The following is a 122,735-nucleotide window of genomic DNA, read 5'->3' on the forward strand; positions in this document are numbered from 1 at the left end:
ATGCTTCAGTTTTGCCCTGAAATTCTTCAAGGTTGTAAAGCCAAGCATCAGGCACCTTGAATCTAATTTTGAGTCTATCATTACGTGGTGTTGATACAACTGCAGCACTCTCAGTAAACCTTAACTATAGAGGCTTGTGTCCGCTTCCCCTGCAATTCCACTACAGAAGTCAGCTTCAAAATAAAAGTTCTATTTTAAAGCACCGTTGATAGTAATATCTTAGTTCTTATTGATTTGTGATGACAGAGTCTTCTCTGGTGAAGCATAAGAGAATATAAGAAGCCTGAAGTGAGAACAAAAAAATAAATATATATAATTTTCCACTATCAGCTTGTATTTCCTTACAGAAATCAAGAAGATAGCAAAAATATGGTGAGAAATGGAAAAAACAAAACTGTAAGTAACATGGACACTGACCAAACCTTCAGGGGTCTTCTGAAGGACCATGGAAACAGGATTCAGAATCAGAAAACAGCTGCACTGAAAGCAAATGCAGAGAGCCCAGCAACTGCAAATCTCTGTCACAGGAGGCAGATGCCTGTAAAATGCTTATTGTCACATTGTTAAAGTATGACAGAGAAATGAGGCTGAACTGTTCAATACAAAACTCAAATTCCAGCTGATGCACATTGTACTGAACAGCACATTGTGAACACTGCACTGTTTTTCCACAGTCTCAAACATAATGGGCCTGCTGCAGCATAACAGCATCTTTTGAGCAAAAATACTGCTTTGTGTTTTGGCTTCATCCTGCAGCAAATCTCCCACATAGGAGGGATTACGTCGGCCAATACCCCGCACACAGCGCGATGCCATAATCCCCTCAGCAGGGATTAGGACAGGCGCAGAGGGGCCATTCCACCCAAATAACTCACTCAGGGCAGCAAACAGCCCAATGTGCTTCCTCACAACATCCCACTTCACCCTACAGTGATTTTTAGAGATGTCTTCCTGCGAAGATCTAAACCAACATGCCATTCAGCTAATTGCTGGTGGTTGCAATGGGCCTTACATTTACCTCCTGCATGATACCGATATGAAAAAAGGTCGTAATATTTCTAAAAATTACCAAATAATTTGAGTAGATTTAAAACTTGTTACAGGAGTGCTGAGATGAAGAAAAGCTGGAGGAAAGGAAGGAAAGCAGCAGAGAGGGAGCGTGATGCTGTGCCTGCCAGCAGCACAGGAAAGTCTCCTCATTTCGAATCATAGAACAGTTTGGGTTGGAAGGGACCTTCAAAGCTCACCTCGTCCAACCCCTGCCCTGAGCAGGGACATATTCACCCAGATCAGGTTGCTCAGAGCCCTGTCCAGCCTGGCCTGGGGTGTCACCAGGGATGGGGCATCCACCACCTCTCTGGGCAACCTGGGCCAGGGTTTCATCACCCTCATTGTAAAAAATTTCTTCCTCATGTCTGGCCTGAATCTCCCCTCATTTATTTTAAAACCATCACCCCTTGTCCCACCGTAACAGGCCCTGCTAAAAACTCTGTCCCCATCTTTCTTATAGGCCCCTTTTAAGTACTGAAAGGCCACAACTAGGTCTCCCCGGAGCCTTCTGTTCTCCAGGCTGAACAACCCCAGCTCTCTCAGCCTTTATCTTGGGTTTTATATTCTAGTAGGAAGCCAAACTCAAATCCAGGCATTATAGTCAATCCAAACTGTACACATCTTTTCTTTCCATCACCCACGCAATTTTTTTCATGGCATTTGTGAGCTTAAGTGTGAAACCAAATGAAAAGAAATTCTGATGTACTAAATCTCTCTGGAAGCTGAAGTCTCTTTCCTGTAGGAAGCTGTATCGATACAGTACAATCACACACAGATCCATGGCCATGTCTCCAGTGTCTTCCTTGCCGGAGTTTAATGTAAAAAAAATCTTCTTCACGTCTACCCTGAATCTCCCCTCTTAGTTTAAAACCATCACCCCTTGTCCTGTTGTAACAGGCCCTGCTAGAAGTCTGTCCACATCTTTCTCATAGGCCCCTTTTAAGCACTGAAAGGCCACAACAAGGTCTCACTGTAGCCTTCTCTTCGCCAGGCTGAACAACCCCAACCCTCTCAGCCTAAGCGCTGCCTTCAGATCTTCTCTAAAGACCTCTTTCTCATCCCCTCTTCCCTGTGCTGGTGTAAAAGATGGGTACAAATGGCAGCAAGCATCTGCTTTTAAGGAGCATATAGGTTGCTGAGGGACTAACAGTGTCAGGGCACCTGATTAATTTGGGAAGGGCTTGGTGTTTGCCAGGGGAGATGGGTGATGCACAGGGGACCACCTTGGCGCTGTGCATCCAAATAATCCTGGTACCTTCTTAATTCTGAGCAATGCTAGGAGACAGCCGAGACAACATGAGGTTGTGAGCTCTTTAAAAAATTGTGTTTAAATTTGTATTTAAAATTTTTATTTTAAAAATACAAATAATATTTACTCCAAAAAAATAGAAAGCCTTCTCTACTATTTTTTTTGAGCAGGATTTGACCCTAGTTTGACTCAGTAATCCCTTGAATAAAAAATATTGCAAACACGTGACAGAACTGTCTCATCAGGAAGTGAAGCCAAGGAGTTGAAGCATGCAAAGAAAGTGGGGTTGTCAAAAGCCAGACATCGCGAAACATTATTTTGGCAGAGGAAAACTCCTACACATGTTCTGAGTAGCCTCTCAAAGGTAATGAGTACCTAAAACCAGAGATGAGCACTTTGCACAAGCATGCTTTTGTGTTTCCAAATGCTGACTTGAAGCTTCAGCCTTATGAGCCACTCACAGCAAAACTGGTGAGGTCTCTTCCTTCCAGTGCTCAGCCACTGTCCAAATCAAATCTCAGAAAAGCACAGTAATGCAGTGTAAAAAGCCATTATTCTGCCTGGTTTATGATCTCCGACATCTGATATTGTCTTTCTAGTATTTATTTCTCAATCCTGAACCTTACAGTGAGCCTTCCTCCCCCTCTCTGACATTGTGAATCTGGTCTCTCCTGGAGTATGGAAATAGTGCATGGAGAAAATGGAAATACACAGAAAAGCCTAAAATTATTCATTCTGAATGGGTCCAGTGGGATCAATGAAGTTTAGGTGCTGATATTATTGCATTCTTCTCTTTTTCCTTTTTTTGCAAAATGAACAGCAAATCTGAAGGTTCATTATACTTAATTGCTTTCCATTTGGCTGGACCAGCACTCAACATCAGAATGCAAAATTAATGTTATTAAACTTGTCCCAATCAGCTTAATGACTAGTATGGCATTATAATATGTTAATTCTTTTTTTCAAAAATGTAAAAGATAAGTTATTTTGCAAAATATTACACAATTATTAACAAAATTTTACAAAATGATAAACAATAATAAATTATTTTATAAAACAAAGATAAATTATTTTACAAAATAAAACCAGTGGTTTTTTTTTTTACATGTTGAAATGAATTTATTTGCAGCCTTCTGTGTCTGATGTTCATAAATACCTATACCTTTGGTCAGAAAATGATACATTACACCAACCCTGTAATATATTTTAATGACAGCATTATTATCTCTAGTATGACAGTATCAGAAAAAAAAAAAGCAGAGAACATGGCAGAGAACATGACAAAGACCAAAATCATGGTCCCTTCCCAATGAGCTTAGAATGTAATTGACCACTAATTTCTTCAAGCAGAGCAGGGTGGCTGGTTGCATGCTGACATTTTGGAGTTGGATTTGATGCTCCCCTGTGGTTGGCCCTGGTGGAAGGTCCTTCCTCAGGTTGCAAAGCCACTGGTTCAGCATGCCTGCAGTTGATCTTGTGAGATGCTGTCGATCCATCCATGAAACCACAAACAGCGATTTCTGTGCTGTATGGTGAGCGCCCGTCTGCCAGCACCATCCCAGCACATTTCACCTCATGTTCCTCCCACGTGAGCTCCTTCAGGATGCAGCTTTGCTGGGGACTCACCTGTCCCATGCACCCTCTGGCCAGGTCCATCATGCTGCAGAGCGATGCTGATGAGGACACCTCACCCCTGCAGTGGTCCCCAGCTGCGAAGGGAGCCCACTGGGATGGAAACAAGCCCTCCAAGCAGCTTCAACTCACTTTGGCATAGATGTCTAAAACAGATCAGAAGAAGAGAGTTTGAGAAATGTTGTTTCCTCTGCTGGGGGTGGGAAGGCTGACCGCTGGTAATATGATGGGTAAGGAGAGCCTTGGTACCCACACAGCACCCACAAGAGCTGCCAGAGAACCCACCTCAGGAAATCACAGCTCTGGAGATCTTTGAGAGGGTTGCTTTATCACCTAAAAATTTTCGTACTCTCCAGATCATATTTTGTTATACAAAATAAATTAATTTTGTGATTAGTCTTAGCATAACAGATCTGATGCCTTCTGGTTTACGAACAGGTTTTTCTACCCAATTGTAACTGTGAAACTAAATTAAGGAAGAGTAGTACAAAAAAAATATGGTTACAAAAGACACCTGCATCTGAGATGGTTGTTTTAGGCTCCTTTTATAGTCACTGAGTAGAAACAGGCTATGATTCATCTCATCCTAAAAATAACTGGCTAGAGAGGCACGGCCAAATTATGCTAAAGGATGATAAATACCCATTCTTCGTACATATTTTTTGTGCAGCATAGACAAAACACAGCATTCGTTGTATGTGCAATACAGTAATGCCTTTCAAGAGTTACAAGAAAGGGAGTCTCCCCCAGATTAACACAGCTATTTTCATTTTTTGTGGTTAGAGGAACGTAGACTGGACCTTTTCATAATGTCATTGTCTAAAACAAGAGAGAGAATTAAGAGTCTCATTTTTCTTTATAAACACTATTCTAATTCATATTGGTTTTGCTTTATCTGTCTGGATCTGGCTTCTGCTGTAGCAGGAAGAAGCAGGGGAGCAGAACTGGCTCTGCTGTCACATTCTGCTAATACACCTGAGTCCCGATTTCTTTCTCCCATCTGGACTTTCACACTCTAACTATAGAAAGGGGACACTAAATAAACAATGCACAAGAAGAACCCAGCTTTACCTTGGTCTTCACTGAAAGCTTTAATGTCCCAAACCCAAGAGAGTGTGAAAGCAGTGACATGAAAGAGGCACTACAACCGATGTTCAGTACATGATGCTTCAGCTAAACCAGCAAGATCAAAGAGGGGAAATCAATAAAGAAAGGGGAGAGGCCAAAATCTCTTCCCCTGCCTGTCCTCAGCTACATACAGACATTAATTACTACTTGCAAGATGCCAAGCTGTTATACCCTCCCTTCTGCACTTGCAAAAGCCTGCTGAACCTGAATCATAGAATCATAGAGCAGTTTGGGTTGGAAGGGACCTTCAAAGCTCATCCAGTCCAACCTACTGCCATGAGCAGGGACATCTTCACCCAGATCAGGTTGCTCAGAACCCCTTCCAGCCTGGCCTGGGATGTCTCCAGGGATGGGGCATCTACCACCTCTCCGGGCAACCTTGGCCAGGGTTTCACCACCCCTTGTTTAGTTTAAAACCATTACCCCTTGTCCTGTCGTAAATCCCTTACCCAATCCCATCCACTCCTCATACCCACGATATCATGGGCTTCATTATGAGTAGCAATTTTAGCACTCTGCTACCTGCAGCCTGGTGACTGTGCCTCCACAGGGTCCTACAGATACACTTGTAGGCACACAAGACACCTGCTGGACCACAGGAATGTACATCATTGTGCTGTATGAAACCCCAGGTCCCACACTCCGTACTAACAGTGGGCATGTTAGGGGACTGAGTTTGAGCTGTTTTCTGCTAAATCTAAAAGGCCTGAAATCTGAGATCGAGTTTTCCTGGCACGGTTACGGCAGGGAACGTGGTCTTGCAGCAGCTCTGGCAGCAGAGTGGATTTTACAGTCAGTTGTTTCCTCGCCTCCTGAAACCAAATTGACTCAAATCTGATAACATCCACAGCCTGTTGCCATGCTCATCTCTGCTGTTGGACTTTTAAGGACAACTGAACAAGCTGAGCTTAGAAATGAAAGCCTGCTGCTAATATGACATTTTCTGTCTTATTTTAGGTTTCAGGAAGTCTGGATGGCTTCTTGTTTGACACATGCAATCATTATGTTGTTAACACAGGTGAGAGGCAGCCCTAGATGAGTCCTTCATTCTTTTTATAACTCTTAACACAAATAACATAAAGGGCTTCAAATTACAACGTATGAGCTATGCCGTTAGAGAACTGATAAGCAAGTTAAGTGCAGTTATTGATGCCCAATTGGGTTAGACAGGGAGCAAATAATCAGATTGCTGTTCATTGATGACTTGTTTTCCTTAGATCATGCCCCAAGAGACTGAGATCAAAAGATCTGACAACTGTTTGGGGGCTTGGGGGGCCAAATCTTCATCTACCCTCCAATATTTTTGATGTAATTAAAGTGCCAAGCTCTTGAATGGAGACAACCATACATGCAGTTAACTGCATGAGTGTTCCACCCAAGTGCAGAAGGGAGGGTATAACAGCTTGGCATCTTGCACGTAGTAATTAATGTCTGTATGTAGCTGAGGACAGGCAGGGGAAGAGATTTTGGCCTCTCCCCTTTCTTTATTGATTTCCCCTCTTTGATCTTGCTGGTTTAGCTGAAGCATCATGTACTGAACATCGGTTGTAGTGCCTCTTTCATGTCACTGCTTTCACACTCTCTTGGGTTTGGGACATTAAAGCTTTCAGTGAAGACCAAGGTAAAGCTGGGTTCTTCTTGTGCATTGTTTATTTAGTGTCCCCTTTCTATAGTTAGAGTGTGAAAGTCCAGATGGGAGAAAGAAATCGGGACTCAGGTGTATTAGCAGAATGTGACAGCAGAGCCAGTTCTGCTCCCCTGCTTCTTCCTGCTACAGCAGAAACCAGATCCAGACAGATAAAGCAAAACCAAACAAACTAAACTAAACAAAGCAAATGAGCTATATTGTTTGCCTTTTAATAGGAACCATTCAGTGTTCAAGAGTATGCACACTCCAGCTGTCCTCATCGGTGTGAAACTGAGAAGAAAAGCAATTCTGCTGCTAATCCGCAAGCAAAATAAGGCGTTTTTCAAACACAGGCAATCAATATTTCTGTGTTTCTACCCATAAACATACACCCTCTTTAGAGTAAAACACTCATGCAGTTAACTGCATGTATGGTTGTCTCCATTCAAGAGCTTGGCACTTTAATTACATCAAAAATATTGGAGGGTAGATGAAGATTTGGCCCCCCAAGCCCCCAAACAGTTGTCAGATCTTTTGATCTCAGTCTCTTTGGGCATGTTCTAAGGAAAACAAGTCGTCAGTGAACAGCAATCTGATTATTTGCTCCCTGTCTAACCCAAGGAAGGGCAGTGGAACAAAGAATCCAGTGTTCAGGTGAGTCCTGGCCTTGGGTGAAAGCCACCTGGCAATGCCTTGGTGCAGCGAGAACTGAGATAACCTCCCTCATTCCTCAAAAGCGGCCAGAAGTAAAAGTGACAATTATATCCATGTACCTGACTGATGGGGCTCAGCTGCCACTTGTAATATAAGTACATAACAAAACAGAAGTATTATGATAGCCTGACCTGTTCCTGGAGAAAGAAGAGGATCTGGTGTACCCAGGCATTTTTCCAAACGTGCCTTTTTCTGTGTGGGCTTTGTCTCACTTACCTGTGCTTATCTTACATTAGGACTGGGTCACAGTAACAGGAGGTAATACATACCCAGGCCAGAAAGCTGCTCTCAAATAAGGCAAATGGTATGAAAACTGAGCCAGCTGATATCTAGGGTGGTCTCTAAACTTTTCCCAAGGTGAACCCATGGGTCTGAATTTCACTTCTGTAATTGAATTTCACCTGTGTCTTTGTCCCCTCTGTTCTAGGAGACACTGACCATTTCAAGTCATGGATAAAATCCAAGATGCCAATTTTAACTCAAAATGTCCAGAATGGTCTTTGAAACCTGGTATGGCCTAACAAAAAGTCTGTGATTCTTCTTGATCAATTCTGTCTTATTTAAAATTGGTAGCAGCTTTTGAGTTAGAAGCCCACTCCTATAAAATAATGACATTGCCAGCAGTGAGTTTCATTAGCAAGTACATGTACTGCTCTTCAGGGAACTTCTATCTCCAAAGATGGGCTGAGGATTAGGGGAAATTGTTCTTTTACTTTATAGGTTAAGTTTCTTCTGTTCATTTTAACCCACTATTTTGAGGTTTTACTCTTCATGGGGGAGCAAATCAATTTCCTACTAAACTTCAAAGATATTAGGGAGCACCGTCTTCAGAGATGAAGGAAATCACTTCATTTTACATGAAATATGTAGTATCCTGGCCAAGGATGGGTGGTGATGGCTGCCACCAGCACCAAGCTGCTCACTGTGTTGCTATTCGCTCCAAGAGGCAACAGTCCAATCCAGCACCTCCTCTACCCCATGGCCCTGGAGATCATACGTGCTTCGCTGTGTGAGACACAATCACATTCTCCATTGCCAGAGCATGTCCCCAGGGTGGCAAACAAAATGTAGCAGACGATGGGTAGAGCATCAGGTCATTGAAAATCTTGGTGTGTCCCCTGAAATGCAGAACATGATGAGACATGACCAGCTGATACCTCTCCTTTATACAGGGTGTATCTAAGTGATGAAGAACAGAAATTTGTCTTCTGCTCTGGGGCTATGGGCTTCTTTGCTTCACTAGTTTGAAGGAAAATTCCCTGAATTTTGCTAAGAATCTATGCTGAAATATATTACTCATGTTAAGAATCAGCTTGAGGTATTGAAGAAAAGCTGCCTTTTATGGGCAGGACAAAGCTTGTTTTACAGTCTAGAATCCCACCACCTTGTATGCATTATGTTAAGCACTTTGACTACATTTCTCGTCTGATTCAAAGTTTACCTAAAATACCTTGCCACATGTCCCTTGCAGGACATTCCACCAGAAAACAGCAGAGCAAGTGGTTTTACTGTTTTTTATTCTGCACTACCTGTTTCTTGATACAGCCAAGGTTCTTGTGTTGCACACCTTCCAAAATGCAATCCAGGAGGTCATGTTCACTGCAGACAAAGGCACACAACACAGTATTATTTCCTGCAGACCTTGTTCTGTTTGTGCTGTAGCTTGTGTGATTGCAAAGATCAAAGAGATGCAAAGCACAGGAGTATATAAACATATTACTAAATTAATACAGTGTAAACAGTGCACATGGAAAGAACAGTGTGACCTTATTTCACTTTCTGCTACTTTCAGAACAAACACCACACCAGTGCTGTCACTCTGGTTGGTATTGCAGCAGTCCTATTGTTGTGTCCTTCACAATAATTTCTGTGGCCACATAGGCAAATACAGCCATTATATGTAGGTGATACACCAAGGAAGTCTCTGCAGGGATTTCCCTTGTGCTTTGGGGAGACTTAGGTGGACAGGCACCTTTAACTGAACCAGGTCAGTCTTACAAGGAAGTGCTGGCACGAGGGAAACGTTCTCATCTCCATTGTACCACCAGGTTCCCCTCAAAGGCAAAATGCAGGGGATGGGGATGAGAATGGGGATGAGGATCAGGATGGGGATGGGGATGAGGATGAGCATGGTAGCATGCACTGTGCTGCTGAGGGAGAAGTAACAACTCCTGCCAGATCCTCAGCTTAACAAGGATGCATGTGACATCCTGGCAGAGGTCGCAGATCCAGGCTGCTTTCATACAGCACTCTTTTCTGTTTGACTACCATGCAAGTCCTGCAGGCCCTAGCATCAGCTCCTTCATACCATCGCTGTAGTTTTTTCTTTGTAGATCTCAAAGCAGTTTATGAACGGGGGAAAATATCTCACAATCCTCCTAGGAAAAAGGGTTAATATTAGGTCCCTTTACAGAGTGCTTCTTTGTGGCTTCTTGTGATAAAAGTGAGGGGAAAATAAGAACAAGGAAAGGTCTGGGCAGGTCCTGTCTTACTCCACTGTGGTATTCCTGGGGGAAGGAGCCAGCTTTCCCAAACCCACTATCACCCCATCACCATTAATTACTACCATTTCTGAGCCCAGATAAGAACTGATAATGAGATATATCTATCTATTTCTAGTACAGTTTGGTGTGAAGGACAGTCGTGAACATGCACATGGATCTGCAGCATAAGGCTCCCTCCCCACATGCTGGGTCACTGACTGAAGGAGGAGGTTAAGTGCAGGGAGGGTATCTATCCCAGAAACCAGCACTGCCATCTCCAGGAAAGTCAAACAAGAATGACTTCCAGTGAGTTAGAAATATGTAAGACTTCTGAAAAATATTAAATCTACTTGTGCATCCTGGACTATTCCTTACAAGAGACTCTCCTTGCAGTTAGCTTGCCTTCAGCGCTGCTGCTTCTATGCTTTTTGTGACTTGAACAAATATGCTGCCTTAACACTTTAAATAATGTTTTAAACTAATAGGCACTTGACTTGCATTCTACCTCAGTATGGCTTGGGATTTCTAGGTTACTAGCTAACGATGAGGCACTTTTCACACAAATCATGGTGAATCTGTATCCCACTTGACACCTGAACAAAAGCCCTAGTTCCAAGCACTTTCTCCAGCAGAGCAAAAGGACAAAAAAAGACTGCCTTATATAAATTGCAGAGACCAGTTGGAGAGCTGTTATCATAAGATAAGAGCAGAAAGAAAAAAAAGCTCGTAACTGGCAATGATAGAGGATCACACCTGGGTCCTGTGACTTCCCAAGGAGCTTGTCACACCCAGGGAGGCAGCAAACAGATCTGCCTTGTTGCACTGGGAAGGGCAGGCGACACAGATGAAACTCCTTCCACTCCATTGGGCATCTGGAATAACTCCAAGGATCAAATTAAGTAGTTTCAAGAAGATGGTGTCCCCTTCTGCACCAGCTGTGTGTAGATAGCATGTCCCTATACCTTCATAGCTCAAAGAAAATTCATTCCTGTTAATATCAACAAAGAGCACACAGCATAAGTTACCTTTTCAGGAGAAAATGAAATATATAGGGTGGATGTCAAGAGGATGGGACCAGACGCTTTTCAGTGGTGCCCGACAATAGGATGAGGGGCAACCGGCACAGACTGAAGCACAGGAGGTTCCATCTAAACATGAGGAGAAACTTCTTTACTTTGAGGGTTTCAGAGCCCTGGAACAGGCTGCCCAGAGAGGCTGTGGAGTCTCCTTCTCTGGAGACATTCAAACCCACCTGGACACATTCCTGTGTGATCTGCCCTGGCAAACCTGCTTTAGCAGGTGGGTGGCACAAGAGGTCCCATCCAACCCCAACCATTCTGTGATTCTGCATCTAGAATATGGTCCTAAGAGTCAGGAAAGACGCCATGGCTGGTCACAGGACTTTGAAACCACTCAGATACCTCTCTCATGTTTTACATCAGACTTTGTGGAGGATGAAGCAAAAAAAAATTCGGTGACATTTTCACCAATCTCATACATTCTTTTAGTTTAATGTTAATGCTGAGTTCTCATCACATAAAACAAGTAACCTGAGATGTAATTGAATTTATTTCCTTTTAGGGGAATGGAGAAATACCTGTAATATCAGATGATTGACAGCCCTGGAAATTAAATAGAGTAGACTGCCTTGCTGACGTTTCTTATCCTGCTCAGGTAAAACCAGACAGATGAGATGCCACTGAAACAAATGCATACTTTTCCTTTGGTCCAGCAGTAGCATTCCAGAGGATCAATACAAAAGGTTTTAATGTACTGTGAACACCATGAGAAAGAAGAGGGACCCAGGAGGCACAATGTGCTCAGAGCCTGCAGTGAAGACAAAGCCGGTGTTCCTTGCGGTGAGGTCTTGGGCCCAGTTCAGGCTCCAAATGTCCAACCAGATACTTTTTGTTCTGTTACGGACCTGTCAGTTACCCAGGTGTATTCCTTCAGCGTTTGGAAGCAGACAGGTATCTCTAGATTGCAAGTCCAAGGGAGGACTTCAGTCTTCCTAAGAACACCCTGGTGAATGGCGTATGGATGCACAGAGACATGACTCAAAGTAGGTCCTTCCAATCTAAATATAGATTCCTATAGACATCCAAAGCAAGTTTAATTTCAGTATAAAGTGAAATGTCCTAGTCCTTCTGGATCCAAGTCTTAATGGTATGACAGTCTGCTTTGCCTGTGGGATCTCAGATGCTGAAGCATCTTGCAGCAAACTCACACATTTGTAAAACACAGAAATTATATCTATGTTGCTCTTTCATGACAACCTTCAAACTAAAGCCTGAATTTAGGCTGTAGGGAATCAACATGTGCAGCCATATGACACATTAAAGCTGTCAATAAATAAGCACTAGTTAAGATCTCCGGCTTCACCTGAAGAGCAGCAAAAATGAGCTTGCAAGCACAAGAGTTCATAACCTCCACTTCACCAGAGATGAATCTGCCATCCAGCCTAAAAAGTGATGACCAGCCATGGGTAACCACAGGGTGGTGATGAAATTAATTGTCCACTTCTCACTTGTATTCTGTCAGGCAAGCCCTGCCTTAGCATATGGGCTTTCATTCAGTCTGTCTTGAAGATGAAAGGGTCAGATTTAAACTTCTAAGCAGCAGTGAAAGTAGAATGACCTGAACACCAGACATAATGTTCTCAGCCTCAAAGTTGCCTTTTATTTATGTAACTTTAGATAAACCATTTGAAGTTATCCTCTTCATGCTTAGGTTTTAACTTAAGGGTTATGAGGGAACAATTTAATCTGAACTGATGAAATCTGTTTTATTTCTTCGCTCATTTGTACATATTTTTGTGGCAGCCTTAAAGTGGCTAGACCATGCCAGATATGCAAAAGCAGCAGAGCATGGTACACCAGTGCAGCGATTGTGCCCTCCCACCACAGTCTAAAACACTGATTCCGATCTAGGGAAGAGAGATGGACACGACACATAGAAAAGTTTATCTGTCTTTAAAAGTGATGCTCAAATCTCCAGTTCCCTAGAATATAGTGTGGTCTAGACTGATAACAATCGGCCATCAGACTTACAAAACACTTACAAAATCCATGGGATCAGTGTATGTTGACAGAACAATACAAGCAACCTGTGGCTGATCAATATCCCAAGCAGACAGATTTTTTTTTGGCAGCCCGCACATATTCCAGCAGTTAACATCAGGAAAAAAAGCAAAATACTTTATCTTCAGACAATGTAATCCTTTGCATTCTTAAAGTAGCTTTTGTAAAATAAATGAGGTCATTCATGAGCAAGCAAACAGGAGATGGCCTAAATGACAGAGGGTGTATCTACAGATACCTGTGCTAATTTGTGGTTTTGGCTTGTGGGCTTGATGAAGTATGTGGGGCCAAGATATGATCTGCCATTGTACTTACCACGTTTCTGTGCAGAGGCAGTGTAGCCACAAGTAACACTGCCCAGGGATTTGGACAAGGGACAAGATGCAGGTGCACAGGGACGCCTGGGAGGAGCAGACATCTCACAGAGCTGAATGGTGCGGTCGGGTCTGTCTCTACATCCCCTGCGTAGATATAAGGACAGGATCTGAGCCGCCACTGTTCCCACACAGAGGTTGCTGCCCCCTCCAGGCCCTACATGTCTGCTAGAGGAAAGCAGGTGGTCTCAAGGGCAGGTTGGAACAGTCCAGATCCCCTGGCAGTTAAACAGGATAAAGCAGGTGAACAAGTCATGGGAAGAGGCGCAAGATGAGGGAGTGCACTGAGGCAGTCCAGGATCAAACCTAAATTTGCGGAGAAGCAGGGGTTCAGAAAACAAAAATGGAGATTTCTCCACTCCTGTTTCTGCTACTGTCACAGGGAACATTATAGTGCAAATACAGAGAGTTTCTTCAATTTGCCGCTTATGGACACTTGCCTTCTAGAAGCTCTTCTGTTCTTTGACTGTCATTAGCTTTGGTTAAGGCAAGGAGCTACATCATTCAGTTCTCCATCATGCTCTCCTTCTCTTCCCAGCCACTTGCTAACTCCTCAGCCTGGCTCTCCACAATCCCAAAAGGCCACCAAAATAGAAAATCACACACATACCCTGTTGTTTCATGACACTACTTTTCTGTTGAGTATCACAACCCTCCAGACCAGACTAACCTGCCCATGTGGCTGAGCTGGTGAGCAACCATCGAGAGGGAAATGAGAGCAAGATTGTCCACAGCACAAATATAACAGATAAGTGCACAGGGAAGCACATCAATCAGTAGAGCAACAGGAACAGGGAAAACATTTAAAATTGTAAAAAATCTGTCCAAGTACCTAAACAGTGTATCTAGCTGTCCCACAGCCAGCAGACACAGTTTAAAGAGTCCATAGCTCAGCCAGCCGGAGAGGCCAGACAGCTGTGGAGAGCTTGTGGATTTGTAAGACCCTCTGCTTTATAAAAAGGTTGGTTGGAATCACTTCAGCCCTTGAAGTGATGCTGAGAAGAGGATTTTCCCCACAAAGCATCACAAGTCAGTAATCAGTGTGAGGAAAGTGGCCTGTGCCTTTGTGCCTCAAGCATCTACAAAAGGGTTGAACAAGATTGATCTTTCTTCTGAAACACTGGAGATGAACCATAACTTGTTTTTCAGCACCCTGGTGGTCCTACTGATGGTAGCCAACCTAGAGGCTAAATGGATCACCCATCCTGCTTGTATGCTCAGGGTGAAATGACTCCCAGATGTGAGATCAAAAAGAAAACCCTCCAGGCCCTGCCCTGGTCAGGTCACCAGGGCCACTCATCAGCCTCCCAGGCCCCTGCAAGCTTTTCATCTAACAGATTTCCTTCACTGCTTTTGTGATGTCCTTGCTTTCTCCTGCTCTCATCTAGTTGCTGCACATGGGAAAAAGCTTATGGGACTTTTCCAGCTTGCTTCTGCAGGTTTTAGGCATGGGAACATTCTGAGGCTATGGAAAAGTCTGTATCTCTGACCAAAAGGGTCTCTTTGCTTGTTTTATTGTGAAGTTCCTTGCATTCCTCAAACGCTTTTGACAATGGAGTTCAAAGTACTTCAGCAACTTGAAAAAATATTCTCTGGTGACGTTTGTTTATCTTCTCCATCTCACACATGGAGTCACTCTAGCTGCAGTGCTGGTGCTCTTGGGGGCTTCTCCAGAATGACCTAAGTCAGTGGTCCAGAAGATGCCCCAAGCTTCAGCGTCTGCCCATGTACGGTGTGGTCAGAGACATGGACCAGAATCCTCCCAACACCGTCCCACTTGTCCTGGTACTGTCACCCAGCACAGAGCACGCGCAGGTACAGCTCCAAAGCCCCATATGACATTTCTGCAAGGGCTGGGCTGGACTTGTCAGTAAAGTGAATGGGGTAAGAAAACAGAGTTTTGGGGTGTGTGTTGGGCTCCAGACCGCTCCTGACAAACCAGTTGTTAATGGTATCCCACTATTGCTTCTCAGTGATTCGTGAACTACCATGAAGCAGAGCTGTAAGAAGAACACAGGTCTTCCTCGCTCCTTGGCTCTGAGCAGGAGGCCAGATTTCCTGTCCTCTCTATCTGCAGGCACAGAACAATGTTGTTTACTAAGCACTCACCAGCTCCTGTGGATTACTCCTCACTTTGGTAGAATCACAGAATGTCCTCAGTTGGAAGGGACCCACAGGATCTTCGAGTCCGACTCCTGTCCTTGCATATGACAGCCCCACAGTTCACACCATGAGCTTTCTAATCTCTAACTTTTCTAACTAGTAGAAACAGAAATTACTAAACTGTCATGACAAACTACAATACAACTTCAGGGAAAGAACCTGAAGGGAAAACTAAATACTAAACCCAAAGGAACAATATATCTATAAACCTAAAGTTATTTCTTTAACATGGCTTTCTGAAGACGTAAGTAATTGGTACCCAATATTCCAAGAGTGAAACGAAGCACCTCAGGAGGTCAAGGTGGGTGTGCTGGTTTCCATCAGTTGAGATCTTGACCTTGTATTTCTAGTTATGTGTCAAATCCGAAGCAGAAAGACACCTCCTACAAGAGAGGTTACTCACAAAGGCACTGCTCAAACCAACGGAGGCCCAGGAGGTGTCTTTCCCTCTAGGGATAGTAAGGGGAATAAAACAAAAGAAACAAAACAGGCGCTTTTTTGTTGCTGGTGGGTTGCGTTTGCTTTTGTTTTGTTCTGGAGGTTTTGGTTGGTTGGTTGGTTTCATTTGTTTGGTGGGGTTTTTTTCATATGAATTGAGGCTCTCCAAGTGAACATTCCAGTTGCTACCGCTGCCCCAGCTAACCTTTCCTTTTCTGGTTTTATTGATGTGAATTGATTCTTTTCTTTTGCTACTGATATGCAACCTGCATCTCACTGTGCTGAGCATGGCCACCTCTAGAGCAGGTTTGACAAGATATAATGGGTGTTTGACTGAATATTCAGTACCAATGTCAAGAATCAAGAAAACAGTCAAATCTTGTAGGATTGTTTTTCCATTAATATGCCTGAAGGTGCTTTATCAGAGCCTGAAAACAGCACAAATTCTGCTCTCATTAACTTAACTCATTTTTTCACAGCACTGACATAATGAATCTTTGTGTTCATTGTCCATGTCTGTGATTCTATGATTGTGAGATGATACAGCAGTGGCAATCTTCAGGGATACCTGATAAAATAATCTTCACCAATAAAAAGCTCACAGTATAAAGACTCGGCCTTAAAATCTTATGTTTCACTCCAGGCTGGAGTCCTGGATAAAATACTACCATAAAAACATGCTGCTTTATTTTGCCTTCAGCCTCTACTGCTTACTTGCATTTATCCCAGGACTACTGCAAAATCTGACCAAAATTCTCAGCAAACATCCATATATTAACTTGTCTCTTCTCAGGTCTGCTTTTCCAAAGTGAGAAGCCCATCTCTCCAAAGCAAGAAGCCACCAGAGCCACAGGCCTGTGCACATTTGACAAGCAAAGTGTGAGTGACAGTGAAGAGAAACCAGCATTAAACCAAGCAAAATGTAGGCTTGAGACTGGAGGATAAGAAAAACATTCAGAGCTCTGTCCTAATCTCAGGAGGCCACTCTTATTCAGAAACAGATGTAAGCATGAGCACAAGCATGGCTCTGAATCTGTGTTCCCTGTTTTAACTGGGGCTAGAGTCAACATTTCCAAGAAAATTCTCTTTGTTCACAGTTAAGTATTTAAAATGTATATCCAAGCTTTCCTGCAATTGCAAGCCATTCAATTTTTTTTTTTTTTAAATTTCTGTATCATTTTTTCCATTTTAAATCCAACTTTGAATTTAGGACATTTCTTTTCCTGCATCTCATGTAGCCCTGTTGTGCTTGCTCCAAATAAATCAATCATATTTAGCACAGTAGAAAATTATATGGCAGCATTGCAAACGCACTAAAATGTGTTCACAGTATGATAATCTACGCTTCGTGTTTGTAATCATCTTTCTGCCTTCTGCTCAGAAACAAGATGACCAGTTTCCAGTCATGGGCACTCTCGTGATGGGGATCTCGGAGCCGCAGGTGCCGCGGCTTGGGCATCGCTGCTGTTCTGTTTCTTCCTGCACTTCGCTGCCCCACATCCCAAAAACATAGAGAATCTTCTACTCCTGTGGGAAATTGGAGGATATAAATCCAGAATTGTCTTCCATAATGCACACAACCAACCTGTGGGCTGGCTGACTTCAAAAGATGGTTTAATAAATAGAGAGAAGTGCAAGTTTCAAATTCTGGACTATGTTTTGGTAACTATTCACAGAATATTATTAAAATATTGAGTGCTACTGAAATAAAGTCCAATTGTAATTCTGTTTGCAAAACCCGTGCAATTATGTAATTCCAAGGACCTGAAACTGTGTAAGAACGTCACTGGTTTAGAGAAATATTTACTCTTTAAATTTTCTAATTAAAAGAGGCTGGTAATTTCAGGCTGCTTCCTGAGCACAGTGAGCGCCTCACCGCAGCGGTGCCAAATCCCTGCAGCTCCCAAAGCGCTCCTGAAAACCAGGCTTTGTCTTACTCCTCTCAGACATTCTTTGGAGTGAGATCCTCAGGAACAGTAGCTCAAGATCATACAGAAAACATCTGCAGAACTTAGAGCAGACAGATACTGTGGCCTCAGTGTTGTTTTTAAGCTGACCACACAGAAGAAAATACAGAATTATACAGATCATAATTGTTAAACAGTTGGTTACAAGCGATACCTGAGTTATTCAAATAATGACTTTTTTTTTCTGATTAGAAATAGGCTTTTATGTTTGGATCTCGGTTTATCTTTAGTTAAATACCACTTCGATCCACTTTAAGTCATTGTGTTCTCATCAACAGAGTTTAGATTGAACAAGCTTTATGCTTCTACAAAGGACTGTTTACACTCTTAAATCAAATACCATTTTATACGATTGTTGGCTAGAAAGCTGTACAAGTGAGTTTAAAACTAATCAGGCATAAGTCACTTCTTAAGAGTCACCAAACAAGCTTGAACAAACTGTACTAAACATTTGGCAGAAAAATATTTCCACCGGTTTCCACAACCCAGACTTCAACTGTACCTGGAAAAAATAGCAAAACCACCTCCCGTCTGGGGCACAAGTAAACAAGCAGTAAAGTTAAGCTCTACTTTAAAAAGTCAAATGTGATGGTGATAACAACATCCACCACCTGAGCGGAGGGAAAATGAGGGCAGTAGCACTTTCCCCATCCATCACCTTTTGTAACAAAGTGTGGTGGATTCATTTTTTCAAGAATAATTGCAATTTATAATTGCTTAGTGATGTTTTCAGGTAGGAAATCTGAATCTCTCACATTGATGTTAGATGATCCACGCATAGCTTTTATTATTTCTTTCAAGAAACAAAGAGCACCATGATGTCAACGTTCACCCTCAGTCTCCCTGAGTCCTGGTAATCCTCTGCCTATTTATTTCAGTTAGTTAACTGGGATGAATGGAGTTAAGCATTTACAGGTTATTTTAATAACTCGTTTTGCACAACATAAACTAATGGAGAGATGTTTTGGAGCATTTTGCTGACAATTAAACCAAGAAAAAGTAGTTTCCCCTCTGCAATAAAGTCTTAGAAGTTATGGAGACTAATGAATGCAGCCCTACAAGATCAGAACAGATTAAGGCCAGGCTGGAAGTTTCAGAAATGGTGAAATTTCTCAGTTCTACGCACCAGGCAGTCCAGAAGATGAGCGAAGAGAGAGGTAAGTAATCATCTGTGCTGCAGTCTGTGGTAACAAACGCTGAGGGAAAGAGCTTTGGGCTCCTTGTCTTTTGTTGCTCAGTTGAAGACAACGATGAACAAGCATGAAAAAAGCTGCAGCTAAAAATGGAGCCATAGCACTACCTGCCCAATATCAAAATAAACACAGTCTCCCTTTCATTTTTAAATTTAAGGGAGGGAAAAATTCCAACCACATCCAAATTCTCTGTAGGTCAAGAGAAAGTTTGCGTTTTGGTTTTATTTGAAATGATGTATTTTCAGCAGACATCCAACTTCAATAAATGCTCTTTTTCATGAGGAAAATAACTCAGCACAGCCTCTCCTATGAAAATATTTTTCTCTTGGCACAAGCAGGTTTTGTTCCTAACCTCGGATGGTCTGACCACTTTCAGAACAATCAGCCACTTCTATTGATTAAACAAACAGGAACATAAATTAATTATCTTTAAAAAGCAGTTTTCTACAGCTTTCATAACACAGAAGATGAAATGAAAAATAGGGTCATTTTGTGCTACTTCCTTTAATTTTATTGTCAATCTAAATATTATAATTAATACAAATAAAGTTACTGCATTCTATGAAGATTAAGACGCTTTACAGTATAAAATTCCCTGAGGTACAATCTGTAACTTAAAGAATCACATCATTCTCTATTCCATTTATACCATAATCAAAAAATAATATTATTACTTCTCCTTATAAAAAACAGAAGGCAATGATCTTCCTTTCCTTCCACTCCAATTTTTTTAAGGCATGGAATAAAACACTTTTTCAAAATGTATTTAAAAATACTTTTCTACTTAAAATAAATTTGCTTAATTTTTACAAGTGGATTTTACACATCACCTGCAATCTGTTGTGGAGTCTGGTACCTGATCTACAATCTAATTTGCACAGACAAGCTTTTTATTCATCATTGAGCTTGCCGTCTGCAAATTGAATTACAAAAGACAGTTACAATTAGCTTATAATGGTGCACTGACTATTAGCCTGTGGAGTGGATGAGCCAAAAACCAAAGTAGATGTCGTGTTACTGACTTCAGCAGCTGTAGATCGGGCTGAATTTCCTCCCAAATCCAAAGGGAAAAGTGTGTAATGTTCACGTAAGAACTATGAAACTAGAAGAGGCTTCTTTTTTCTCCCAAAGCCAGCGCTCTGCAATAATTATTACAAGACTGCAGTTTTCATCATACAACTCTTGAAAATACTCAAAGCATAACTTGCAAATAAAGCACAACTGTATCATGAATGGGTGATTGATGTCTTATTCAAACATGATGCTATAATTAATGCATAGTTCTTTTCTGAGTTTTACAGAACTCTAGCTTATCAAAGATTTCAACCGTTTTTCTTAGAGATGCTGAGGGAAAAAAGTATCAGTTGTAACCTTTGGAAATTCCCATGCTCCCATAGTCTGATCTCCTGCCTGTGCCACCACTAATGATCACCCAGGATGGTGTGCCTGGAAACTTCCAGAAAATGCTAAAAAATGTAGAAGGACTGAAGAAAAAATGCATTCGTTTCAGCAGACTGATAAAAAGTAATGCAATCTTAAATATTAGTTTTTAAAGATTGCTCATTGCTTTTAGGAATAGGGGTTTATATAGATTTCTGTGAACTGTGATAAAAACTAAACAGAAAAATGGCAACTCAAAGGGAAACACAGTCTGCTTTTCTGACACTTTGCTATTAATACTATACTTAAATTCAATTTTTAAAATTATCAAAACCAATTTTATGGGAGCAGTAGCCACTGGCAGAGAAACAGATGAGCATGCAATGAGGAACATGCTTTTGCTTTAAACAATCACTTAAGACCTGCTCAAGTGAAAATGCAGAATTAGGGACCATCCCTACTATATTCTGTACAGCTTTGACTCTCCTTTTGCCATGAAAGTTTGACAGCAGCTCTGGCATTAGCAACAGAAATGAAGTACCTTTAGCTGTCTTTCATTGGGCAAAAGCAGAAGGGAATAAATGTAGCAGCCAGTACAATATGACCTGGTAAATTTGTGACCATCGTTAATGAGCTTCATAATTACAGATTTGCTTCAGTAATCTTAAGTTCCATGCTTACCTAATCATGATGATCATCTAACTTAAAATAAATTACTGCAGGCTGTCACTCATAGATCTAAAGAGCACCTGCCCAATGTCCCTTATTGCTCAAGTCAAATTCAATCCTATTCTAGCCCAAATACAGCTCCTACTGCCAGTAAACTCAACTGTTCTGATGCCCAGCTTTTATTTGCAACTGACTTTCTTCTTTCCCCACCTGTTCTGTGCCCATGTTCTTATTCCATGTGAATTCTCTGCATATTTCTATGGATTATTCAGCCCCTTAAACAGGAGCTGGATGAATCCCTTCATCATTTGTGCAGGACCTTTGTGGGTTATTGTTTCTTGCCATCAAATCTCAGAGTCGCAAAGGGCAGGGAGGGCTCAGCTTCATGAGGACAAGTAATTGCAATTGAAGTTTCTAGATTTCCTGGTGCAAGATTACGAGTAACCAAAAAGTAACCACACGCTGACTACTAGGAAGATCTTACTCCAGCCAAACAGCAGAATGAAAGGGAATAACTATCTTAAAAGTTCCCGGTAGGCACTGTGAGAATGAAGTTTTATCTTAGGAACCAATTTATTGATTAAAAAAACGAGCTTAAAAAAAAACCTCAAAACCAAAAGGAAAAATAAAAAATCCCTTTTCATATCCTTTCCTCACACAATCAGTATTTTACCAACAGTCTGGACCTTCTTCTCTGCAGTAATTTGCTTTTTGAAAGGCAGTGGTTTGGGACTTGAGTTTCTGGGGGGGGGTTTTTTGGTAGTTTTATTTTACAAACAGTAAAGCCCTGTTCTGAGTAGTCTGGCACCCAGCAGGATTGTTTTAAAAGTGTGCCATAAACCAAACCAATCGCTACACAACAGGACAGTCTAATGATACTAGAGAAATCAGTTAGCCTTTCTGTATACATATTCAATATAGTAATAAAAACCCTGTAGTTCTCTGAGCCTTTCCCTGCTTTTTCCTGTATGGTAGTAATTTTGCAGAGAAAAACGCAGAGACTCCTGTAAACATTTTCTAATTCCTGAATAAAGGAAGGGTGGAAATGCTATGACTTTTTTTCCCTGTAATCTGTCTTTTCCTGTACTTAAAGCTTTTCTCCACTTTTGTACAGGATAAAGGTGCCTATGGTTCTGGTAGGCAGTGGAATAAACACTCTGCATCATCTGAGCTGTTTGTTCCACTCGGATCCAGTCTCTTCCGTACACATTTCCTAAAGGGAATTACTATTGGGCTCCAAGAATTATTAGTTGGCTGCTGCAATTTCAAACATTGCTAAAAAGTGCCACTGCATCATTACATTCTTATGTTCAACACTTACAGCTCAGAATTTGTCTGCAAGTAGCTTTCACACACATAATAATCACTGTTAAAAATATAAGCTTCAGTCTTCAGCATACAGAAAACCAGCACAGATCATGTAAGCCCTGTAAGCAGAAGAAAGTTTCACGGTCCAGGAAGCTGTCATAGCCGACAAAATTGGTTTCAGCTGTTTGGCTGAAGAACTTGACACTGGATTTTATGTCGAGCTATGCACATCTGTAAATGTTTCAGAGCTGCACAACTTCTGGAAATTTAACTTCGCTGTTGAAGAATCACCTTGCCTGATGTTCCTTTGTACTTCCATAATTCTGCAGCTTAATAAAAATCTTACTTTCATAGGTTTTTCACAGTTTGTTTACCTGTACCTGTATACTTCTCTCGCTGACGACAGCCTTCCGCGTACCCCCTCACTAACGAGCTCTGCAAGACCCAGTCCCCCCTCTGCCTCGGCACCATCCGCTGCTGGACGGGCTGGCCAGGAAGCCTCACCCCCAGGAACATCAGCTTTCAAACCAGCTGGCCAGGTTTTGTACAGTCTTGATCTGATTCCCGGCTGCACGCACGGCCTCGCAAACCTTGCAGAAATGCTCGTCCCAGAACGAGGTGATGTGGACCTCATACTTCTTCCTCCAGGCAAAATACTTCTTGTAGTTGGCTTTGTTTTTATCAAGGAATTTCAGGTAGATGGCCAGCAGCCGGGGGCTGGGGAAGTCATCGACATGGATGAAGGAGTCGGGGGGGATGAAGCGCTCGTAGTTGGCCCTGTCAGGGCCGAGGACGATGGGCACAGCACTGGCAGCCAAGGCGTTTCTCCAGAGCTTCTCGGTGATGTAGTCGGTGTGCTGGGAGTTCTCGAAGGCCAGGTAGAACTTGTAGGCTGAGACGGTCTCCACCACATTGCCCTTGGGCAGCGCCAGCCCCCGTGCCCCGTACACGTCGATGGCAATGTGCTCCTTCAGCTGCCGGTAGTAGCGCACCCGGGCGTGCTCCTCGTTCCAGTTACTGATGACCCAGGCCACCAGCCGTGTCTTGCGGGGCAGGACGAAGGGCCGGGGCGCCGGCAGGGCGTAGAGGTACCCGTAGGGCACGAAGATGTCCGAGTCCCGCCGGTAGGACATGGTCCAGTTGAAGATGCTGGCGAGTGCCCACAGGTCGGGCGAGTGCGAGGGCGACTCGAAGTTCATCCACACCCAGAGCTGCCGCGGGGGCCGCGGCGGGGGCGGCTGGGGCAGCTCCTGGTCGTGCAGCACCAGGTCGCGGTGGTGGAAAAGCACCGCCTGCGCCTCGCCGTACAGGCTGCGGTTGGAGCTGAGGCGGCAGCCCGTGATGTTGTAGCGCCGCCGGCAGTCGGCCGTGCCCCGCGGGCGGCCGAAGGGCTCCCACCACAGCAGCACGTTCACCTCGCCGCTCCCCGCCGCGGCCCGCGGCTCCGCCGCCGGCTCGGGCAGCCCGGCGTAGAGGGCGAGGGCGGCGGCGGCGCCCAGCAGCCCGGCCGCCAGCGCCCAGCGCCGCCAGCGCAGCCGCCGGCAGCACCGCCGCGGGCAGCCGGGCCGCCCGGCGGGGCAGCGCCGCGGGGCCGGCTCCATCCAGGCCGCCCGCTGCCGCCGCTCTGCCCTTGGCGGCCGCCGCGGGGCAGCCGCGGGGCCGGGGCCGGCCAGCTCATGCTGCGGCTGGGGCTGCGGCCGCCGCCGCCTCTCAGCCCCCACGCCCTGCCCCGGCGGCGGGGAGGTGCCGGTGCCGCCGCCCCTCCCGGCCATGCCCGGTCCGTCCTCCCCGGGCGGCCGGCGGCGCCGCCGCCTCCTGGCCCCGCGGCCGCCCGCCCACCGCCGCGGCCCGGCCCTGGCTGCCGCCCGCCCCCCCGCGCTGGGCCGCGGGGACAGCGGCGCTCAGGCTCCCGGCGGGGCTCCGGGGCCTCGTCCCTTCCCCTCCGTGCGGCAGGTGCCGCGATGGCAGCCCCGCCGCTCGCCGAGGTGGCCGCGGCAGCTGCAGGCGGTGGCAGCTCTTGCTGCCAGGACCGCTCGGTTGCTCATCCCCGGCTCGGGGCCGCAAAGGGAATTTGTGTCTCGGCACTCGGGGAGGGCTCCCCTGCCCCAAGCCCAGACCCGGGCACAACCAGAAAGGGGTGCGGGGGCGGCTGGCAGGGAGCTTCGGGGTACCCGCACCCTGGGACGGCAGGTGGGAGCACGGGCCAGAGGACCCGTGTGTACCCCATGAAGGCAAACGCAGTCTCCCCTCTCCGTGCCATCTCGCCCAGGAGACAGCAGGACTGCTCCGCTGCTTCCCATGCGCCTTCTCGCTTGTGTCTCCCAGTCCGCACCTGATACAGCGAGAGATTTTAAACTCCTGCAAAAGTTTTTCACCACACCAGCTGAGCTACGGTTTACATGCAGTATCGGGAGCCCTTGCAGAGATACTGTGGAAGCGGCAAGGGATTTTCCTTTGAAACAGTTGCGATTTAGAGAGTGAAGTTGAGACAAGCTTTAAATAAACCACTTATTTAAGAAAAAAGAAGTTAGAGCAGCCACAGTAGCTTTGAATGCCTGTCAAATTCAACCAGTTTCAAGCACCTCTAAAAGGATGAACAATTTGAAAAACTAAAGGAAAAGAAATTAAAGAAGAGGATTTTTTTGTCCTTTTAAAACTTTCTTAGAAACATGGATGTTTATATTAAAATTGTTAAATCTCACGGCTGTTTAAAAACTACAAAACCTCATGGTTACCAGAAAATTACTTTTTCCAGAGCTGGTCTGTGAAAGTATATCAGGCTTGAAACTTTTTTCCCCAAGTCATTTGCTTCAGTGATCTAAGGGGTCATTGATTCCCACAGTTCAGAGACTGTTTGAACACATCTGGGGAATTTCCAGCTCTGACACTGCACATATTCATATCGAAGAGCTATAGATCCAAGGTCATCTCTTATACATCTACTGAAAGCAGTGGAGTTACACCAAGCATAAGTTCTCACTGATCATTTGGATTGCAGCACAGCTTTTACATAACACATAGGTCGAGGCCCTGTGACTTGTCTCTAAATTAGTAAAAAGAGTGATTCAAGCCTGTTTACACCCCAAAATAAAGAACAGTTGTGTGTGAGTTTGGTGCTAGGCTAGTAAGTGGGTCAAGTGCATCCGTAAACTTATTAAATGTACTTAAAGAATTAAAGATTGGACATGAACCACTTGCACTTGCAGCCCAGAAGGCCAATTGTATCCTGGGCTGCATCAGAAGGAGCGTGGCCAGAGGGTGGAGGGAGGTGATTCTGCCCCTCTGCTCCGCTCTGGTGAGACCCCACCCGCAGTCCTGTGTCCAGCTCTGGAGCCCTCAGTGCAGGAAAGACATGGACCTGTTGGAGAGGGGCCAGAGGAGCCACAGAAATGATCAGAGGCTGGAACAGCTCTGCTGGGAAGAGAGACAGAGAGAGTTGGGTTGTTCAGCCTGGAGAAGAGAAGGCTCTGGGGAGACGTTATTGCGGCCTTTCCAGTACTTGAAAGGGGCCGATAAGAAAGATGGGGACAGAATTTTTAGCAGGGCCTATCACAACAGGACAAGCAGTGATGGTTTTAAACTGAAAGAGGGGAAATTCAGGCCAGACATGAGGAAGAAATTTTTTACAATCAAAGTAGTAAAACGCTGGCCCAGGTTGCCCAGAGAGGTGGTGGATGCTCCATCCCCAGAGACATTCAAGGCCAGGCTGGATGGGGCTCTGAGCAACCTGATCTGGGTGATCTGTCCCTGCTCATGGCAGGGGGTTGGACTACATGAGATCTGAATGCCCCTTCCAACCCAAACTGTTCTATGATTCTGTGATTCTATGAAAAGCGCTTGCAGACTTCCGTTGTCCATGTTATAAGTACTAATAGAATATAAGAAACGCCAACGGCTGTGGTGATAGTTGGTACCTTACTGCCTCTGCTCCAATGTGCTGTTTTGGCTGGAAGGGATCTCTGGGGGTCACTAATCCACCCTCCCACTCAGAGGAGCACCATTGCCAGCCCTAGCCGTGCTGGACGTACTTCTGACATTGCCCAGCACATGGCTTGCTTTATTTTTGAGGAGAGCTCACATTCAGCTTGATGTTCATCTAGTCCCCAGGTCCTTTCCAGCACGCTTGTTAATCAGCCAGCCAGTTCCCTGTGTGTACCAGTGCATGGGAATTTTCTGTTCCACATGCAGAACTTGCTCTTTCTCCTTCCTGAACTTTCCAAGTTTTCTTCTGGCTCACTCCATGTTTCTCAAGGCCTCTCTGAAGTTGTACAAGCCAAGATGTCAACCCTGCTTTCTAATTCAGTATTGTCTGAAAAATAGTGTGCTAGCCAACAGTAGCAAAACCACATCTCTTAGTGCAATAAACATGGAACCGAGCTTGACAAGTAACACTGATTTTAGTCACAAAATGGGAGTCTGGGAAAATTATTTTACCCCATTAGAAAACTGCAAACAAATGTAGAAATACAAGGCTAAAGGAAAGCCAGATCCTCTGAGGACATGAGCTGTACCTAGAATCAATCCAGAACCCATCCACTATGATGAACACTACCCTAGTCTGCCTTAATTAAGGATTCAGAGTGGTCCAAAAGCTCTGTTGTTAGTAATTTTACCTATTTTTACAGATAATGTGAGAAATTTCAGACCCATGACTGTCAGTGGGAGACCTCAATTGACTTCTGTGGAATTCTGATTAATTCAATAAACTTGACAGTATCAGCTGCAATGGCAATTCTTATTTTGCTTCAGGAAAGTAAATTTCAGCATTGATATATGACCTTGGAGGAGTCTTTGTCTAGGTAAGTTTTCGTTTCCATTGCTTGCAGTTTGATGCTGAGCCATTCCAGTTCCAAAGCCTAGCTAATTACATTGACAATGCCAGGGCTTATCCTACAACAGTAGGATAGCACAGTAGAGCCAACAAAAATGTTGGCATTAATTCAGGGTTTATGTAATGTTTCAGGACAACTCAACATGGAAGCCAGGTAGTGACAAAATATATATATATATACATATATAAATATTTATAAATATTTATATGCTTTCCCTGTGGAAATTACTAGCAAGAGTTGGCTAGTTACTTTAGATTTTTTGCAGTCCCATAGTAAAACTTCAGCACGATGTTCAGCTGCACTGCAATGGCATCCACTTTGAGACTATTGTCATACGGGAACAAATCTGTTGAATTATTTAGCATGAGATCAAAATCAGGATTTCTATATTTGTCAGCTCACCTAGAGCTAAAGCTCTGCACTACATATTGAAGAAAGCTATTGCTGAAATCCACAGTAAGTTCCAATGGTATATACAGCATGGAAATCCAATATTATTTCCTATTTGTCTTATTATGGCAAATAAGAATTAGCTCAATTTAGATGAGAGGACAGTAGCCTAAAATGTTTATGTGAGTAATACTGTCACCATAAGTTCCTTTTCACGTTACATCTGCCTCTGTGGAGACTAAATACATAGATACATGTTGTGAGGCGTCCTCTAGTTCAGAAGTCTTTATAGAATTTGTATCTGCAGCATGATTAAAACAATTTTCAAGGCATATTTTTGAATTTTTACAAATGACAGATCCAATTGTTTTGCTATCGCTACGTGTTCTTCAAACTCCTCACAATGTGGGAGATGATAGCACAGAAATATATTTTAGTTTGATATTCATCTTAGTCACTAATGAAAGTAACAATAGGTGTGTCTTCAACTAATAGTCCAGCAGCCTCCTAGAAATTTTGGTGTAGTAAACTTACAAGCAAGTTGTGGTGTGTTGCTGTAGAATGAGAGACACAGGGAGCGGCCTCACTGTCAGGACCAGGGTTGGAAGTCAGGTGTCCTCAGACCTGTGTGTACACGAGGGATTTATCTCTCCTTTGTCATGTCTCATTTCTCTTCATGAGAAGAAACATCACCATGGCAGCACGTCAGTGGCATGATTGTGATCAGCTACTGGGCACTGGTAGGGTTTTGTCAAGCAGTTTTGTTCACTCTGATTTGGGAAACACTCCGCAGATGCCACTGGGAAGTACAACATGATGAAGGTTGAGTAGCGTTACCAGAGGAAACACACCTGATTTGCCTGCTTTGGGGGTAAACCATCCCAGCAGAAAGCTCCACGGACTGAGAACCACACCGACTTCTTGGCGCTGTATACACAACCCAGGGAACTGTGGGTTAGCTACTCTGTTGCTGATAGTCAGGAACTTAAACCAAAATGCTGGCCATTAGTAATGAAGCTGTTGCAAAATGGAAAATATTTTGCTTACTTGAGGGTTAAATGTTTGCCTTTTCTAACAGCAGTAAATATTTTTGCCTAGAGCTTCCCAGCTGGCTTCCTCTTCTACTCTGACTCACTCTGTTTTGTCACACTTGAGAAGAATTTAAGCCTAGAAAAGTCTTTGAAGTTATTTGTCTTGCAAATACAGTTTTCAAGGTGCTGCAAGATGTGGCTGTACTTTCAGCTATCAAGCCAGATATTCTGTCAACCAGGAAAGCCCTGTAGAGTTTTTTATCCTAAGAAAACATGATCAGCTTCAAAGAGCAGCAGGCTACTGTCTGCCACCAAGATGACACTAGAACGACTTTGAAATCTCTTTTTCATAAATAGTCTCCATGGTTTTAACTCAAGTTTTTGCTAAGTAAGAACCTAAATGCTGTATGAAAAAGAGTTATAAAAGTTCTGTTCTGTATAAATTGCATACTGTATTTTAGCAAAAAGTTTAAATGCCTGTAATTTGATTAGCTAGTGTTTCATATTCAGGATTAAGATGTTTCTGCTTGGAAGTTTAAAATTCTGAAATACAATGAGAGATAAAAGAACCAGTTGAAAGTTGATGCCTGCTGTGTTGGATGAACAGCTTCTCGACAGACAAGCCCACGTTATGGCACAAGCGGTAAATGCAATGTTAAAATACCCTGCCTGGCTACAGTTCTGCTTGTGACTGTGAGCTGGGCTGGATTAAAACTACGTAAAGTTGATGTTTCCAGGTCAAGGCACAGGCATGAGCAAAAGCGCTGCGACACTGTGGTTGGAGGATTCTGTCACAGAACACTCTTCAACCTTCCATTGCAGCTCATATGTTTGTTGTTCACCAGTGTAGACCAGAGCCAAAATCAGAGGCAAAAATTTTGCCACCAAAACCACACAATCCCTGGATACTTTGACATGTGCGTGTGTACCAGCAAGTCTGAATTTGGCTCTCCGTGGATATTTGTTGGCAGTTATTATGGATTTCAGTCTTCCTTGGTTTTTGGAGCACTGGACTGCATATGATGCCCCCTTTTTTTACCCCGTGAGCATCCCCCAGGCCAGAGGGCAAGGGTTTGTGGTAGAGTTTGTCTTCAAACATCTTTGAACTCCAAGCATTGAGGTGATGTTTCAGTCCAGGATATAAGATTAGCTCTAGTTTGAAGTAAATCTCCTAAACCACATGTAGTCTAGTGGTGGGGCTCTCAACACCAGTTGCCTTAATCACTTGACGCCCTCCTATTGTGCTTCATTGCTTGATAATGTAGATGTAGACTTTGAACACTATTATTAATACATGGAAGCAATGATAACATTTCTCTTTCAAAACAGCACTATTTAGTTTGGAAATGAAATAACATTAAAAAACTAAGAGAAAAGGGTAGCTGAACAGTTAGTAAAAGATTGCTATGTTAAAATTTGAGCACAATTAATTTAAATAACCTGAAACCCCATTTAATAAAATATTGTAAATATATTATAAACATAGTAATATTAATACCATTACTATAATACTATGCAATGTTATAATATTTAAACAAATTGCTTAGTTTTATTCAAATGAAAGATGAGACACATAAAAAGGTCATGAACATGAGTACTTCAAACTAGCTAAGGATTACCCAAGCCTCATAACTGAAATAAAATATTCAGTAGAAAAGATCTAAAAGACGTTTCTCTGTTGTACAAGGTTGCTCAACAAGAAAGAAGGGGCAAAGGCACAAATGAGATTCACAAATCTGCCTTTGTTGCAGCAAAACTGAGCTAGTGAAGGAATCCAGGACAGACCCAGAAAATATTTTCATTTGGAAATTTTTAAAACAAGATCATGAAAAAAAAAAACTACTACGGATGAGAAAACAGAGGAAGAGTAGAATAAAAATAAAGCAAGGAGCAGAAGCGAGATGCAACAAACTTAATCAAAGGCTCTATCTGAAAACCCAGTGTTTTTTCAAACATTATTGTGTGGTTCATGATCAAATTTGCATTTTAAAAGTGAGAATAATGTTTTCAAAAGCAGCTACTCCTCCAGTGCCTCAGGTGCAGTTTTCAGTGCCAATAATTATTTTTTCTTTTAGAAGTCAAATGGAAATGCTGAAAAGTGTTGGCTTGGAGCCAACTAAGGTGTTGTGGGTTTGGTTTTTTTTCCCTTCTCACTGATACAAAAATAAAACCAAACTGACGGTGTCAGAGAAGAGTTCCAGACAATCAAAAACTGAACATTTCATTCACAGATAATCATAAAAAAATCAAAGGTAAACAAAGTCTAGCTTTACAAAGTTGTCACTGAGACTGTTCCTTCTTTAACAATATTCAGTGTAGTTTAAATACTTCCTTAAGATCTGAGAGCCCCAGAGGCAAATCACATCTCCACCTCTTCAGATCACACCTCAGGAAAGATGTGAATTACCAGGCTGAGTTAGCACTGGGAATAAGGAACTCTTCAACTCTGATTTTAAATTATCCATCAGTGCTAGATAATTTTTTCACTATACAATTCCCTCATTTTAAAAAAAAGTGACATTTGTTCATCTCACAGATATGCTGGAGAGATGTTTGGGAAGAATTCTGGCAATGAAAACTGCAGGATAAGTGCTAAGTGTTATTAAGTTGGAAAAGAATGTGTTACAATTATTCTAGAAATATGGCAAAGATTGATCATTAAGTTAGATTGTTAAACACGATGACAGGAATGCCTGGTCCACTACTTCCTCACCTGATCATGGGTTGTCATCTCCCTCCCGTGACTCCTACTTACAGTTCTGCTCCCCGGGCCAGCCAGGCAAAGATCACTACTCTGTATTTCTTGCATTACTGCAGCACTCCTGAAACAATCATGGATACTTCTAGACATGGCACTAACACAGCTTTTGCCCCACTTTTTGAGGTGAATCTCATCTCTTCCCAGTAGTTCTTTGTCCTCCAAGAGGGGACACATCAGAGTCATAAAAGTCAGTTCCCCATTTTCTGTGCCAGCTGTGCAAATAAGAGTTGACCTACAGGTTTCATCCATTCCTCAAGCCCTACCTTCTCAGCAGTAGGACTGAGAAGAAACCACCTGGGAACCTAAGTCTTTGCCTCACCCTACAGCAACATAGTTATGCTTGATACACCCCATGTCTCCCCTGGAAGTACTGTTGGAGTCCACATGGAAGAGCAGCATGGAATAGAAGTCCAACGTCCAGACAAGACTCAGCACGATCTTTACATTGTCCCAGCTCTCAGCCCCACAACAAACCTCCCCAGATTGCACTTTGGGGCAGCAAAGAGGCACTTCCACCTCCCTGAGCTGGGACTTTCCAACTATTGCTCTTCACTTCCTCCCACAAGGCTCAGGCTCCGCCAGCTCAGACATTTTGCTAGAAAGAACTTCCAGCCTCTCCTCTGCTACCAGAGTGGACGCTGTTCTGTAATTGCAGATGTCACTAACTTCTCTGGTACCTCCTCCAGTCATCCAAGACCATCCAAAGCTGGGTTTATACAGTACCTAGAAGGATCCACATTTGTTTCCCAAGTGTTGTGGTGACACAAACCAAACTAATGATCATTTGGTATTACTTCCCTGTAATAACGGTTAAGAGTAGATAATAAAGTGACAGGTTATTTCAGGTTTCATGCTGTTTCTGTGGTTCTTTGACGCTGTGATAACTCTTATACAGACAGAGACATCACAGGCTTATTTAGGTTAAACTTTTACTACATCACGCTAGATACTGAATCACAAACTCTTGGCTTATGAACTGCTCAGTTTAATGAATGGACTAGGCCTAAGGTATTTTAAGGCACGTACATTACAATCTTTTGCTGAACTTAGAATGACGTTAGAACAGAGAAGCCTAAGACAATGTCAAGTTTCACAGTAGCACATCTTTGTCAGAAGAACATTTTGTAATCTTTGGATTGTGACATCTTCAGCACTGGCTGAGATATGGATCAGATTTGGTTACTACAACATCTGACAAAAAAGCAGTACAAGGATATGAATAGAATAACGACAAAGAGGAAATAGCTCCCTATCCAAGAACAACTTTCTTCAAAACCTTAGAAATACTAATCTACATTTCCAAAGGCAGACAGTCATTTTGATGTTTGATTTGAAGCAACAAAACAGGCTTGGGTCTTCACGGCACAAAAGTTCAGCAATCTAGAAAAAAACAAGACCCACGGTAAGGATGGATGCAACACCACACAGTGAGCCCCCAAAACCACCAGTCACTTTTAGGAAAAGGCAATGAATGGGAGGAACAATAATAAATGCATTAACTTCAGTAAATTAAGCAACACAGCTACATATTTTTTTCTTTTTGTCTCCTCTACTTATTTCTCCTACATATTTTTTCCTTCATTTCTTTCAGTTTGTACCCCTGTGTTGCTGAACTGTGTTCTCCTCTCTCCAGTTCCCTTGAGGAATTCCCAACCTTCTGTCCTACATCTCCTCTTTCATTCCCCTAGTCTGTGCTTCTTCCTTTTCTCTTTGGTGGTGCCTTTTCTTCTGGCACTAAACACAGGAGGCTCTTCCTTTTAGTCCATTTCCACAGCCTGTATCTACTCTATCTCCCAACTATTACTACTTCATTTCTTCGCCAGATCCTTACACAGAAGAAGGGGTGTGAATGGAAATGGGCTGGTGAGTACAGGAGCCAAAGCCAGATTGCTTCCAGTGTTTCTCTTGTCTTGTTTCTTTTCTGCCAGCCCTTCTCTCATGTCACCTGCCTATTCTGCTGCAAACCAGGCATTATAGCTAGTGAGGAGAGCACCACTTCTCTCTAACAGCAGCACTTAGGAATAAAGATACATCTAAGGTCCCAAAGAAAACCAACAGATACCATAAATTTCAGCACCTAAATCGATTTGAAGAAACTGCTTTGTTTTAAGGCTGTGCTTCTCTGACAGATCTTAACATACAATGGAGTAGATCAGGATCTTTGAAAACTCGGTGTGACTTCACTAGAAACCTCAGGTATCTGAGTTCAGGCAACATCTGCAAACCCTGAGGCATTCTTTGGTTGTATTTTCTATGGTGTGGCTAGAATTTTCTTGGTTTATAACCACAAATGACTTCAGTTAATACATAGCATAGATTAGGCCTGGTTGTATAATCAAAATATTCCTACAAGCACTACTTCTAGAGTAAAGGCAGCCATGGCAGAGGACTGCACAGCCGCAGAGGCCTAAATGCTTCTTACACTAGCAATAACTTAATTCATGCTGCTATTGTAACTAAGATCCCACTATCTCCAGAGCTCACAAGATCAAGAGAGGAAGGAAGGTGTTAGTCAAGCAGCTAGTTGTATTTTTAAACCACTAGCCCCTGAGAACATAAGAAGCAGCTTCATTTAATAGAAAAATATGGTGAGTTCACATACTCTGCAAGCTCATTGAACTAACAATATTCCTCTTACAAAGCTAATGGACTTGGTGTTTCCTTAGGGTTCAAAGCTCTCACCTTCCACTACAATGTTAATACATTTGACTGAAAACCAGAAAGTGGGCACACTGAGAAGACTACACTAAAATCTACCAGCTCATAAGGAACTGATCTGCTCCATAAAAGCCACACTCCGCTGACTGTAAAGAAAGAAATACATGCCCAGAGCACCAGCTGACCATTGCAGGCAAATGCTAAAATGCCTGAAATGTTACCTGGATCAAGTGGTTTTTAGGAGGTGTGTTGGACCAAGGGCTTTTCCAACCATTTGAATTGGTTAAAGTTGGATGTTAAGAAAGGCAAGTAAGGTTCACTATGCACAGAAAACCAACACTTGCCAGTCATCAGTAGGCAACAAGTGATTATTCCATGCTTAGTAGAGGTTTCAGCATATGAAATAAGGTCACTCAACATAGCAGTCCTAAACAAGTTCCTTATGGAACTATTTCAAGTCTGTTGGCTACTTAAAGGAAGAGGTGGGTTAGCTCTGCAAAAAGATGTGAAGAGGTGAGAAAGACTATATAGGTAATCTGATGAAAAATAACATTGAAAAAAGCAGATCTACAGTCCTATGAGTTATCTATGAATTATAAAATAATATTACCCTGCAATTTTAAGATGAGGTGTTACAGTGACAGTTTCTTATTATTGACTCTTACTTTTCATTCCTCCATGCCTTGAGTAGAACTGAGGCTGTAAAAGTAAACTGTTCTTGTTCCGTGACACTGGTTTCAGGCTTCCGAGGGAGAAATTCTTTTTCACACTCCAAATTCCATCCAGAGCCACTGTTAAGAATTTGTCAAAATAATACCGTTATAACTGATGACTTCAACTTGTTCTAGAATTAATGTAAGTTTAAAAAGACAGTCCTTTTGGTCTATACAGTAATTAGAAGTAGTTAAGCAGAGCTGAAAAGAGACTGACATTTCAGAGAGCAATTCACATTGCTAAAGGTATATAATGCTCTCTACTGTCTGTAGAACAGCTTAGGACTGCCAGGCTGCTAACTGAAGCAGGAGGCCCCTGATCTTTTATGTATAAGAAACTGCAGTAATACCATTGATGCATCCAGCATGATGTATTGGTCATACTGGAATGTCAAATGCCTTTATAAAAAGATAGCAGAGCAATACCCTCCCCCAAAAACCCCAAACCAACCCCACCAAAACAAAAAAGCTAATTTATTTTGTGGAAAAGTTACAATTTACTAACCATTCAATTTATGTAAAACAATAAACTTACTAATCATCTAAACTGTGTAAATCAGTAACCATCCAACCTGACAATTGTTTATCAGGACCCAGGCCACTTAAGGAGCATCTTTAATTCTCCAGATGTATAAAGATGAAAAAAGGAACTAGGTACTTGCTGAATAATCTGTATACCAACACGTTTGACCTTATTATACGTAGCATTGTTATGCTATGCATATAGCATATTATGCTATACATAAGATTTATACATTGAGCTTGTCATACATCCATATTACATATTCCTGTAATTAATTTTTTATAGTGTTTCTATATTACCTTTAGCACTTTAAGCCTTTGTAACATACATTTCATTGGAGGACCCCCCCATAAATCATGAGAACCTATATGGCAACATCCATTCATACAAGAAACTGAAATATTCTAGACAATTTTGATCTATTGGCAAATAAACACTGTGAAATACAGCTGGGTTCAGCTCTTAGTAACACTAAATGCATGAGCAGATTGTGCAGACTGATGTTAACATCTGCAATTCTGCTACTTGTCCAGAACCCCATTACAGTCAATGGGAAAAGAACAGGCACTTACAGAGCTGGTACCTAGGAGAAGACAGAAGAACTATGTTTTCAAAGTGCCTTTTCTTTCTCTCCACTTACTGTAAACAGAGCTAACATAAGTATAATAGTTAATTTGCAGGTGTGTGCTATAATTGCCTAAGGAGCCTAATCACAGTAATGGAGTTGCAGGTTCAAATGGTCTTTACAGGATATTGACTACATCACCTAGCTTAGGTACATTTTTGGCTGTGAATCCAACTGTTTTACATTAATTTTCAGTGACGTTAGTCCTGGGTCTCAATGCTACATAAGAGCAAACATAAGATTCAAAATTTTCAAAATTTGGAAACAAAGGCAAAAATGCCCTTATTACATTTGTGGAGGAGGTAATGACTAGGAGATGTAGTAGTGCACTTATTCCGACAAAATGCAGCTTCATATAACTAAGGAAGAGCTATACCCTATGGAAGGGAATGTGGGGTTACAGAAGAGGAACTGTGTATTGTGGAGCAAAAGCAAAATGAATTTAGGAGTAACAGACAAAAACCAGTTCAAGGTCCTAGTCCTAATGTTAACTCTAATTCATATTCTAATGTAGCTCTAGAATAAGTAAATTATTCCCTCTCCATAGGCCACCAGTGATACAAATACTGAAATATCATGATCAGATTTAGTATTCACATTTTAAAAGAGGAGGCAAAACAATGGTGAGAGTACCTAAAGAGGCAAACCCAAATATATATGTATAAACCTTCTCTGGGAGAAAATCCTGGATGCTAAAAAAGGCACTGTTACATATCCAAGAAAGGCTGAATCATGAAAATCCAAATTATTAATGAGGCTTTTGGTTTGTTTTTCAATACACCAACCACTAGAACAAACTAATGAGAGAAGCTGTGGAATAACCAGCATTACTCAGTGAACTATACAGAGAGGTACCTAACAAAATACAACAGCTTGGCTGATAAAGGTAGTAAGACCTTGTAGTCAACCAGATAAGATGACCTATCCTTAAACATTACAAACTTCTCAAAACTGATTTTCTACAATTAGATTAATAGATCTTATGGCTGCAAGCAACCACCAGCATGATGTAAGTTTTGTCTTACATGAATCACATGGCCTCAGGCTCCTTGCACAAAGACTAGCAAATGAGCCTCGGCCAAGGCTACCAGTTTAAGTACAAAATATTTAAAGTGTGCATTAAAAAGGGTATATCTAAGTGGTTTTTGTTAAATTGTCCCAACATTAAGTTCTTTTCTTCTTAAAAAACACTAATTATGTCTACTTTGATCTTACCTCATTTTTATCTCCAGTTCTCAGAACTTTCAATAGTTTAGCTAGACCGACCCCACCTTGTTCCCTCTTAGACACCCATTTGTAATGTCATTTGCCTACTGTAATCAAGTCTCTCCATAACCTTTACACTGCCTAAACAGACTGATCTTCTAATTGTTTTCACTGTTTTCCTGTCCTTTATTTATCCTTATCATTCTTACTTCAACTTGTTCTTGTCAACGCCAACTTCAGTTTTGAACAGCAGAAGGGGACAAAGTATTCTAATAACTGCAGCACTTCTTTTAAAGAAAAAGGTAATAAAACCTCCCTATTGCCTGGCATTCGTTTACATTTTATTAAACTGATCATATAGAATTATCCTCGTTGTCTATGCTCCTGTAATTTCAGACTAAAACCAAAGAAGTAATAGAGACAATAAGGAATTCTTCTGTTTCTAAATGTTCCCCATGGATGTTTCTAAATACTCCAGGATTTTTTTTGTAAATAGTAACTTTGCCACAGTTCCGCAGAACAATGTACATTTTATTCACCCTGAAAAATGCTTGCTATTTGCTGATGAGGATTACCTGCAGCTGGGTGTTTAACTTGGCATGCTTCTTTCCAAAACCAAAGCTCTTCTTCTAGTATTTCTTTGACCCTCCTAGATGGCTCAACATATGCAAGTTTCTTCCCTGTTAGTAAAACATATTACAAAAGAAACAGTTATTTTAACCCCCCGATTGCTAATATGCTTTGCCAATTGTAATGTCACTTTAGAATAGAATCATAGAGTCACTTCAGTTGGAAGAGACCCTCAAGATCACAGAGTCCAACCTTTAACCTAACTCTAACACTAAACCATGCACCCAAGAACCTTGTCTAAATGCCTTTTAAACACCTCCAGGGATGGTGACTCCACCACTGCCCTGGGCAGCCTGTTCCAATGCCTGATAACCCCTTCTGTGAATAATTTTTTCCTGATATCCAATCTAAACATCCCCCGGTGCAACTTGAGGCTGTTTCCTCTTGTCCTATCACTTGCTACTTGAGAGAAGAGACCAACACCCTCCATGCTACAACCTCCTTTCAGGTAGTTGTAGACAGTGATAAGGTCTCCCCCCAGCCTCCTTTTCTCCAGGCTAAACAGCCCCCGTTCCATCAGCTGCTCCTCATAAGACTGTTATGCTACTCTGCTTCTGTTTTTAATACTGTTGAAAGCAAATAATTTACAAATACGTGGCAGGGTTCAGCCAGGCCTTGCTGCCCAGCATGGTGCGATTCCCAAGGGCAGGAGCGAGGTGGGCAGGTCGCAGAGGGGAGTGCTGGTGGGCTGTGGTGTGGTGAGGAGGGAGCCAAGGCCACCCCGGGCACTGGAAAGACATGGCTGCTGTGTCTCTCCAGGGCGAACAATCTAAGGCAGGGCGAGATCTCCAAGGAGACGTGCTCACTGAAGATCTCCAAGGAGGTGAAGAGGGATTAGGGCGGCTCATGGGGCAGGGGAGTCCCCCTCTGACAGGGCACCGCTTTGGTGAGGTGCGGGGGGCTGCGGGAGGTGAGGGGCACCAGGCGCGGTGCCCGCGGGGACCAGCGGGGGAAAGGCCCGGCAGCCCCGAGGGGACACGGCGGCGGGGCCGGGCGGGGGCCGGGTAACGGCAGCCGCAGGGGGCGGTGAGGCGGCCCCGCCGCCGGGCCGGGGGATCGCGGCGCTCACAGGGCTGCCCGCCGGCCGCCGCCTCGCCGCGCACGCCGCTGCCCGACTCCTCGACCGCCACCGTCGACAGCTCCTCGCTCGCCGCCCTCATGGCCGCCGCCGCGCCCTGGCAGGTAGGAGCCGGACGGGCCGGTTGCCCCAGCAGCGGGGGCGGGCGCAGGCGGTCCGGCCCTGCCCCGCCGGCAGCAGGGAGGGCAGCGGCAGGGCCCGGAGCCCCCGCGGGACAGCCCTGCCCGCCCTCCGCCATGTTAGGGCTGCGTGTCGGCGGGGCGCGAGTGCCGCGGGACGGAGCCGGCTGTTGCCGTGTGCCCCCCGGACAGCCCGGGGTCGCCATCGCACGTCACAGTTGGGGCCTTTTCCCCCTTCCACAGCCCGGGGTTTAACAGAGGGAGCACCTCCGAGGCGGGGTGCGGGCAGGCCCCGTCCCCAGGGGACTGCAGGCCGTGCCCACCTCATGCCCACCTGGGGCACAGGGTGTGTGACAGCCTGAGTTACCGTTAACGGCTCTGCTCTCGGTATCAGCGGCTCCTCCTTTGTGTCCCTCAGTGTCACCACACTCAGCAGCAGGCGTGAATGTCTTGTACCCTGTGGGGTGTTTCCACTGTCCTCATCTGAGGCAATGACGACTGATGGAAATAAAGATGAGTCCATTTTCACTGGATGGATGATGTAAATCTACTAATGCTTAACAATACTATCTTGGTTTTAATAATGCTTTTAATAAAATGAGGCCTCTTGAGATGCTGTTTGTAGGAAACAAATTACCTTTCTAATATAATAGGCCCAGGCAGGTTCTCTCAGCAAAGCATATTTTATTAAAGGTTTTGCAAGACTGGGTGTGCTGCCTGATAGTAGGCACACAGAATAGGGCAAAAAGCCCCTGCCTCTATCCATCCCAAATCTGGGCCGCGAATTCCCTCCCCTGTTCCCCATTAGTGGAATATTAAAGGGTTTACAAACTACCCGACACCTGCCTTAGTTTGCCTATCTCATTCATCTAATTCTAACAATCTTATTGATTTATTTAAAACATGGATTCCTGGCTCTTTGGTTTCCCTTCCCCTTAGCTTAACTTTTTAAATACAGCAACCAGTTTGCATTCCGAGATTGGTTCAAAGAGACTTTGTTTTACATTAAAGATTCATAGTCTGATGTCTCTCAGTCTTTTCCCTCCCGCTGGGGTCAGGTGCCAGGTCCCCAGTTTTGTAAAAACAACATTCCTCCTTCAATGGCTCCTTGCACTGTTTATTGGACTGAAGTGGACTTGACTCTCCTTGTTTTGCCACTGTTGAAGTTTTGAGAAAGAAGAGCAGCTGGCAGTTGATTAGTCACTGGATAACACAGCTGGCGGGCACAGGGGAAGCTGTCCTGCTTGCCTGGCAAGAAGGTTTGCCCCACGGTAGCTTCCTTGAAATCTAGACTTTGCAAACAGTAGTGAAAACTTACAAGGCACAAACCAAGTCTAGTTACACAAATGCATGATATAATCAATTTCTTTAGTTTTCCTATTTTTCAAGGCATATTCGTCTTCCAGAAATGTCCTCTTGACAGTCAATAGGCATTAAAAATCATCTTGTACCATTCATAGTTATGTTTTCTAACAGATGTGCCGAACAGAGCTTCTACAAAGGCGGGTGGGAGAGACACTCTAGAGGTGCTTGATCAGAGCACCAAATGTGGGCCAACATACCCCAGCGCTGCTGCTGTTAGATATGTGCTTCAGCTCTGTTAGTGGTGTCTGGAAGGAGTCTGAGATCACTCAGGAAGGCATCTGCACAGGACAACAAAGAGTTTTGTTACAACTCTCATGCTGATTGACAATACTTCAGGTTTTATCTTCAATTTTCACTTCAGTTTTGTTAACATAGAGAAGCAAGTTCCTCCACTCTAAAGTCGATGGGAAAGCTGAAACTCAAAATCATGCAGCATGCCATTACCATGGGAAAATCCTTAGTGTACTGATTCCCATGCAATATAGATCGTGTGCTGGGCTGACAGCATTGCTGAAGTTCTACCAGTATTAAACCACTTGATCAAAAAGATCTACCTGCTCAGAGTAGTTGTTTTGAGATTACTGGTACTTAAAAGCACTCACTCATTAAATACTTGCATTTAGTATTGATTTTTATCTGAAACTTACACTTGAACCAAGGTGGGGAAAAGAAAAAAAAAAAGATGGTAGCTAAATGATCCAGAGAGGTTGATACTCCAGAAGAAGTTTAAAGACTGAGACATACAGATTGAGACAGCTGATGTGAACAGTAACACAGGTAAATTAAACTCTCAAACTAATTCTAAAAATCATACAATTTTTCACTTGCTGGCAGAAAAGCTGACTGGCAAATGGAAGCAAGAATTTAAGATATCTCTTGAGAAAATTTATAGCATTAGTTAACATTTTTCTTTTAAGTAGACCAAGTAGTACTCAGTGCTAGGACTTGCTAAGAATGCTTCAGATGAAGGGTTCCTGTCTTATCTGCAAACCAGTGAGGTTCTGGCTGGCAGGACTGCAGAGAGAAGCTGCGCTCAGGTGCACACCAAAGGCCTCAAAATCTAAAGGAACCAACCAACCCACTCACCCACCCCCACCAACGCCCTGAGTTTGGTTAAATGGTGGCAGCCAAATTTGTCAGAACTTTTGGAAACCCAACTCAGATGCGAATGCCCAGGATCAGCAACACAAGGTATCCCAAATTTAAAAAAGGTATAAAATAAGACAATAAACGGTCTGGAAATTAAGGAATTTTGAGGAAAAAATACCAGTGAAGTTCTCAAACTATGCTGATGTCCTAATATTTGAGTTGGAATGAGAAATTCTCATTGGGGATTCAAAGGTGGAAGAGAAACACTGTTGAGTGTGTCCTGAACTAAATTAGCTGTAACTAAATCTGACACAACAGTATGGTGGCTGTTTATCCTCATACAGTTGAAGTTTACTTGTTCTAACTAATGCTGTATCCACGACATTAAAACTTGACTCCTCAGCTTAGTTTGTAAGGCAAAAGTAAACAGGATCATTACAGAAAGTAATTTCTTTGAAAAGTACCATAAAAAAAAAAAAATAGTTTCAGTTTATCATCCTATGAATAACGCTTTTAATTGATGAACAGGCAACTGCACTGATAATTGAGCTTTCAATTAAAAATGACAACAAAGTACTTAGGGTTGAATATTTTATTTTATAATAAGCCTTACACCAGGATCACTAAACATGTTGTGTATCACCCAAATAAGTTACATTCATTCTGAGCTTTCATGCAGTTTTGAAAAAGTTACATTTCTTAGAAAATAATTTTCAAGTGAGCTGTAATAAACTGCAAAACCAAGGCAGAATTTTCTCACGTCAAGTCAATATTTGTTTTCCCTCCCACTGTGACCGTACAGACGAATTACAAAAGCCCCTCCAAATTCGCACTAATTAAACAGAGACTGGCTGAGATTACTGAGACTTTGTGTATACCATCAATAACAGTAGTAACACTTCAAAGTCTGAGCAAGACCACTGAGCTGAGTTGCAAGAAGTGATGTTTTGCCTGAGAATACCAAAATATCTTACACGAAAACTTCATCGCAAAGAGACAGACCACCATGGATGAGTGTGCAGAACACAAAGAAGAGGCAGCAAACCTCACATTCACAAGTGTAACCACAGCTTTTAGGGGGACACAGCATTTATGCAGTCCTCTACTATTTCAAAAAGGTAGTGATATATATCAGTCCTGCGAGCAATGTCGAGGGCAGTTTCATCCAGGTTGTTTTTCAGGTCTGCCTTCACGTAGCGGTTCATCAGCAAGAGTTCAAGGGTTTCTCTGCTGTTTTTGTTCCCCGCAGCGATATGCAACGGTGTCAGCAAACCATTCGTCTGGGCGTTGATGTCTGCGCCCTGCTGAAGCAGGAACGCGGCCACTTTGGTGTTGTTCCACTTGCAGGCGCTGTGCAGAGGCGTCCAGCCGTCCACCGTCTGCGCATGAACGTCGGCCCCTTGGGCGACCAGCTCGTGTGCCACCTCCAGGTGCCCGCTGTAGGCAGCTCGGTGCAGAGGAGTGTACTGGTCTTCATCGCGAGCGTTCACTGGAGCCAGCTTTTCAGAAAGGAGCCTTCTCACTGTACTCAGCTAGTTAAAGAAAACAGGTGATTTAATCTGAAACTCTGCAAACAAGGCATGTGGCTTTTACTGTTCTGGAGTTTTATGGAACAGCAATTACCATCAGTCTCAAAAAGGCTTAAGTGCAACAAGAAATTTTAAAATTAAAGCAGTTATTGTTACTGGGGTGTTTTTTTGTTTGTTGTTTTTTGTTTGTTTGTTTTAATAGGTTTGTGTTTGATTTGGGTGGGTTGTTTTGTTTTCTTTTTAAAGAGATAGAACATGAAACCTACTTGCAATGCCTTAGGAATACCTTTCCCTTACACCTAATCCCCATTCACTGTGAAGACAAATACCTCCACAGAACGGTAGATGGAGCTGGTGTGTGTAAGAAAGACAACTAATTAAAATAAATGTACACAAGGGTGTAATAAGCTGCGGAAAAGGAATCTTGCTTGTTTGTCCCTCACTTCCAAGAACAAAAAGGGTTGGTTTTTTTCCATAAAAATATAGGAAAACTGTCACCCATTATCTGCATATGGAGCTTTTGAGAAAATAACATTTCAACTACACCCCGTCCACCCAGTGCAAAGGTTTACTTGCCAGGAATAAAAAAAAAAAAAGCCTGGCATGCTTTCAGTATACAGAAGTTTAAGAAGAGTGCTGTTTCTCGAATTTTGAACTACAGTCACAGAAAGCTAATGAATCCAGAGATATTTTAGTGTGGGGGCTACAAAGGGAGACGTTTTACATACAGTTGCTTTGCAAAACTGGATCAAAATAGTTCAGAGAGGGAAGAGAAAGTGTAGTGTTGATGAAACTGTAGATGTCTGCACAAAATACCATTCACGCCAGTGATACATATGAACAGAATAAATACCTTACCCGATTGTTTTCAGCTGCCCAGAGCAGCAGTTTCTCTGGATTTTTTTCCATTTTCTTTTCTTGCATTTCATACCATTCCTCACTTCTTTCTTGTTCATCATCATCATCATCAGACTGTCCTGACCAGCAGCTCTGAGTTCCTACAGGAATCAAATGCCTGTGCGTCTCCAGCAGTTCCAGTTGGTTAAAATTCTCCAGGAAGTCTTCAAACTGGTCACTGTCATCATCTTCGTCATCAATTTTTTTGTCCTTATTCATTTTCACTTAGCACCTGTAAGTGGCAGATACAGAATGATATTTATGAGAGCTTTTACTGTCTTCTGTGCACTAATTGTCGAGAAAACTGATGGATGATGCAGATATCAGCAACACCACAAACAGCGAAACTCAAGAACAAACTCCATGTTCCTCCACTAAGCCGGGCTCTGCCAGGTTCCCCAGTTAAAACCCGTGCAACACAACCACTGTGATATCGCGACATGCACACGGCATCGCCGCCCGGCGCTCCTCACTATGCTCCCTCTCCCTTCAGGCCCCGAGCGAGGGCCGGGAAGCGACCGTCCGCGGGGTCCGCAGCGCCCGGGAGGGCCTCAGCGCCGCCGGCGGCAGCCCGCCCCCTGCAGGCTGCCGGCCCCAGCACCGGCCGCCGCTCCGGTGTCCCGGCCCGGCCCCGCTGCGCTGCCGGGAACGCACCTGCCGCGCGCGACCGCCGCGCTCCAGGGGCGGGGCCACCCGCGGGGCGGGGCCACGCACTGCCGGGTGCAGGGCCCCGCCCCGCAGAGCCGTCCTTCCGGTCCGCGCCCGCCAGCGGACGTGACGGCAGCGGGAGGCGGGCTCGGCTGAGCCAACCGTGGCGGCCCCGCGGGAGAGGCGCGGGGCGAGCGCGCGCGCTTTGAGCGGGACGGCTCTCGCGAGAGCGGCGCGCGGGCCCCCGCGCCGGGCCCCGCCCTTCTCGGCGCCATGGAGACGGCGCGCGGCGGCAGGTGGCCGCGCTGAGGGCGCGGGCCCGGGCTCTGGGGGATCGCGGCCTCCCCGCACCCTCCGTGCCGCCCCGCGCTCCCCGGGTGCAGCGGGCCGCTTGCCACCGCCCTTGTTGAACCCGGTGTCGGCCGTGTTCGTCCCGCTGCCTCCTGCCCGGCCGCGTATTGCGGTCGTTCGTGGGAAGTCGGCTGTTCCCTGTGTTCTTCCCGGTAGCTTTGCCGGGAGGGAGGCGCCGGGGGCGGCGCTGGGTTGCTGGGCGGCCGGTGTGGGAGGGCCGGCGGCGCCGGGCGGGCAGCCGTGTGTCCTGTGAATGGTTAAACCAAGCACGGGTCTCTCCTTAGCCTGAGGTTTTTTTGCAAGCGAGGATTACCACAAAAAGGCTGGGTGACATAACTGATCGCCCGGCTCCCTGTGCCCTTCTTTCTAATTCGTTTGTATTTTTGTCTGCTGGACTTCACACAGCGTCTGTGAAGATAGAAACTGACTTCCTGACTTTCCAGGCTGTGTCCAGAGCCTTTTTGTGAGGGGTCCCGGCGCGAAGATGAGCACCGTCAGCTCACAGTAAGCTCCTCTTGGCTGCAGCTCTGTGCACTTCTGTCTTTTGTATCTTTGCAATAAGTTAAGAACTCAGAACAGCATTTATGTTTTTCCTCAGGTCCTTATGATCATTGTACTTTCATATATGTGTAGACTGGCGCTGGAAAGAGAGAAACTGAATGGTTGTTCACCGAGTCTTTTTAAAGGCATAAAACATACAAAGGGTTCTTTTAGTTTCTCTTTCAATATTTCTGAGAGATGGTTGCAGCCTTTGTAGGATGGTTGGGGTAACCAAATCTTCAAACTGGTTTGGTGAAGTGCTATTTGCAATAGAAGTCATGAAAAATTTTGAGAATATTACAGGAATGATATTTTGATAGAGTTTAATAACCTCTTTTGTCTTTAACGACTTTGGACAGAACAGCTTACCTCGCTAAAATCTGTGTTGAAGGTCTAAAGTATATTGCTCTCTAACACAAATTTTCCTGTCTTGTTCAGGGATGATGAAGATACCTTTAAAATACTTATTGCTACTGATATTCATCTTGGCTATTTGGAGAAGGATCCTGTTCGTGGAAATGATACATTTGTAACTCTAAATGAAATTCTGGACCATGCTCAAAAAAAGGAGGTAAGTACCACTTTTTGGAAAGTGAAGGAGTGAGACTGTGGAAAATACATTCCAACCTGCCAGAAGCTATAAAGCTTGGGCCTGCTGCAATCCTTATTAACATCAAATTAAATGACTAAACTATTTATTGCAAACAGTTATGTTTCTGTTTTAGCAAAAGGAAGGCCTATTCCTTTGTGAGAGCATTCTTATTAAATTATGCCCCTGGTTTCATTAACGGTGTTTTCAGATTGCCTGCACCAGTTCCAGTGGTATTTAGAGACTGTTTGTCACTGCAAGAAGGGGAAAAAATTGGGAAGACTGAGGGTAATAATACAAAGTCTTCAGACAATTCAGAAAGTAGAAAAAATGCTACAAACTTTTAAAGTGTTGATTCTGGTATTAAGGATTGAATGTTTCTTAGTCAAATTATTTGTAATTTTGATGAAGATGTTTTTTTTTTCTAATGCTTTCAGAAACTGAAACTAGTACCCCCTTAAAGTAAATGTGGTGATAGATATTGATTTATTCTCTGCATGTGCTACAGCAATGAAAAGATCACGTACCTCTTCAGGCCTGTCAAAGAAAATGTTCAGGAGCCACTCTGGAAACCTTTATTAAAACACTTTTTTTTGCAGCACTATCAGTTGTTTTCTCCTGTAGATGTTGATAAATGGATCTTTTGGGGTTTGTTTTTTTTTAAGATGAATAACTTAATTAATGTTTATTTCATGAAGAAATTAAAAACTGTTTGCAACTACCAACTCATTTTACCTAGAAGTCCAGATATGAGGAGATATGTGCAAGTCCTTAGAAAAAATAATTTAAACTATTTGTTTAGAAGTCTTTCAAGGTAATACAAAATGTTGTATTAAAATAATAGAGCTTTTTGTTACATACAGGTGGACTTTGTTTTATTAGGTGGGGACCTTTTTCATGAAAACAAACCTTCCAGAAAAACAATACACTCTTGTTTGGAGTCCCTAAGAAAATACTGCATGGGTGATCGTCCTATTCAGTTTGAAATTTTGAGTGATCAGGCAGTTAATTTTCAGTACAGCAAGTAAGTATGTTTCTATAAATCATGGTGTAAGGGTGAATATATTGTGATTTTTATGATTTATATCCTCTGTGACTGGAACCTTGAAGTTTTAGGCCTGTTTGTGTGGGACAGTTTACAGGATGACTTCATGTGTCATCTTTTATAATCGAAGCCTGTCAAGGCACGCACACAATTTTTCGAGAAATTTCTGAATGTGTTGTGACATGTAATACACTTACGTAATGTATAGTTTCTATCCTGCAAGTACAATGCAAGTAAACCAATTTACATGAGTTGCTGCGGTAAAATCAGCAGAGTTCTGAGTGTGTAAACAAAGTTTGCATGGCCCAGGCTGCTGCTTTTGCATGTACCACACAACATGTTGTACAATTCTTTTCACAGGCTTGCTCTGAAAAAATAGGATCTCTTTGCTACCCTCTTCCCAGTGGGAAGAGCCATTCCAGTCCACGATTAAGAGTCTCCTTATGCTGTGCAGCTTAAGCTTGTTCACAGCCACTTAGTTCTCGCTTGTGCTGCTGCCATGATTTGTTTGTGATTATGTCGATTTGAAGAGAATATTGGGAATTGTCCACAAATTTGCAGATATAGCTTGACCTTTTTTTCCTCTTCTTGTTCAGGTTTCCATGGGTGAATTATCAAGATCGAAATCTCAACATTTCTATTCCAATTTTTAGTATTCATGGCAATCATGATGATCCCACAGGGGTAATTATTATCGTAATTGTACTATACTGTTATGTTAGAAAAATAATACTATGCAAATAGAGACTTGTATAGAAATACAGTTCTTGGAGAACAGGCTATTTTTAGTTATTCCACTCTTCATGTAGATATTTTGTGTATCTTTAGGAATTCTGCTAATTAGTGACACTAAAAAAGAGAAAGTAAAGAAGGGATCCATCTGAACTATGTTTAAATTCTTAATTTACATAGATTTCTTTCATTGAGAACAGAATAACTTTTCATGCCAAGTAATGGCAGCATCTCAGAAAGTTTCTAAACCAAATTCTATCTGTATAGACTGAAAGCTTTTTTTTTCTTAAAGAAGGGAAATTTTGATATTTGTGTATGTATAATTGACATGCATCTTCTATTTTCACGGAAGATAGTCTAATAATGATGAAATACTGGTTTAAAAATCAACAACTAAAAGTAAGGAGGAAAAGGACATTCAGAAAGCAGTGAAATGTGTGTGTTGAATTAATAATTTTGCATTTCATATCAAATAACAGTGTATGGTGGAAATGAGTGTTTTAACAGTGGTAGTTTAACTTTGGACCTACTGTGAAGCAGTTTGCTTAACCAGATAATTTTCTGTAGTAGTTTTGCATACTTGGGTTTGGTTTTGTTTTTCTGAATGATTTAATGTTTGATTTCTTGTTTGAAGCAGGACTTGTAAGGAAAAGGGATTTGCTTCTGTACCCATAATTACTTAAAAAAAAAAAAAAAGCTAATATATGTGGTGGGTTTTTTCAACTGCAGAAGTTACTTAAGGAAAGATATTCTCTCTCCCTTTTTAGACTGTTTCACTCAGACTTAAAAGACTAAATGTTCTGTTCAGGGTTTTTATATTTGTTTCTTAATATTTTCTATAGGCAGATGCACTGTGTGCATTGGATATTTTAAGCTGTGCAGGATTGTTGAATCACTTTGGACGTTCAACTTCTGTGGAGAAAATAGATATTAGTCCCATTTTATTGCGTAAGGGTAGAACAAAAATTGCTCTGTATGGTTTGGGTGAGTATTAGTCTACCAGACTGACTGGACTGTTCGTGTATTACTGAACCTCAGTAGGTCTGCATTAAGTTGGAACAAGCATATAGTGCTGCAGCAAACATGAAGGTCTAAATAATGCTAAATCAAAGTGCATCAATTCTGTAAGTGTCAGGTTTCTCCTCCTACTTTGTTGTCACTAGCTGACGGGTTTTTTCTTTGCTGTTGGTTTTTTTTTTTAATGTTATTTTAAAATAAATCTTTCAATAACTTTCTTCTTATACTTTTATTAAGTGAACACTGCTTAAGTGAGCCATAGATAGTGCCTGTGTATCGAGTCAGGGCAATCACATTCTTAAATTCTCACTGTTTTGTATTAAGCTTACTTCCTCCTTAAACACTCTCTGTTCACCTGCCATTTTCGTTATGTTTAAAACCATAAACTGAGCAGAAACCTAATGTCTGACTTGTCTGCCTGAAGTAGTTTAGAAGTAACATCTGTCACAGGTAACCTTAGTTTCTTTAAAGAGCCTTATGAAGAGTTTCATATTTTAAAGGCAGTCTCTGGTGGGTTTTCCGCTCCAGTTTGTCCCTTTCTTTTTTCTCTTCCACCTTCCTCCTATTTAAAATGGTCATGTTTGACTGCATTCTACCTAGAGAAGTTAACTATTAAGATCTTCATTTTTTACCTCTGGTTTTATATCCAGTCAGGAGTGCTTAAACACTTGCTTTCGAGTAACTTTTATAGCTATAACTTAAGTCCTAGTTGTCCATGATTTCATGTGTTTAATGAGATACTTAAAAAGCTTGCTTGATGTTCTAAGGGTTAGTGGTGAGGGTTCTAACGCTACAATATAAAAGTCTTCAAAAAGCATTTGAATTTTTAATACCCAAAATCATTACTAGGAAATGCAACAACTGTCTAAAGTACAGGTGTTTCTGCACGAAAATGTATATGAGATGTTTCTTTGAGCTTCTGCCAGGATTATATACCCTCTTGACTTTCTCTGATTCAGACATCACTTGTTCTTTTATAAAATATGTAAACTCCATATGGAATTTATTGAAATGCATCATGAACCCTGGGTATGGATGGTTTGTTAGTGTTTGTTTCCTTGATTGTTTTCCCTTGTTAAAAACATCAAGGAAATAATCAGTGACAAACACTTCAGAAGTACTGCAGGCTTTTTCCTGCCGTGTTGGAAAGCACAGACTTTGCAGAATTCGTGGTTTATTTTTTGTTCTGTAGAGAATTTCAAAGTATGTTCAAGAACTCCATCTCTACTCAGTTGTATCTGTTTGTAGACTCCACTGTACAGCAAAATATACTCCTTATTCTGTCAACAAGAAACAAAACACCTTTTCTGATATTTTAAATTCTGCCCATAGGCAGTTGTTTGGCACAGAAAAGTGGCACGAGGTCTCAAACTAGTTGTAGTTAACGAAGCTGCTTTTAGCAGTTATTTAAAGGTAGATTTCACATTAAAATGGCTTGTTTTCAGATGTCTGTCTAGTAAAATAGCGGATTTATACTTTGATCGGTTCAAATTTGTAATCACGCCTTGGACTTCTTGGGTCACGAAGATGATCATCTGATCTTGTCACAAAATTGTGTTCTTCTTCCTCTTTTTAATAGAGTTGCTAATAAAAGTGCTATAAAAAAGAGTTGGTTTACCACACAGAAATGATTTAATGCTTTGTTTTGTCTCCTCCAGGAGCTATTCCAGATGAGAGGCTGTATCGTATGTTTGTCAATAAACAAGTAACCATGCTGAGGCCAAGGGAAGATGAAGATAGTTGGTTTAACTTGTTTGTGATTCATCAAAATAGGTAACAGTATTGAATGAATTACAGTAACTTGTAAACTTATTGTGTTGTTTAATTGAACTGCCTTGAAAAGGGTAGGTGAGAAAACCAGCCGTATTAGTTGGCGCTTCTTGCGAGTATCTGGTTTCTTAAGATTTTCCCAAATGAAAACATTGTTCCACAGCTCTTCTTACAGAAGCATCATAAAGGAAGAGTTCAAATCAGTGAGTTGGGAATGTTGCGAAATAGCTTCCTAAACTCATATAGTTAAGGACAGGGAAGGGCTTGTAGTGTAAGATGCATATAGTTAAGTCTTGTCTGCTTGTTAGAGCTGAAAAAGCATTAAACTTCATATTGTGTTTTCTATCCTTGTTTAAACCATTATTTGACAAGTACTGTATCTTCACTTACGCTGCTCTGCTTTACGGTTTCTCTTGAACAGAGGAGAGGTAGCGTGTGTTCCATCTGCCTGCACACTTCTTCCAGCAGCGGTAGCAGAAACAGGCAGAGTTCTTTTCCAAATCCTTTGGTATAATTTTTCCTGAGTAAGAGCACAATCCTCATGTGCAAGTAAGGGTCAGGCAGAAGTAAACAAATATATAACAGCTCAGATAACCCTGTGTACTGGTCTCTGTACTGTAAGCTGAAGGAGCTCTTCCTCCTCCATCTCCTCTGTCTTCTGGAAAGAAATGGGGGGTGGTATGTGCCATGTCTGTTTAATTCAGTGGTTTTTGTCCCACCATTTAAAAAAATAAAATAAAAGGCCATGAGGTGCTATAAAAGCATTCAAATGGAAAAAAAACCCTGAAGTCTTGCAAGCCAAGTAAGAATAAAAGGGAGATCCAAATAAAAGGAGGGGAGCATTAAAGAATGAGCTGTGTAAGTTGCATTTTTGTTTAACCAAACACTTTAAACAATTGCATAAAGAACACATGTGATGAGTACTTGGTGTGAAATTTACGTCAGGTATTTTTCCTGGAGTTTCTGTATCACTTCAAATCACACTGATGTTTTTCTTCTCCTTCACTCCCCCCCTGCCCACCTGTGACTGTTAACATTCTAACTATTTTTTCTGTTTTCTTTAACAGGAGCAAACATGGAGCTACCAACTACATTCCAGAGCAGTTTTTAGATGACTTTATTAATCTTGTTGTGTGGGGTCATGAACATGAGTGCAAAATAGCTCCCTGCCAAAATGAACAGCAAGGTTTCTATGTTTCTCAGCCAGGAAGTTCAGTGGTGACATCTCTGTCCCCTGGAGAAGCTGTAAAGAAGTATGTGATTTTTTTTTTTTTTTTCTTTTTGCTCTTGTTTATCCCTTGCCTTATGTCTGTAATGTGTTGTGTTGAGAAAGGAAAAATTCTTCTACTAAGTATGAAAAGTTTGTTTTATAGTGTGGATTAGTTTCAGAGTATGACATAACTGGGGGTCCTGGTGGACAACAGGATGCCCATGAGCCAGCACTGTGCCCTTGTGGCCAGGAAGGCCAATGGCATCCTGGGGTGTATTAGAAGGGGGGTGGTTAGTAGATTGAGAGAGGTCCCCCTTCCCCTCTACTCTGCCCTGGTGAGACCCCATCTGGAATATTGTGTCCAGTTCTGGGCCCCTCAGTTCAGGAAGGACAGGGAACTGCTGGAGAGGGTCCAGCACAGGGCAACGAAGATGATTAAGGGAGTGGAGCACCTCCCTTATGAAGAAAGGCTGAGGGAGCTGGGGCTCTTTAGTTTGGAGAAGAGGAGACTGAGGGGTGACCTTATTAATGTTTATAAATATATAAAGGGTGAGTGCCACGAGGATGGAGCCAGGCTCTTCTCGGTGGCAAACAATGATAGGACAAGGGGTAATGGGATCAAGCTGGAACACAAGAGGTTCCACTTAAATTTGAGAAGAAAATTCTTCTCAGTGAGGGTGACAGACACTGGAACAGGCTGCCCAGGGAGGTTGTGGAGTCTCCTTCTCTGGAGACATTGAAAGCCTGCCTGGACATGTTCCTGTGCGACCTCACCTAGGCGTTCCTGCTCCAGCAGGGGGATTGGACTAGATGATCTTTTGAGGTCCCTTCCAATCCCAAACATACTGTGATATTGTGATACTGTGATAACAAACGGAGTAGATGCAATCAGTGCTTGTAATAACTTTTACCTTATTTAGGGTTAAACGTAACATTTGAAGCAAATGTAACTTTTCTAGGAGGAGTTGCACCTGATAAAGAGGATTATAAAGAACTGTGTGCATGTGCTGGTGTATGGAACAAGCACAACCAAAATATAACAGAACTGAAGTTTGGAAGGGCCAGCCCTGAAGTACAGATCCAAGAACTTCCTATAGCTTTTAAACTTTTGTCCCTGAAAAGTAAACATGAATTTAAAACATTTTTATACCATTATTTTCTTTAGTTTGTCTTTTAGTAAGTTAATTGTTGTTCTTCCAGACACATTGGTTTGCTGCATGTTAAAGGGAAAAAAATGAAAATGGAGAAGATTATGCTAGAGACAGTGCGAACTTTCTACATGGAGGATATTGTTCTAGCTGATCATCCAGATCTTTTTAATCCTGACAATCCTAAAGTAACTCAGTCGATACAAGCATTCTGCATGGAAAAGGTAACCTGTAATGCTAACAGCGTATGGACAGGGACTGTGACTGGTTTTGAGTCTGGAAGTTGAGAAATCTTATGTTTTGCCCTGTGTTAGTGTGACAGGCAATGTTTCCATAGGAGGCTTCATTCCATGACATTCACTGCAGCCTTGGCTTCCAGATACCTTGACTGGGATGACCTGTTGAAGTAGGCTGCAACTGCTTTATGGGGGTGTCCATATTATCTTTGTACAAAAGCTGTTGCCTGAGAGTGGGGCAGCGTTGGATGTGCACTTTGGAACCAGCATAGGTACATGTACCTAAACCCGGAGAGCTGGGAAGTGGCACAAAGTGTACCTAAACCCGGAGAGTGGGAAGTGGCACAAATAACTTAACAGGTTTATTAATTGCTCTCGGTTCTCAGCTCTGTATAAGTCTCTTCTTGCTTTTCCCTGTAACTAGAAATTTGGCAAAAGATAATAGCTATACAGTAAAACAGTGTGAATCATCAGTGATGTAGATATTGCTGGACTGTGCTGTATCTGAAAGATGAGCCTTTCGTTATGAATTTTTTCTCATTCATTCTTATGACTTTTGACTGGATACTGGTACATATGTGTGTTCAGGAATGAGATCACATCCTCTATTTATTTAATTTCATAGCTGCCCCCTGCAGATGATGTGTTTTAAGTTACACTTAAAGGGTTCAGGCATCTGTAAGAGAATGAAGTGGAACTGAATTTCTAATTCTGCTTCATAGGTTGAATTTATGCTGGACAATGCAGAAAGGGAACGCGTAGGAAATCCACGCCGACCAGAGAAGCCTCTCATAAGATTACGAGTAAGAAATTTTTCAGTTTGGATTGCTTTGCTTTGGAAGGTTACTGTGAAAATTTTCAAAGCAAACTCGTGCGTTTTGTATAAAGACAATATATACAATTTCTTACTGTATACAGGTGAATATAAATTGCCTTCATGCAATGATTCTATTTGCCTGTGGTACAGCTAGTCACTGCTGGTCTGAATAAGGGGATCAAAAGTGGCTCTTTACAGAGAAGTTTTGCTTAAGCCATGTTATCCTATGTTTGTTCCTAACCTTATTTATGGAAGCTTTCCTGAAGACTAGTAAATGAAACAAATTAGGAACAAGTTGTTAATCTGGGCTGTTATTAGCTATTCTGCTATTATTACATATTAGCTATTCTTATTAATTAACTATTCTGCATAGTTTGGCAAAGCATTAATTTTAGGTTGACTTGGTTTTTACTTTAATTTTTCCTTTGAAGAATAATAAAAGTGATTTGTGTGGCTTCTCTATTTCTGCTCGTTTCATATTAAAATTTTTCCTTTCCTCTCTTAGGTTGATTATACAGGTGGCTTTGAACCATTCAGTGTCCATCGTTTTAGCCAGAAGTACATGGATAGGGTAGCTAACCCAAAAGACATCATACACTTTTTCAGGCATCGTGAACAAAAAGAGAAAAATGGTAAGGAATGCAAGGAATCATTGGCTTGCCTTGCTTTTCATTTTTCTTCCTTTTATTTTATTACCCAGAGCTTGCAAAGCTTGGTATCTACCATTGCATGTGTTATAGGAGAAGTAAAGATGCATGGTCTCATTTAAGTGTAAATATTGCACAAGTATTTCTGGCTTCATCTAAAATTCTAATATTCAGCACAGCATCTTCTGACAGTTATTCATAAACTCAAACCTTATTGAGTTACTTATAGTAATGTATAGAGCCCTGTACCACACTGAGTTACTCCATGATTCTATGATAATTACCATGAAAGGCATTAAATGTCTCACTCCTGAGACTTCTCAGAAAGAGATGGTTGGTTTGGGGCACTTTGCAGGAAAAGAGGCGGGTGTTGTGTTTTTTCCCTTTTTTTAAATCTTGTTGCTGTAGTATTTAATTTGTTTATACCTAAAATACTAATGGAGGGGATGGGCTTGAGAGATGTTTGTATATTAAAAAAAGAAAAAAGGTCTCAATGTACAACAGCATCTTTTTTGCTCTAATTAATCATGTGGATGGGGTGCTCTTGGCATTTGAGTCTGTTCCAGGTATGTCTCTATTTAAGCATTTGTGCAAAACAAATAATAGCTATTACTATTGCAGCATTTCTCACTGTGCGTAGAGTTTTTAACAAATTAATAGATGTTGCCTAAATACTGGATTTGAAATAGTCGCTAATGAAGATACAGCTTGCACAAGAACATACTGTACTAAGTATCTGTTAATATTTCACATTAGTATGTTTTAAGTACTCCAATTTTTACTCCAGTTTTTGCTTACACTGTTATTTTTCTAAAGTTCAAAGCATCATGTTTCATGAATAAAAACTGCTTTTAGTGAGTTTTTTTAATTATGCCCTATTGATTGTGGTTTATTTTGCCTTATTTTTTAATAGTTGCAGAATCTCATTAACATTTTCAGAATACAAGACAGCTACCACATCTGTCGCCATGTTTCATAAATACATTTTAATTTTCCTACTTAACGTGCATCTCAGCTTCAGGAAGGGAACGTGAAAAGAATACAGTGATTCTTTGTGTTACGTTATTAGTTATCCTTTAATACAAGGGAGGTAGCTAATAAAGCAGTCCAAATTTTCAGTGTATGTGCACATGATGCTGTGGTTCAATACAGGTGATGTTCATGAGTTCACAAGTTGTTATTGTTTCTTTTGTCATAGCTGCTTATAGAAGGCTGACAGAGCAATGTTGTGTGCTTGCATGTGGCAAATGTCTAGAAGTAGTCGGTAGTCATCATATAGTGCTTTGCATCATATATGGTAACCTCAGCTGATTATCTATGTCATTCTGTTGTTGGTACCTTGCTGCCCAAGAATGGGGGGCAGCCTCAGTGAGCTGTGAACATTTTCTACTAAGAGTCAGTGTGCTTTGCAGGAAAATTTCTTTTCTAGAAACAAAGTACTTATAAAAAAAAGTTACTTGTAAAAGTAGTTACTTATAATAAAATCAAATATTTTATTTTCTTCCATTTGTTGTCTTCCAGAGTTCTATTATAATAACCTTCAGGATGTAGTGTTCAATTTTTTAATTCTGGACATTGGTAGTTAGAAGAACACTTTGCTAGAGGTGGCGTTGTCTTGTGCAATTATTGTGGCTGTTATATTTGCCAATGTTTTCAGATAATAGAGTCTACAGTTAGAACAAAAAACATTCACGTATAAAAGGGACCACAATTTTTAAGAGGCTTATGTTAATCTTTTTTCCTTTTGGTCTCAGTGGGGTGATAATAAAAACTGCAAATGTGGGTGACGTTGCCACTGTGCTTTTCTATTCTAGACAGTGATCTTAATTTTGGAAAACTGGTTGGCAGACCAGTTTCTGAGGGAATGACGCTGAGGGTGGAAGACCTTGTAAAGCAGTATTTTCAGACAGCGGAGAAGGTACCTTTCTACCTTTTATGTTTTTTGTTTTTTTAATGATATATCATCTTTTAATCTTTTTTTTTGTTTGGTTATTTTTTTGTACATATTGTTTTCTTAATGGAACTAGTGTGCCCTGAAAAGACTCTGACATTCACTAAGAAGTCAGTTTATTTCCTCTATAGCTGTACGTGAATTTCTGTGAGAAGTATATGTCTTAGGTTCACAGATAACGGTTGTATGTAGGTTGTATAAGGTATGTGAACACATGCTGGCTTGAGAACATTATGGTAGCTCTTCATGTGAACTTGCAGTGTCTGCCCAGTGCTAAATGATGTGTCATGTTCTTAGAGGAGAGAGGTGTGAGGCAGCACCCTCCGAGTGTAATTTAGTATCTGTAATAATTCAGGGCCTGTTTTTAATAGCATTTTTATGTCTGCAAGTTGATCTTGACTTTACTTTGAAAAAGGGAGAGGAACTAGGCAAGAATACAGTTCACCTTCTCTCAGAAATACATTTCAGAAAAATTATTTAAGATATAACTAAGTAGTTTCTTTACTGTTTATGAAACTTTTTTCTTTGAGTCTGAAAAATATTTTGTTACTAGGTGTAACATGCTAGTAACAAAAGCGTTGTAAGTGTATTGTGACAAGTAACATTTGCTTATTGCTGTGCTTTTCTCTGAGTGAAATCTTCAGTGCTTTTTACTGGTTTTGGAACCAATTTAATATAATATCTATCTGAAACAACTTTCTTTGGTGGCAAATGCTTCTTAACAAAATGTTTTCCCCAATTATAAAGAAAGTACAGCTTTCTCTTCTAACTGAAAGAGGAATGGGACAAGCAGTGCAGGAGTTTGTGGACAAAGAGGAAAAAGATGCCATAGAAGAGCTGGTGAAATTTCAACTAGAAAAAACCCAGAGGTTTCTTAAGGAGCGTCGCACTGATGCAGAGGAAGAAAAAATAGATGAGGAGGTAATATTCTGTTAATGTTATTAATTTCTTACGAGAGGTCAAGACAGATAGTAGAAAAAAGAGCTCTCAAACCTGGTTTAATAGAATTGCGTGTGCGCAGAGCATGTGCAACACTCTCCTCTAGTCGTTTTCTGGAATTAGTAAATATGGTGATGATGTTTCAGATACATTGTTTAAAAGCTTGTATTGAAAATGGGGTTTAGGTGTGCTTATACTGATCCTTGCTTTATTTTCACATGCATGCATAGCAAAAATCTGTCACTCTAATATATGTAGAACTATATATATCTGCTGCGAGAAAGATGGTAGATATAATATCTTCTTAGCTTTTTCATATTGGCTTAGGGAAGGGTACAACAACATGGCAGGCTCAAAGGAAACTTATCCATCAGGTGCTTAACTGACTTCTAACTGCTTGCAGCTCAGGTTCTCCCAGACAAAACAGGTTTATGTGTATCTAGTAATCCTTAATAGACTTCTCTGTCAACGTGTTGAGCTTCCACTTGAGTCCCTGCATTCAATTGTAGTATTCAAGCATTTTAAGACAAGTTGTACTGCAGTTTAACTGTTAAAAGAATAATTTGGTGGAGGGAGGAAGGTTGCATCTGCCTGCTTTCTTGATGGTTGCTTTAATTCATGAGGGTTTGAAAGAAACCATAAACAATCAGTGCCTGTAGGTTTTCTGTGCCACTGTCTTTTGGACCCTTTCTTGCTCTCTCACCCATCATGTCTTTTTCCATACCTGACAAGTTGAGCTGTCTTAGTTGTACATGTATTGCAATGTTTGTCTCCTCAACATCATTTTCTTCTGTCTTCATCTCTACCTCTTCTTCATCTCTTTCTGCTTCTTCATCTCTACCCTACCTTTTTCCAGTTACTAATATTCTGCTGTCCCTTATTGTCAAATTATGTATGCTCTCCTTCTCCTGAACATAGTGTCTCCTACTTTTCATCATGTCCCAAGCTTTTTTCTCCCCAATGATGTAGATCTAGTTATTCATAGAATGTGAGATTCTTAAGCTGTAGGACAGCATGAAAAGGCTCTAAACAAATTGTTCAGTTATTCTTGCACACTTCTCCTCTTACATGAGCTTGATTTCAGAATTCAGTGATCAAGACTTCTCATTTACTGTGTTTTGATTATTGTATGAAGTAAACTGTTATTTTGATGGGAACTCTTTTATTCAGGTGCGCAAATTTAGGGAGAGTAGAAAAAAGAATACTGAAGAAGAGGATGAGGAAGTTCTGCAGGTAACTTTTTTGAATTTTGAACACAGGCTGAAGAATGGAATGGTGACTTCTGCATGTGTATGAAGTCACTTAGCAATACTTCAGCATTGTCCTTGCCAAAAAGTCCCTGTCTGCCTAGGGAAGATGAGTAAGTCTTTTTGAAATCTTCCTTGGTATAATATGTACCTAAGCTACTGCTCAATTTGGCTTTTGAGATCTCTTTTCTTGTGCAAATTTGGGAACCTGGGTGCTCAGTTGTTCTCGCTGAAGTCTAGACAGACCAGACACGTTCCCCTCAGAGGTCTGTCATCTGAAACTATTTGTGATCCCACCACCAGTGGGTGTGTGGATGGCTGTATTGAGTGATGTAACTGAAACAAGTTGGTGTTATAGGTGAACCTTTAGGTACTATTGTCCTCATCAGCAATCTCAGACCTTAGAGTCTCAGATCTCCCCGAGATTCATATCTAGATTACGTATGTCTTTCCAAAGAGAATTGCCAACCACTGACAGCATTGGTGCTCCTTTGTCTTTGCAGTCTATGTGAGGCTAGAATGACATTTTGAGGAAAAAGGACACCTAGGGTGAGGTTCAGTTCTCCTAATCTGAGGTGTCTTCCTGTGGACTAGTTGTCCTAAGCACCCACTGTCATCAATGAAGATCAAGTCAACGGATCCCAGAAGGTCCTTCCCTGAGCAGCTGCACACAGCTGACATAGGCTGACCTGAACTGAACTGTTCATCCAACTCTGCTGTCAATGTATTATATTAAATAGCTCCATTTTGTTACCAGAGCTTAGCTAACGACTTTATGTATACACATCTAAATTAAACAGACTAAATACTGTCCCTGCTTACTGTTCCATTTCAGGCAATGACCAGGGCTAGAGCACACAGATCTGAGGATGCAATTCTTGTCGCAGCCTCCAGTGATGAAGAACTCATGGATACAGGGATGAAAAGCACTGGTGATTCAGATGATGGCTTTCCTGCAACACTGAGACGAGGAAGGGGTCGGGCAAGAGGTAGGGCAAGAGGTGCAAGAGGACAAAATTCGACAGTAAGAGGTTCATCTCAAAGGGGAAGAGGTAAGAAAAGCTTCACATTCTTTGTATTGCACTTTCTGACCTTTTTCTTTAAAAAACTATTCTCTTCTGATGCTTCCATCAGGTGGAAATATGCTTAAGGACTCCTACTGGAAAAATTCTTCACAAATATTTTTGGTATATTACATGCAGTTGACCGTCTTACAATGCTTAAGTTGTGACTTTTTCACAGGGTGATCAAAAGAAAAATACCTTGCTTCCCAGCTATGGAAACATAATAGACTCTTAAAAGATGCATTATTGGGAAGGTCTGTGCAATGAAGTGCATGGGTAAACCTTTATTACTGCTACAGATAATGGATCTGGTCAGGACAGAGAGGAGGTGCGGATTGTCTCTGTCCTAATGCCATTTATAAGAGACTTCATTGCCTCTAGTGACTGAGAAAACGGGGAGTGTTTCCTAAGCAAAATGAATTAAATAACTCCTTGGCTATGTGTGATTGTGCACTTTACAGTTATAGCCATATTTCCATTAACTATAAATATATATAAGTAAAAAAAAAAAATTAAAGATGGGATCTTGCAGTAATGTGCTCCTTTGAATTGTCTCAGTAATATGCCTGAAGGTCTAAGAGCACGATGAATTGAACCACAGGCAGTCATCCTAGAACTGGTTTGGTTAGTGCATTTAAACTAGTTCTCTGAGCCTGTTCTCCCATGCTGCTGTGATTCCGTCAGAACAGGGGTGGGTGATGAGAGGCTGGGGTGGCGGGGCTGTGGACACTTGGCCCAGAGCAGTTCTTCTGCATGTAAGGAGGGCTCTGATTCAAGGGAGAACGTGAAGGAGTAAAGAGGAGTGTATGTTTTTAAGTGACTTCCCACTCAGTAATGATAGACTAAAGGGGAAAAAAACCACAAAAAAACTCACTGAACAGACTTGCATGTTGTTTATTATCCCTACAGGAAGCGCTATCCAGGAGTCAGCTACTAGAAGCCGAACCTACAAGCCTGTATCTGTGCCTGCCAAGAATATGTCTATCATGGATGGTAAGCTGTTAGAGAACAGACTGCCTTAGCTTTTGTTGAACTATTTGATTTACTGCTTTTTGTAGAACCTGTTTAGAAACTCCTTATATAGAATTCACTTAGCATAAATAAGTTTACTTAGCATAACTTTTGCAAGCTCTGAATCACAGAATAGTTGGGGTTGGAGGGGACCTCTGGAGATCATCTAGTCCAACCCACCTGCTAAAGCAGGTTCACCAGAGCAGATCACACAGGGATGTGTCCAGGTGGGTTTGAATGTCTCCAGAGAAGGAGACTCCACAGCCTCTCTGGGCAGCCTGTTCCAGGCCTCTGGCATCCTCAAAGTAAAGAAGTTTTTCCTCATATTCAGATGGAACCTCCTGTGCTTCAGTCTGTGCCCATTGCGCCCATCCTATTATTGGGCATCACTGAAAAGAGTCTGGTCCATCCTCTTGACATCAACATTTGAAACTTTCTCCTTTGTAAAGTGAAAAAGACCTCAGAGTCTTCAAACTATAGAATATAAGGACAACTGTGTCTCTGGAGAGAAGTGAAGGAACAGAGCGGCGTCTAACAGAAGAGGAGAAACAGAAGAATGTTTTGACTATTGCCAAGAATTTATTTTCTCCAGCTGTAGGTGAAAAATAGCAACCGAAGGGCAGAGCCTTAATTGACAGCCTGCCTGACAAAAATGAAGAGATCCAATGAAGAATGGGGAGCCCCCATGCTCTGATTTTGCAGTTGGCCCTGAGTGATGGGCAGGGGCTGGGGACTTGAATTGTCCAAGTTTTTCTCTGCTGGGGTTCCGTCTTCAGGAGACACCAGCTCAAGCTGCTCTACACTGTACCTTGTGAATATATTATTTATTTTAGAAGAATTTCTAGAATCCATGCCTGAGTCTGTGCTACAGGAAACCTAGGGAAAAGGAACTTCTCTAACACAGGCCTTTAATCTGTCCATTATTCTGATCTGCTGTCTCAAATTGTCATGAAGGTGTTTGCTTAATTATGAAGTGCCTTCATTGCCTTTATTTCTGTTACTCCAATTCAGCTGCGAGAGAATCTTTTGATTCTGATGAAACAGAATAACTGACACTGACAAGATAGAGAATGGAGGAGGGGTAAAAAGAATAGTGATATCCTGGTATCATGGGGTAAAATAAAATGTGTCAGGAACTTCTGACTGGAACTGGAAATAGAGAATAAGTGACTGTATGCAGTTCCTTAAGGAATAAGCATAGGAGGAATGTGACTTAATAGCATCTATTTTATGCAGTGTATTCCTTAGTGAATAAAAAGTTTAAACTTGACTGATGTTTACCAGTTAATAAGCTTTAGTGCAAATCCATTTAGTCTTACTTTGTACTAGAGTTTTAGAGATCCCAGCTTTACCAGGAAAGAGAAATCTGTGATTTAAGCCACATATATGAGAGTAACTATTCCTTGCTACAGAGATGGCCTCTGAGGAACGGGTATTAGAGAAAAAATACTGCTCACAAACCTGTACATGAATCACACACAAAATACCCAAAGTTAGAATGAGTTGTAAATTAATCAGCAAACTACCTAAATTTTAAATTGCTCAGCAAATGACTTAAAATACTGCAGAGAAATCAACTTTAGCAGATGTGTTAATGTCTAAACTAAGTGTTAGACATACAGGAATATCAATTATAGTCATATTTTTCCTCTTAACTGAAGTTTCTGAAGGTATTTCAGCCAGATTGGGGAGCACTGGCTCCTGCACAGAGGCTTAGATCCCTGGGTTGTCAGACTCTAGCAAAGGCTTAATTTATGTTTGGGGGGGGGTTCACTTGTTTGTTTTTGTTTTTTCAGAGTATTTTGCAGAGGAAATGCATGCTAAGCAGGTCTTAAATAAAAGGATGATATAACGTTGTTTGCATTTTACCATGTGAGCACTTTAAAAATATTACATTTGTTTTATTCCAGCCTTTGCGTCTTTGAAACCAGAGGCCTCCTTGAATTCGTCTAGATTATCTGAGGTAAGAAGCATCTTGCATGAGTGAAGTTGTGCTGCATTTTGCTGTCTTCTGATGTGAAAAATAAATATATGGTCAAAACATTAACTTAAACCAGCAGGTGTTCCCATGCTGTTAGTTTCAGCAGTAAGTTTCTGCATGCTTATTTGTAGACCTTTTGTACCCTTTTTTGATATGGGCTCTGTCTGAGAAAAACAAAGAGCGTAATCAAAGGGTGTATATACATGAGTATTTTTGGGGGGTTTCTGCAAAATCAAAGATCTGAAGAGTGAAACTTGTGCTGTATTTGCACATTGTACAGTTCTAGCCTGGAGCCCTGTCAAGTGTATATTAAGTAAGTATATAGTTGAGGGAAAAAAAGGTGCTGTGTTATAGTACTGTTATGCACTATATCTCTGTAAGAATAAATTCTGTCAAAAAGCTTGATATATCATTTTTTCAGGATATTATAGATGACGACTCTGATCTAGAAGACATTTCTATTGTTCCTTCTTCCAAAGTAAATCAAAGGTCGGTATGTTTACTTCATTTATGCTATTTTAACTGCCTTATTTCTGATTTGGAATCAGCAGAGCCCAGGGAGCTGATCCACTGCCCGAAACAAACAGATTCTTAATAAAGTCATAATGCTATTTACAGAATTTATATAAATTTTTACCTATTGATATGGATGATCTTTCTATAACAATAAAATGATCTACTGATTGAAATAAGGTAGGTCAGGGTTTTAGAATTAATGTTAATTTGAAAATTTGAATTATTCTGCTACTGTTATTTGTACTCAATCGGTATTGGTGGTCCTAAGTTGAAGTGGAAGTTACTGGAGTGTCTGGTAATTAAAAACACACTGATGCCTTTTTTTTTTCCTCTTTGTATATTTCAAGGTTGTCAACTCCGTCTTCACTTAGTAAAAGAGGTTCACAAAGCCAAACATCTAGAGGGGTTGATTTTGAGTCAGATGAGGTATGGTATATGGTGGTCTTTTTTTCTTTTATTTTGTGTAAATTTCTATAGCTTACTGGTTTGTAGTTGTTTGAATAAAGCATTTCAGAGGAAAATTGATTTTTTTTTTTTTTTTCCACTAACAGGGCTAGATTATTGCAATCAGCTTTAATTAAACTACATGCATAATCATAAATAATAACGATAAAGGAGACCTCAGGAAAAGACTTAGTTCTTTTTCACTTCAATTCTTAATCAGTTAATTTCATTCCTGAAATGTGCAGAATAGGTAATTTTGTCTGGGAAAGAAAGTAATTGTAGCCTCTTTTAGTACCTGGCTATGTCCTTTTATTTATTCATGTGTTTTATTCTTGTAAAAAGTTTTATTGTTGCAAATTATGTAAATACACTTAAACTAAAACACTGTCTTTACGTTTAAGATGTGTGTTCTTGCAGTATGTATTTGAACTGCTGGGAAGTGGCTTCTTCCGTAATTAAACAAGTAGAACTTTACTCGCAGTTTTGCACTGCATAGAATACACACTATACTGCCCAGCGCTGTGCGGCTTGTTTTCAGACTAGCAGGTGGTCACGTATGGTCAGGGTCACAGCCTCAACACGGTCACGTGTTGGACACTTCAGAGGAAATGTTGCATTCTTGTCCTTTCTTTCCACTCTGGTATCTCCTTGTACCTGAAATACAAACCCATGTTTGCTTGAACGTGCAAAAAGAAACAATATTTTTGATTCATACAAATCTCAGTACATTATGATGTGTGATATGTACATGGACATAACGTCGTTGAGGTAGGTGCTGCTCGTAATTATAATGTTTTTCTGTGTCACACCTGAAATAGAAATTGTTCCTCATTTCAAAGTAGCTATTCTGATCATATTGACGTAAACTCAGTTTCTATTTGCTGCACGTTCTTAATCTGGACTTTTAAGTGAATGGATAATCTCTTTCATACCATAACCAACAAAAGCAGGCCTGTCAGAAAACACAGAATAATGTAACCAGGCTTTCTATTTTAATCTAAAGGTGACTTGACCTTTTCTGACTCAGAATGCGTGCAAGTTCTGGTAATACCTACCTGTTTACAAATTGCAGGATGAATTTGATCCATTCAAAAGCACTGCAACATCAAGAAGATATAAGTGATTCCTGGCTCACTGTACACGAGAGAAACTTGAAGTTAATGAAGAACATGGAAAGCAGTTTGCAAGGCGTTCTCTGTATAACATTTCTCTGTAAATTATGGCTTCTTTTTTTTTTTTTTCAGTGGCACTAAATTGGTCTAATTTGTGCGTTGGTTGCTTGATACATTAGACAAGAGTGTCTAAGATTCTGAAGTACTGCCTGAAACTGCACGTTCTTTTTAAAACTTCCAAAAGCCTGTTTTCTTTCTGGGGTGATAATGTAAATAACAGTCATATCTTTTCTAGAAAATTCTATTTCTTGGGGCTTGAATTCTGCAGTAAAATTGTAGTAGTATGGAGATATGGATACAAACATGGACTTGGTCAGCAGAACAAAACTTGGACTTCTTTGCAATTTCCTATGGATACAGTTGAAAACTCTGAAGAGTGATAGTTTGACCCAAAAATTTGGTTTTTAATATTGAAGCTGGAAAATGTTCTGATACTTTCAACTCTCCTAGCAGAACTAAACCCACTATTGCACTGTTATCAAATGTCGTAGTACCTTGTAACAAATTCTGCTCTGTAATTCAAGAGGTGCCAAAGACTTCAGATGGAGTTGAGTTGTCAGTTTTACCCTGTCAATAAGATGTGAGGGCAAGAACCTTGTGGTTTCACCAGGAATGCTGCTTGAAGAATAAAGCACTTGAGCCAGTCATGGGCAGGATGTTGCTTTTACCTTTTTCTTAGCTGACATTTTTCAGGATTTTATTTCCACAGTCTACTGCCTCAGTAACCCTCCTAAAATGTCATCACTATGTTCCAAATGTTCTCCAAATGAAGCTTTTAAGATACAGCGTTGCATTCGCAGTGCGGGAACCACTTCTGTTAAAGGAGCCAAGACCTAGACCTGCTTCTCATTCTCTCTTTTCACCTCTGTACACCCCACTCCCCAAAACGTGCTGTTCCAAAGCGATAGCCAGTAGAGCTAATCAAGGAAAAGGCCAAAGAATGCATCAACCAACACCCCAGCAAGTCAGAGAAACACTAAATACGTTGAGTAACCGCAGCCTTGCTTTTGTATTTTTAATTTCTCCTTCAAAGAGATGGGATTTGGCAGTTGTGTTTCTCTTGTTCTCACTGAACGTGACTGTTGTTACTTTGCCTTCATACATACTGTAATAAGGAACCCAAATGAGCCTTGAGCTTCCTGAAGACTTCCATAAAAATGATAAAGACCTGCAAATCTCTAGCGTAGACCTTAGTAGCAACTTATGAAGCAGCCTGATTGCTTAAACTATTGGCAAATAACTTATTAGTCTGTCTCTTCCCTTTTATTCAGGGCTGACAAAACTATATTACCTATGCAATTAAAAAGCTGCTGTAAATAGCCTTCAAGATGAGGGTCTAGATTTTTTTTTTTTTTAAATAAACTATTTCTGTTAAGTAAACGTCAGTTGTATGGACTACATTGAATCTGAGAGATTGAAGTTTTTAAAACATGTTTCTGCTTTCTGTTGCTGTTCACGTGTGCTGGCTGTGGCTGGGTGGAGGCTGCAATGGCCCCATGATGTCCAGTGGGCTGGGGGTGAGCAAGAATGGGGAGGGGACAGGGCCAGGCCAGCTGCCCCCAACTGATCACGGAGATGCTCCGCACCATGAGATGTGCTCAGCAGTACATGCTGAGGGAGAGGAGGAGGAGGCACCCCATTTGTTGTTAAGGCACTTGTCTTGCAAAGCAACCACTACACATGCTGCGGTGTCTGGATGTCACCTGCTGATGGGACATAGAGAAGAAATCTTTTTATGCTTTGCTTTCATGCACGACCTTTGCTGTTTTCCATTAAACTGCCTTTATATAAATCCATGAGCTTTTCATCTAATTTTCTCCTCCTGTCCTGCTAAGGATGGGGAGTGAGTGGTTTGGTGGGCTCTTGGCAGCCCCAGAAGGTCAACCCACCACACCAAATTAAACCTGTTTGGTTATAAAGCCTTAATTTATCCAGTTTATTGTTTCACTAAGGTCTTAAGGGGACTCTTAAAGTTGCAGGCAACTCCTAGGCAAAGTATATCATAGAATCACAGAATGTCCTGAGCTGGAAGGGACCCACGAGCATCATCGAATCCAACTCCTGTCCCTGCACAGGACAACCCCACAGTTCACACCATGTGTCAGAGAACATTGTCCAGTCTCTTCTTGAACACTGTCAGGCTTGGGGCCGTGACACCTCCCTGGGGAGCCTGTTCCAGTGTCCAGCACCCTCTGGGGGAAGAACCTTTTCCTAATGTCCAACCTAAACCTCCCCTGGCACATCTTCCTGCCATTCTCTCGGGTTCTGTCATTGGTCACCAGAGCTCAGCACCTGCCCCTCCTCCTCCCCTTGTGAGGAAGCTGTTGCCGCCATGAGGTCTCCTCTCAGTCTCCTCCAGGCTGAACAAACCAAGTGACTTCAGCCGCTCCTCATACGGCTTCACCTCCAAACCCTTCACCAACTTCACAACCTCTTCTGGACACTCTCCTGTGTCCTTATATCCTGTTTATCCTGTGGTGCCCAGCCCTGCACACAGTGCTCCAGGTGAGGCCGCTCCAGTGCAGAGCAGAGCGGGACAATCACTTCTCTGTCCCCACTGGCAATGCTGTGCTGGGTCCAGCATGCGACTCCCTGTTGCTGTGTATACTGGACTCACTGGTCTGGGACATCCTTTGCTGTCCTCTGTCCCTTATAATCACCTCTTTGCAACTACCTCTGTATTCCTACCAATGCCAGAAAGCACAGTTTCGCATCAAACTTCTTATTCCCTTGGCCAAAAGGAAATCCCTGCCAAGGGAAAGCTTAAGTATTTGTGTCCCTGAGGGAAAAAAGTATTTGGAAAAATTACCATAAGTACATAAAATCACTTGTTTTTCACAATGTTTTATCCCCTTGTTCCATGCTAGTTAGTAAGGGTCATGCTGTGAAATCAATAGGCTGAAACTTGCCTGACAGACCTTTAAAACTGAGCTTAAACTTGAACTGTATCCTGGAAGAGAGCAGAGCTGCCACACACACTGCTGGTTTATAAACAGCACAGAATTTGTATGAGCTGGGCTGCAGATAGAGAAGAAGGATGCTGACAACTGGAGAGACTGATTTGCATTTCTCACAGCCGTACTTATCTTGGAGTAGCACCTGGGGGAGCATGACTGCGTGGAAAAGCAGCACGTCAGAGCAGAAATAATGTCATGCAGCCCAATGGCTGCAGAAGATCCCGGTTCGGAGCTTGTTTGGGGGTATAAAACCGGCTGAAGGAGCAAAAGTAGCAGCAAGACAGCCAGGAGAGCAGCGGCTGCGGGAGACAGGAGCATCCCCTGCTCCTGCTTGCGTGCCATGTTTGCAGCAAGGGGGGGACGGCTCTCCCGGCACACGGCGTAAGCTCCGCTCCGCTATTTGCAATAGCGAATGAACTATTGCCAAACTGGAGGAGCAGAGCAGCATTTTGGAGATGTTGCCCTGTTTTGTCTGGCTCTCCCTCCCTCACTTGGTTAACGCCTTTGCGACCCCAGGAAAGTTGCCACTCAACGGGAGCCCGGAGGAATCTTTTGTAATCCCGAACATCTCGGGTTTCTTCTCCTGGGATAACGACAGCCTGGCTGACTGGCAGAGCTTTGTGGGCAGGAGCCGGTATGGAGCGGAGTCGCAGAGCATCACGGTGAAAGCCCTGCTGGTCACGGCGTACTCCTTCATCATCATCTTCTCCCTCTTCGGCAATGTCCTGGTCTGTCACGTTGTCATCAAGACCAAGCGCATGCACTCCGCCACCAGCTTGTTCATCGTGAACCTGGCTGTAGCCGATATCATGATCACGCTCCTCAACACACCTTTTACACTGGTAAGATCGGGGCAGAGATGACATAAAGGCTTCACGGTTACTTCGGTGGCCTTTATTCTTTATGCTACTATAGGCAGTGCATGGATGTCTGAATTACAGTGACTGGAGTTATCTTTGGAAAACTCCATGTCTTTTTCTTCTCTAATTGCTCTTATGTAGTAGAAGATCTGAAATTATCCATTTGTTAAAAGTGGCCCTGATAGTACTTGAACAATAATAACCTCCCAGCAATTACTTAGTACTTTGTAGTATCTGGTCTTTTTTTTTCCTTCCCTTCTTTGAAGTATTTACAAGGAAACACTACAAACCTCTTGAAAAAAAAGAAAGATTAATGCTCAGCATCATTTCACAAACTGTGTTGAAAAGCTGTAGTTTGCTTTGAAGAAATATAAGGTGTATAGGTCAGCCTATCCTGTAAGGAGGGCTTAAAAAGGAAAAGCAAATGTACTGACTCAATAGTTAGACTACAGAAGGACGCACTGTGAATAAACCAGAACAAACACCTTTGGTACTGCCCCGCTGTGTTGTCCTGGAGGTTACTGCTGTGCCACAGAGGCGCCTCAGGTATCTGTAAGCATGTGGATGTGCATGTGGGTGCATAAAACTAACGGTATTCTGGTTTTAGGCTCGTTTTGTGAACAGTACCTGGATATTCGGGAAGGGGATGTGCCATGTCAGTAGGTTTGCGCAGTACTGCTCCCTCCACGTCTCTGCCTTGACCCTCACAGCCATCGCCGTGGACAGGCACCAGGTGAGAGCTCCCCGAGCAGACAGACGGAAAGCTGGGGAGGGCATAACTAAAGTGAGCAAGGATGGTCCTATGTCCGTTCCTTTTCAGCTCCCAGATCAATGTAAGGTGCACAAGTAGCTGGCAGGGTAGGGGAGCACTTCTTGCTGTCAGATGGAAATAATGTTTTCAAGCCCACAGCAAAGTGGGAGATGGGAGATGTCCATTGCCTTGTGATCACTTCAAGCTGGGGAGCAGGAGCTTTTCTGCAGTAGATAAGCCAGTAGCTCTCAATAAAGGAAGAAATCCAAGATCCTGACAGGAATTCATGTGGGCACATCCCCTCTGGGGTGGTTTGTCCAGCACCATGGATGCAGGGACATCCCAGTTGTCTTCTGCAGCTCTGTCTCCCTTTGCTCTGGGATGTCTCACCCCTTGTTGCACCGAATACTGTGGAGCTGACTGTACCATGCTGGTGTTTGCCACCAGCAGAGCTGGGGCTTGCTCTTGGTAATGGGCTCAAAACTGGGGACTGGGGACAGTCAGGCACTCTCAGTGTGGAGTCACCCAAAACCCACACAAAGCAGACCGGGACAGTTGATATTTTCTGCTAGAAAGCGTCTAAGTTTCCAGAAAATGCACAGGCTGTCTGGAGCCTCCCCAGGGAGGTCTGGTTAAATCACAAACCTGGGGCTCTTTGGGTTACTGATACTGAAGAATCTGAGATGATTTTTCTCCCTTTTTTTTTTTTTTTTTTTGAGATAAAGTAAATTGAACCTGAAAATGAACATCTGCAAGACCCACTGGAACCCAGTTCTCCCCACATAGATGTAAATACTGAAATAAGAGGGTAGGACTGGGTTCTGACTTCACCCATTTCCATGGGGGAATAATTCAGATTTTCATGTAGAGCTTACAGTCAATGGGAGCTGGGTGAAGCCAGTACTGTTTGCATGCTGCATTTCCACATTAAGTAGTAGATTTAAGGCTGGAAGATTATATGAAAGCAATTATATAATTATTTCCTGAAATAGCATAAGTCTGAATATTGGTTTATTTTGCACAGGTTATAATGCACCCTCTGAAACCTCACATATCTACTACAAAAGGTGTTATCTACATCTCTGTAATCTGGATCATGGCAACATGTTTTTCCCTACCACATGCTATCTACCAAAAGCTCTTTACTTTTGAGTACAGGTAAGGACGTGCTTTGCTCTCCTCTGCAGCCTCCTTGGAGGCCAAACTCAGTGGTCATAATTTGGCATCTGCTACTGCAAGCCTTGAGCTTATGTTGAGGTCAGTCTAATATGAATGTCACCTATTTTTTGTCAGATTCCTTTTGCAATGGCTGATATTCTCCTTGCTTTTATATTTCATTATCTTATCTTTGTTCTGTCACAATAATCACATGAAATAGGCTAAGAAGTTAGGGGATCTGGCCAGGACCCTCTCTCTGTATACACTGGCATTTTATACAATGTACCAATCTGACCTGTTTGGGCAGACCAGAAATGGGGAAAAAACTAAAACCTAACAGGGTTTAATCTCCTCTTTAGCCCTGAGAGAGTGAAAAAAACCTGCCTCAGCTGCTTGTTCCATAAAATGCTGTCATGAGCCTTGATATTTGGAAAGTGCTTTAATGAGGGAAATGTCCTTAATATGTGCAGAGACTGTGTTTCTGTTTGCCAAAGGACAGAGAATAAAAACCTACTTCTGTGCAGCTGGAAAGATTGTAATTGGTGAAATTCATAAAGTTATCATAAGGTCATGAATACCCATGAGAAGTGATCACCACATTGCTCGCAGGCTGCTCCATGGCTCAAATCCTTGGGCATCAGAGCTCCGCTGTGATGAATGTGCATAAACCAAGGGTCTGCCCCCAGGTTTTGTGGCAGGAGCCCTCTCGCTCCTACCCCCCAATTTCTGATGTATTTCTCACACGTTGCCCATTAGAACTCAGTCTCACGCGTGCCTGGTATCTCCACTTGCAGTGAGGAGGTCACCCGATGCCTGTGCCTGCCAGATTTCCCTGAGCCTTCTGACCTCTTTTGGAAGTACCTCGACTTAACCACCTTCATTTTGCTCTATGTTCTGCCCCTTCTGATCATCTCTGCTGCCTACATGACAGTGGCCAAGAAACTCTGGCTGCGCAATGTCATTGGGGATGTCACCGCTGAACAGTACTTTGCCCTTCGCAAAAAGAATAAGAAGACCATAAAGATGCTGATGCTTGTTGTCATCCTCTTCGCAGTCTGCTGGTTCCCCTTAAATTGTTACGTTGTCCTCCTCTCCAGCCAGACCATCCACACCAACAATGCCCTGTACTTTGCCTTTCACTGGTTTGCTATGAGCAGCACCTGCTACAACCCCTTCATCTACTGCTGGCTCAATGACAGCTTCCGATCAGAACTGAAGGCTTTGCTCAACATCTGCAGGAAACCTCCCAGACCCGCAGAACGGAGGCTTCCCTCCACAGTCCCATCCTACCGACTGGCTTGGCCAGAAAACAGCAACTTCAAGAGGCTGCAGGTCTCCCATGTCCTTCCCTCAGCCTCCAACATCCAGGCGGGAAAGACGGACATCTCTGCAGTTGAGCCAATAGTAGCTGTGAGCTAAACACTGGCCCAGGGAAATCTTAGATTTGGCCAGAGCTAAAATGGTGGGAAGGTGTGGAGCTCTGTCCTGCTTAAGGACTGTGCAACCACACATGATAAAACCAAGAAGGATGTTCTGCAGGAGGTGACATGAAAAGGCTGCATCTTTGATGCTGGCTGATGACAACGGCTTGGAGCCCTGAAGGGGAGAAAGCCAACTCTTCCCGGGAAGGAACTCTCTTTGTCAGGCTGGCTTTGGATCAGCTTGCAGGACAGGGTTGTCTGCATGTATGTCACTGTTATCTGCATGACTAAGCCTTTTCACCACTGGGGCCATGTGTGTGTTTTGCTGGTATTGGAACACTAAAGCGACAATCTAATCACATCAGGCTTACCTCCCCCTTTTCTAAGTCTCTTAGCAGCATGAAAATGGTTGAGATATAGACCTTTAGGTTGCCAGCTTAGATCCAGTGCAACAGGGTAGGAGGGTATCCCTTCTGAGCTGGGGTCTGACAGGTCAAGGTCTGTTCAGAATAAATGAAGAGATTTATTTCACAAATGCATTTTTTTTTGCAGAAATACCCTCAAAGAAGTAGAAGGTAGGATGGACATTCATCAACAGAGCGGTGTCTCCTACATTGGAGGCACTCTTTCTAAGGTAGAGCTGAAGAATTGATGCCTATTCTTTCCATATGTAGATGACAAACACCAACCTGTTAGTTCAGCATCTGTTGCCAGTCCTAAATCACACTATTTTTCTTTCCTAAGAGAAGGTAATGAATATTCAGAAAGCTTTTCTTCGAGCAGAGAACTAAGACACAAAAAGCTGCTTTTGAAAATGTTGGACATACCATCCACAGTCAAAGCACTGATAATCAAACACTAAGTTGGGATCAGGACCTTTTGATCAGAGCATCTCTGCGTTATTGCAAGTGGCAAGTATCCCACTGATAGACTTTGTAATTTGTCTATGATGTTGCTCTCTTGTCCCGTAAAGCACCTGGGTACTTCTCAGATCAGACGTTTGAGACATTTCATGCCAACTGAGGTGTTAGCTCTCTGGAATCAGTTCATAAAGGAACTGCTTGGAGAGAACAGATGATATCTGTGATAGCAAGTAATAAAAGTGGAACATTTCTCTGCAAGATATTCTCTGGTGATTGCACAATTTTGGTACATTCGAAGATGAGCGAGACGTGTCCTTCTTGTGGTAGCTAATAAAATTGATGTGACTGCAGCTCTCTGGAGTAGTTTGCAGAACTCAATGTTCTTAGAAGAAAATCTGATTTTAAATAATGGAAAAAAAATGGGCATTCAAAAAACGGTACCTTGTATTGCACAAGAAAGCAATAATTCTCCCTGTGCTGTGGAAATTAGCTAGAATGTCACACCCGGGTGCCCAGTTCCACATTCAGCTGACACCAGCCAGCAGTGAAGTGATAAAAATCTTCATTTTATAGATGACGACAAATGGAAAGAAAAAAAAAAAAAGACAAACTGTTTTTCCCAATTTGCTGTAATAAACTTACATTTCTGAAACTATTTTAAGCCTTGTGCAGGTCTTTCTCGCCTGAGCATTTAAAGAGAACGAAATGTCTACCTCTCCTTGCAGGTACCCTGTCCTTTCACAAGGCGTTACCAGTCTCTCACTTTGAATCCAGTGTTCTTTTACTACCCTTTATCAAGGCCACAGGAGTCAGAGTACTTTGTATCACTGATAGGCAGAATAAAACCTTTCCTCCTGCCTGCTTTGACCCCTTAAGCCAAGTCCCAGTCCCTCCTTTAACATTTGCAACACGGCAGCCCTGAATTGCTCAGGCAGTTGGACAAGGTGATAGTTGTTGGTCCCATTCAACAAAAATATTCTATATTCTATACTACTCCTATTCTATTCTATTCTATTCTATTCTATTCTATTCTATTCTATTCTATTCTATTCTATTCTATTCTATTCTATTCTATTCTATTCTATTCTATTCTATTCTATTCTATTCTATTCTATTCCATTCCATTCCATTCCATTCCATTCCATTCCATTCCATTATTCTATTCTATTCTATTCTATTCTATTCTATTCTATTCTATTCTATTCTATTCTATTCTATTCTATTCTATTCTATTCTATTCTATTCTATTCTATTCTATTCTATTCTATTCTATTCTATTCTATTCTGTTTTGCCGGAGAACCCAAATGTGCAGAGCCTGTGAACTACACTCTCCAATCCGGTGACAGCAGATCCCAACTCTTTACCAACAAATAAACCTTTGAGAATGCTGAGTAACTAAACATATAATGCTATGTATTTCAAAGAGGAAAGTGGTGATGGGGTATTTTTAGAACTGCATTAACCTTGGACATACTCTGAACTGCTGTAAATCAAACCCATTGCCTGCTTTCAGCTGTGCAAGATCTGGCCTATCTGTTCAGTATAGCAAGATTTAAACTAACATGCCAAAGCATGTGAGAGAAGCAGGGACTGCAGCCCATTTCTGTTCTACAAGACAGAGAAGCCAGGTAGTGTAGGAAAACCCTCTTTGTGAGAGTTTGGGAAGTTAGCGCATCCCTTCCAAAGTCCGTTCAGTGGACATTATCCTTTCATTTTTCCCTTTGCCTCTTCCTTCTTTGTGATTATGCAGCTCCAATTTAATTTCAGGGCCCCTCGTAACCCCTTGTAGTCATCCTTATCACTTTTTAACCACATAAACATTTCTCCCAGATACTAAAATGTTTCCCCAGGAGAGGCAAAATATGTGTGTGCACATATGGGCCAGGGATAAAGCACCAAATTAGATGCTACACGTGGTTCCCTCAGTCAAAAGAAAAATGGTCCGAGTTGAAGTGTGGTTTCTAGCAGCAAGTGTTCACTCACTGGTAGCAAAGAGGAAGGAGAAGAGCGTTGACGAGGAGGCTGAGAGGGGAGGGAGAGTGTGGTGGCAGCAGGAGGAAGAAGAGACTCAGAGACAGGACACAAAGGAAGATGGTGTGAGGGAAGGAGATACGGGGAGGCAACGCCATCTTCTTCCCACCTTAATTTTGTCACACGTTTTGTAAATATTGAACAAAATCATTTTGAAGGCTACACATTCGTTATTTTGTATTCATTCATGAAAATATTTATATATGTGCATTTCTGGAATGGCTTTAGTCAGCTTGAGCTAGTAATGCACAGGAGAACTTCCCTGTCTGGGGCAAAAGGAGGAGAGAGGAGATCAAGAGACCCTTCCCAAAACCATCCTTTCTTTGCTCAGGGAGCAAATGGTCAAGGCTACAACTGGGTTTACCTATAGAGTCATCTGGCTTCAGGAATGGAAACTGTTGTCTACATTTGTCCTTTTTTAAGAGTCTGCCTGTAGGAAATGCAATGTTTCAAATCTTCACATAGTACCTAATATTTTGCAGGATTCTTTCTCTGTTTGGTCATTTGAGAGATTTGAGAGAGGAAGCCTGCCTAGGAATCTACTTCTGAAAGTCAGATTTTGCTCATAGTTTGACCTCCCACTCTGATCCTTCAAAGTACGTCCCCTCCTGTCCACGGCCACGTGCCTCTCGTGGGTTCCGCCAGACCAGCTCTGCCGTGGCTCTGTCCTGCCAGCATCGCCTGGGGCTGGTTGGCTCTCCTCAGAAAATGAAAGCAAGGCATTTTCAAAGTATGAGTCTGCTGTTGTCAGTCCTGTCAAAGAGGAGAGGGCAAAATTTTCTTTAGTGTTTTGAATTCATCTTTTTATGCTTTGGGTTTTTTTCTGCCACATCTTTCCTTTTTTTTCTTGTTTTTTTTTTTTTTTTTCTTTTTTTCCAGCAAGTCTGTAGCTTAAAAAACTCGAGCACAAATACTTACTTCAACTGTGATTATTCTCTTTGTTGTCTGATGGCGACTCAGTTGAGTTAGTTGTTCAAAGTTTCTTTCTGGCTTGTAAATCACTGCTTTCAGAGTGTTTTCGGAGCTTTGTCTGAATGGTGTCTTTGATTTGTGATACTCATCATCATCATCAAACACAGGCAGGAGTTTATGCCCCATGCATCCGCCAGGCACAAGACTGATCAGACACCAAAGGGCCTAAAACTTTGAGGTCAAAAAGCTTCTCAGTTTCCCTACTGGAGAAGGACATGCTGCCATGACAGCTCTTGCATCAGCTGTCATCCCATCATTCTGGGGGCTCCTGGGAAATCACTGTGACTGGTGTATGGACCTTGGTCCTTGTAGCTGTGCTAGATGCACTGGGAGCTACACATGAGGGAGCTTTTGGTGTGAGTGAGGTTGCAGGTTAATGGTTGTTTGGAGCTGAAGGACAGAGAGGAAGGACAGAGGAGAGCCCCGGGTGATGCTCTGCCCACCCAACACTTTAATACAGCTTTGCCAAGCCAGAACCATTTTGGCTGAGCTTTATTTTACACGTTCCCTTTCAGTGAATGTGGTGCTGTTGTTTTCAAGCACATATATGTCTTACAATGGACCCTACAGCTAGAACCTTCTATTTAGCTTTGTTTGGAACCAGGGACTCATGGCCTGAACTCAGTAAGATGTTTTTTCTGAGGCTGAAGGGAACATCTTAAGCTTCACATCTTTGGGTGCAGTTATCGTCCTTTGAACAGCTACATGTAAGTCCATTAGACAAAACCCTCAAATGTTGCAGCTGGGTCAGAACAGGGCTCCTGCAGTTACAGCTCTGGATCCTGCAAACCTGCACCAGGTGGAAAACCTTCATCCTCCAGGCTCTGCCCAATCCTGGATCTGGGCACACAGGGGGTGTAAGAAATACTGAAGCTGTTTGATTTAATTGCAGAGAACAGGAGGGATGTACCACGTAAAAAAGAAGAGAAGCAGCAGTTTGGACAGTGACCCTTAACAGCCTGTCCAGGAATGAACTGGTGTCCAGTGGCCAGCATAGGTACAGGGTTTAGAGAGAAAAGGACAATTGTGCAACAGAAGGACATGGTTAAAGCACTAGAAATGGTGCCCTTGAAAACTACATTATATACAGTACTGCAATGTACTTAGTGTGATACAGGGAAACTTCTGACGAGCATTTCCTAATTAGCTATTTTTCATTTTCTTCCTAACTGATTTGGGATTCTGGAGAAACATTTTGCGTTCATCAGTGCTGCTGAAATCAGTGAGGGTTGTGTTCTGAGTACACAAATTGCTGTATGATGCAAACTATTGCAAAAATATCACGTCGTGGGCAATTTAAATTGGGTATCCAGGCTTCATGAGCATTTTTTCATTCTACCCCATCTCTGTGACAGACCAGAGGGTTCTTTTAAAATGTCAATACAGCCCATTTGTGCATGAACTGAATTCAAATGCCACTTCAGTGAGTGTGAAGGGGTAGTCTGAATGACGATAAAATGAGACACATGTACAGGGTGAAGATAATCTTCTTTCATTTTCCCTTTTGTGTGTGGCTTCCTGCGGCCGCTGGACTTTTTGTTACCTTTTGAATTCTGGTCTTGTGCAGTGCTTTGAAACAGAAGGTTTAGTAGCTCGCCTTAGAAAAACAGATCTGCAAGAAGAAGCCTGTGGGGGAGTTTGCTGTGAGAAGGGACTGTTTGCTCTGGAGCATGGCAGGTTAGGTAATGGTTGGACTCAATGACCCTGAGGGTCTCTTCCAACCAAAATGATTCTATGATTCTAAGGATCATGCTGTCAAGAGGCTTATCTTCCCCCTCTGGGAATGTAATGAAACAGAGAGAAACATGAGGTGTTATGGAAAGGGGAGGTAATTTTATTTTATGCGACTTTCTAAGCAAGTGAACTCTTCCCACTCCCACCTTCATAACCACGTCCTGAGAAACACCAAGACCTGTGTGTATGTCTGAGTGGCCTGGTCAGGCTGTGTCCTGTGTGACACAGAGCTCAAGGGATGGCGGTTACTGATTCCTCATCACGTCTTTTGGGTTCCTTTTTGTTGGCAACAATGAACTGGATTTTGGATGGGTGTTTTATATTATTTAAGAGTCAACAGTTATTATTGTTATCTTTTCCCTCAAAACCTTGCCTGCTTCTGCTTCCACAAATCTTAGGCAAGGCCTGCTGTTTTTTTCCCTCGTTTTCAGTGTCTATATAGATACAGATTGTCCTCCCATTGAGATGAAGGAAGAGCAATGGTAGAGGTGAAGTCCAGTGACCTTATGGCCATCCTCCTGTCACCACACCACAGGTCTTCTGCTCTCAGCTTTACTCTCAGCAATCTGGCCCATGGGTAGTGTGTTCCCCACAGCTCACCAGTTTGGCTGCTATCAGTCATGTCCTTGGTTATCAATATATGTCATTCCTTTAAACCCGGCTCAGTTGTTTCCTCTGGAGCTTTCACACACATGTCTCTGGAGCAGACTGGGAACACAGCAGAGTGTTGTCTGCTGGATAACAAAGAGTACACAAAACACTGAAAACCTGCTCATTGCAGGAGATACATATTGCTGGAGCACAGGAGGTTTGTGGAAAAAATGAATTGCATTTAGAGAAAGCGTCATATGGTATATGAAAAAGAGAACTCAATTAAGGTCACATACGTAAAGTTAATGCTGGCATATCCAAAACCTTGAGTGGCTGGCTCTGCTGGATTTTTTTCCTATTCAAAAGTGAAATTTTTTCTATTGAAAATACTGTTTTCTTATATTTCCATTTCCTTGAAAAAATCATAAGATGATAACGAGTCAATGAAAATTAACTTACAAGTTCTATGAATTCATGAATTTTAATTCTCTGTTTCTAACAATGTTCCAAGTGTTTTATTCATTTTCTCCATGTAGAATTATGCAGAGACCTTGAAAGGGAACAAAGACTCTGCCAGGTTATGTTTGGCAGCTTGTGCTATTCTGAATAACACTCGGGGAAAAGCAAATCCTTGAAGCCTTTCTTGCACTTGTTGATGTCAGATGAGGTTTTTACCTTCCAGATTTCATTCTTTCCTTCTTTCTCTCCCTCCCTTGAAGCTCTTGTCCCTAGACTATCATCCGTGGCATCACTACTAGTATTGTGACACTTTCTAGCATCAGTACTGTGAAGATAAAATGTAGCCTCAGTCCAGGGCTTTTCAGCTTTGCAGGTGAAGACTTTTCTAAGCATTTAAGCTAAATTGTCATTTTTGCAAAAGAATTTGATGGCGTCTTTTTCATGTCTTTTGCGAAGAGCTGTCTTTCACTATTTTTTTCTTTTGAGAAGACTTTTTTAACTTCTCCCCACTATTACAAAAATAAGAGCTCTTCCAACTTTCCCTTGCAGATGCTGTTTTCTAGGCCTCTAGGCCTTCTAAGATTAATAGTTACTTTGGTTTTGACTGATGACAGAACATAGCACAGTCAAAGCGTCTTTCTATACTAGGTAAAAGGAAGCCAAAGCTCCTTGAAGAACGCTCAGATCTTCACCCAAGGAAAAGATGACAGATTTCTCCTGCACAGGAGAAATGAACCTCAGCTTTGGTTGTCATTGTCTCCAACTGCAGGGCAGCCACCCCTTTTGCTGTCAGAAGAGGACAAATGCTTTCTCCTCTCAGCAGATGGACATGAGAAGAAGGCTGCTAAAAAATATAGGAATTTCCTGGAAATTCAAGAATGTTAGTATCATTGTTCCACAAGCATTTTCCAAGGGTGTCAGGCGCCATATCCAAACTTTACTTCCACTGCTCTTATGGGAAAAGTACTGGGAGGTTTCAGACATTTCAAAATCATAACTTTCTGATAAGTATAAACATCCTCCTAATCTACTTAATGAAAGTATTTAACTAGCCACTACTAGCTAACACAAACTTGATTTTTGTCTTTGGAGCTAAAAGCACTCAAGGATTGATACCATTGTCTACATTTCAGTACCACAAAAGGTGAGAAGTTATCCCCAATCATCCAATTAGTGAAAGTCTTAAACATTTGCATACTGAATGTGAAACTTCAAGGTGTTTTTTGATGTATTTTGGGTAGACCACAATTATAATTGTCTAGCAGTGTCCTGCGTAGAAGTCATTAACAGACCACAGTGTGATACCCTAACACTGTTGCCAGCTGCAGTCTTGCCTGCTCTGTGAAAGCTCTGAGATACAGTGAGCTAGGAGCTCATGTTGAGCTCAGCAACAGTTGGATGAAGCGATACAGCTCTTGGATGTTAGTAGGTACAGCTACACAACACTGAGCCATGCCCCACCTGTGGACTTACCAGCTGAGTTTCGGTTCTGTGTTCTGTACTTGGGTGCTGCAAGCACAGCCATCACTAGGCCATGGGCAGGTATTATCACTAAAATTAGACTTTCATGGACTTACAAAGAAGCAACGAGCTGCTACTAGAAGTGTCAGGTAGTGGAAAAGTGTTTCAAGAGGTTCAGGGATGTCTTACCCCTCTAAATAGACTGACCTGGTAACTGTGTGGACACACAGACAGAGCTTTGTAACAGCAGTTACCCAGGAGACTGAGAATAACTATTATATTCAAAACTGCCTTATTCATAAATCTCTTGAGTGCTGGTGAGAGAGCGCAGCCAGCTCTGATGCTGACGCTGTTTGCCAGCCTTGCGTCAAAGCCGCCAAGCTGTGACAGTCTGCACCCGCATGATATGGCAGCTCTCGAGGCCTGGCTGAGAGAGCTCGTGCCTTCCCCAGCCTCTTTGTCTGGTGTGTCATGCCTGGGCACCTTGCTGTCTTGTTTTCTGGTCTTCCTTACACCAGCTGAGGAGGATGAGGATGGATTCTCTCCTGCTTGCCCCATCCTGCACGGCCCAGCAGCAGGACAGCCCCTGCTCCTTCCAGGGACAACACAGTGGGTTGGGAAGCAGGTCTGGGCTGACACTAGAGCAACAGAAACAGGGAAATCGTTTGACCTGTCCTTTCTTCTCCTGAGAACCGTGTCCCCTGCAACCTGTCCCCTGGTTTGCAAGCTTGAAGGGATTTCTGTGAGCCACTCTGAGTCACGAGGGGTCAAACCCCCAACTCTTGCATTGGGCTCAAGCCTTTTGATGATTCTTAGAGAGGCAGGGATGGAGCCGGTCATCACCACAATGTCCTGATCAGAAGAAAAATCACATTTATCTGCAAAACAAAGGCATGGGGATTTTCTCCTCCATCCAATCAGTCTCTCAGCCACCTCTTAGCTGCCTCTCTTCTCTGCAGGCTGTATCTGGCAGGCAGGGCTTTTCAGGATGAGACAGGTGTGCCTATACAGCTAAATAACTGAAAGTCTACAAATGGTTTCTGGCTCTAAGGTGTCAGCTCACTTGTTTCCACAGTGTGTAGGGGTAGCTCCACCTAGAGCAGACCAGCTATGTCACAGTACACAGTCCTTGACTCTGAGCCGCTATGATCATGGGGATATGGAGATATTAAGACATAAATACATTTTTATATACTTTTCAGTTCAAAGTAGTATAATGTGATGAGTTTGCCAGAGGCCACGAGAATAGTTTTTAATAATATGAAGCTAAGGACATATATTGGATGTCCTAAAAGCATGACATCAGGCTCTCTGAAAGTGAAAAATTTGATGAGACATGTTGGAGAGACGTATAGGATGGTGGTAACCAGATTGGTATGGTCTCATCCCTACTGCCTTTTGGGAGCTGCTCTTCAGGTCCTGTTCCCAGAGGTTTGCCTGGAATTTGTCTTGGAGAAAGCCTGAAACTGCAGGAATGAGCTCACATTTGAACAGCAGTGACCAAAACCTTCAGCTGGTCCCTGGCACTCTTTCTTGGCAATGCAAACATCCCCAGATGTCAAACAGACCAACAGCTCGGGCTCATGGCACAGAGGCCTGTTCTGAACTGCCCGGCATCATGTAATTCTCTCATCCCAATTTAGCACAAGTAAGAGTGAAAAAGCAAACAAAAACCCCAGTTATTTTGTTGCTGGTCAAGAGATTTCACTTCCACTGCTTTAGGCAAATGAGGTTTTTGAGTACACAAAAGTTAAAACAACTAAAAACATGGCACAAACACAGTGAGCCCAGGCTATTTTCTTCCCTGGATTGGTTGCCATTTAAAAGCCTTCAAAGGCACCTGCTGCTTTCCCTGAGACTATGCAGGGAAGTGAGGCTTTGGCTTTAGAGGGCTAATTTTAGTGTTTAATGGAGTAATTATTTTAAAAATTATACTAGTATTTTTGTATATTCAGTTGAGTATCCCATTATGAGGAAAACCCAGGCAAATTGCAATCTAGTGCTTTGATAAATTCTCTCTCAGACATCCAGGTGGTTTTGACGTGATTGCCTTACAAATGCAATGCTGTCCAGAAGATCTCTGCTTCCTGAAGCTTCATAGTGTCATCTTCACTACAACACTCCTCTAAAGAGGATGCTTTTTTTCTCAAATTCTGCCTCACCCCCAAACCTCCTCATTTCTTTCCCAAAGAGCATGTCCCTCTAGAGCAAACCTGAGAGAAATAACTAACTTTTGGACAGCCTTAGCACCAGAAATTGCATTTCCAGATGTTATAGTCTTGTTACCTAAACATTGCAGTAGCTAGATGATCAAATAACTGTACAGGCTGCACTTTCCAAACCAGATGATCTCCTGAGAGATGAATGAGTGTTAGTCACTTCACAGGGCAACATTAAAATAAGAAGGAAACCATTTGTTTGCAAGGATAACAATCCTCAAAACACTTCAAGAAATCCCTTAGGAAATAATAGTTAAACAAATGCTGGGATTTTACCAGCCATGTGAAAACCATGACGTTGCAGATGTTCCTGGAGGAACAAGTGTCTTAACACTTCATTACATGTGGATTAATCCCCAGATAGACAAGCTGGAGAAAGGAGATGTGGGTAGCACAGAACACAGGGGAAATAAAATCAGTACTATGTTAGTTTTACTGACTTCATAACTTTTTTATTTGCTCTTCTGTGCATCTGCACCTGCGTCTGCAGCATACCATAGCCCACGCTGGCTGATTGATCTTCTGCAACCTGCAGAGCAAAATAAGCGAATAAGATATTCCTCAAAAGATGATAATGCACCTGCAGTCATGTTTCTCCAGACTGTTCAGCCTTGGAGCTCTCTGGAACCTTGTTTCAGAAGAATATCACATAAAAGAGAATGGCACCTTTCACCTTCTCTTTCTTGTTTTTACATGGTTGAAAAGATGCCTTAGCTACTCAAATATGAGGAATTTTTAAAACAGAGTTTGTTTGGGTTTTTTCTTTTTCTAAATTCACTTATGAAACATATACCAAACCTGGCTGGGTTTATAAAATGCTGATTTATTTTGAGAAAAACTTGATGGATTAAAATTTTTGCAACATTTCAACACAGGAAATTGTGTATTTGCTTAAAATTCAAATATGTTCCGGGCAACCGTAGCCTGCTTGAAATCTCATACTCTATTACAGAGTTGCCCATTACTTTAGCACAAGGTTAGAATAATGAACATTTTTCTCATTATGTTTCTCTGGAGTCAATATTTCTCTGATACTGATGGAAAATCAATGTTGTGTAACATTATAATAAACACGACTTTTAAAAGTACAGTAATATTACAAAGCGAAACTACCATTACACTCTTAATTTTGCTTCCTGTTGTGTACATGAAGGACACAACTTTCGATTATGGGATTACATAGTTAGTTTTTCATTATGCCTTTCCTTTTATAGGAGAACAGTGTTCAAAAGAAGTTATTTAATATTTTCTTTCTCCTCTCTGTTGACTGTGGGTAGGTATCATTTTTGAATCCTGCTCTGAATAGGGAATTAATTAATTCAGAGCACTTTCTTCAGAGACATTTGTAGCTCTCAATAACATTGAGGAAACATTTGCATGTTCTGACACTTAACAATTTTTTAGAATGTTCCCATTCGGTGAAATGCTGTTATCACCCTTATTTTATAAAATGGGAACTGAGGCAGAGAGAAAAGAAGAAAAATATCTTGTACACAGAATGCCTGGAACCGAGAGCCTGAGAACAATGTGATTAAAAACAGAAACAAGTAAATATTATTTTGTGTGTCATTTTATTGATGCCTGGAATGCTGTCAGAAAGGCTGGAAACACTGATTCATTATAATCACCTCTTCTAATCCATCTATGTGACAAAAATGGTAGGATGATATCCTTCATACATGGCTAAGAAACAGGGAAAAAAATGGGAAGTTTTGCCCATGGATTTGAATGTTTTTTCTGCAAGTGTTCTTCCAAATGTTGGCTTCTCATTCCAAGCCAGTTCTTCATTCCTTTGACTCTTTATTGCAGTCATTTTACCCCAATCTGGCAAAGGTTGTTTCGTTGAGGTTTTTTCCATAGAATTTATACGTCTGCTTCCTTGGCCTTTCTGCATACAAGAAAACTATAATCTTTTTCAAAAGGCTTAAAAACACAGTCCTTGCACAAAGCCCATTTCCGAGTCTATAGCAAATTTCATCTTCAAGGTAATGGAGAGAACACTTTCAGCTTTTCAAGTAAAAATGTGCCAGAATATGTCCCAGGTCTCCTTTATTGTTCTCCAAAGTGTTGTCCTCTCACTGCAGAGGTTGCTTAAATCAGCAGCTTAATAACATTAACCTCAAGGTGTCTGAGAACAGTCCAGGTGACCTTGTCTTTGAATTTAAAAAGCCCTGTTTTGGTGTGAGGTTTTTTGCAAAACACAGAATGTCTTCAAAGTTTTCTCTCTTTTATTAAGAGCTGATAGAGCCTCCCAGATCCTGACGCTGCTCTTTCTCAGTGGAGCGTCCTCCTTAAAGAAAAGGCTTCATCCTGTACAGTTCTTGAGCATCTGCAGAATGAGCCCAAGACTTTTACTGCAACAGGGACAAGCAGGCTCAAGGTTCCTGCAGTGAACAAGTCCTTCTTGAAGGACACACAAAGCTCATGCTGGAGGAAGGAATTCCAGTTGCTTCTAAATGATGGATGATTACATTACATTACATTACATTACATTACATTACATTACATTACATTACATTACATTACATTACATTACATTTATTTATTTATTTACCTGCCTGGAAACCATCAGTCCCTCCCCTGCTGCAGCAAATGTCCCAACAGACCTGTCCCTAAGAAAGGGTGTGGTGGTTGAACCCTCTTGGAAGAGAATACCATAGAATCACAAATGGGGCAAATTAACTGGTAGTTTAATGAGTAATGAACCGCTTCCCTTCCCACAAGGTTCAAAGTGGTGACAGCTAAACAGCTCAGGGAATATTTTTGACTGTTGGGTCTCTCAGGAGAAGTGAGACGCTTCAGACATGGAGATGAAGAGCTGACGTCTGGCAGCCTCTGATGGCTACTTCCACATGACCTGCTGCCTCAGGCAGGTTCTTTTTAGATTGTAGTGGAAGAGTTAAGATGAGCTTCTAGTGACATCCTGCTGTTTCTGGCCTACTGTCACTTCAAACCTGTCATTTGTGAGCTGCAAGGTCATATGTAGCCCCCAGGGGAAATATCTGAGAAGTTTGTCTTCACTACCTTCAGCAAACTTGCTACCAGCAATGGTCCAGCAACCTTGTTTTGATGTTACACTTTCTGAGAACCAGGAGAAGGTACTCCTTCCTGCCCCCTGAGGTGCTCAGTGCTGAACCAAAGGGAACCATGGCTGCCTTATCTTTCACTGATCTGAACAGTCTTGACAACATGGTGACAATGCCTGAAGCTTAGGAGGCTGCTGTGTGCTGGAAGGACACCGGTGGCCATCTACCACATTGTGTCCTGCAACAAGCCTTGGGAGAGGAAAAGATACAGTGGGGAGGAATAGGAGGAGGAAAGAAATGGCTTGGCATTTCAATGAAGGTATTTCAGGACATTTCATACCGTATCCTTGAAGTCAAAACTGATCCATGATTAAATCCTGAGGAGCATAGTGCTATAGCTTGGGATGACTACATCAGTTGCTAGTGCCAGGTAGCCTCCCCAGCACATGTTTTTACATTACATTTCACTCCATGCAGTTCTAAAGACATAAATATTTCATTCAGAGTGCAGGAACAGTGCTCCTCCCCTTGAATGAGGGAAGCCCTGTTTTGTGGCAATTCACTGTCTGATCTGTGAAGAGGAAGAGGTGAGAACTGCTGATGCTGTGGGCCTTTGGCAGCAGCTCTGAGATGTCAGAGCTCATCTTTATATGTAGTAACAGCATGCCAGGAGACATGCTGCAGTAGGAAGCGGTTTGTCTGAGGAATATCTACAGCTGGAGAATGGTTACTGCTGCTATGGGAGTATCAAAACCCTGTGGGTTGGTAGACCATGTGCCTGGATTCCAGCTTTTCATCCTTCCCATGACCCCATGAGCCCATACAGTGCCAGAGAAAACCATGCTTAGTTCCAGCTCAGTTGCAGGGTATGAGAGCTCCTCTCTGCCGTAGAGAAAGACCTGTCCTCCAGAGGAAGGAGGGAAATGTCTCTCTTCAGGAACTTGTCTCTAGAGGATGCTGTGTATGGAAGAGGAACTTCAATCTGAGGAAAAGAACTTGTCCCTTTCTCCTCTGTGGCTCCAACAGACTGTTATGGTCAAGACAGTTGTGATGGACCTCCTTCAAGTGCAATGAAGTGTTTGACCAGCTCTCCTGGGTCTTGGGTCAACATGAGGAGATCCTACACACTTCTCAAAAGTCCAAGATGAGGTGCTCTCCTGGATATCCTGTGGCTCTGTGGATGTCTGTGTCAGCAGTAACCAAAGACCTTTGGGAGTTCCTGGAAAAGCTGACCTAGATACCTATATACAGGTGGAGGGGAGGTTTAAGGTTTTCTGTGTTTCTCTGGAAACAGAATAGAAAAGCATGGGGGCCTGAGACAGTGCTGAGATTCAATTAAGCCCCATTTCCTAAGAAAGTGAGACTTCCACCCTCTGGTTTTCTGGATGAGTGAGCTCTCTTCTCACAACAAATTGCAGATTACAATATGGCAACACTGGCAAAAATGCTGTAGGAGATGTAGGAGTTCTTTAGATCCACTGTCAAAGACATCAGCCTGTACACTGAGATTTTCTTTGATGCTGTCAGTGAACAGTATGACCTAACTCCTGTTTCAATGATCTTTGTAAAATTAATCTGAGAGATGTGTTATAAGCAGGTGCAGATGAAGATATTTTGGGTTCAGAGAGGAGACTTCTTCTGTGGAAAAGACCAAAGAGAAGATGGCAAGGCTTGAAGTGATCTCTCCTGATCCTCAGTCTCAGACAGGAAATTATATTTGGATTCCACCTGGAGGGTGCTGAAGAAAGCCAGGACACTAAGGAAGGAGTCATCTCACTTCACCGTAGGTTACTACATCTGTGCTGCTGCCTCCTGTATTTTTTTGTAGCCAGTGGAAACAAAGAGAAGGGCTCTGTTGGTTTGATATGTTTGACATTCCTGAGCTCCTCAAAGCAGACTGTGGGTTTCGTTTTCTAGCAAAACAAGGATTAGCTTTCTAAAGTCTGCAACAGTAGCTTCAGGCCACTTCTGGCTGTGTTATTTATTCCGTCCAAGCTTCAGAGTGGGGCTTGACTCAGAAAAGCCTGAGAAAGGACTGTGGAGGGAAGGAAAATCCCTTTCATTTTTATTATAAAACACTTGAGAGGTGTTTGAACACTGCAGTGAGCAATGGGAGTCCTGTTCTGTACTGTCTAAAACCTGCTCCCTTGCTCAGCCTGGGGCTGTGGGGATGAATTGCTGTTCTCTGCAGAATCAGGGTACATAACTCTGGAGCAGACACTTTCACCAGCCAAGTCTCTATTCAGCCGGTTACTTGTCAGTACTTGCCAAGTACTACAATTGCTGTTTTTTTTGAAATGGCAAGTCCTGCTGCATGTCAATCCTCACAAAAGGGCAGGGCCAGAATGGGCACTACAAGATTGTCTTAGTTTTTGTAACCAAAGAAATGAAATTAAACTTTTGGGAACACCTTGAATTATGAGATTGGATATCTCTGTTCTTTTGCAATGGTCTTCCAGAGCTTCCAGCCTTGCAGTCTGCAGGACAGAAGCCCACAAAATGCACATTTCCCCTAACAGACAATTAGATTTTCTTTTGTACCACCCTGAGGTGGGCTGCACAAAGTGGTGCTCAAATAAAATATTTCTGGAAAAGTTTACTCCCAAGAGACAGCTCTGATTCTGCTCCCCCTTCCATGACACAGACTCATCTCTGCCTTTACTGAACTAGCCCACTGACTTGGCCACTGGCTCAGATTGTGTCATTTGTGTTTGAGTATTATTTTATTCAGCCAGTAGCTCTGCTTCTTTCTGTGGATCAGGGATTGTTTTGCAAATGTAGGTGTGCAGGAAGCCAGTGTGCCAGATCTGTGCAGTGCTGCTCCATGAGCTCTCAGATGCCATATGGACATGTTGTAAAAGGGTGATAAAGGGCTGAATGCATCAGCACATTAATCAAATCCCATTTTCCTATGGAAACTGTAATTTCCTCACCGAGGGTCTTCTGAAAGGTGGAAGGTGTCTGTGTTCATTTAAGCATTGCAAGGGAACATCAGAGCACTGTGACATTTTGAATGGTCCAGTCCTCAAGAACAGCCAAATTCGTAAGCAGCAGCACAGATCAATTTAACTTACACAGGATGGAATGGCAGAAAAGTACCTTAAAAATGTGGCCTTTCTTTTTAGTATACAGAAAGACCAAATAAACAGGAGTAAGGGCATTTTCCCTTCCCCTGGAATAAAACATGGGAGTTTTTGTTAGTTTTGACTAGTACTCCCTTAGTTAACCACAGTACTGTACTAAAAACATCGCAGATCCCAGGAGCAGACACCTAGAGACACAGCTCTTAATTAAACTGACTCCTACAGGCCAGTGACTTCAACTCTTCTTCCTCCATCAAGAAAACAGAGGATCATGCTGCTTGGGTAGCCTTTGGAAAGTACCTTAAAATCCAGTGAGAACAGGTGTTGCATGGCTCTTAGGATGAGGCAGATAAGGGCTTTACAGATACATGTAAAAAGAAGAAAGGAAGAAAAGATGCAATGCTGGTCTGAAAAGACATAACACTTGTGGGAACCAGTTTCTAGGACTGTGTTTGGAAATACCTAATGCATAGGTTTTTGTGCCTCTCCACCCACTTTGTTTAGATTGTTTTCTGATGAGGTGAGTTCTTCATTTAGTCCTCTGCCTACGTCTCCTGCATACTAATGAAACACTGTCTGTTAAGTCTGAAAACTCATACAATTCCTTAAAATGCTTGTAAAGAAACAAAATAAAAATGAAGGACCTGAGTTTAGCAAGCCTGTGATTTGGGTGGTTAGTACAAGCTGGTGCCTCAGCCAGGCAAATAGTCTGAACCCACCACGCTTGGACACAAGCTGCTACTTCCTAAGTTCCATCTTTATGTCATCAAGGAACCTGCATTCTCTGTAATGCACTGCTTTTCCAATATGGATTTTAACCTGAGGGGATCTGAGGACTGCAAAAGTTTTGGAAAAAAAAAAACAAACCAAACCAGACAAACAAAAAAACCCAACCAAAGAAGAAAACTTAAAAATATGAAATACTCAAATTATTTTCTAGGTCTAAATACTAAATTTCTGTTGCTTTGCATTCAGCCTTGGATGCATCTGGCAAATTATTTTCTAGGTCTAAATCCTAAATTTCTGTTGCTTTGCATTCACCCTTGGATGCATCTGGCTGTGTGGCAGCTGTGTGGTAGCTGCTGTGTCCATATACATACTGTCTGTGTTTTGAGGTGCCCTGAATAGTTAATAAATGAAATAAAAAACCAACTACTAGTGAAACAGAGTCCCTCTCCAGTTAGCAATGAAACACACATTGTCTGTTTTTGGAGAAAGCTGGCACTGCAACATGAGCATATGCAGCTAAAACAGCACTGAAAGGCTCTGATTCCTGACTATATTTCCCTGCTGGCTGGAATGAAGTACAAACCTTTTTTACATTTCAGCTTTAATTTAACAGTCCTTGTGAACAAGTGGATTTTCTGTAAAATTAGATTAAAATATTTAGTAATTGTACTGTGGAAATACTGGCTTTGAATTCCCTGAAATTTCTGTTGAGTTCCACCAGGGAGTTATAACTAAATCTCCACAAAGAAATAACCCAGTCCATTTTTCAGCTGGGAAAATCTGGGCTAGCGTATCAGTGTTGGTTGGGCTTAGTAAAGGTCTAAGAAACTCTTGTTGTTGGAAAGTATCTGCAGGTATCTGTGTAGCACATTCTGGGACACTAAAGCATGAGGAAAGGTCACCTCAGTTAATTTTCTTTTGTGCTACTGATTTGAATTGGTAGAAATTAGTTGAGTCATTTTAGTTCAGGCCACCAAGGTGCTAACTGGTAGTCTGAAAACACAGGAGGAAATAACTCTTTGTGTGACATCTAATCAAGCTGAGGAGCTCCTTGCTGTTAGGAATTATGGCTGTTGAAAGTTTTAATGGATTCCAAAAGCAGCTGGAGAAATTTCTGGAAATAAAATCTGCCAGCAATTATCATATACAAAGGTTTAACAATAGCCTTCATTTCAGGAAGTCTGCAGTGGTGACATTATTCTGGGAAAGTGTGGTTCTGTGCTTGGCCATCAGCTATTACTGCTAATGACAGCTGTGATGGGTTCCTCCAGCAGCTCCCTTCCGTAGTGTTTCTTGGTGCTTAGCAGGAACCTATGTGGTTTTGTTTCCTCATCTTCTGGGCACCACCAGAAAGAAATCCAAAGCCTAGACTCTTTCAAACCTCTGAGTACAAAGAGTGCTCCTGAATAAGAGTCTAATTCTTTGGCTCACTTCATAGATAATGTGAGAGTTACCTTGTACACTTCACCTACCTTTTAAAATTTTAAAATACAGTGAGTGGTTTGATCCACAGGTTGGGAACAAGGCTTGCTCCTGTGAGCCTTTGAAAGTACTTCTACAGCACAAGCTTAGGTGCAGAAGGCAAACCTGAAAGGCAGACACACAAAATCTTTTCAGTGTACATGAAGTCCAAACTATTCCTAATTTCCTTCAGCAGATTAGAATATACTGCATTTCTGTAATAGTAGTGGAGACATCTGCTTTTATGCATAGTGCATAGGCTTCTTTAACACCATTATTAGAAGAATACATGAGACACAGTTCCTTTGGATCAAGGTAAGTTGTAATTAATAAAATCCCTTACAACAATCTGGACAATTCAGATTTTGATGCCTGCAGAGTTTGATTTATGTTGGGCAGGGAAGCAATCATATCACTGTGAAAGTCCAAGCATTGTACAGCATGTGAGTCGAGAGTAGTTAGCATGTGACAAAACATCTGCACAAGACTTCTTCTGTCCTTTCCTTAGTCCCCTCCCACCATCTGGGGCCACACAACCAGCTTACGTAGTCACCAAAAAGGCCAGTTCTACATTTCTGAGCAGGTGTTAACATGGTGTATTAACTTTTTTGGGACATAAAGCTCAACAGAGCAGTTGGAGGCTGGTGACCCAGGTCAGCATCCTCCTGTGTCCCCACAGCACAACCTCCCTGCATATCTCCCTGCTTCTGCTGGTGTTGTCCTAAAACCAGGGTTCTCTACCTGGTGTGCATGCAAATGAGCCAGATTTAGCACACAGATATGAGATATTTTATTACAGAGTTGCACAAGTCTGGATGCTGGAATACAGCCAAGCAAGGCCAGCAAGAAAAGTAAAAGATATTATATACAAAACCTTACCACTATGTTCACACCCTAAAGAGCTAATTGGTTACACATTTGCATATTGCATTACATAATCCTTTTAGCATATAATGAACAACATTCAGCTAAAGGACACTTTATCCAGCAGTCTTGAGATATGTGCTAAAACAAGACTCAACTAATTGTGTGGGCTTCGAAAGGCCTAAAGCTGCAAGCTCAGTAGGGTCTGCAGTTCGTGATTAGGTGTTTTACAAATCACTCTTATCTTTGTTATATGAGCAGACTGACCTAAACCTGAAAGGATTTACATATCTTTAGGTTAGCAATTGCAGACAGGATTCATTCTTTTAAGTGATGACAACACTGGTGTCCCCATCCACACCCAGCCCATGGGCAAGGTGCTGGTGCTGAGCTGTACCGCTCCCAGCTTTACAGCTGTCCCCTCTAGAGCAGGTGGCTGTGCGTGGCTTCCCTGCCATTGTCCCTTCAGGCCACCTAAATATCCAACCCAGCATCATGAATTCAGCTCACATTTCTTAATGGGAATTCAGTGAGGAATAATGAATGATGAGTTTCCTGTGGCTTGTGGACATTGCTGGGGAAGTCTGGTTGATACAGAAATGATAAGGTTAGATAAGTGTCGAGGGTTAAGATTGCGGGGTGACAATAAAACCCTGGCAGATGTATTGTTAACCTCCTCTCCACCCCCCACTTCCCCCTTTTGCCCCTCCCTCTCCCCCCTTCCACTCAGCACAGGCAATTGGGAGGGAAAGAAGGACAGAGAGAAGAGAGTTGGGAAAAATTAAAGATGTTTTACTAATGCTACTAATAAGAATAGAGAAAATAATACAAAATATACAAAACCAATCTTGAAAGTCTCAGCAACTGCAGAGCCGGCCACCAAAGTCCTGGATTAGACTCTGCAGCCAACCGGAGCTGGATTCAGTCTCTCACTAGGCCTCAGTTCTCAGGGACGACCAGCAAGATCCTCTCCTAAGGTCGGCCATAAGCAGAAGGGAAAGGGGAAAAAAAAGGACGAGATCCTTGTGATCTCCCACTCTTATATGAAGTATTCATGTGAATGGAATGTTATACACAGTTGGTCAGTTTCTTAGTCACTTGTTTCTCGTCGCCCCTCTCGCGAGATGTCCATCCATGCTTATCAATAAGTTTGCATTCCATTGCTAGGTTTACCAAAACATGTGTCTGGTTCTCCAGGAAAATGCAGTTAATATGAAGGCCTTAGCTGACAGGCAAATTCACTAAAAGAGAAACTTGTTTTTAACAAAACCAGGACAATAAGTAATTAGTCCATAGGGTGCAATAGTATAATTTTGATTAATCATATCAGCAACATTATAATAATCATAGAAAAATAAAGATTTAAGCTAAGTGGCTTCCTTCTTAGAAAACTTTAACTCAGACAGAAGCCACAGCAGACAGCAGTGTCTGTGTGGTGGGGGTTAAATCCCTCTTACCACCTCTGTCTTCAGAAAACTGCTCATGCCCTGAGTTCTGTCTTTGTGCTCACGAAGTGCAGCCAGGACATCCTTTGCCCGTGGGCTTGTCGAATAGGGCTCTAGGCTTGGGCCCTAAACTTGTCACCACAGCTCCTACTGAAAAAACACCCACTGCTCCCCGTAAGAGAAACAAAACATGGACCTAAAATATACTCCACTCTGAAAGTGACTGACATCGAAAGGAGGAAAAGCAGCAGGGTACGGCTGCTTTTAGAGGCACCCCATCTTCTACTAGAATAAACATTTTTACCCTCTCTCTGCATAATGCAGTTTGTATCACAAGTTTTAAATCTCACAAGGTAGCTAAAAGTCATTGAACAGTGTCATAAGGCAAAAACTGTGCAGAGGAGGAGCTGTTTGTAACTCTCCTACGTTTGGAGGATGATTAATACCCAACTGATGGAGAGAGAAGGGTAACACAAAGGATGGCACAGACCAAACCTGAATCTCAACATTCCCATTTTACTTTCTGGGGTATTTTAAAAAAGATGGATGGATGTAGCTGTTTCTAGAAAGTGTAGTGATGAAGATGCTGAAGATGGACTCTTTTCCTTAAGACCTAAATTGAAATTTAGCCCATCTTTTGAAAACAGTAAAATACAGCAGAAGCAGCGGCACTAAAATATAAGTAGAACTGAGCTGGGCAGCTACAGAAATACATCCTGAAACAGCAAGATACAGCTGAAAAGCTCAAACCTGCTGAGACTGTGGCCAATTTTTAGATAGTAACTCACAAAACAAACAGGCTATTCACCATGTGCTGATGTTTTCTCAGCAGTTTTAGAAGGTTAAATAGATGTTGCTCTGATAATTTTGTGAGAACAAAAAATAAAAGAACACAGTTATGACTACTGTCCAAAAAGTTTACTTGGGGTTTAGCATCAGACCATGTGTATTGCTCTAAAGATTTCCAGACGACAACATACCATCCTGGAACCTTCAGTCACTTACACTGCTATAGTTCACAAATTCTTTTTATTTAAATAACCAAGAAGAATTGGTACATATTTTATTGAACACTTTAGAAGACAACAAGAGATTCACTGCAGCAAGTCATATTTTTAAATACAAAAGGGGAATTAGTAAAAAGTTAAGTTCGGATCCAACATGAAACACGAACATGTTGCTTTCAGGAGCTTCAAGTTTGTAAAGACTGAGAACTCTACTTACATCAAACCGTTCAAACACATCCACATCACAAAATCTTAGTATTGCACTATAGCTCCTTGGTCAAAACACACAATGCACAATGTGCATCTGCTTTACCCACATATAAAGGACCACCAGCAACACATCAGCACACAGACAGACAGAAATGATCTAGAGAAGGTCAGACGGGTTGTGGGTTTGCTGGGAGAAGTATGGCAGCAAAACTGAGCAGTTTGGGCTACCAGTATCCTACACAAGCCCTGTTTCTTGCTGAAAATGCAACAGACACCAGGACTGCAGCTGTGCTACTGTCCTGTGCAGAGGTAGCACAATACTATGGCTTTAAAGACTTTCTTTTAAATAAGGCTTTTCTTAGCTGAAAGCCATAAAATAACTGAAAAGTTCTTGTAATACTAGCACAAAGTATAGTATGGCCGCACTCAGGGATCCACTTGTTTAAAAACAGCTGTCACATTCAAGTAAATGCACTATCTCTGCGAAATCTGCTGTAACACATAAACAGTTCTGTGCAAAGATGGTAACACCAATAACTTCTTTTTCCCCCTCATCTTCAGCCATATGGAGAAAGCTAACAGTCGAGAACACAACAGCAGGTGACACAGATGAACTGGAAAATGGAAGTCCTGCCTAGCTATCAGAGGTACTACTTTGTCTAAAAAGACAGCCTGCAAGAGGTGACAGGCAAAATATTTCAGTTGCATGGACATATAGAAAAAAAAAGTGAGTATATAACATTTGTGAGAGACACACACTGCCATTGTGGTGATGAAACCGTCACGCACCTCACCTCCTACCTAAAATTCAAGACAAAGGTCATTTTAATGCTAACTGAAGGCAGAGGTCCTGGGCAGGGGGATAAGGATATTAAAGCTGAATGCTACTCTCCCCAAACAGTACAATAACAAACAGGAAAGTTATCCAATTTACAAATGTTTCCCCTTGTCTGTTCCAACCCCCTTCAGCATCTTATCTCTAATTAAAATAAGTCACAGGATGTGCAGGAAGAAAACCTTCCATTGTATTTACATCTCCCTCACTTTGGCTATGGAGTGCTTGGCTCTGCTGAGGCACTCAGATGCTACTGTGAGACAGATAAAACTGTCTTCTCAAGTGGGTTTTGGAAGACAGCACAACTAATATTGCGTTTGATACTATAAACACATTGAAACAATTTCCACACATATAAGCATTACAAAACAACTTCTACAAACCATTACAAAAATGGAACCAGTTTCACTGATCTTCAGTCCAAACCCCAATGCAGATTTGTTGGTCACTAAGACCAAAACAACTGAGAAATAGAAATTAACCGAACTTTTAGCTTACATATCACTACATTTTGCAATACAAAAAGTGTTAAGACATTAATTTATTAATACATAGAACATTCGAAATCCCTAACATTTACGGTACCCACTTATACTAAGTCTATTTGTAGTTTCTCTTCCATCAGTGCCAAGTAAATTAATCCTAGATGCCACAGTTGAGCTGGGTAACCAAGACACCTCAGGCTGAACAGAGCAACCTCTATTTTTCCTGTGACGACACAGCCAATATCAGTGGTGAGATACCACCTGGTACACAGATTAACCAGACCCATTAAGAAACCCTAAAAATCCCTTTTTTAGGGCAGAGACCCCCAGATACTTTACTTAAACCCCAGAACGGAGATGGGTGCTCCCTGCAGAGCAGCATTTCAGAATGCAACAAGCCATCTCTTTTTATATCCATGGGGTTGCTCCCCACCCCTTTACAGTGCAGTGCTGGCTCTTCCCTGCTGCCAGTTTCAATTGCATTCAGCGCACGTCACTTGTTACTCACGACGGGAATTCTTTGTTCTTATTGCTCCTTGTGTAGTTGTTTTGGGTTTTTTTATAATAAATAATGAAAGTCTACAACATGCTTTCTCAGATTTTTTTGCAGATTATTATACGACAAGTAGTTTCTAAACAGTTTGGCCTCTGAGGAACTGTCAGGCTTTCAAGACAGTTGCATTCGAAGAGCAGCACCCTGTGTTGAGCACAGTGAAGGTGGAGGAGAAGCCCTCTTGTGGTATGAAGCTCTTGACTGCTGCAGCACGGAGGCATCAGCATGAAGAATCAATAAGTCTTTGGCGAAGTTTTTTATCTTCTCTTGGACTCATATTGCCACTTGCATCATGGTCTGTCAAAACTAAAGAAAAAGTAAATCTTTAGAAGTGAAAAGGCCATCAAACCACTCAACACATTTTGCTCTGGTGAGAGCCCACCTGGAGTCCTGTGTCCAGCTCTGGAGCCCTCAGTGCAGGAAAGACATGGACCTGTTGGAGAGGGGCCAGAGGAGCCACAGAAATGATCAGAGGCTGGAACAGCTCTGCTGGGAGGACAGGCTGAGAGTTGGGGTTGTTCAGCCTGGAGAAGAGAAGGCTCTGGAGAAAACTTATTGAGGCCTTTCAGTACTTCAAAAGGGCTGATTGATAAGAAAGATGGGGACAGACTTTTTAGCAGGGCCTGTTACACTAGGACAAGCAGTAATGGTTTTAAACTAAAGAAGGCAGATTCAGGCCAGACATGAGAAAGAAAATTTTACAGTGAGGGTGGTGACCCTGGCCCAGGTTGCCCAGAGAGGTGGTAGATGCCCCATCCCTGGAGACATTCCAGGCCAGGCTGGATGGGGCTCTGAGCAACCTGATCTGGTTGAAGATGTCCCTGCTCATGGCAGAAGGGTTGGACTAGATGAGCTTTGAAGGTCCCTTCCAACCCAAACTGTTATATGATTCTAAGGTTCTATGAACTGCCACCGAGACGGTGCTGCAAGGCTGGCTGTCCTGCCCCGTGCTGGAGCTGTTGAGCTGCCTCCAGCTGCGCCCCCCCAGTTGGGATGTGGCACCCAGCAGCTGGACACCCTTAGAGTCCAGAGCCAGCATCTACCACTGTTTTGTCAACATGGTTACTTAAAACATGCTGATGTTACTAGTGACAGAAGGAAAGATGATGAGCCACAGGTGAAGCTTTGCAGACTAGGAGTGAACCTGCAGCTGCACCCCGGCAGGAGAGGGTTGCACCAGCCACAGCTGGTCATGAAATGGCAGCTTCTTTCTGCAATGCATTTTAACAGAGTTTCAAGCATAAGTTTATTCTGCTCTGGAGGAAAATAAGTCTTTGAAGTGTTTTTGTGATACAAAAACAGTCTCAAAAGTTCTGCTTTCAGATAAAAATGAGTCAGATTTTCTACTAGCTTTTTCAGCTCCTTGAGCAGAGACCTCCATCTTGAGCTCTTAAATTCTCCTACCAAAACACACTCACCTGTAATTTCAAAAGGGGACAGACACATTCAAGAGGAAAACTATTTTCTATCAGAATTACTCCACACTGCTGTACTAGAGCTGGCTGCCAGAAGTACTTCTCATAGTCTGAAAATAATTGTGACTGTTTGTTCTGAATTCCCTGCTCTATAAATTGACTTCTCCTCCAAACCTCAGCCTATCAGAACTGCTTGACCCAAGCACAGAGGAACAGTTACCCTCTGGACGCTGCTGCTTCCTTTTTATTAAGCACAGGTCATACCTTTCTGAAGAGAAAGTAGATTTAATTTTCTCCTGCCTTTGAAACAGTTCTTCAACTTGCCCTCAGCATTGTGCTCACCTGCTTTGGTCAGCTGCTAAATGTTTTAAAGCATCTTCACTTCCATGAGTGAATGACTTTGTGAAGAGTCTCAGCTCCTTCATTGAGGGGATGTAGACACCAGTGTCCTGCTCCTTCTCTGGGCACAGTTACAACAGGGACTGTGCTCCCATCAAATGGGAAGGAAACTTTTCGATCCCGTTATGCCTCTCCCTGGATATCTGGCTTCTCTAATTCTGCACTTGAGGAAGGAACTGGAATCATTGATCATTTTAGCAAAAATGACTTTACACTCAATCTTCCTTTCTCTCAGGAGCATGTTCACTGGCCCCAGTCCCACTTCCCTTCTCTTGTCATTTTCTGTTCCTTTGCCAGTGGCATTTCTGAGCATCAGACTTATTTGTACATTCATCTGAGATTTCTGCCAAAGCCTGAATGAAGCAGAAGCAGCAGTTACTACTCTTGTGAGCTAATCTCTGAGAAACAGATGTCCTGAAATCACCGGCTTCTTCAAGTGCAACCTACTGTAGACCAATCTAGTGCTCTTCTAGTGCGTAGGTGGTCTTAAGGAGTTCAGGTCTAGACAGCTGAAGCCTCTTACTGCTAGAGGAGAGATGTCAGCAAGGACCACCAGCTTAACAGACACTTCAGTGTCCAGCCTGTACCACTGACTTGCAACACTGCAATCTTCTGGCACGTATGTGAAGTTATAGCAGCTATACTGCAAACAAGATAGCATGGTCTAAGCAGCTCCACTTTCTTGTAGAATATATTAGAATTTTTTTTGTAGGAATAGACATCTAGATGAAACCTGCTTTATTTTGCATGAATGGATTTTTGGTTTAATGGATTCCTTATCTCTCTGTTACAGCAGGTTTGGATGTGGTGTTTTTGTGGGGTTTCTTACTTTAATTTTTCTTTTTAAAGAAAGAACATGTCACCTTACCTTGAAGCTCTGTTGCATTTTTTTCCAGATCTTCTGTAGTTGTTTCTTCAGGCTTCTCCAACACAGCTGTCCCTGGCTTGCCATCTACAGTGTCTGTCTTAATAGTACCAAGGTTTACCAAAAGTTGCATGACATCAAACTTCTCAGAAACTGCAATGTTCTCCAGCACTTTGAGGCATTTAAATGATTTAAGTTCACTCACATTTTCCTCAAGAAAGAGGAGGTAAAGGCTTAAGTCATCAAAACACTTTGACTTGAGTTTCAGAACATCGAAAGTTGGCAGGATTTCATACACTTTGAGAATACCTGAATTCCATCTCCATGGAACAAACATTGCATACACTACCAGTGGCATCACTAGAAGATAGACTAGCAGGTTAATGTAGCTGAGTACCTTGAAGACGCCAACAGCAATCAGCTTGCACTGAACCACTTCTGGAACAGTCGTGTCATTCTTTAAGATCCCAGTTTTGATAGTGCAGAGAAACTCATCACTCAAAGAGGAGAGGCTAATGTAGTAGCCCAGGTAGAGACATGCAATGAAAATAATTATTAGGGTGAGTAAATGGCAGATAATGTATTTAATTATTAGGCATTTGGAATTCTTCTTTGTCTTCAGGTACTGCTCCACAATTGGGTATTTAAAGTGGCTTTCAGATATTTCCCACAAACTGAAAGAGAAAAAAAATACCCAAGTCACACAGATCAGATGCTGCAGCATCCGTCTATCTCAAATTTCATAGAAACCTAGTGCTCTAAAACAGACATGAGATTGGATTTGCTTTTACTGAGGTAAATCAAGGGTAGTTTTATTGAAGTCAATAGAAAACAGAATAGCAGGTAAATGAAGAATATTGACTCTATAACACAGAAAAGCCACTTAGGAGACAAAAGAGCTCAGACATTAGAAAATGGAAAAAAGTATTGCCCTCACAGCAAAAAAACCCATTTTTGTTCTTTTCCAATACAAAACAAATATAGTAAGAAAATCCGTGAGGAAAAACAGACTTCTCAAGCATTTGTTTGGTAAGAGCACACTTGAACGTTTTTTCCTTGTCAAGACCTAACTCCACATTTTAAAGAAGGGGCCTAAAGTCCCCATTGCACTTCTTGCACCCCCACATGCAAAGAGAAACATGTACCCTGATTGGGACGAAGGAGAAACTGGATCTGGTTAGAACCGTCCACCAATCTGATCAGAGAGGGGGCTTTTGCTTTTGTTGGTTTTGGTGTTTGGTTTTTATCTATTTTTTCTTTAAACAGAAGCTTTGCAGACTTGGATCTGAAAGCACAGGAGATGACAAGTGACTGACTTTGCTCACAGTGTGCAAGTGACTGTCAAGAACATTGAGATGTAAGGACTGCAGCCAGCCCAATTTTCTTATGCTGTCATGTGTAAAAATTAACACCTACTATCACTAAAGAAATCAGGACATGCCAGGTAAAGAACTCATCAAATGTTTTCTTTGAAAAAAGAAAGTTGTAAGTTCCAGTTCCAAGTGCCCACAGTAATGATTTCAGATATCTTCATTTTTTTAACCAAATTTAAAACTCTGTCAGGTTACCATTCAAACTGTTGCACCAGGTTTCTAGGAGAATGCAGGTGTCACATCTGTTAAGAGCTTAAGGAAAAGAGCAAAGAAAGCCAAGCCCCAGCACCTTACCTCTGTGTCAAGTTCTCATTAACAGCTGGAACGAAGTCAGTAGGGTCTCTGGGCTCTCCACGGTGGACGCTATTAGCAGCTTTGATTGCCCTGTTATAGGCTTTGTCAAGTTCTTCCATAATAAATTTCAGGTCTGAGGAAAGGTGAGGTGCTGCGGTGAAGCGCCAGAACAAACATGGTAGATACAGCAGGATAGCGACGAGCAGAAGGATGTATGGGAAGAACTAAAGGGAGAAAAAATTCAGATTAGGTTCTACCTGTATATAAAACGTCAGCCAGTCACCATTCCCTCTAAGTCTACTAAATTCCCTGTAAGTCTATTAAATTCCTTATAATTTTATTTAAATGCCTTCAATAAGCCCAGTTTTGTGGCTACTTCAGTCTCTAGATAAGTCCTCAAGAAAGAAAACTTCAAGAAAGGCTCACCTTTAACACTGAATTAGAAATCCTGCAGGGATGGGCTAACCAGGAACATGATTGTTTCAGAAACCTCATTGATAAAGCAGAGTCGACTGTAATTTTACTGTACATCCCACTAGAGGTAGCTCTTCCTCACCGGCAAGGAACGAGCATCACCCCCGTATCTATGTCACAGCTGTGGCCTGTCCCCTCACCACCGGAGGAGACTGACCTCACAGGCCAGAGGGATCCAGGGGATTCCTTCTGGTCTCCTGGAATTGCTGGGGAATGCTCATTTGCCCAGCACTTTCATTGAATCCAGGTGACCTGCACCACTAAACCACGCTCACCAAAGGGACTGTCCATAGTCATGCTCAGGAATTTCTCCCCTCCAGAACTCTAACCCATACCAGCAGCCAAGAGCCCTCAGGTGTGGGTTCTGCTCTTCTTTCTCAACTGCCAACTGCTTTCAACCAACCTGAGCAAGGTCATTCTCTGGAAACACATCCTTAGCGGCTGCCATCTCCCAGCTCTCAGCTCTACTTGCTGCACCCTCAACATGATGTTCCCCCTACCGCCAGCAGCCTGTGGAAACTCTGCAGAGCTCTGCCCTCACTACCTCCTCTCTTCCCTCTTTCTACACAGCAGATAACCTCAGATCACCTGGTTTGTTGGGGTTTTTTTGTTTTGTTCTGTTTGGGTTTTGTTGTTGTTTCTTTTCTGTTCGGTTTTGTTTTTTCTTCATCTATCCTTTTCAATTGAGATGTAAAGCTCTGGCATGTCCAATGTGTTTTTTCAGATGTCTCATCAGCTCAAACCCAACAGTTCAAAAATCTACCCTTCATATTTTCTCTGTGGACAATGCCACTGGGTCTCTCAGGTCAAAGTCCTGGATGCCTTGGTCTGTTCAAAGCTTTACGGTTTCACGGCCAGGCTCTTTCAGTCCTCTGAATCCTATCTTATACAGAAATAATCTATCTACAAACACAGTTGAAACTTATCTAAGCTCCTCTAAGCTGCTGCAACACCTCATCCATAAGCTTTAACAAATGTCAGTTTGTATAAGACTGCTGCAAAGCGTGTTTGACTTCACTTACTTCTGTGCCCTATGCCTCTTAGCATCCTTCCACTGGTGCGGAAAGAAACAAACACCTGATTGAGTAAGTAGCGGCCAAGGATTCTTACATTGGTTTATACCACTTGGCTCTACTACTCGCTCATTTGAAATTTGACAGGCATCAGAGGATTTATGAATTCCCTTTCTGGCCCTCAAAACTGGAAATGCCACCAGCAATATCCGATTAGTCCTTGGGATCTCTTTACCCTGAGGCCTACAAGACATGCGGCAAGAGGCAAGACAGTTGACACACTGAAGTCACAGCCCAAAGCCTCCACTGTCCCAGGCCCCATCTCTTCCTTCATACCTAGAAAAAGACTCTGTGGGCACATCCTGCGCTTGTGTAGCACATTGGCATCAGCCTTTTTGCTCTGCCCCAGACCTCCTACAATCCCACTCAACTCCCCTGCCTCATACAGACTGTTGTCTTACTAAGACCAGCCTCTGCATCTTCCCTCGCACCTCCTCCTCTCTCCGATTCCTTTACCACCATCTCTTTGCCTAGAAGCACCACACCACTGGGCAAAGGCACATTTGCCACGTGTTTCCTGGGCTTCCACTTGCCAGCCTCTCATCCCTCCCAAAGCTGCAGCTTGTGGCAGCAAGAGAAAACACTGGGCTGCTCTTCTCTGAATGGTCTCAAAACCAGAGCAGCAGCGTGACCATTAGTGCAGCTCTTTTTGTTTGGAAACAAAAGCCTGTGTTTGTCAGCCCTTCCACAGCACTTGATGCACGACTCCATCCTTCTCGGATTCTGGCTTTTTTAAAAAAGAAAGATACACTTGTTCTATTTGTTGACAGTATGCTTAGATAAATTTTAATGATTCAAACCAATTTGCTAGTTAAGGCCTTGAACCAACAGGCAGAAGTGAAAATGCAAAGTCATCTGGCACGAGTCCTAGATTTCAGAGCAACAGACTCGGATCATCCAACTCATCTGACTACATTTTACAGTCACGCATAATGACTTTTCATTTTAAGAGGACTCCATGGTATTCACACATGCACGAGCATGTGCCATACACGCACATGGTTTATGTGCTTACTTCCAAGGCACCAAATACACAAGGAGGAAATGCTACTTCTGTCTTGGACAGTTTGAAGTATTTACATTAAATGGGAAGTGTCGCTGACTTCAAGAACTAGATGGTCAAAGATATGCCAGAGAAAGGTATTGCCCTAAAAGTAAAACTCATTTTTTCCTTTGCTGTCTAGTTATCAGGTTCCTTTTTCAATGGCAAGTTCACAGTATTAGATTTAGGATGGTATGAGATTGCATAACTGAAGAAAAGTCCTCTGAAAGCAGATTAGAACAGATACATTAGAACAGGTGCAATATCCTATGGTGCAAAATGTTCCTTTCTGATCTTTATTAGAGAAAGTGCATTGAGGGCTACACCACCATGCTTCAACCTGGGTGCCCTGAGCTTTCATGTCCACCCAGCTGCAAAGATAAAAAGAAAGACAAAGACCTAATGACTTTGCCTCTCAAAAACAGAACAGCAGAGCTTCAGCTAAGCTAATCCAAGTTTCTGTACAGTACTAGACATAGTTACTGTATTATTAGAATTCAGCACGAGACACACAAAACTAGCAGTGCCTGCACCAGGGACTCAAACTACAGTCCCTTCCATGCTTTCTTCTAAGTATTGCTGAGCTCCTGAAAGCTGAAGCTGATGGAAGCAGGTTGACCTGCCTTGCTTGTCCCTTGCTCTGATGTCACACTGGGTGGGACAGCAAGCTCCCAAGCAAGCAAAACACTAGCAAACCAAGAGGTCAACGGCCCCTCATTCTGTACTGCTGCAGCTCATTCCACTTGACAGGCCTTTGAGCACTGTGTACATTACAGGCCATACCCTTCCTCCTCCTCCTGAAAGCCAAGAGCACCTGGTACCTGATACTACCTACTATGAATGGAGAAGAAAAACAACCTGCATGCATGCAGTCCAAACTCTAGAAATCCATTTAACACACTGAACTGTTTGGAAGTCATGACCATTTATTCAAGTACCTGCACTTGTTCCTCTTATGAAGATTACTTGCACAAAGGGAATGTGTATTTTCCAAAACAACTCTGTCTCACCGGAATTTGTAAACATCTACGTTCAGATAAATACTCAGGATGGCATGAACCTTCTTCACATCATTTCAGTTCCCAAAGCACACATATAGCTTTCCACTGATAAAGACATAGACTGTGATAGCGCTATAGGTATCAAAATGAATTCCTAATATTCTCATGCCATGATTATTTTCAGCATTTATTGGGAAGCCAGCTTTGATGACATCAGTCCGTTCAAGTTAATTAGGAAACAGTTAACTGTTCAACCAGAACATACGCATGGATATAGAGGTGTTCGAGAACCTGTCTGCAGAAGTACGCAAAACACTGCAATAATGAAACTGTCTTTTAAAGATGCATTAGTGTCACACTCTCCTGAAGGTGAAAGCAAAAATCCGACTAAACCACAAAACGGTCTATTATATAACATCCCCAGCTTCAGCTGTGCTAAGACTGAGTAAATACACAGCAAATAAGTTAAAAGTACATTTAAAAAACTTCTTCATAAGGTCAGTTATGCTTTTATCATCCAAAGAAAATGCAGCTGCCAAGAGTGGCACGACCCAAAAGGCATTTTCAAAGACTTAATCTACAGAAAGCTTGCCAAGGTCTGGATAAAAATGGCTGGCAGAAGACAAGAATCATTTTAGCAACATTTGGAAAAAAAACAACACAGTTTTCTAATTATACTGCATTTTCAGTCCTTATTTCTTTGGGCAAACACTATTAAAGTGACTGCAAGTATTCAGACTTCTGCCACACGTAACAGTGGTCAAACACTAAGTACAATAGCACAAAGCTGTTAGGCTGCACACGTCTGAATTGCAGGCTTGAGAAAACGCATTGGCATCCAGTGCTCACAAAGAACGAAGCACTGAAGTGTCTTCACTTGAGATTAAAATATTTCTCATTAAAAAATAAGATCATGGTGATGTGTCTGCTTCTTCAGCTCCAAATTTCTGTGTGCCACTGTGAAGAGCCCAAGCAGACACCTGCCCCCAAACAGGCTAATGAGAGCCACGACATGTTTCCAGAAGCAAAGGTATTCATCTCCCTCTGAGTATGATCCTATTCCTGCTTGAGTCAATGGGAGATGTTTCATTGGTTTTGGGGGCAGAAACATGAGCTCTAAATGACTCATTGTTCTGAAGGTTACCATGTGGTTATTATCCTGCCTTCAGAACCGAAAGTGAATCTCAAACCATACATGACCTTTTTACCCCACCTCTTTATTTCTTTGTTTTGATACAGCTTTAAAAGTTTCTCAGTGCACTACAGATTTAAAAGGCTTTGCAGCGCAGTCTCCTCTTCCACTGAGCTGCAAGGACTGCCCACCCTCAATGGCCAAAAGCTTGTTTCTATTCCAGTTAAGGATCAAGCTAAGTTTTATAAAAATAAGTTCTCAGGTGGAGCTTTAGAGACAAGAAGCAAATTATGTGCACAGAGGGAGCAAATCCATGGCGCTTCCATCCCACATCAGCACTGTCTGTCTCTCTTTTCCACTCATTTTGAGAAACCAATATCTCTATTCTGACACTTCAGACAGATACAAGAAACCTCTCGAAGGAATTAAGCCTGAATAGAAAACTCCAGAAGAAAACTGAGAGAACAGAAGAGCGAAGCCCGACCAGACTGAGTTTCATCAATGACAAACCTGAAGATGAGTCTTGTCTGAGTACTCAACCATATAAGCATTTTGTCAGCTTTTTCAAAGAGGAGGAAATCTCAGTGTTGAACTAAGAATATGTGCAGAACAAATCATAGCCTCTTCTTTCCATCTATCTATCTGCAGATACTGTGTTTCTCGAATTGTACTTTTGAGTACACAACTCATTTTGCCTTCTGCTAAGGGTTATCCAGTGTGAAGAGTTATACCAGGACCACTGGAAATTTCAAAAAATCCTGTTCTCCAAGGAGAGAGGACCTGGGCACCCTCTGGGAGTGCACAGACCAGGCAGAGAACACAGAGAGTTACAGTACACCTCTCTGCTCCAAAACAAGCTTCTAAACTGATAAATTCAAGTGTTGAGAGAGCAGAAAGGAGAGCAAGTAAAGGTGCCCAAGCTTCGGGGATTGCCCAAAATTGAAATATACATTTTACTGATTTTTTTAAAAAAAAGAAAAATTAAAATCCCAGTGCAAACTTGTATTCTGAAATAGGAGATCAATGGGAAGGTTTCAGTTTTTCTGCAATGCACGCTGGTTTTAATAATCCTTCAGAGCCAGCAGATGCCTAGAATAAAAGCAGGGCAACTTGCTGCAAGCTGGCTTCTTCACCAGGAGCTACACGGTCCTACTTCCACTCTACACCAAGATGAGCACCATCCTGGGACAAAAGTGTTCTATAGCACTTCTGACGGAGCACAGGGAGTGTGCCATAAGGAAATCCATTCATTTCCATCAGGAACTGGGGCCTAAAACTTCAGTCCCCCAAACACATAATCTAATGCCTCCTTAAGCAGCTCTTATGGACCCTTCTAGCACGGCGACATAGCCAGATGTTAAGTGAGCCAGAATATTATAAAGAACCCAAGATGCTTTGCAAATAAATGCACTGCTGCTCAGAAAGCAGCAAAAAAAAAGCCTCAAGTGTTGTCTTAAGACAACATTGTCTCTAACAATCCCTGCTGTTCCTCTGGATGCACCCCTGCCCTTGCACTGTTGAGTCAGATCTTCTCTCACCTCAGCTTACGAAGGTTCTCTTGTCTCATTAACATCACTGTGCTTCACAAAGGCTCTGCTCTATTTTAAAAAAAGTTACGTAGCCAAAACCTGCAGAGCAATGAGGTGGTATGTACCTTGCAGCACACAGCCTGCACCAGGGGACAACCCAAGCCCTGTTCTCCTGCAGAAGTGATCGGCCCCCATGGCAAAGTCACCCAGCAGTGCAGCCAGCAGCTGCTGGCCCTGGGTGCCAACAACAGCCAGACACCTTCACGTGTTCCCACCACATCGGGAACCAAAGGTCAGTGTTAACAGCTGCAACACTGCTCCTTCCCTGGAAACTTGTTAAGCACAGAAGTTGATGAACAACCACTAAAAGGATATTAATTAACACTGTCCTATATTAATTAATAGTGGCCTCCAAACAGCATCTGAAGCTCCCAGTGCTGCCTCAGTGGAAGGGTAGGTGACTACGTATGGATTTAGGAGATTAAGAGGAGGCACCCAGCCTCTGCTACAAGCTCTTACTCAGCTGTTCAGACACACTTCTTGTAGTCAGTTTGCAGAGTATTTACAAGGACACATCACATACCATTAAGCTATCATGGAGGAACTGGGGGAAAAAGGGCCCTGCATCAGTTGCTGAGACAGCACTAGTCAGCAAATTAACATGGATTGCATCATAAAAGTATGACTATTTAGGCTATTAGTTAAGCCTGGCGAACTAGGAGACTTACAGCTATCAGCAGGTGACTATGGCATAAAATTCAGCGTAAAGAAATCAGGTAACAAGAACTCATTCCCTCAAGAGAAAGGGGCAGCAACATATCCAGGTTTGCAGGTGGAGTTTCCACCCAGGCAAGGACCTGCATTGCAAGATGTCCCAGCAGCTTCAACTGGGCTCTGCAGAAGGTCTGGCTGAAGTGAAGTGGGACACTAACTGAGCAAGGCAGAGTTCGGGCTACAAACCAACCAGGCTGGCTTTAATATTCATGAAACCCAAGATTGTTGGGTCAAGGTTACGAGTGGTGCTAACTGGAGAAGGCAGTAGTAAATGCTTACGGTTTGTGATTAGAGTCAGCAAATGAATGAGAGACAGCCCTCCTTTCAGAGGAGATGCCACCAGCTAAGTGGATAATAAAAGCTGATATGCCAGGAAAACCCAGAAACACAGGTGCTACAGGTCCCAGACCTGATCTCCCTCTAATACCAGGTTCTCCTCAGCTCCCAAGTGCCGGGGGGTTATTTGCTGGGGCATTTCTTACTTCAGCATCAGCAGTGCCCAAGCAGGGTGATGCTGCCTCTCAAGTTGAGTCAGCTCTAGGCCTTGGCACAGCATTTACTCAGACTTTGCAACTCCCACCAAAGCTCAGTTCACCGCTTAGAGACAGCTTAAGTATCTTAGTGCCCACCACACTGCTTACCCATGAAATAAGTCTCTTATTGTGCATTCAGTATGATGATGCTTCACTCAGAGCAGTGAAAGCCAGCTCACGGTGTGCAAGGGAACAGCCCACAGAAGCTCAGAAGAGCACACTGAAGACTGGGTTAAACTTGTTTGTAACAGGGATTAATTTAATCTCTCCCAAAATGCCTATTTGCCATTAGTTCCTCTCCATGCAAAACTGGTCAAGTGTAATACAACAAAAATATGAAATATTTTTACCATCCTGTTTTCCTAAAGTGAGCTTTTGATACAAGCATTAGGGAAGTTGTTGTGTCTTGTATCCTGATCTTAAAATAGTTCCTGGCCAAGGCCAGGTGAGGCACTCAGCTCCAGGGCAACACAGCAACATTCACATTACTCTTGTGTCAGATAACTGCTGATAGTTGTTATTATAGCACGACAGACTCTTTATTTAAAAGCAGAAAATACATTCTCTGGAACTACTCTGTTTGGAAGTAAGGGAAAGAAAACATTCTCTCTAAAAACAGAGTTAAGTCAAAGCCAAAGACCATAGCAGAGAAGAGAAGCAAGAAAAGTGAGACAAAGGCAGGCTTCTATGTGGGGACAACTTTTGCAGAGGGAGATCTGTACATACTTTATGCAGCCACAGGGGGATGTTTTCTTGGTTGTTCTGGGATGGTTGCTTCTGCTGCACAGCCGCCCAGCAGTAAGAATCCACATAAGCAGCTTGTCTCCAGGAGAAGGAGCTGGGTGCAAAACAGCTTATCTGAGCACCTGGGAAAACAAAGCAAAAGTTATCACTGCCTCAGAGGATTAAAACAAAAAGAAAGCAAGTTTAGGAAGAAAAGTTCACAGTTTGGATTTCACGGTATCCAAAACTATTAGGTAAAGTGATGGAACGAAACACAGCAGCTCTGCAGGGGGAAGAGTCACTGAATTCCCACTGCACTCAAAGGGTGAAACGCCCACAAGGGCTCTCTGATGTCTTCTGAGGGCTGAGACAGTATATTAGAAGCATCTGCCTTTTAGGCCTATTTTCGCAAGTTTTGGGGGAACACGACCTCCAAGACTTGTCTCTCTCGCTTGCACTTGAATCAGGTTGGCCAAAGGGGAACCAGCAGATATAAAGAGTGACCAGATGAGGCTGGTTTCCAAAGGAAACAGCTGCCATCATGTACTATTATGCCCCTGTGTTTCCCAAATGCATGAGCTACCACTTATACATTTATTGAAACAAGACCTCAAAACACCATTCCTGCAGCCCAGCAGTCCTTGATGCAAAAGCAAGTTTGGTCCACAGTGCTGCCACTTCTTCTGCCTCTAACATTGCGCGTGTGTCTTGAGGCATCCAAGTTACACGTGTGAAAACAAGGATTTCCTTGTGTAGCTTCTAGCAGAGCAATTACGGCCTTCAGACACCTCCAAAAGGCACCAAAGCCCTCATCACCAGCACAGTGATGTGCTCTACCCAGGATCAGGCAATACTATCATCATCCCCACTCACTCCCAGCACTTCTCCAGCTGCTCAGGACCTTCAAGTTAAGAGCAGGGCTCTAACTGACAGCGAGAGCAGCTATTAAGCCAGCCTCACCCCTAGGGTCAAATTCTGCTCTGACCAGCTACAGGCACCAGTTGAGTCCTACTGCACATATCTCAATGAGGACAAGTGGTTGCTGGATGTGGAGTATCAGTGGCTCCTTGGGTAAGAGCTAGTAAAACAGCATGAGGGGGTTCATTTTCCTTCTGAAGCTTTGATAGTGAAAGTAAAAACAAAACAAACCAAAACAAAAAACCCACATATTTCCAGCTTGCTTTCCTAAAGTCAAAACAGGAGAGCTGTTTCACCAAATGGTTACACAAGCTAGAGATGAACATCCCTCTTTCAAGGGCAACCTTCAAAACTTCCTCCAACACAACGCCAATATCAAAAGTGCAAGAGGGAGGAAAATATGGCTGCTTTTTTTTTTTTTTTTTTGCTAATGGCATCATTGTGTACTTTATAAGGAAAAAATATTTTGTATAAGATTGTATCATTTGTGCCTTTTGGCTGTTTAGCTTTTAGAGAATAAGGACTTCATTTGTAACAGGAGATGACTGCATTTGCCTTGTAACTTGTATAGCCTTTTTACAATGTAGCATAGTCAAGGAGCACTATGAATGACAGCCTTTCGTTATGAGTCACTGTTATAATTATTTCTAAGGCTGTAGGATCATAAGGACATGGTTTGGTCTGTCACAAGCCTCCCTTATAGAAAACAAATTACTGTTTATCAGACCAGAGCCCATGTGATTGAGCAAAGTTGGCACCAGACAAGCGCTTGCGCTCCCCCAAAGCTTCAGGAGTTTCTGCTTTCCAGAGAATTTCCATTAGCTGTGGAAGCTCAAGAAATAATATACTGCAGGAAAAAAAAAGAGCAGGCAATTGGAGTGTCTGTTCTCCACTGGATAGGGCCCGTTTATGCTCTGCTCTTAAAGAACTTAATGAACACCCTGCTGGCTGTGCCCGGTGTGAAGCAGCAAACAAGTGACCCTTTCAAATCATGAGCAACTGGAGCGTTCAGAAAGATGCTTTGTCCTATTCTTGTCTGTGTATCTGCAACCAGAAACACACGCCATGTGCTCATTCTCCTTAACGGGTGGGGAACCACTGGGAGTGATGGCGTGTTTAAATTGGTGAGGAAAAAGGCAGCCAGTCTCCTTCTCCAAAGAGTTGTGTGCACAATTTCATACCAGAATAGCTACAGCAATGCCAGTGGTGCAGCAGGGCCGTGAACCTGACTCTTCTGATCTCTGGGATTTCAGCAGGGACACTGGAAACCTTTGGCAACTTGACTTGGGAGCCAAGCAAAGAGAGCTCAACATCAAGCAGAAGCTGGGGACACTCCAGGTTTTTAATAAACCTATCGCAGTCTTGGTTGTAAACACTTGTTAATGTGAATTACAATTTCAAACTAATCATGGCAATGTTAACGCTTAAACAAAGAAGTTGTTTTTGTGCATGATCTACACAGAACACATATTAAATTCATCTGAAAATGGTCACAAAGAAGTAAAAACAATAAGTCTGTACAGACAATTTAATTTATGTTGGGCTGTTCTGGAGGAGGTGAAAAAGAAAATCTGTAGTTTTTATTAGAGGCGAAATCAGGCAAAGGGCCAAATGCCTTCCACAGACTCCCTGTGCACACATGTGTGCACAGGGACAGTTTTTGAAAGGCTAATAGTCCTCTGCTATCAAACGAACAGCCTCTGGACTTGGTGACATGAAGTCATTCCCCGTCCTCTGCTCCCACAAGTAATAGAAGAGGGAAAAAAAATCAGCGGCCAAACCCATAGCAACAACAGGGAGATAAAATACACAGTGAGAAGGATGAAAAATAATAAATGACTGCATTTGTTGAGCAGTTGCCACAACAGTCTTTGGCCAAGTTATCATTACACTTGGCAACACACTTCTTTTTAAGCCTTCCCTGGTACTAAATCAGCTCTGAACAGGGAGTGATGGGGATTTGACTTACACTTTTGCAAATAAACGAGGATTTAAAAATGCCACTTACTATGGTTGCCCTAAAGAGAAATCACCCAAAAGAGCTACAGAAACTTCAGGCAGCAACAGGTGTGCAGCCATGAATGATAAAACTCACTTTTACAAGTGCACTGAGGTTATCGGCTGGTTGCCAACAGCAGGAATTACTCGCAGGCATGCAACCCCGTGCAGAGTCCAGGCCTGAGTCACCGCAGCCGGCGAGCAGCAAGGCCGAGCTGTCACCCCACCCCGCTGTGGCACGTCTTCATGTGTGCTCTGCCAACAACCCCAGCTATCTCCTCCCTCTCTGTGCCATGAGAACCCTCTTCTTCTGCAACTGGCTCCTCTCTAGCTCCTATACGGCACTGTAACACCAGCATGGGGCTGCCTACAGGTGGAAACCCTGTGCCCTGGTAACCCCTTTTCATCCACTTTGCCAAAGTCTTGCAGGCTGATTTGGGAAGGATCTGTTATCCGGTGTCTAAAAGAAGATGCTCCAGTCCTAGCTGGGACTTCTCATAGTTGAGCTGCAAGCAGTTGGGCTCACTACAGCTCCTTTTGCCCAAACAGAGGTGGAAATTTTGGTATTGATGCTAAATGAGCAGGAGACAAGTCACTCTTGCAATGTCTACAGTAATGTCCCTGTAGATGCTTTCCAAAAGATAAACCTACCTACAAACAGAAATGCACAGAATCCCGAGGAAAATCTCAAATCTGAAGGAGAGAGTCCCTGTTCAGTATCCCGCTGCTTTGCTGGGTGCAAGGTGGGAAAAGCAGAGGACTCAGCATCCTCTGGATGCATCCCATACCAGTGGGATCATAAACCTAGCAAGCTGGGCTGGTTTTCTCCCCAGTGGTTCAACACTCCTCTTCTGACTTAAACATCTAATTAAGCTACAACTAACAGAGAGTATTTCCAAGAATCAATGTTAATCATATGCTGAACTATTTTTCCTGAACCACGATGAGGTGGTTGTAGTTGACAGGATTAAACCTTCAGTAAATAATTATTTGGTTTCTAATACACTGCAATCACTGGAAAAAAAAAGATTTGCATAGCTTGGATGAAAACTTAGCTATTAATTACTACTATAATTTTCCACCAGGCAAAATGAACTACCCACCTGATTTTATCTAACAAGAATTATCCACGTTAGCAGCCAACAAAGAAAAACCCACAAACAAGAAAATCAAGGCACATATACACAACATACAGACTGCCAGGCACCATCCAATGCACATCCTCCACCCCAACTTTAAAAAAGATTTTAAAATATGAAAAAGATGTCCCATTGCATGCCAAAGAAGAAGCAACTGTATGTGTGGGTGTACACACACCCATTAAGAGGGGACCAGAAGGAATGTTTTTATTAGATTTATAGATGCTTCCCATGGACCAAAGTGGCAGGTTGGGTGAAACAGAATAAATACTGTGTTTAAGAAGGAACTATGGAGAGACACAAATGAATGCACTGGAAAAAATAACCTGTTTCCTGAGATTTACTTTGGCAATGGAGAAATAGCAGAATGTCAAGCTCAGGTGATGTGATGTTCAAGTGGAGCAGGTCAGAGGAGCCAACAAGTATCTTTCCCCCCTGATGGGGCTGCCAGTTATCTTGCAGAGAAGTCTCAAAATCATGCACTGGGAAAAGAGCTGGGTGATTATCAAGCATTGCCTTCAGAGCGATAGGTTTTTTGATTCATGGGAAAAAAAACTTGTGAATTAATTTCCCACCAGTGAGATTTAAGGAAAAAAGTTTCCTTTCATCTGAAGGAGAAACATCTCAAACAGTGGTGATGATCACCTGGCCCCCCTGCCAACACTGGTGACACCCCAAATCTCAGGCAACAACAGAGGGCCATGATGCTTTTTAAATTAATTCTGGCATCAAAAGGAGCCTACCACAGTTTCTATAGGAATTGCAAACCTGGCTCTGTAGAAGTTAAACAGAAAAAAATCTTACCAGCAGCTCAAGATGTTCACCCAAAGACAATTTAAACTTAACACTAAAGGAAATGTTTTTACAAGTTTGACATGATGCTATTTACTGAGCACAAGTTTGACTTCTGCTATTTACTGAGCACTCCTTATGTGCCAAAGAGCAGCACAGCGCACGCTGCTGTTGTCTGGGGTCTGCAGCTCTAACCAAAGATGGTTCAAAGGTCCCAGTTTGTGCAGCTGCTCCAGACTGATGCTGCTCACACACTTGTTGACTTAGTCCTGTCATTAATGCCCTGGTTTTCAGAGCATCCTGCTGAACTAAATGCAAGATGTCCAAATGTCAACTACCCCGTTTTCCCGAAAATAAGACCTACCCCAAAAATAAGCCCTAGCATGATTTTTTCAGGATTTTTGAGGATGCTCGAAATATAAACCCTACTCCAAAAAGAACCCATTGTTACAGTTCATAGTAAATAGTGTCCAGGCAGCTATACATGTAAAAAAGTAAGCATTTTTCGGAGCAAAAATTAATACGAGACCCTGTCTGATTTTCAGGGAAACAGGGTACTAGCATACAGCCTGCTTCGGAAGCACGTGGAGATGTTTTTCAAGCTCTCAGCCAGCAGCTGCCATAGTAATAGTCTTTGGCCTAATTACACCCAACTTAACTTTAGTCCCCAGCTCTTACGGAAGTCACAAGATAGGTTTATTTCCCAAAAGTCTCCCCAGCAACTTGTGAATATGAAGGGAAAGGGACATCAGCAGAGAGGGCCAGCAAGGGGATAGCTGAAGTGGAAAGGAGCCTAATTCAAAAACTTAGACTATTTTTTTCTTGTATATTTATTGTGGTTTAGTCCCACAATTGTATTTTTTTTCCTTGCTGTACATTTAACTCTCATGACTGTTTGAGAGTCATGATTACCCTGTATAGAGATGGAGGCTCAGCTGGACATGCAATGAGGGATGCTGCAGGTGGGCACTGCTAGGGACCCACAGAAGCTGTTGGGATGGGGCACCCAGAGTTCCTCACTAACACCCTTCACCCAGTGTCTTCTGCTGGCCAAAGCACCTCAAATCCCATAGGCAGCCAAGTGAGGGGATGGGAACTAAACCAAACAAACTGGGGAAAAATAAACTCTCCCAGAAATTAGGCAGAAATTGAGTGGGGCAAGTAAGGCTTGTCACCACTGGCAAAGCCCAAAGTGCTCAATGGGGACATTAACCCCATGTACAGCATAGGATAAGGCTCTACTTCTCCACCTTTGTGCACCAAAGATAAGATGCACCAGAAGGAAATAAGACTCTTTTAGTGTAGGAAATCTTCATTTTGATAGATTAATGCAGAAGCTGTGGGTTGGTCTATGGCCAGGTGTTTCCTAACCCAGCATCCTGACACAACTCACAAGCTGTTAGCACTACCCAGACCTTCGGGCTGATTATACACAAGTTTCTTAGGTATCTTTGCTTAACACATGGTGATTTGTTGGTCCTGGGAAGGTTTCCAAGGAGTTTTGTTGTATTATAAAATAAACAGAGATGCCAAAACAAGAGGAATAATTCATACCAACAATGTATGAGCCATGCACAACCAATGCCCAAACTGAACCTGTAGTAAGGGCTGCTGGTGGCCACCACAAGATTCCCTTCTTCTCTCCTCTCCAGCTCTCCCCCTTCCTCCTCATCTCCTTTCCCAAACATCACCTCCCCCATGAAGCCGCAGCGAACGCAGCCAGCACACGCTGCCCAAAAGCTGCTCTGTACAGAAGGTCAACTGACATTATTTGGTGACAAGCAGCTGCTGGGCTTAAGCACACATGAGCAATTCCCAGTTGCCTTCCTATGGGAAAAGATGCAAGTATCTGATGTCGAGTGGACAGCTCTCACATCTGCTTTTCCTTCTGCTGCAACCCAAGCCAGCCACTGATATTTTTCCCAGAACTAACTTGGAAACAAGGCTCTGCCAAAATTAAGCAGCTTGTTTCGATTTCCTCTCTGCTCAACTGACTTAGGGCTGCAGTGCCTTGGTAATAAATATCTATGTTTTCAGCTAAGCTGTTTACAGTAAGCAAGTGTATCTCACAATATACACACACAGAGTTTAAAAATTGGAACCGCAAGCCTGGCTCAAAGTTATTCTTACTAAAAACATGGTCATGAAAAAATGACACAGATCAAATCCTATTAATTTGGGGCTCATACATTGCTGAGAGTGCTCCTATCTTTATTTTTCCTTTATAGGAGGGATGTACGATTTAGCTATATTTAGATCGTTTCTGTTACCATACGACCTGATAATGTGTAGTTTATTTACCATAAGAACTCACAAATAATATAAGGAAATAATATCAGGCCATAAGAAATATGGGATACACAACACAGTCCTCACAATCCTATTGTTATTTTCATTTTCAAGTTCCCAGTATAAAACTATATAAAACTACACAAAATTATATATTAATTGTATAAATAGTATAAAATAAGGTCTAGCTGTAAACAGATAACAGGTGCAAGATTTCAAGCGGGAAAACCACCCAGGGTTGGCAGAGAACAGCTCAATTATAGCTAAGTCCTACCAGAACCAGCTTAAAATCATCACAAACCTGCAGTTGACCATGGGTTTCTAAAATATAACTAAGAATAAACTTGGATCAGTGCTCCTCCTGCCCCTGCAGGATGCGGAAGCGCGGTCCAGGCACTAACCCCAGGAGTTTCGGCAGCGCTCGCTGCCTGAGCCTCCAGCACAGAAACCGTCTGTGATATCCAACTGGAATCCCATTTATTGCCTGAAACTTCTATCAAAACTAGAAGTGACTTGGTGGCTTCAGAGAACCTCTGTGGCCTTTGTAAACATCATAATCATTTTGCACAATTAACAACAACCGCATGTAGGAGGAAAATTGCAGTTATCTGACACTGCACTGCGAGGAAACAGGAAAGCAGAGCGGGAGGGAAGGTGACAGCTCAAGGTGCCAAGAGAAGTTTAGGTGGGAAGAATGTAATTATCCCAACAAAAATAGGAGTCGAGCGTTCATTTTTGGAAAGGGTATTCAATTTTTGTACCCAGAGGCAGAGATACTTCCACGCTGTGACTCACATACCGCTTTCACAACCCCTTCTGATTCTGTGTTGCTCTTCTTTGGGACTAAAATGGACCCTACCATTTTCTCCTGGTTTAGCTCTCCTGTGATTCTTCAGAGCACAATTACACCAGGAAGCATTTGAAACCAATACTTGCTTTCTATTTTATCACTGGCTGAGCACTAGTGCTCACAGAACTGGGCATAATCAGCCCCCAGGACCCTCTCTACCCCAAAAAAAGCCTTAATGGGAACAGCTTTGGGACGTCCCATCAGCAGCCAGCCCCCAAGCCACAAGGGCTGTGGCAACAGCCGTAACAGCAGCGTGGCTGATGCAGTATCACTTTCTGTATGGAAACCACGTGGTGTAGTTTCACTCACACCGGAGCCCTGCTGTATTTCCAATACTTATGTTCATAGTTATTTTTCAAATAGAAGAGCTCGGATTTAAACCCCATGCTTTCTTCTAACGGGTTCTCAGGATTACAAGCAAAATAAAGCAGATGAAAGATCTAGGGGGCACTTTGATTCTCACTTTATGAATCTACTGGAGTCACAGATTCAATTTGAATTAGTTTAATACTGAAATATGTTACATATAGCATGCACTGAGGCCCAAATGTTTGACTAGTGAAGATGAGAACTCATCCAAAAGAAAGGCACACTTCATCAAACTCTGCAATTCAACTGTGTTTTGGAGCTTTATGTAAGGAAGGAAAATTAAATAAATACTTATGGACAGCTCATAAGAGAACTTGACACACAGGCACCATTTCAAACTGGATCCAGTGCTTTTAGAGGAAAAGCAGAAGGAAGAACTACGGAGCCCATATACAAGTTAGTACATGGAAATGCCAGCCCTCTTTTTCATTTCTTTAAGAGGAGGAAATGTGCATGTATCAGTAGCACACCTAAAAATAAAACCAGCAGCTTATGTTACAGAAATGCTGCTGTATCCATCCAGTCTCTGACTGACCAGAGCTGTCATGGGGCTCAAATCTGGCCTTGGCATTTCCAAACTGGCTGCTCTTGACCATCAGTGTGGTTACGCAGGCCACAGTGCTTTGGGTCAAAACCACAGCTATTGCAACAGGTGTGTAGTGAGATGTAAATAAAGCAGTCTGGGGCATCTTATCTCTTAAGCAGTCTGGTATCTGATTAATGCTATTAATGATGGTTTTGCAGAGATTCACCACTAATTCACAGTCTCATTCCAGCTGCTACTTACTTGACATTCACTTGACTCAAACCTACAGCTGATGTATCTCAGGTATACAATACTGATTGTCAATGAACACGTACACAGTAAATCAAACTATTTCTGAAGGGATGGAAGCCCTATGATTCACCCCATCTCAAAACGGACAGTACTGCTTATTTACCTTTGACATCTTCATTCATATAGTGCTATTTAAATGCAGAGCAATTCTTACAAGCAAATAGGTTTTATCAGTGAGCCCCCAAGTTACAAGGCTTGTCATTTGGATTTAAAAGTCTCCTTATCATTTCAGACTCTGAAAAGGGCTGACTACTAGGCTGCTGCACAAGCACTTCTGTAATTTAGTGATGGGGGAAAAAAGATAGGAAAACAGTTAGGAAACTTGGCCCTTCTCCTGTAAAACATAGCTTCATCTACAGAGTCACACTAGAAGTTGAACTGGAACAGTTGCAGAGGTGCAGCAGAGCAGGGGAAAGCTTTGGAGAGCCTTTCCACTGCCCACCCTGCTGCACATCCGAGGAGCTGGTGACCAGCCCCCAGTGTCCAGCCGAGCCACCCACAGCCCAAGCGCAGAGGTAAAGACCCCTTTTCCTTGGCACTGTCCCTGACAGCTGCGGAATGACAGCAAGATCTTGTGGCACAATGCTCCAGGCACCAGGACCCGCAGCAGTGTCCAAGGCACAGCTCGGCAGGTCGCTCACAAGGCTGAGCAGCGTCGGGGAACAAAGAGCAGCCATGGCTGCATCACCCTCCTGAAATCGCACCCGCGGGAGGAGATGCAGCAGCTCAGCTGTCAGGGCTCTTCCTCAGGAGGTGGTAGAGAATGGCAGCGGTCAGGGGATGCCCCAAGGAGGAGGAGGGCATGGAGCAGAGCGGGAAAGGCCAGCCGGGATGCCCAGCACACCTGGGCAAGGCTGCACGGAGGCACCGCCTGCTGCTAGGGATGCTCTCCGGGAAGCTGCTCCCCCTCCTGCGAACTCCCCACGGCCCAAAGGCGCCTTTTCCCCCACCCCCGAGTGGAACCCCCTCCCGGCATCTGGCAGCTGAGCCCCACGGAACGCTGCCCCCCGCCCCATGCCCCCCGCTCCCGGGCTCCGCACCGCTCCCCCGCCCCGCCGAGCCCTTTGTCCGCCGCGGGAGGCGCCGGGAGCCGCGGAGGAGCCGGTCGGGGAGGCCGGTTACCGAAGGAGACCTCCTGTGCGAAGGCGAGAGAGATGAGGAGCAGCGGCAGCCCCACGGCGATGCAGGTGACGATCTTGTCCAGCGCCAGCTCCAGCCGCAGCCCCTTGAATCGCGTCTCCGGCGGCTCCTTCAGCAAGAAGTCGGAGAAGACGTACTCGGTGGCGATGTGCGCGATGGCCATGGCGGGCCCGGCCCGGTTCGGAGCGGCACGATCCGGCCCGGCACGGCCCGGCCCGGCACGGCACGGCACGGCACGGCACGGCACGGCACGGCACGGCACGGCACGCCTGGGCTCGGCCCCGCCCGGCGCGGCTCGGCAGCGCCCCCGCAGCCCGGCCCGGCCCCGCTTCGCTCCGCCCAGCGGGGCGGGGACACGGTGCCCCGGTGCGGACTGGGCCGCCTCCCCCCGGCCGAGTCGGGGGGCAGGAGGTCGGGTCGCTCAGCCCCCCTGCCCGGAGCAGGGCGGTCCGGCCGTACCAGGTGCCTTGGGGCGCCCCCAAGGGTGGAGACCCCTTGTCTTAGTTTGCGCCCATCGCCTCTGGTGCTCTGGGCAGCGTTGAGAAGAGCCTGGTTCCATCTGCACTGCATCCCATCGGGGGGTTGCACACATGGGTAAAATCCCCCAGAGCCGTCTCTTCTCCAGGCTGCACAGCCCCTGCTCTCTGCTCCACACCGCGTCCGGCAGATGCTCCAAGCCCTTAATCCACCGACCACCACGTGCTGTGGTATTTCAACGTGTTTAGTCACCACCGCCACATCTCAAGTCATCACAGAATCACAGAACAGTTTGGCTTGGAAGGGACCTTCAAAGGTCATCTAGTCCAAACCCCCTGCAATGAGCAGGGACATCTTCAACTTGCTTTTTGTGGGAGTTACTTTTTTGTGGGAGCCAGTGGGATGCATTCACCTTTAATAAGCATTAATTCATTTTCCCCTTCATATTTTTCCAGTTGCTTTCTGAATCTCTGTAAACTCAGAGCATCCTCAGCTCCCTCAGACCAGGAGTTACAGGTGACCATTCACACACGAAGAGCCACCTCCTGTGCTATGCCTTGCACGTAGCACTCCCCTAGCTCATACCGCTTCTGCCAAAAGGGACAAATTGTTCCCTTCTCCACTCAACTCTCCCTTTATTAAATCTCTATCTGTTTTCAATTGTCCTTTCTATTTTTCCAAGCCCAAATCCAAGGAAATAATTCCTCATGTGGAAACTGTTATACAACACTGATTCCCTTTCTTTTTCTTTCTCTGTTGCTCTTGTGCTGCTATGTCCTCTCCGGGATGGGGCTTATCACCATGTAATACTATTAAGTTGTTCTCTGATTTGCTCTGCTCTTAATTCCTACTGATTCCTAATATTCAGCTGCCTTTCTGCCTAATATAAAGCACCTGAGCTAATGTTCTCATTAAACTGTTACAAATAAGACCCCATTTCTGGTTTGCTTAGACAGTATGATGCACATAGGGCTAGGACTGCTTTTTTTCCACAAGTACTACTGCAAACATATCAGTAGTAAACTTTATACTTTTAACATTCATTTTTCATGTTACACGTACTTATGGTTGTCAGTCAACTTGGTCACCCTTTTTCACAGAATCACAGAATGTCAGGGATTGGAAGGGACCTCGAAAGCTCATCCAGTCCAATCCCCCTGCCCAAGCAGGAACACCCAGATGAGGTTACACAGGAAGGTGTCCAGGGGGGTTTGAATGTCTCCAGAGTAGGAGACTCCACAACCCCCCTGGGCAGCCTGTTCCAGTGTCTGTTCCCCTCACTGAGAAGTTTCTTCTCAAATTTAAGTGGAACCTTCACACCACTTACAGAAAACAGTGAAGAGCAAGGGTCCTTGCAACACCCCATGACTGATTTCCACTGTGAAATATGGCCAGGCATTTAGCCTCTGTGGACCCTTTCTCTCATTCCACGGTGATTTAATTTCTTTAAGAAGCTTTAACTAAGGACCTTCTCAAATGTCTTATGGAAATGCAAGCAGGCTGTATCCATCCAGGTCTCTTATCTACATGTTGAGTCCTTCAAAACCTCGCTGAGGCACAATTTTCTTTAATTAAAAAAAAGAAAATAAAATAAATTCTTCCATGACCTGTTTTGCCCCTTTGTCCACTTTCCTGCCTCTTTTTTTTTTTTTCCTTTTTTTTTTTTAATTATTATTTTTTTAGAATTGTTTCTTTCAGCTTGTGTTGTGTGGGTGTCAGAGGTGCTTATTCCTCTGACAAGTTTTGAAAGGTTGATCTCACATCTGTCACTTTTTGAGCTCTTGGTGCTAGGACAGTTTCAGACCGCTACCCAAGTTCGTAATTGAGATTCTTCATACTCGAGTGCCTATGGTGCTCTCTGGAGAACACACCTGTCTGGTGACTTGTTCATTTTCTTCTTCTGTTAATTTTGTTGCTGGTCCTTCAGCACAGGTGTCAGGACATTGCTGGCTAAGGGCTGCTTGCACCAGGCAGCAATGTTAAATGCTTTACACTTCCTGAGATGCTCCACGCTCTCTGGCAGGCTGTGCCACCTGGACGAGTAGCAGTGACATCCTGAGGAGACTTTGCTCCTGTTTCACAGCCACCACCCAGCTGAGAAGTGTACCAGATGAAATGAACTTTTCTCAAAGGTTCATACAAATAACCAGATTTTTATTATCATTGTAATCACTTTGGCTGGCTGGTTTCTAGGGTCAAAATACATTTATGATTCTGTTTCTAAAAAGTTAGATGGATTAGCTACTTGAAAAGGAAAGTACCAAATAATTTCCTTTACTAACAGTGTATGTGTAGGTGAAAGGCTTAATTTTGTGTGTACACAGAAAGAAAATATTTTGCACAGAATGGGAGACCTCAATTTTAATGTTTAGAAAACAGAGACATAAAATGGCTTAGAATATTTGTTTTTGTCAGCTCAAGGGAAAGATTTAGAGAAAGAATCTTGAAGTATTTATTGCTATGGTGTAAATCCTATTTGGGCTCAGTTCTGCAGATCTACCTCACTTGTGTGCTCTTAAATGGCTGGGGAAAACAAAGAATCAAGAAATAACTGAGAAACATCCAAGGAACTTCAATGTATTGTTTAACTGAACATCAATCCATGACACCATTAAACTACAATAAAAATGATGGGGAGTAAAGCTTCCTACAGTTGAACATATTTCAAAATACAGAACTGGAAAAAAAAAAATAAAAACCCAGCAACCTGAATTTATGTTCAAAATCAATTTTGGATAAACAGTTTCACAGACTTTTTTGTTCTGGATTTCCTGTGCAAGAGCTGTAGCTGATGTGAGCACTATCTAACTAAAAATGAGCTGTAAACATTCAAGTATCATTTAAAAATGACCGGATTCTGCCTGTCTTCCTTGCAGAGATCAGCCTCCTGATGGCTTCATTACAGGCAGGGCGTGAGCTGCTACCCAGTGCAAAGAAGAGGTACAGAATCAGGATCAAAACGAGCAGCAATCACAGAGCCAACTAACTTTCTCAGAGGCTGCTCAGGGCTAGATTTCTAAAGGGATTAACAAAAGCTGTTAGAAACTAACAGCAGGGGCACTGTGAACTCCATCAGGTGCTGAAGTATATTGCTAAGTCTCTAAATGCCTTTAAAAATCTGTCCGCAGTGTAGTTTCCTCATTTAA

General features: G+C 42.6%; 6 protein-coding genes across 11 annotated transcripts; 2 read left to right on the forward strand and 4 right to left on the reverse strand.

Moving 5' to 3' along the window:
- Positions 1–19,408: 19,408 nt before the first annotated feature.
- FUT4 (fucosyltransferase 4) lies at positions 19,409–24,227 on the reverse strand (the record flags this gene model as incomplete). Its single annotated transcript, XM_082051637.1, has 1 exon — positions 19,409–24,227. One exon carries the CDS (start codon positions 24,225–24,227, stop codon positions 22,971–22,973), a length of 1,257 nt encoding a protein of 418 aa, XP_081907763.1. The 3' UTR covers positions 19,409–22,970.
- Positions 24,228–32,412: 8,185 nt separating this feature from the next.
- LOC309447081 (uncharacterized protein C11orf97 homolog) lies at positions 32,413–39,344 on the reverse strand. Of its 2 annotated transcripts, none has more exons than XM_082067366.1 (4): positions 38,894–39,344; positions 37,770–37,874; positions 34,793–34,918; positions 32,413–32,849 (listed from the first exon to the last, which is right to left on the reverse strand). In XM_082067366.1, exons 1-4 carry the CDS (start codon positions 39,225–39,227, stop codon positions 32,842–32,844), a joined length of 573 nt encoding a protein of 190 aa, XP_081923492.1. In that variant the 5' UTR covers positions 39,228–39,344; the 3' UTR covers positions 32,413–32,841. The 2 variants fall into 2 exon arrangements, with proteins under 2 accessions (XP_081923492.1, XP_081923491.1); XM_082067365.1 differs by having other exon boundaries at positions 34,738–34,918.
- Positions 39,345–42,052: 2,708 nt separating this feature from the next.
- ANKRD49 (ankyrin repeat domain 49) lies at positions 42,053–44,668 on the reverse strand. Of its 2 annotated transcripts, none has more exons than XM_082076252.1 (3): positions 44,556–44,668; positions 43,863–44,133; positions 42,053–43,007 (listed from the first exon to the last, which is right to left on the reverse strand). In XM_082076252.1, the coding sequence occupies exons 2-3, from the start codon at positions 44,118–44,120 to the stop codon at positions 42,549–42,551; spliced, it is 717 nt and encodes a 238-aa protein (XP_081932378.1). In that variant the 5' UTR covers positions 44,121–44,133; positions 44,556–44,668; the 3' UTR covers positions 42,053–42,548. The 2 variants fall into 2 exon arrangements, with proteins under 2 accessions (XP_081932378.1, XP_081932379.1); XM_082076253.1 differs by having other exon boundaries at positions 44,545–44,661.
- Positions 44,669–44,803: 135 nt separating this feature from the next.
- Positions 44,804–66,356, forward strand: MRE11 (MRE11 homolog, double strand break repair nuclease). 3 transcript variants are annotated; one of them, XM_082076250.1, is made up of 20 exons: positions 44,804–44,926; positions 45,306–45,404; positions 45,879–46,011; positions 46,893–47,053; positions 47,671–47,758; positions 48,649–48,790; positions 50,482–50,596; positions 51,661–51,846; positions 53,004–53,175; positions 53,910–53,990; positions 54,510–54,636; positions 56,466–56,569; positions 57,350–57,523; positions 58,712–58,774; positions 59,624–59,840; positions 60,762–60,845; positions 62,774–62,826; positions 63,266–63,333; positions 63,708–63,786; positions 64,877–66,356. In XM_082076250.1, the coding sequence occupies exons 2-20, from the start codon at positions 45,385–45,387 to the stop codon at positions 64,925–64,927; spliced, it is 2,118 nt and encodes a 705-aa protein (XP_081932376.1). In that variant the 5' UTR covers positions 44,804–44,926; positions 45,306–45,384; the 3' UTR covers positions 64,928–66,356. The 3 variants fall into 3 exon arrangements, with proteins under 3 accessions (XP_081932376.1, XP_081932375.1, XP_081932377.1); XM_082076249.1 differs by having other exon boundaries at positions 44,813–45,190; XM_082076251.1 differs by lacking the exons at positions 44,804–44,926; positions 45,306–45,404 and having other exon boundaries at positions 46,912–47,053.
- A 2,032-nt stretch (positions 66,357–68,388) lies between these two features.
- GPR83 (G protein-coupled receptor 83) lies at positions 68,389–72,121 on the forward strand (the record flags this gene model as incomplete). The annotated part of the gene is made up of 4 exons (XM_082076200.1): positions 68,389–68,775; positions 69,401–69,526; positions 70,569–70,702; positions 71,497–72,121. 4 exons carry the CDS (start codon positions 68,389–68,391, stop codon positions 72,119–72,121), a joined length of 1,272 nt encoding a protein of 423 aa, XP_081932326.1.
- Positions 72,122–84,075: 11,954 nt separating this feature from the next.
- On the reverse strand, positions 84,076–119,337 carry PANX1 (pannexin 1). Of its 2 annotated transcripts, none has more exons than XM_082056314.1 (5): positions 119,095–119,337; positions 108,783–108,922; positions 100,499–100,722; positions 98,835–99,505; positions 84,076–84,744 (listed from the first exon to the last, which is right to left on the reverse strand). In XM_082056314.1, the coding sequence occupies exons 1-5, from the start codon at positions 119,273–119,275 to the stop codon at positions 84,686–84,688; spliced, it is 1,275 nt and encodes a 424-aa protein (XP_081912440.1). In that variant the 5' UTR covers positions 119,276–119,337; the 3' UTR covers positions 84,076–84,685. The 2 variants fall into 2 exon arrangements, with proteins under 2 accessions (XP_081912440.1, XP_081912439.1); XM_082056313.1 differs by lacking the exon at positions 84,076–84,744 and adding an exon at positions 95,928–96,458.
- Positions 119,338–122,735: the final 3,398 nt, after the last annotated feature.

Source organism: Streptopelia decaocto, assembly GCF_964273445.1.
Source record: "Streptopelia decaocto genome assembly, chromosome: 1".
In the NCBI taxonomy this organism is placed as follows: domain Eukaryota; kingdom Metazoa; phylum Chordata; class Aves; order Columbiformes; family Columbidae; genus Streptopelia; species Streptopelia decaocto.

What these genes read in the sequence shown, in the direction of transcription:
- LOC309447081 (XM_082067365.1), bottom strand. Translation starts at nt 39,227, where the DNA reads ATGGCGACCCCGGGCTGTCCGGGGGGCACACGGCAACAGCCGGCTCCG. An exon ending in GGCGGCCGGCGGGCAGCCCT is followed by an intron (nt 37,875 to 38,893) that starts GTGAGCGCCGCG and finishes TTTTACTAACAG; the next exon opens with GGAAGAAACTTGCATATGTT. An exon ending in AGTTAAACACCCAGCTGCAG is followed by an intron (nt 34,919 to 37,769) that starts GTAATCCTCATC and finishes AATTCTTAACAG; the next exon opens with TGGCTCTGGATGGAATTTGG.
- ANKRD49 (XM_082076252.1), bottom strand. Translation starts at nt 44,120, where the DNA reads ATGAATAAGGACAAAAAAATTGATGACGAAGATGATGACAGTGACCAG. An exon ending in GGGCAGCTGAAAACAATCGG is followed by an intron (nt 43,008 to 43,862) that starts GTAAGGTATTTA and finishes TTCTTTAACTAG; the next exon opens with CTGAGTACAGTGAGAAGGCT.
- MRE11 (XM_082076250.1), top strand. Translation starts at nt 45,385, where the DNA reads ATGAGCACCGTCAGCTCACA. An exon ending in CCTGGAGAAGCTGTAAAGAA is followed by an intron (nt 51,847 to 53,003) that starts GTATGTGATTTT and finishes TTGTTCTTCCAG; the next exon opens with ACACATTGGTTTGCTGCATG. An exon ending in TTCATCTCAAAGGGGAAGAG is followed by an intron (nt 59,841 to 60,761) that starts GTAAGAAAAGCT and finishes TTATCCCTACAG; the next exon opens with GAAGCGCTATCCAGGAGTCA.
- PANX1 (XM_082056313.1), bottom strand. Translation starts at nt 119,275, where the DNA reads ATGGCCATCGCGCACATCGCCACCGAGTACGTCTTCTCCGACTTCTTG. An exon ending in CGCACAGGAGGTCTCCTTCG is followed by an intron (nt 108,923 to 119,094) that starts GTAACCGGCCTC and finishes TTGTTTTCCCAG; the next exon opens with GTGCTCAGATAAGCTGTTTT. An exon ending in AAATGCAACAGAGCTTCAAG is followed by an intron (nt 96,459 to 98,834) that starts GTAAGGTGACAT and finishes CTTTTTCTTTAG; the next exon opens with TTTTGACAGACCATGATGCA.